The 144,179-nt window shown below is 30.0% G+C and overlaps 5 protein-coding genes across 9 annotated transcripts in view; 2 read left to right on the forward strand and 3 right to left on the reverse strand.

Moving 5' to 3' along the window:
• Window positions 1-29,393: 29,393 nt before the first annotated feature.
• LOC132946400 (cuticlin-4-like) lies at window positions 29,394-48,735 on the forward strand. The gene is made up of 4 exons (XM_061016391.1): window positions 29,394-29,637; window positions 41,102-41,184; window positions 42,685-42,949; window positions 45,271-48,735. Exons 1-4 carry the CDS (start codon window positions 29,622-29,624, stop codon window positions 46,857-46,859), a joined length of 1,953 nt encoding a protein of 650 aa, XP_060872374.1. The 5' UTR covers window positions 29,394-29,621; the 3' UTR covers window positions 46,860-48,735.
• A 3,743-nt stretch (window positions 48,736-52,478) lies between these two features.
• LOC132947144 (ATPase H(+)-transporting accessory protein 2) lies at window positions 52,479-57,450 on the reverse strand. Its single transcript, XM_061017351.1, has 8 exons — window positions 57,236-57,450; window positions 56,951-57,087; window positions 56,259-56,498; window positions 56,065-56,196; window positions 55,672-55,851; window positions 54,961-55,035; window positions 54,776-54,878; window positions 52,479-52,831 (listed from the first exon to the last, which is right to left on the reverse strand). The coding sequence occupies exons 1-8, from the start codon at window positions 57,285-57,287 to the stop codon at window positions 52,752-52,754; spliced, it is 999 nt and encodes a 332-aa protein (XP_060873334.1). The 5' UTR covers window positions 57,288-57,450; the 3' UTR covers window positions 52,479-52,751.
• Window positions 57,451-59,745: 2,295 nt separating this feature from the next.
• LOC132946362 (uncharacterized) lies at window positions 59,746-86,519 on the forward strand. Of its 2 annotated transcripts, none has more exons than XM_061016343.1 (3): window positions 59,746-60,075; window positions 83,223-83,679; window positions 85,845-86,519. In XM_061016343.1, exons 2-3 carry the CDS (start codon window positions 83,226-83,228, stop codon window positions 86,045-86,047), a joined length of 657 nt encoding a protein of 218 aa, XP_060872326.1. In that variant the 5' UTR covers window positions 59,746-60,075; window positions 83,223-83,225; the 3' UTR covers window positions 86,048-86,519. The 2 variants fall into 2 exon arrangements, with proteins under 2 accessions (XP_060872326.1, XP_060872324.1); XM_061016341.1 differs by having other exon boundaries at window positions 59,748-60,071.
• A 409-nt stretch (window positions 86,520-86,928) lies between these two features.
• LOC132946361 (ATP-binding cassette sub-family D member 3) lies at window positions 86,929-95,740 on the reverse strand. 3 transcript variants are annotated; one of them, XM_061016340.1, is made up of 14 exons: window positions 95,584-95,740; window positions 95,276-95,493; window positions 94,999-95,155; window positions 94,865-94,904; window positions 91,851-92,117; window positions 91,756-91,782; window positions 91,618-91,688; window positions 91,381-91,561; window positions 91,101-91,313; window positions 90,259-90,328; window positions 90,082-90,176; window positions 88,933-89,441; window positions 88,477-88,792; window positions 86,929-87,314 (listed from the first exon to the last, which is right to left on the reverse strand). In XM_061016340.1, exons 3-14 carry the CDS (start codon window positions 95,124-95,126, stop codon window positions 87,237-87,239), a joined length of 1,995 nt encoding a protein of 664 aa, XP_060872323.1. In that variant the 5' UTR covers window positions 95,127-95,155; window positions 95,276-95,493; window positions 95,584-95,740; the 3' UTR covers window positions 86,929-87,236. The 3 variants fall into 3 exon arrangements, with proteins under 3 accessions (XP_060872323.1, XP_060872321.1, XP_060872322.1); XM_061016338.1 differs by having other exon boundaries at window positions 95,259-95,493; window positions 95,584-95,739; XM_061016339.1 differs by lacking the exon at window positions 95,584-95,740 and having other exon boundaries at window positions 94,999-95,521.
• A 4,354-nt stretch (window positions 95,741-100,094) lies between these two features.
• Window positions 100,095-144,179, reverse strand: part of LOC132947410 (GTP-binding protein Di-Ras1-like) — a 58,088-nt gene continuing 14,003 nt past the window's right edge. Inside the window, exons 2-6 of one of the 2 annotated variants that reach the window (XM_061017685.1) lie at window positions 135,763-135,857; window positions 112,459-112,703; window positions 107,198-107,373; window positions 106,921-107,115; window positions 100,095-104,049 (exon numbers count right to left, since the gene is read on the reverse strand). In XM_061017685.1, coding sequence (XP_060873668.1) covers window positions 103,924-104,049; window positions 106,921-107,115; window positions 107,198-107,373; window positions 112,459-112,703; window positions 135,763-135,827 — 807 coding nt within the window. In that variant the 5' untranslated portion in view covers window positions 135,828-135,857 and the 3' untranslated portion in view covers window positions 100,095-103,923. The remainder of the gene's footprint in view (window positions 104,050-106,920; window positions 107,116-107,197; window positions 107,374-112,458; window positions 112,704-135,762; window positions 135,858-144,179) is intronic. The other variant, XM_061017687.1, reaches the window with a different exon arrangement.

Raw genomic sequence — 144,179 nt, forward strand, 5'->3', positions numbered from 1 at the left:
TTATACGGCGGCGAGCGAGCGTGTGTGCGGTCGGATGGAAATGGCATAACAATAATAATAATAATAATAATAATGGTATCATGGGCGGTATGCGTAGACAATCCGTGGCAATTTCTCCTCGTTAAAAAAAAAATGAAATATTATTATACACTGCGCCGCGTAGGTACCAGCTCTATGTATAATATAATATTATATACTTCGAGTACGGTTCGATGATGGATCCGGTTTTGTTGCTGTTTTTCGCCATTATCGTGTTATTACGATTTTTTTTCCGATATTATTTTCTTAAGATCGGCGAAATAATAATAATATACATACATATATAGTAGTTCATGTTTTGTTATTACAATATCGAGAGGTGGGTACGAATATTAAATACATACCGTCAGCGTTTTGCCCACTTTGACCACCGCGGTTGCATTATATAGGTATTGGTAGGTGGTATACTATAGCTGGTAGTAGCCAGTAGGTAGGTACCACAGGCATTATAATATTATAATATTGAGCAAAACAACATGAGCAAATCCACACCTGTGCGGCGCGGGACACATCGCCCCCAGAGAAAACGAAAGTCGACCGATGACTCATATCGCACAGTACAAACACTACGAATCATTTTATTATTATTATATATACACCGCGGTTAATGATACGTGACGGCGATAGATATATAATACTATGCGTGTATATAATACAGTACATGTACAATGCATAGATACGTTTGTATATAATAATAATAATGTTCTATATACGCGTATACATCGCCGCAGGTGTGAAATACCGCGGCAACGTTTCGCCAAAGCGATACGACTTGGGCGAGCATTTATGAAAAATGGGCAAAACTGAAATGGACGGGAAAAACTCCTGACACGCTTTTCAGCGACTTTTCAACGACTCGTTCGCGAGCATCGAACACTCGGACGATAGACCATCAAACTTTAGCGCCACGCCAAAACGAGGACCGTTATCCTGCAATTATCCCGTTTCGTATCGACCTTTTGTACATGTTCCGCAGCTTCAGTGTTTCGATTGCGTCCCTATAAGACGGGGATACCAAAAATATGAAGTGTGTCGGAATTTTGTATCGGCAGGGGCAGGTAATCATATTTGGCCCACGTGCGGTGCAGACTGCAGATCTATATTTAAACGCCATAAGACTTAAGATGTCAAGGATTTATTGATTAACAAATAAATGATTTAAAAAAATGCAACTTTATCCCCTTTATAATAGTTTAAAATTATTTTACTTAAGTCCTATTCTTTATAAAATAAATAAGCATCTTGGCCAAATGTAATCGTAATGTTTTTTATTATTATTATTTTTTTCGACACTAATACTGACATTTGACTGATTTATACGTACACACTTCACATTCTTCAATCATTAAATGTTTGACTGTTTATAATACTTACAATATATTCATTATTGTATCTAGGTGCAATAGGTATAATTTATAACGGTATTATATTATGTGCTTACAATGTTTGGCTTAATTGATAATTTCCCGATCTCATAATATAATTATTACTTCACAGGCCTTCATAGTATTTTAACTAATGCGATTTAATACTTTACAATAGGACGCGATCAAAACATAAAAAAGGATCTAACCTTGGGGCGCAGTTATCGACGGTCTCCGGCTTAAACGAGCATTTATGTCTCGACGCGCGAATTTCGTTATTTGCAAATTGCCAGTACATTTTTAACAATGCACCCAAACGTGTTGACGCAGAGAGAAATGGAAAGACTGCCACTATTTTATGGCTTTTTATTTTTATTGCCGAAACGTTACTGTGGACCTTATCATTGACATTTAATAAATCAGTTGACAATATTATTCGAATCGTCTTCTTAAAAGCGTTTCAGGTCTGTAGACGAGAAATGTTTGCACATAACTTGCGCACGGCATTTCCCGTATATCGCGTGATTCGTGATCGGTATACGAACAGCGGTAATACAATACTATTAAAATGTACTCGTTAAAACGCATTATTGTCAATTATTTTATTTATTTACTTGGACATAACACGACAGTGTTGTAGTAGTTGGTAGGTACATAAATTATGGATGGTATATAAGTACGGTACCAGCTATCTACCAGCATCTTGCGTTACCGTGCAGTCGCGTGAAAAAAAAATGTAGGTGAAGAACGAAATGGGTTGGCTCAGTGAAAGTATTCGTCAGAGCCCAGAGGTCAACGACGGGTTGCCGGTGTACAAGATTGTCTTACAAATATCATCAATTACCAAGGACAAACGCGGAATAAAATATGTGGTCTCTGCAGCACTATTATATAGGTATAATGTTTACCGACCACGTGCAATCGAAATTAACTTTCCGGGCATATCATATTATTATTATCCACAAGTATTTGACAATGCATTTTACAACAACAATAATTGCATTATAATGATGATAAGTACATTGTAGTATAACCTACCCATATAAGATAGCATTAAATATGGGTAGGTGTATTCGTCATTCGGGCGCCTGCAGGAGAATTAATGAGCGATCGAATAAAATACAAACTATGTGTACCTACATTAATATTAAAATATTATGTATGTATTATAATTATAATATTATATTATGTAACTTGAAAGCACAAATCCGAATGGAAAAACTAACCTTATACGAATGAAGAAAAAAAAACGAAAATTCAAATTATAGGGGTTCGGTATGAATAGTTCGATAGCTGGTATACGATTGGAAAGTATGCGTCTTGCCTACCATAGAAAAAAACAAAACCGTCGACCAAAATAATATATAATATAGGACTGCAACGCGTTTGTCGATGATCACGAAGATGATGATATAGAAAACAGATACGACGACCATGATATATATATATATATTATACGCGGTACATGTGCAGTACAATGTGTGGTGTACTATAACGTAAAACTAGATAATTGTTCGGATGAGAGAAACATAATCTGAAGGAATGTACGCCGTACATATTATTATATTATATAGAATTACGCGCGGTGGGAACGATCCGTTCGAAGAAGTTTCATGAATATAATATGATGCATTCACATCACCGCACTAGATCCTAGAGTATAATAGCAAATAATAACATAATGTAGGGTAGTCAGTGGGGTATTTCGAATTTTGCTGCCCTGGATACACATTTTGTTTTAATGTCCTCTCGTCCCACCGATTTTTTTATAGTGGTAATTTTTCTCGCCCGTAAAAAAACTTACAACACATGTGCAATCATGGCAATGATACTATTTAGTATTATATGCAGTATAAAAATCCATCAAATGCCACAGAATGTTGAATATTGTAACAGTGTTTTATTTTATGTATAATTTATTGTTTTCAACAAATTTAAATTATAATAACCTACTATAGGTATTTTTTATAGTAATATAAAAGGTATAGAGGGCTTTATACTATCATATAGCTCATGTTTAGGGCTTCGTATAATAATTTAGAGGTGGCATGCACAACACCGTATAACTTGACTAAGTAATTAAAAATATTTACTCGTACTCACTCATATAGTCGATGAATACGATTACTAGAAAGTGTCAATTTAATCGTTTTCAAAGCAATGGGCTAAAATGTTTACGCTTTAACTATTTTAAAAACTAAGATTTTAACACGCCATTCAATAAAAATAATGTCACTTTCAATTCTCATCATTTAAAAAGACTAAAAAAAAAAAATACGAAATAACATTCATTATTTCGTTATCACGCAATCACTACAACACTGTCACAACAGTTAACATTTAATGTTTAGTTAGAAAAATAGGTTTAGGGTCAAAGATTCGACAACAAACCCGCAATACCATGGAACATTTTGTGCTATGCCAATACTCTCGTGTATTATCAGATGTGGAGATTGATTGCACAAAATAGCTGTGTTGATATTATGATATCAATAGAACGTTTTGTTGACATTGATTTGCCGAACTGCCTAAATCATTGTAAATCTGTTTTCGAAATAAAAGTTCCCACAAAAATGTGCTTCCCCCAAAAAAGTGCTGCCCGTGAAAATTGTCCCCCATGCCCCCTAAATACGTCATTCGGAAAATAACGAAATCATCAATGTAGAAACGCGTAATCTCGTAAACGATATATACTGTACTGTCTATTTAATATCGATAATGATATTATAGTGGCAACGAAAAACAAACGATAATAATATAACGTAGAAATAAAGAAAAATGTAGTGTTAAATTTGCCGCCGTTTGATCGTGATTTACGATGGATTTACTACTGTTGTACGAGAATATTATCGCTAGTAGTTTTCGAGACGAATTTATCAGAAATAAAATTTTCTCTCTGTTTTCGACGCCCCGGAAACGATTGGCCGTTTGACAGCACCGTGTTTCATACTATATGAACCATTTTATATTGACATTGACACGCGACAGTATAGGTAGGTGCCTATAGAATATCAATCACGCGAGTTACAAACGGTTTTAATAAAATAAATAAATATGTTGTGCGTATTATTAAAAATATTATAATATCGATAATACCCATTGTTTTATATATTTGTTTTCTAGTTCCTGTTTGCATTTATATGTATGATTATATTATAACTGTTATATTGATACAATTATCATATCATCTATACCTAATTAAATTAGATCTATTTAAAAGAGTATACCTAAAACATTTGCCAAATCTTAACTTTGCTATAAAAAAATAGTACGTTATTAGTACCCATATAAGGTACTCGGGTATAACAAGTATAGCGATGTAATATTTTGTGGCCATTTACAATTTTATTATTAGTATCTCAGCATCAGCTGTGATCTGTGTATGGAGATAATAATTGGCTTACAGTTGCGACTGTTTGTGCCACTTATAAGTGAAAAATAATACAACAAATAATTTCTTTTAATGATTAATATACAATTTGCAAGTAAGCTCGGGTATGTATATTTACATATATTATATTATTCACTCGAACGTAGGGACTGACAAGACATATTTACGTCAAACATTCGATAATATAATCTTACACCAATAGTTGAAATAATTCACCGTTCAGTTCGTGTATAATAATATACATTGTGCACTTGTGCGTTGTATATAATATGTCCTATCGGAAAAAATATTATAATAATAAAAATGTTTATTACGTTTTGTATACGGATAAAATAAATAAACATCGAATTTGCTTGTGTTTTTACGATGCCATTAACTTGTTTCTGCTCGACTCTGAACAAGAATAAATTTATGTGTATGATATTCATAATCTAAACCAGTGCAAAACTTTCACACGTTAGGTGTAGCAGTAATGACACCTTACAATAGGTATTTATAATAAGAATTTAACTAAACTGGTTTTTCTACAAATCTTTTTGCAAACAACACTGCTGTTATACCGATAAAATATATATGCACACATTATATATATATTTTAATCAACATTTCCTAAATTTTAAAGAAGTATAATAAAATTTTTTTTTAATTGGTATTAAATTTCAAAAAATCGCAGGTACATTATTTTTAGTACAATTCTTTACAATATAAATAACTTCCGGCTTCAATTAAAAATGTGCAGAACAAAAAATATTTTTTTTTAATCTACTTATTATATCTTGTAAAAAAATATTATACATTTAGGTACAGTCGATTTTCAATATTAATTCAAACCTATGATAATTCGAAACTCTGGTAATTCTAGGTATACATCTCGGTCCATTGAAAATCTCGTGATAGGTAATTTAAAGAAAAATGGTACACTAAGACTCAGTTATTTGAGAAGTTTAATTTAGGACGAACCATATATAGCCGCCAACAGGTGAAAAATAAAAAGTTCCTTCCATTTAACTCTCTCAGTTTGAAAAATATATGGTTTCAAACGGAAAAAACTTAAATAAAAAACACGGAATAAAAATAAATTTTACGCATCGGAATAAAACTTTGTTTACGTGAGGAGGTATTACTTTTTTCGGAAACGTTTTTCTCATCACTATAAATATTATGCATACGTAGAACGCACACCATCAATCATTAATTTGATTTTATACAACATTTAAATGTTTAAAATTTTTTTCACAAAACCTCTTTTGTAAGCACCGTGTAGACTTGTTGGTACTTAACATCGCACCAGCTCGTAGGAAGACACGAAGCGTTGATAAAAATCTCGAGTAATCGATCATCGGTAAGTACTGAATCCATAGAGATACGTTATCCAGCAGCTATTGGTTTGATTTTGATCCACAGCTATGCTGTGTTACTAAACAGTTTTCCAGTGTCAAACAGCGGCTTTCATATATTTTAAACTGATGAATTGAATCATCTTGTAAGCCATCACGATGGAGAAAGAACCTTATAATGTCATACGAACTCCTAAGTAATTATATCAAACAAAATATTATATATTATATCTACTGAACATAAAATGTAACATATGTTACATGAATATATATTCCTAATATTATATACCTATATAATCATAGTAAATACAGAATGATTCTTGGTTCGCGAACCAGGCAATGTCTCAGGTATTAAAATCAACTCGCCATATAACAAATTTCAAGGGACCTAGTAAAAAATTCGGTATATTGAGAGTTTGTTACATCGAAATTCGTTGTATCAAGAATTAAGACTCAAGAGCACAAACCATCAGAATTCGTTATAACAAGATTTATCAACATATAAATCAATACTCACAAATAGATATTAATTTTCATTTAATAATATTTACATACATATAATATGTAATAGGTATAATTACATAAATATAATAATATATATAATATTATATAACCATAGTAAAGATCATATTACATAATATTATATATTTATGTAATTATAATTTATTTATAAAATTTGATATGAGTCATTATATTATATTATACTCTATTATACATTTATAACATATTAACATGTATGTTTATTATTTTTTTAAATTGGTCATATTTGTGTTGTGTAGCTATTACCCGGACAATAGAGTTGTCCAGATTTAAAATGCTAGAAAACACTCTGTAATCAATGCCACGTATTTCTACACATTTTTTCGTAGAGCCATTATACATTATATATGAATCTTATCTTAATAGCAATAATATTATGTACTCAAAACTCAAACACATATTATTGCATGATTATCGTCGGAAAAATGTCGTAATAGCAACCTATTAATTTTTGTACATGCGTCGTAGTCATTATCAGTGTCGTGACGAAGGATTTAATTTGAGGCACGTGCCTCAGTTTAAAGGGTGGTAGGTGTCCTGGAGATTAGGGGCATTTTACATATAATAAATATTTTATTAACTACGCACCAAGACTAAGCCAATCTTTCTCAGTTACCATTCACGTAAATACGTAATTACTAATATAAGTATTTATAATCTCTAATATAAATTATTGTGCCTCATAAGTTAATGAAGTTATCCACGCCACTGGTCATTATACACAAGCAGACGTGTATAATCTTATCTTAATACAAATTAAAAATTAGAGCAACCTACAAAAGTGAAAATTTGTTACATCGCGAAAGCTTCAGCCTAAAAACTTCGGTATATTTAGATGTCATTTTAGACGTTTCAGGGTACCAAAATACATTTAATTTTTTGTTATGTTGTGACATTTTCAAGGGAACGATAGCTCTATTTGTTATATCGAGCGTGGACTGTATTTATCATCGATATACAATCTTTTATCACTCATCAGCTATGGCATAAGTATTTGTGGTCAATGGCCATGAATATGATTCACATATTTATAGACTAAAAATAATCGTATTTTCTGCTACCCAAGTATGTAGGCAACTTAATATAAATATTTATAGTTTTAACAATATATATTTATTTGTCATTTCTAAAAAAACTAGATTTTCAAAAATATACTTGATAAAAAAATAAAATTACCATAGAAAGAAATTTACAATTATACCTAATTAGTTTTAACTTTTAATAACACTTCCGTTTGTTAAAATTTTATTTTATTTTTTTGTAAATACCACTTGGCTTAAAACTTTAGAGTTGTACTTACTCAAACTTATATATTCCCAACAAGCATTCCATTCGGTCGAGTCGGGAAGCCAGCAGGGTGAAAATCACGGAGAGTATCAGGATCGCGGTGTCCACCGATTCTCTCCACTTTTCACCTAGCGGCAATCTCACCGGGAAACCAGGGCGAAAATCACGGGGGGTCAAGTAAAGTTAGTCAAGTTAGTCTTCACCCGAGAGGACGTAAAGAGGTGACCAGTAGGTTTTGCTCTATACAAGCACCTAGCCGTCACGTACCGCTCCCCTGCTTATTGTGCAGTCTTGTCTGGTGTTTTTTTTAATTTAATTTTTTTGTTTTTTGTTATTATATATTATATTTCATTCTTCAAAATCCAACGTCACTTTGGGCCATTTATTTATTTCTAAATGTTTGATTTCAACTATTATATATATATTATGTTATTACATTACATTTGTTAAACATACACGGCAACAGTTTCTACAAAAACAACATGCTGTTTACTTTTTTACGTATTAGAGTTTATTAGTATTTTTATTTATTTCAACAAAATAACTGGCCAAAATAATAGTTATCTTTAAATGTTTTTATTACGCATCAAATCTCAATAAAATATTATGATATTGATACGTATTTTTGGTTAGGTGAAAGCATATAATAATTAATAGATAATCATAGATAACTTGGGCACTAAGACTATTAGGTATATTATAAATTTTACTATATGCAATGTCATTTTAAAAATAGTAATAATTTTAATTCTAGACACCCTAAAGTAACAAAAATAATCCCTAACAGAAAATATGCTGATGTAAGAAATCAAAGCATTTTTACTACCCCAAAAGGTGATGACAGACACAAAAAATAAAAATAAAATACACACATAATTGTGTACTCGCTCCGTTTAGAATCTGAAATGCTATGTTCAAACAAAAATTATATTATTGTCTTAAATGTTATTTGTATCGTTCATTAGCATCAGTCAACATTCTTATAGGTAATACGCGCGGTATACCTATATAAATATTAAAACAATACCTATACGTCTTGTTTTAATAAATTTTAACTATAGTTAATTTTTTACATTTTACAGTGTATGTACATATAGTTTGGTCATTAAAGTATAATTTCCTATTATTGTACATAAATTATGTTTTATCACAACGGTATTTACTGTTATGTTATTAATTTTGAATATACTACAGCCATACGAATATGGTACCTATTGTGAATTTGTGTACGACATATAGGCAAATGTATATACATCTAATATATTATATAAGCTGTTAAACGACAATGTTGTAGGTGAATTTTATTTTAGTCCTTCCTTTATCCTACCTGTACTTTGAAATTGGTGGAGTAATGTCTAAAACATGAAACAATAGTACCTGTTATAGTTGTTAAACCATTAAAGAGTTGTTGACTAGCTAAGGAAAACATTTAAATAGATCTTAACGTGTTAATATGAATATAATTCATAATACGCGTTGTTAAATATCATAACAAGTCAGTTGAAATCACTATAAAAAATCTTAAAAAAACGATTTTTGCCCATCGTTACAATTTGAAACGACGTATCAAAGACATTTAAAAAATTAAATAATCTTATTTAAAAATAAAATTGACATTTAATATTTTTATGTTAAACTAATATTATTATAAGATCGTGTTCTAATAATAATATAACACACCGATTTATTCGCATGGTTCGCCATTTTACAAATTATAACATTTTAACTATTATTTTCAACAGTTGATACAATTTATTGTATTTACCACAGAATAGATTACATTTAATCTATTCTAGGTATTTACCAATCAGATGAAAATAATTCTTGAATATATAGTTGAAATGAGCAATTTTGTCTTCAGTCGATATTCTTATATAAAACATTATTTGTTATATACGTTTGTTTTTCGGTCTCAATTAAGATTTCTTCATGTCCTTTTCCAAACACCTGCCTCCCCACTTTTAACGCTATAAAATAGTATTAAAAGTTAAATGATTTCTGTTTTACTGTGCTACAATTCGCTTAAAAACAAGTTTACTTTCCTCCACGGCCCCAAAAAAAACTTCTACGAGTTCTCACGGGAGATTACATGCATCACTTATAATTGAGACCTAATTTTTAATATAAGACACTATAATAATAATAATAATAATAATAATATTAAGACTTGTGTATACTATTAATATTGTAAATTGTAATGATGGTAAATTGCATTTTTAATTTCTTCATTTGTATACTGCAATAATTGCAATGAATAATATAATAACTTATTACATATCATTATTAATACTAATAAGAAATACGTAGGTGGGAAAAGTTTTTTTTTTGATAGACATTTTACACACATTTTTTTCATCAAACCATTAACCACCAATCGTAAATATCATTCCATTTCAGATTATTTTGATTAGGTATACATGCAATAAAAGTTTTTATACCTAGTTGGATAGTGATCTTAAACGGTACGTGTTAAATATTTCTACAAATCTATGGAAACCCTAAGGTCATAATAATAATAATAATAATAATAATATGATCTTACATTTCGGTTTCCAATTAGAAATTTGGAAATCCGTATAGTTTTTATTTTGGTTGTTTGATTAAGGTGCCTAATATTTTAATATGTCGTTAATGTACGATAAAACCGTTTCGCTCCGTTTCCAAGAATATTTTACACACATCATTAATTTAGATGATTAACTTAAGATAGTTGCATTTCATATCTAACGTTTTTAAATTATTTCTCTTTTCAAAAAGTAATGACAATTTACTATTTTTATTTTTAATTAGTAATTATAAAGAGAGTATCCACTTGGCTACACTATCATCAGTATATGGTGTTCAGTATTTTTTAATACCTTAGGTACTTAACTTCTTTAACAACAGTTCTACAGTAGATACCCAATAATATGTAGGCAGATAGTTTGTTTAAATATATGGGTTTCACGGTTTTGAAGTCGTCAGTGAATGTTTTTTGTTAATTTTAAAATGATAAAAAATGTATTATTTATTATCATAGTGATTTTTAAGTGATAATATTATCGATGATGTTATTGAAATTGCATTACTGTAATCTGAAATCATTATAGTTATGATAAATGAAATAACCGATCCAACAGATAAAAAATAAGCTATAATAAATATACACTGATAATTAATTATGTACTGCACTGATATACATACAAATGAAGTGTTACACTTTTTTCTAATTACACCGTGTGTGCTTGTGATTTTTACTTATTTTATCATATGTTTATGACCTACAATATTACGCGCTTAACTACTATAATCTACTCACGTCAATCACATGGTTCTTTGCTATTTATTAAAAAAAAATTGTTTTACTATAGAAAGTTTGATATTTTGTAATAGTTAATGAAATCCGGATTTGGGCCACGTATATCCATATCCGGGTGGACCTCTGACGTCATTAATACAATAAAATAATTATTCGGGTTCAGTCGCGTGGGAGTTCCAAAATAAGTATAATATATATTTAATATTATTTATAGTAAAAATATATTTATTCTTCTTCAACCTACAGTGTGCAATTTTTACTCGAAAAAGTGGTAAGTAAGCGTAAATGGTTGCGGTAATAATGATGATGGTAATGACTGCGATGATTAAAAAATCATTTTACCAAAATAAATTGTTATGTTTCACGTATGCATAATTTCGTAATGTATTCAACAAAACTAATTAAAAAAGGGAAACAATAGTTTCTATTAAAATTATATTTAATTGTATCTGGACTAGGCTGCTATGATAAATTATAAATTGTAATACTATTTAGAATTAGATACTTTAATATTTAAAAAAATTATTGAGTGCATCTTCTTATCTTTTTATTTTTCATTGTAAACTGTATAGAATGAATGTTAGATGTATATAAAGCTCATTAGTCAGCAAAAACGCAAAGTAAAAGTAAGGCAAGTAAAAGCTGTCCCGGTTCAAGATAAGATTTTAAATACCTACAGATAGACACTGAAAGATAAGGCAAAAACAAACGCGGAGTACAATGTAACTATACATATATAAGTCATACATCATTGTTCGAAGAAACAAAAAGTTTAACCGTATGCAAAATTTCACTTTTATTGTAATTTGTTATATATATATATACTGAAACATGGAATTTAGTTATGAATAATCATTATTATTTAAAACGCTTAGTTTAATGCCTACTTATTATATAATGCAGTAATATATAGAGATTATTATAAAGATTGTTGAACTTAATATGCATATTAATCTAATAGTCGATGTTCAAACATGAGAATTGGGTAAATTAGTTACAATTTAAATCATAAAACAATGACATTATAGTTGTAGTAAAAAAATATTCGTTGTTCATATTTTGTACTCAGTATAGGTAGCTGGTGGGTACTTTAATATTGTACTCGATATTTGAAAACATTAAGTACTTATACCTACCCGGCTACCCACCTGATACCGAGGTATTAATTATTACTTATAAATTTACATTTTACAATGTAACTCAAAACTTTGTATATTAATTAACGATAATATATATAATATATTAAAATTATTATTAATGCGCTTGTTACAGCTAATCAAGTGAATTAAAATTATTATGTTATTATTAATTAATGTTTTTAAACAAATCACTGATATGTATAATGCTTAAAATTTCACTTGTAACTCGTAATTCGTAATATTACAATAGTGAATAGGTACCTATTATTATTACATGTATTGTAAACATAATATTATGATTGTTTTACTTTCCTATTAATTTAGTAGTATCTATTAAGATAATGATGAAATTAATTGTCTTTTAATGCAATTCAAACTTGTACATTATTAGTATGTGAATCAGATAGAGATTTATGAAGAGAAATTTTAAAATTGACGTAATTTTCTATTAATACGCATTGTCATAAATGAGATTACATATTATATATTTTATATTGTGACTATGTGCCGTGCATATAAAATAATGTTTGTATTGGTTATATTATCATTGTGTTGATTTGAAATTAGAACACACTACATACACAATAGGCAATCATTAGTACATTATATTTATTAGGTAAAACGTTTATTGTCATTAATTATGAATGATTGTATTGTGTTTGATACGCTTTAGTATGCAAATCATGAAATCAAGACATGTAGTTTAATGTACTATGGGAATTAGGAATTAAAAAAAAAAACACTTCTCAGATGCGAAATTAGCGCCCGAGGTGTGTGCGGAAGCGACCGAGGTTCGTTCAAGTCGACACAATATATCGTTGGTGTAACACGTACTAGATATGCGCAGGTATATAAACGAAGATATACATATTATTATATGAACTTAAACAGTGTGATGTGATTAATCGTCGCAGGAAAAGTGGTTGGATTATATTATTACTTTTATAATTAGTAATGAAAAAATAAAAAATAAAAAAATAATCGATGATAAATAACTTTAATCTCTATAATACGCGTTCTGTATAATAATTATGTGTGACACGATTATTGTGTTGGTATAAGCACGAAAGCGTTAAAAAAAAACCAAACCCAACATTGCTCATCGATGTGTATATGGCGTGGGCATCGACAAGTCTCGATGTTAAGGTGTGAAACTAGGAGTCTGTCTCCGAGCAATCAATTGTTTGAAATAAAATAAAACCAATTATATATACGCGCAGTCTTCGAAAATTATTTTAATTTCTATTATTGTTCAATTATTATTCGCAATCATTAACCATTAAAAGTGTGTAGGTACTCCGGCGTGTTTCTAACAAAATATTATAGCTAAGCTAATAAATACCCATAATATACGTACATAATATATGGCTGAATCACTGTTGTAATTAGTTATGAGTTAAAACTATTTCGGGGCTACTGCAGAAACACAAGTAGTACAATTATCTCGTACACAGGAACTGGGAAGTATATAATTAGTAATTACATATTATAGTTTGGTATAGAACTAACCAGCGTTAACGAAATAATTCACCAAACATATACATAGATACATTACGAGCATAGTAAATTATAAATTCTGCTGTTAAGTAGATATAGGTAGTTAGGTGGTTAGCAGTTAGCGATAAATAATGGTACGCGTTTTGACAGTAGTTAATCATTTTTCCATAGAGGACTTAAAACTTGTTATATATTATCTGCTACTAGTAAAAAATATAATATAGGTAATATAAATTATGTTGACTCTTGCTAGCTATTTGAAAACGAAATTTTAGGTTACAGGTACAGGACGACACGCCTTAATCGCACTCGCCTTACCCATCGGCAATCGCAGTATATATCATACATTCATACTGCGTATATTATAATGTTAACTTTATAATGTTGTGGAAAAATGAAATAATAAACAGCAAATGAGTACCTATGAAATGTCAAACGGATTGATGTATAATGTTATATTCTATATTATGTACCTATTCCTTTATTTAAGTGTTGCGTCCCGTTTTCAATTACCTACACTTATATTTGAATACAGATTATCGTTAAATAAAAACGTTATTTCCCACGACGTTTATAGTAGTATTAGAAATATTTAAGAAAGTGAAGTTTTTTACTTTTTTAATGTTGAACCCATTCGCAGTCATAACTTGTATTTTAGATTCGTAGCGTTGACAAATGATTATAATTTAATTGATATTTGTTCAATTCAAAAACCGGAATCGCGATCTTATTTCCTTTGATTTATTCACTGTACTCATTTAATATACTTTCAAACATACTAGTTAGACACAATAAGAAAATATTATTTTATTATATCGTATTTGATAGATTTAACGACGACGCATAATAGGTTTAACTTTTGGAATAAAATTAAGATAAAATATATATAGAATATTATAGATCGTTGGAAGTATCGTAAACCACCTGTATAGGTCTTGGTTGAATAAAATTTTCCTCGTCCGATCAAACTTCTGTTTTCATCTGTTCCCAAATATTTCCTTAGAAAGTTGTGCGTACCTACTATACCTACATTATTATAGTATGGGGGGGTCGAGACTGTTATTACTCGGCGTACAGTATCGTTAAACCACGGATAAAAAAAGCAAAAGACCGTTTTTTTTTGTCCAATTTGGTTTTGTCGGTGAGATCGAAAACGCTAGTCTATGACGTTATGTATACCACCTGTTCATAATATATGTAGTTGCATTTGCACAGAGCATGGTTATGTTTACTATCGAGAGAGGAAAAAAATTATCATGCATATATCATTATATACAAGTACATACAAATACACATATAAAACTCGTCCACAGCACGCTATAATCCTGTCGGAACTGTGACAACCGGCCAACGACCGACTACTATTTACTTGCTATAACAACAACAAAACCACCATCACTGCGCCATCACCAACGAGGACATTATTATAATAATACACAATATAATATTATAACGATATGTAAATGTTATCATTATTTATTATTATACCTATCCTAGGGGACCGGTCGTTGGCACTGCAGCATAATATGTAACGTATAATAATAACAACCACTTGTATGTTATACGATGTAATTTCATAAATAACGCACTGTATACTGGTATGACACCTCATTTTCTCTGTCCATTTTCAGTTTTTTTTTCTACTCGTTCAAAATACTTGTGAGTGTAACTAGTGTAAGTTACACTAAAGATTTCTCCAAAAAAATATCGCTTTGTTTATTATTCTTTAGACCAGTCGTCAGTGATATTGTTGACCAAGTAGTTTAGCTCATATTAAAGTATTTAAAAATTTGACGGCTGGAGTGGTGAAGTTCAGATTTGAAGAGTTATCAATGCCAGACTTACTATATAAGAGTAATCTAACCTTATAAGCTCTATATATTTTCAAAATAAATATTTCTAATTAAAAATACTACTTCAAAAATAATACCTATATAATATAATAGGTATTTTAAAGGCCTTTAATAGGTCTTTACATCAATCATTTAATATTTATAGTGTGCGTTATCCTACATCAAATGTCTATTAGCCCAGAAAATAAATATAGATTAAACCGAAAATTCTGAAATCAAAATGTCTGTTGTCGTGTTGATGTGCGCATAATATGTATTATTATTATAATATTATGTTCTATTGTCGTATGCGCCTCCCGCAACCGGCGTTATCATCTTTGTACTGCAGTACAAAATAAGGGTTCGTTAATCAAATTCGTAGAACATCCTACATAATAATTATAACGATAGGCAATTGGAATAAAAAAATCGTTGTATGATATCGAAATGACCGGCGGCCCTGCAATGCGATCGCAATAATAGTGGTACTCGCGCGGTTGCAGTGAATAGTATTATATTGTAGCTGGTACGTACGCACAATAGTAGCACAATATAAAATTCGAATTACAAATATTTATTATTTATTCCTCGGCGGCAGGATGACTGTTGTACGACGTATTATTGCCGTATGCACGCGGCGGCGGCGGCGGCGGCGACGGCGTGACCCTCGCATAGTGAAAGTGACGGCGTTGACCCGTGCCGGATGTAGGGGCTGCGCTCGCGATGTTCGTCGTACACGTTATACTATAGTGATAATATATTATACATTATATTATGGCCGGCATTAAACGCGTTATACATATTATATAGGTATTTGTAAATATATTTTATTTTATTTTTTCATTTATTATATGTTGCGTCACGGCCATCGCGGACGTGCGGCGGTGGTGAAAGTGCGAGGTCGCTGGACGCATGCCGTTGACGTCATCCGAACGCGGTTGTTTCGAGACGAAGGGTTGCAGTTGGACGGCGACGACGATAATCATAAAATAACATTATGGTTTACCTACGGCGGTACAATACTGCACCAACAGAGTTATGGATAAACATCAATTTTCTAGAAAATTATTTGACGTTATTAGAAATATTTTTTTTAGATGATTTACAACGCAGTTGTTACAAAACAATGTTTTTCAAAAAACATTATACTTTTTACTACGTTCTTACGTTATAATTTTCACAAGTTATTTACTCTTTTGAGCGAAAGTTAACACGTTCGTTGTTTGTATCCCGTAGCAAAATATTTTGCCGAGAATTTCAATACATAAAATTGAATTTCGAACGATGGTAGTTATTATATTATTAGTTGTTATAATTAGGTAGGTCTAAGTACTTATAAGTTATTTCACTACTAGTTTGAATTCATTTTTTATAAAGTATTGAAATTCAAAAACCAGAAATTAAATTCTGCCAGCTACGGAATATATATTATTATGAAATATGAATATAAAAATATTAGTAGAGCGATTAAAAAAATTAAACAAAATACAATTTTAACGTTAAAAATAGTAAAAACTATGTTTCATTTTTCAAAAATGTTGTCCACAGTTATGACTTCAAAACAAACTTTGACTTCAAACCATTAGTTATTTTATTCCAAATCAGCCCACTGCATATCATATTTTAATATCGTTGAGTATATTATATACTCAATATTATAATACGCATAATATGTGGACACATACGCGCTGCTTACCGCTGCAGTCTTGTAATGCTATTGGAATAGATTATCATGTCCTACCTATTCGAGTATGAAATATTATATTTCAATGGGTACCATTAACCGAAGAACAAAAAAACAACAGTATTCTTCATACGTGAAATACTGTCACTATATCGTGTACGAAAGCATACAGTCGTGTAATCGCGCACGGCGTACCCATTGCGTAACACCACGCCGAGCCTGTCGGAAATCCCGGTGATGTGCGTAAAAAATATACCGCATATATTATACCCATCAACCGTTCTTACACGACCAGGATATCGTATACGTCATTTAGTGTACACACGACTGGATTTTTCGTAACAGTCTTGATCCGTGTTCGGTTTTTTGTGCGCAGCTGGAAAGCGAACCAGAAAAAAATAAGAAGGAATAATGAATAATATTATTTCTTATTATTCGTAATGTTTTCCTGCGTTTTGTCCGGACGCAGACATTTTTCAGACATTTCGGTTTTCAATGTTTCTGTTACTATTTTACGACCGCACGAAGGTCAATATTTGCTGGAATTGGGGTGAGAGGGGGGCTGTTTAGAGAGCGTGTAATACAGTTAAAATATCCTTTTTTAAATAACTCTGCTGAGACTGGTATAGGTAGCTTTGATATATTTTATGGTTCATTGTTAAGGAATTTGGCTAGAATGATTGGTTTGTGTGTAAGCGATACACTAGTATGATAAAATTATTCATTTTGGTTACAAGGATTAAAGAATTAAGAAACTATATCTTAAAGCCAAATGTATGTTTGTAGCTCATCTCTGACTTTTTTTTAGAGATATTATATGTAGAGACTATTATTAAAATTATATTAGTAACAAAGTCACAAAGTTGTGAACAATGACAACCTGCTACCTGCATATAAATAAACAAAAAAAATATACTTTTTTCGTGAGCCAAAGCGAAATTTATGAGTGAATGCCACCCTGTTTCAACCTTTAGGGGTTGAAAAATGAAACTATAAAATCACTACCCGAGTCTCGATAGGATAATAAGTGTGTAAAATTTGGTGTCAATCGGATCACTATAGTTTCTTAGTCTATATAAGCCCCGTAAAAAAATACATTCATTTATATATACATATATACCTATAATATGTTCATAGACTATACCTAGGTACATATTTCGACATCGGCCCGTGTCGACGACGGATATCGGTATACGGTATTATTATGTGAGTGTGTGTGTTGTGTGTGTGTGTGTGTGTGTGTGCCGAAATAAAAAATGATTATCAAAACCAATACTATAATACATAATGCAAGTAATCAACAGCATATAGATACCGGGTACCGGGTATATTATGATATGATAATAATTTGTGTTATACATGTGGCCGCGTGTGCACGTCAACGGGAAATAAACCGCGAAGGTGTTACAGCTGTTATAGGTAATGATATTATGTTAATTTTTTCCGAACCTTTTCCAAACCACAAAAACCATTGTTGTCGTATTAAAATAATAATAAATTCGCTCAGGACTACGATAATATAATGATTGGCGCGCTATCACTTTAACGTACATTTAATATATTATTATTATTGTTCGTGACGTTTACACGTTATGTGATTATTTGTTTAGATTTTTTTTTTTATAATTCACTACAACTATAGTTACGGCGACCGTGTGTGACCGTGTATTACGTTGGAAATTATAACGAACTGTTTTACGTCATGATATTGCGTTTTTCTTTACTTTTGCTGTCACTCGCAGTGTACGTGCGAGACGAACCACAAAATGCTTCTTATATTATAATAATATTATGAACAAGTGTATTACCAACGGTTTCAAATAAACTGCACACACGACGTTCATAAGTTATAACTATATACATCGCATATTAATGTATATTATAATAGCGTTGTACCGATACATAATAATAAATAATAATCATAAATTATTAATGCTAGTTGCTAGCTACCGCAGTTTACCGCCGAGTGTAACATTATTATTACTATTTTTACATCGTCCTTATATTATATTATATACTATTCATATACCTAGGTAAAATAAACACGTGCACGCCCGCACTCATTCTGTATACAATTGTATTATGGTACCTAACACATAGGTAAATGCTCGCGAAAAAGTGAAATTTAAATGAACGCGACCATAGGGTTTTCTCGCCAACACCGTACGGCATAATATAATATTATACACTGCACTGTAATAGTGCTACACTACAACACTCCACAGGAATAATAATATATATTATATAAATATAATATCATAAATCTTATACAATGTTTTGATTTACACGTCTGTATATAGTTATGTTTTAGTGCCTACGTCTTAATATTATACTTATAATAAGTATTTGGAGATATGGGTCGTCACGAAAGAGGCGTACGTGTATATCATACTTGGGTAGTTAAAGTTTCCTCTATAGAAGTAATTTCTTTTAATTGAAAGTGTGATGATCATATAAAGTGCTCAGTACGAAAATGCTATTTCACAAACATATTTTCTACAACACTGCAGTCGGTAACATATGTTACTGCTATAACTATAAATTATAAAAATAATAATTTCTGAGAAAATTGTATTCGAAAACTAGACGGGATGGTCGACGATGATGGACAAAAAACGTTCAATGCGTTGATTTCGTATTAAACTCGAAATGAAAATAAATCTCTATTGATATAATGATAATATAATCGACATTCAACGAGGTTATAATATAATAATTACAATTTACAAGTAAGAACTTCGAGGAAAATGAAGCCGGTAATCGGTTGTTTATTTGGGTTAGTACCTATATATGAATATTATTTATTATATAATTTGATATTATTAAATATACATTCGTGTTTACTGTGAACGTAAATATTATCCAAATTTAAATAATTGTTATTGGTGTACGTGTAATATCCTGTGTGTAGTGTTTAATGAAATATGTCACTTATAGTTATAGACATTGGAAATAAAATATATCGTTCTTCTTCAGTCTCAAAACATCAGTTAATATAATAAAAGCGATATTCTACGATATTGATTTGTATACGGATTAAATGAATGTAGTTTCCATAATACGCATTATCCAAAATATTTATTGTGTTCAAAGCTCCTTCTACGGTATTTCTTTTATGTTACAAGATTTTTGCCCGCGACCATTAACCTAAACGTGTAGAACACTATAACGACGTTTTAACACGTCCTGTTGCCAGAATACATTTATTGGTATTTTTTTATGAGCCCGAATAAAAAATACAAGTGATCGTCAACGCGTTCTGTTCTCAGATTTTGGTCGGTTTTGTGTGTATTACTATTATCCACGTATGCCTTTATAGAGATTGTATAGGTATACAACGGTTGACATGATTTCGTCGAGACCTACACGTGAAAGTCATCGCTGTATTTAAATTTTCGATTCCTAATTTATTCGTAGGTAGGTATACCTATTATACTGCGTATCAGTCACATTGATTGGTAACATATTATGTTCCGATGGAATTTAAGTATTGACAATAATGTTATATATATTAAACTGTATCGATATACGTGATGTCTTCAATATTTACATAAATATACTATATATAGGACATAGGTACTTATATATAGGCAAAGGGAATAGGCAGCGCAGACCAAAGTATCATTATCTATCCAATGCACTTTAGTAGCAAATAATTTACTACAGATAACCTAACCTGTACGGACTGCCTCCGCATCCATATATTTTTTCGATAAATATACTTGATTTATTTTTTATTGTAATAATTTATAAACAAGAATTTCTATTTAAGAATATAATATACATTATAGATTCTGACCGAATTGAGGAATATGTATTGACTTTAGAATGTTGTTTTTTTCTTTATTATATTGGAGTAACTCTTTTATGCGGTAAAAAGCGTCTAGTTGATACATTTTATAATTTTCTCAATAGTTTTATCGAGCGTAATGAAAATCCTTTACCAACAACACTAAAAAAAAAGTATTAAAGAAAATCTCTTCAAATGTGTGTTCAACCGTATACCCTTTGGTGGCCGAAGCTAGATGACTGATGACCAACGACCTTATCGTTATATTATCTGCTGTTCAACTTTTTTGTGAGTCGATAAAATACATATTATAGTATTATTTTTTTAGGGCTATTTTTGTTTTAAATACTTTTTGGAATATTTTTCGCATCCATATATCTTGTGCTAATAAACAAGATACGTATTACGTACTAATTTAGCACATGGTTTTTATTAAGAAAATTAAATATGAATTCCAATAAGGCAGACGAATTATATTAAGTTTCCATTTTTCAAAGTAATTGCTCCGAGACGTATTATGATTAAGACGTAACTCTGAGATCATATGAGGAATCAGCGCGTAAATAATAGATGAATACAAAATATAATAATCTTGTAAGATGAATTAAAAAATTAGAAACCGACATTTTCTTTTCTTTTGACACAGTTATTAAGAAATCGTGGCTCTTGCTAACGCGTATCAATATGTTCGTATGTTTTAAAACCTGATCAACGATTCCAAGTGACATATATGACACGATCATATGAAACTTTTAGATTTATGTATTTAATTTGTGTGTTCCGTAATTTCGTATCGTAAAGACGTGCCCGTTTCTCTCATTTCGAGAACAGCTGATTGTTGTGGTTATTTTGATGACATTTATTAAATAGCAAAATAACAAACGTTCATTTGAGCTTTAACAACACAGTTGCATTTGAATTTTACAGTATTTAATGTGTATTTCTGGTCTTATACATGTTAATTATATACGGTTGATTCGTTGATATGTTCATTTTATTCTATTATGTAATATAATTTTTATTTTATTTGTTATTAAAAAAAAAACCATTAATAAACAATAATTAATATAATTAGTTCTTATTCTATGAGTACCTAATTGAAATTATATAATGTATTTTAATTTTTACTATATATCATTATAATAAGTTAATATCAGTGATATAATTCAATATTATAAGTTAAGCTAACCGAAAATGGCACGTGTTTCCATTGCTTGTTAGTTACAAGGTAGTTATTAGTGTATTACCTGTGGCGCCATTTAAGTTCTTTAATAACGGTACCAACATTTAAGCAGGCAAATTTTTTACCTAGAACTGATAGGCTTTAAATTCTTAAACAAAAGAAATAATAACTGAATATTGAAAACGGTTTTTACCTATAACTCAGTGGCGTGGCGAACTTCATTAATTTATGAGGCACAATAATTTATATTAGTAATTTTAAGTACTTATATATGAATAATTACGCATTTACGTAATGGTAACTGAGAATGATTGGCTTAGTATTATGTGAAATTCCCCTAGTCTCCAAGACACCCACCACCCTTAAAGCTGAGGCACGTGCCTCAAATAAAGTCCTTCGTCACGCCACTGCTATAACTCATAACTTAGACAGGTATTAGATTCCATTTAATTTTCAATATTTCTAGAGTTCTAGTTTTATGTCATAATAATAAATCTAAATTACTAATTTAATCGATAATATTTAGAATTTATATGCTCTTACATGTTTTTATTATTTGGTCGAAAAAAAGATAGTTTATAATACCGAAACATGTGTCATAATCTATTTATTCTGTATAATATATATATGTATATACATTTATTTTACTTTTTCGGGATCTTATACATTTTATGATGCATATTTTTGATTTTTTAAATGTATTTACATAACTATGCAAACTTGATTACCTAGGCATAAAAATAATTTAATATAATAGAGTAAAAATAATCTTCCTCCGATTTGAAAAATGTATAGACAGTATAAATGTTCAGGGTGTGCAAATGGTAAAGCATACTCGACACATCCCTTAGCTCCATCTATATGCATAATTCAATATAATATGTTATATTTTGAATTGTGCATAGGTATGCTGAATTATATAAGTATACCTATATACCAGATATATAGTATTATATATATTTCATATTTTTATAATGTAAAATGTCTGCATTATATATTATCATTATTATATAGTTTAATACAAACTAAGTACAATCTGTTGAAGTAATTTAAAATAATAATAATAATAAAATATAGGTGCCTATTAATTTGCGGGTGATATTTATTTTTATCGTATGCGATGGCCCGTATTATACAGCGGACGTTCAGACTTTCAGCGTAAACGTATAAAAAAAGTTCTGAAGATAGCTTGCTTTTATTGGCCGTATCAATATTATCATTTACATTAACCATTGTTTCCATGCGGTACAAGTTTAAATTGAAAATATACTGATTAGGTCAGGTCGTACCGTCGTCGTTGTCGTCGGGTCGAAAGAATGTAAAGGGCACGTCTCTTCCCGAAAGCACTTGTCGAATTCAAACAATACGCGTAGGTACGGCACAAAAAACTAGGTGTTACTGCGGTACACCATTTACATTTAATGATTATAGCCGACTTCATTTGAATAAACCGTTATAATAATATCGGCATGATTGGATGCGAATATTCAGATGATGTGTATACTCAGTGTGAATTATGTACATAATATTATTATACATATCTCATACGCAAACTATTCGATGACTATACACGCAAAGCCAGGGACTTTGCCCGATTTTTGTGTAACTCTGCAATAGCAACTTATCTTACAGTAGTCGATTCCATACGAACAAAAGTAAATCGCAGTATAACTGTTCCGAGTCTTCGTGACATATTATAGTCTTTAGATAAACATAGAACCTTTAAAATTTTTTTTAAAAAAAAAATATCCTATATGACATTATAAGTCAGCGATCGAGCCCAAAAATAAAACAAAATAATAATATATAGTAATGCAATATGCATAGACGTGTTTGTATTAATTACTGTTTGTAATTTCTAGTGTTCTACTACTTGCATATTATTATATCAATCATCACACACAGATACACTAAAATCTCCACTAACGAACACCTGCAGCATATGTGTATTATAGAATTTATAAATAATAGTTTTTAAATGGTTTACATTTGCACCAATATGACATTAATAATTGTTTTAATTTGTTTTAACTATTATGATTTAATTATTTGTATTTACAATATATTATACATGATTTAGTAATACAAGAATAACATTTTAATGGAGAAAATATCTGTTGATATTGCTCTACAAATATAAATGCATAAGACGTAATAATAACATTATACTAAGTTATTTAGATATCTGAGTTCAAGTATTGTCTTGTTTTAATATATGAATAATAATTACTGATTAGGTTAAAAAGTCTTAGGTCCATTTTCTTTTCATTCGATGGGTTGCATCGGCTAGGTATATGCAGAGAATAAATTTGATATGAGAAGATTTGAATAATTGTACGCTGTTATTATAGTTGTTTATGTAACTTTTTGTAAAGTTTAGATGATTTATCGGGGGTGTCATTGGGTTGAGGTCGTCAAAGCGTAGGAGGGTTTGGTATTATACTAACATGCACTTGATCATTGGTTATTTTTGTGACTTTCTGAGGGATATTGACCGGAAAGATTGTAGAATAATATTTTAGTATTTGAGTTTTAGATGCTCCCCAACATTGAATTCCATAAGAAGCCAGTTTTTGTAATTTAAAACTGCAGATTTTTATAATATAGACATATTTCATGGGTTAATTATTATTTAATTCCTACATTTTTTGCGATTAATTTAATTATTTGTGAGCGATAATACTCGTCCGAATGATTGTAATCGTCATTACCAGAAATTAGAAAGAGTAATATCCTAATATTATACTATTATAATATTAAGTCATTCAACAGAAGACTATTGTAGTATTGTTCTATAAATGTCACAAATGCCATGAGAAGAAATTGCTAAATTAGTAAATGAGGTGACGAGAAGAGATAGCGGGTTTTTCAGATGAATTTACTTAATGAACTTCGTATTCACATTGTAAATAACGTTCGTTATACTAAATAATATACAGATTATAATATATATATATATATTGTATGTACCATATATCTATAACTTTATACTCAGTTTTCGCTATTGTTGTGTGCGTTAAAAAACGTCATTACACCACATTATAATAGTATATTGTTAACAGAATATAATATATGTGTATACCACGTTACGCGTGTGCATCGTAAATTTATTATTTCCTGAACATGAATGAAACTCTCCGGCCTTGGTGTACCCATATATATTATATATTTTTCGCGTCTCCAAGATTTTGACATGATTATACCGCGAAATTGTTATTAATTTCTAAATGTACATTATAAATTTAATAATACAAATCATGATCTATCTATATATATATATATATATATATATATCATATCTAATACATACATAATATATATAGGTAATATTATAATATTTACAATCTATATGCTATTTTATATATCATACTATTTCGTCTTACACATTTGCTGCTTGTGAAATTTTAAACTCAAAATATATTGAAAGTAACAGACAATATTATTTAGTCGGTTCTATATTTTAAATTATAATAATGATAGAGTATTGTTTATAATAACGTGGGAAAACGTTAATAATTCGTGACACAGTGCAATATTGCAGTGATATAGTGTCATGCACTATAAACATATTTTAACATACACACTACACAGGAATCAATATATACACGAGTATCGTAATGTCCATCGAAAATCGGTTATAATTTTTCAACGTGCATATTAAAATTGTAATTTGGACAAAAAATTATGTGTTTTTGTTTGAAAATATGTTTTTGTTAAAAACTTAAAAGTTATTGCATTATTATTATTAGGTACACGTTCACATTTTCATACTCATGCGTTAAAAAATTATCATGAAAACTATATAAATTGACCAACACATGCTTATGACTGCAGCCTTCGGGATCATTATGGACAAGTATGTAAAAATATAAAAATGTATAAATACAATTTTGATTTCGTGTCGCAACTATGTTAGAGAGAGAAAAAATATTTCACACACATAATATTATATATATAATTTATATATCCAATGTGGTCTTATAATGAATACAGTTTTAAATTGTTTTGGTCATTTTTGTATGCAGCGATTTTTGCTGTTTTAAATTTAATAAATTTAAATTCAATATTTTTGGTCCAGTATAATAAATAATAATTTGAGTTTGACATACTTGATCTTAGTGGTCAGTCATACAACTACGAGTACTCTAAATACATATTTCATTAAATTCATATATGATCATATTTACTTGCATTAGTGCATCTAATAACGGTTAAAAAAATATATATATTTTTTAATAAGCATTTAGACCTGCTAATTGAAAGTAGTATGGAATATCATTATAAAATATAAAGTAATATGCAGTAAATAGCTGTGATGTTTTTAATTGATTCATATATAATACGTGTAGGTATGTGCATTGTATTATTTTAATGCAATGAAATGATGCCATTAAAAAATATTCTAGGAAGATATTACTATTCCATTTTGAGCGTAGCGAGTAATATGTATTGATGTTACGATGATTTGGTTTTTCTTATTGTACAGGTACCCACTATTCTTTTTTTTCTATAAGTTCTTAAATCGATCAATTTGTTATGTATTTAGTTGATATTATAAAGAGGTCATTTATTGATTTTCTCGGTAATGTCTTTAGGTGTAAGTAAAAATTACCAAAACAGTGTAAAAATATAGTGAAATCTACAAAACCAGTTATTGATGAAAATAATTTGTTGTCTTAATTCAAAAAATTATCATTAATTCCTGGAAATGTTACCGACTATTTTATTAATGGTTATAACTATAATAAACGTTTAGTGCATTTCTTCTGCTGTAGTTATAGTTTATGTACGGCCGTGTTAACAGAAATATATTATATGTAATAACTTAGATAATAAAATAAATTTAAAAACATCATTGTAAAATCAATACATTCCTCATTACATTCTGAATTTAAAATTCTAAAATGTCCTATTAATACTGATCTAATCATTAATCAGTATGGTACATTCAGTTTCTGTACTAATAAATTCAAATGTTTATCGAATACAATATTATTTATCATTATTTATAGGTATGTAAGTACCTACTTTAGGTAAATATTATCAAAAAAATTCCTATCTTATATTCTTATTCACAAGTCCCTACACACTATCCAGGTACCTATATAGAAACATTTTTGTAATTTACATTTTAGACCTGCAACACAGAAAATGCAACTTTTAAGTTTCGAACTCAGCTTTGAAATTTCGATTAAATCAATAATTGACTTGAACCGAGACACGAGTTAAGGTGTTATAGATTTGAGTAAGGTCAAATTGCAATATTTTGGGCAGAAAAATGTAATGGTCGTATGCACTCGTTCCATAAACTCTATTTACCAACGAATATAAACAAATAAGGGTTCTCATCATATTTTACATTTATTTTTTAAGCCATAGGCACTAAATCGATCGAACATGCAATATTGTGAAACTAAAATTAAATTTTAAAGTTAAGATCGGATAAAATACAATTTGAACATTACACTGTTTTTGAACTCGAGTGCTATTCATATACATATTGTATTAGGTAAAGCAGAGTTTGACTATGCCCGCGGATTCGGGCGATGACGCACGGGTGATCACCTAATAATTAATAAAAAGTAATTACATAATATCGTATGATATAACTATTGGCGGCAAAACGCGTATGTATCATAATAATAATAATAATAATAATATAAGCGATACAACCGATATCACGTGACGAATCGATCGCTGGCATCGTATTATATTATAATAACAACTCCTGCAGCGATATGATGACAATATTATCATCGTATATTTTATGACATAATAATAATTATTATGACAATGTAATAGTGAGTCATATCCAAATCACGAACGCGGATGTCGCGGGTCGTCGGTCACACACCTGTAAGCCGTAAGTATATGACGGTAATAATAAAAAAAAAAAACATAAGTAAAACAAACGTAGGTATTCAAAAAAAAACATATTATTATAGAAAACGTATGGAACGTTATGATTTGTATGATTTATTATTATTTTTGTAATTTTTGATAATTTTAGTTTTATTGCCATATATTGTATACTATTGTGTACTATGTAGGTACACGATTTTGTACATAAGATTATACATTATAATATACTATATAGATATTTAATTATATTGATATTTTAGTTATGTGCGAGAAATGTGTACTGTAAATCGTAATTATTTAATTTATATCAACTATTTAATGAATTTATATTTCAAACTGTGAACTCATGGGCCCTCCCCCACCCCACACTGCATGTTCAGTGATAGGCCCCTTCATTATCTTCGGGGTATTACAGGGTATTACACGGGGTACGACCAATAAATGAAAATAAAAAAAAAATAAAAAATATGTGCGCAATAGATTTTTACATAATTCAATATAATAATAATAATATGACTATCGTGACCAGTGTCCGAGCTCCGTCATCAGGTCTCGCGTATACGAATTCCGGGATTTACCGGGCCGGGTTGCGCAACGACGTCTCCCGCGACGATATTATTAGCGTACAAAGAACCCGGACAGAGCGTCTCCTCCACCGCGGCCGTGTCCTTCGCGCCTCCACCCGATCCACACGATGACCAAGGGGAGGGGGAGGGGTATACCTCCGTGTGCGCGCGTGTGTTACGTGATGCGAGCGAGCGCGCGTACATCCGCCCGGCGCGCACTGCACCGGGCCTGCACCGCCCACGACACGACACCGCCGGTTCTCCCTTTCAAGGTGACGGTAGAAAGTTTCGTGACAGCAGCTGCTGTTGGCTGTTGCTGCTCCAGGTGCGTATTACTAATATTATTATTATTATTACTATTACTATTACTATACGCACATTGCACACCGGGTGCAGGTGGTGGTGGTGGTGGTGGTGCACCAAGGTGGTGGAGTTTCGGACACGTGGTGGGGAGTGGGGACTCTAGACTTCGCGTGGAGGACGATCGTCGGACCGGAAGATGGAGAGGGAGGGCGGGAGAACGGAAGCGGGACCGAAGAGAAAGTCGGTCGTCGCCGACTAGACTTGTATCGCGCCGGCCGATTGACACTGGGTCAGTATTATACTTGTGTCTTCAGCGCGAACATCGGACAGTACAATTTTACACTCGTTCGCGACAGTGTCCACGCGGTGCAAAGCATAAAATAAACTTAACGATTGAAATATATTTGAAAAACAATTGTACTTAACGTAATATAAACGTCCATAATATACAACGCGCATCCGGTTTTTTTTCGTAGTGACAGTCCACCTGGATACAGTTATACATATACATGGTCGTAAAATTGGGTGAGTAAATATTACAAATTATAATTATTATAATATTATTTAGATCGATTTTATTTAGAGACTTAAGACAAACTATATACTTCCTTAACCATGGTATATTATGATATACGTATTTCGGTTCTCGTACTTCTATCTTTACTCCATCGACTATATAGTATACCAATTAATATTATTACTATGATACAATCAAATAGAGAATATTATATTGTGATACAGTATAGGTAATATAGTTATTATATTCAAACGGCTCCATATTATGACATAACATCATAATATAATAACACCATTGATTATCGTACCTATATAACTTCTCGTCTCTACAGCAAATACGTCCTCTAACTATTTAGAGTATCGTTTTTGTCCTGTATACACGCACACGTTCGCCTTCGGCTTATTAAACGTCAACATTATTAAACATACAAACGACGGGCGATATTATTGTCTAACAGCGCGCGGTAAAAAACGATTTTTTTGTTTGTTAAGGTTGTTACACTATTCATTTCTTTTCGCCGTCCTTCAATTGAAAGTAAAACGACAAAACTGTGGGCAGACGCGCGCACAATGGGAATTAAAACGGAACAAAAGACCATTTGTGTGCGTGAGGTAAACGCCAAGAAAGTCCAAAATTTATTCACCCCTCCGGTTACTGTCACGGCCGAGTACCGGCCCGTGACGGAGATCGTCCGGCCGACGCGTGTTCGCGTAGTTTAATAATAATAATAATAATTATGGGTGTAGGCGCACATAAAATATGGGTAGGTACTTTCTTCGTCGGAGTAAACGGACATTCCACGGAGAAAGGACTGTCGCCCAAGGTCAGCCGTTTAGAAATGCATTCAAATCTACTGTTACGATAATATAAACGAAACAATCGTACTATATAATAATATCATTGCTATATAGGTATGTACAACATCTTCTCCGCTTTTATTTCGTTGATTTCGAAAAAAAGTCTCGCTCGTCACGACTCGCGACTGCACGTACCACGCTATTTCGGAATCGGTTTCAGAATCAATTCCAATCGTCCAAATTATGTTATTGAATAATCGTTTCCGATTAAATAGTAAATATACCGCAGTTTAATAAACCGTTGTACATAATACGTGCAGTGCATATATGTGTATATAGGTTCAGAAGAAATTTACTTTCAGAGTCACTGAACCGCGGTAAACAGTGGCCAAAATTCATTCAAACGACCTTGGCGGTTTTGTCCTCTCTGCGACATCTTGTAACTAGTAGAGTATAGCGCAATAATACGTATATAACATGTAAAACGGCAATTTTTTTTAGTGCGATAGGTATATTATTAGTGTGCCTATAATAGTCCATGCGTGATGTTGTCAATGGCCGCGGTCGATATAATATTATAATCAAACGAATTATGTAAAACATCGTAACACCCACCAAGTAACCGGTTTAAAGTAAAAAATAATTCTATATTTTTATAAAAAATTTAAGAACAAATATAATATCATTATATGACATTAATTACATCCCAAAACATATATGAAACGGGACTAGGTATTGAATGTAAATCAATTTGCCGTTTTCAGTGATTATTAATTAGTGTTTCTATAGAAACGATTAGATTGATAATTTGTTGTTTACATTATCAATTATCTACTAATTAGTTTTCGTACCACTCAAAATTGTGCACGGAGAATGAATTTATGTGTGTTGTCGTTGTCACAGTAGATATAGATTTAATGAATTTTTAAGTTTTTAAAATATTTGTAAATCGGTTTCTTTGGATCAAAAAAGATGTTCAAACTTTAAATCGATTAAAATATAAGAAGACTCGTTAAATTATAAAAATCTTAACTAATTTAAATAATAGTTTTCTTATAATATTGTCAGATTACTTCGAAAACATGACAATATACCTATTATTATCAATATTATGCAATTATTAAAAACCTCAATGACGACGAATAGTAAATTAGAATAATCACATTTTTTGACAAATAATTTGTCTAATCGATTGCGATCGGTACTTAAATCGTTTCAATTCCTTAGCCGTACTGAAATTTGAACTCGTGTATCTTATTGTATTGATCGCGTGAACTACAATAATGATATTAAATACTTGTGGACATTGCTGCGTCTGATCAAAGTCTCCGAATAATAACGCGACGTGCTCAACCACTATCGTCGGGTAGAGTCCCTGTCTCTCCATAAACGTATATACTTACATAATATCATGTGTAAACAGTTTTTGCTACCCCGTATCTACGTCTCACTTTAAGTCGTTTTGGAATAAGTTAACACGTCCTGTATTTAACTGATAACAAAAATATCACGATACATTAAAAATAAAAACAAATATTATTATGCCTTGTTGAATTGAGATTTTTCGACTGTCGTTTTTATTTAAACCATTATGCCGACTCTAAAGGAAATGTCCTATACACATAACAATACTGGACACGATAATGAAAACGCATATTTCCATTGGTCCTCTCCAAGGTCACACGTCATCCCGCTCACGGTGCCACCCCCCCTGCAGATCACGCACACGTACACTGCACGCGCGCCCACGTACACTGCCCGCGCACACGTATACACTGCACACGCACTTGCACTGCGGACGCGCACCTCCGCGCACCGTACCAAGGCGGGTGCAACTTTCGTCCGGCGAGTGGGTCACGGTCGGGCCCAACAGCGAATATAATACACACAACGGCGAGATTAGGGGCCCGCGCGCGCAAACCAGTTCCGCGGAGCACGCGGCGACCAGTTTCCCCTTATACGACGATCGGCTAAAAAAAAATAATAAAAAATTAGGTTAATACGAGTCCGCCGCTCCATCGTCTGCGGCCATTCCATCCAACTGCAGCCACCGAGGTGGTGGAAGTCGTAATAACCAAACAGCCAATAGGTATACGGAATAATATTATTATATCGTATGATAGGTATACGCGTCAGCTATACGCGCACGCGTACGGGACAAGAGTCGCAAAGGTGTGAAATTTGGCACACATTTACCACACCTATTCGGTATAATAATGATATGTACAGATGTTAAACGTGTGTACATAATCATATATTATTATTATTGTTATTATTATTATTATTATAATATGTATATCGGAATCTGCGGGCCATTATAATTGGCCGGCGGACAGCCCACGTCGAGCGTATATTATTATATATTTTATAGAAAGCGACAGCCGGACCATCCGCGAGCGAGTGATAACAGTTACCGACCGCTGCAGCATACTCCTGTATAGGTGTATAATAATATTATATACATATTATCATATTATTGTACCCGTGTATGAATAATTATGCCGTGTTCATCCCGAATTCGCATTAACCCAGTGGCATCGTTTCAGATTTGTTTTTTTTTTAAGGGAGATCCTTGTGATAATTGTAATTTTTGCTTCCGGTTTAAAGATGTACCTACCTATATATAGGCTTTTCTTATTGGTTATATATTTTTTAAAAAAAAACGTTCGATAAATCAGATTTGATCGTTTTGAACGGTACATACCTACTTTATAATTATTAATTTTTAATAATTCATCTAAAATCAATGTATAATATATATCTACAATATATTTATACTAACGTAATTGTGCTAACGAAATAACGCCACCGCATTAATATAACCACACTACCCGGTAATAAATCATAATACGCTGCTATTTACAATACCTGTATTATATAATATTTAATCTAATGCTATTCAATTTTGTCGATAGAAACGGGGGTACAGCGTGAATTTTCGTTGTTTGATTTGATTTTTAATTTATGATCACCCACACATTATTTTATGACTAAATGTATTTGTACATCAATCCAATCGGGAAATACACGATGGCAATGCAATACACAATAAATACACTTACTTGTGTATTGACGTGATGTTCTACGTATAAAATCATTAATCGCACACGCTGAATTACGATTCCATTACGCTACAAAGTATAGAGCAACTCGTCAATCAATAATTTCATCTAATGTTTTAGTTGTCTTACAATTATTATACACATAATATTAGAAGAATATATCATAAGCGTATTTTCATTTTGTTAAACTTGAGCACGTTTCGCGGAGACTTTAACGAACAGCCAGCAGGGGACCGATATAAAGATTATTTTCCGGATAATATACAATCGACGATATTAATATTTTGAGCAATGATAATGATATTATACTTTCTTTAACAATTATCGAGCAACAATAAAACGATTAGGTTTTTGGAAAATACTACTTTCGCTCTTAATTCCATTCAAGGTCGTCGAAGAAAATCGCTCTCCGATCCAATTTCTGTAGCACATCAATAATAATATTGTTATTGACGCGATCATAATATTGTCTCGTATCGAATTCGCGCGCATCCCATTATAGCGAACCGGTCTCCCAAAGCGATGTTTTCATATCGGAACATAATGGGGAAGAAGATTGACGATCCATTACAGAAGTTCTGCTTAACTCACACACACACACATACACACACACACACACACACACACACACACACACACACACACAGACATGCTCGCACGTACACATACGCGCACGCAGGTACATATACACAGCTATATATTCATTCAAACAACGTCGGCACTTTCTCTGCATCCATTGCTGACACACATACCGCGTGTGTGTTATATGCTTCTGTAATAAAAATACAACTGGCGAAATGGCACGGCTAATACTTTCTACGCCAATATTATACCGACTGCAGTTCTGTGCCCGAGCATACAATACAATGGCCCTAGACTAAAAATTTAAATGACGAAAAAAAATCTAAAATCTAAAAACGTATAGTTTAGCGTTTTTCCGTTGCAAAGTGCGACTTGATCGTGAATACGGTCGTGTATTGCTTTAGGCGAACGTGGTGTATCCGAATCCGGATTCTCGGTTGAGTAAATGTTGTTTTTTGACTTGTGCTGAATTTCACTTCTGCACCATATTACTCGTGTGGGTTGATACTCGACACGACTCGCCTATACTGTGCGTGTTAAAAAATTGTATTTTGTAAGTTGCACAACTTACATATTCCTAGCAATTTTAAGATATTTCTGTATTTATTTTTAAATATGTATAATAATAATATAAATCATAGACTTTTTTGGAGTGTTTTTTTTTTTGTTCTTGATATGCATTCTATCTAACAATAATAACTATATAGTACCCACGTTATATATGGATATATTATAATATTTGAATTGTATACATGAAACTCTTATAACAACTATAATATTGTAACGTCATCGAAATCAAACAAACACGGTGCCTGCGACTAAAATCGGAGAAATTTCAAAATGACCAACGATATTTTTACATGATATTGATATTTTTTTCTAAGAAATCGAGCAAAAACATACGCCAACCTATACTTGGTACAATATACATATATTATCAACTATTATTTATATAGTGGACATATATTATTTGACAGCGAGATTTACACGACGTTTACGGCGTATTACAACAGAGAAAGTGATTGCGATTTACATATTCCTTCACGTATTACGACGTTTTTTGATTGACTATAATGCATGTTATATACTGCAGTACGCCTAGGTATATGTTATATATATATAAATAAATAATGTATATTATATACCCGTTCAGAGATGAATTTGTCACTGGTCGCATATTTCACGTGAAATCTGCTCCTTTCGATACATAGGCATACACAGCAGTCGGTCTCGTTATCGTCGAGAGTCGCGATATAATTACGAGTGCGTTTTATTTCTCCTCTTGACAAGCGATTTCAGACATTTAATTACAAACGGTTGCTCTTGTACCGTACAGTTTTCTTTTTTCTTTCCGCCGGACGCATAAACGTACCTATATATTATATATATATACATAAGACACGCTCACGGGACGGAGGCATTTTTCGTTTCTTTTTCGTTCACAGGCCTATTGGACCTAACTCTTAGAACGGGTTTAGTTCGATCAGAAACCTGACCCCATCGTCGGTATACAATATGTCGATATTACATGTACCCATTCGCGGGCTTCAGCTCTCTTTGACCGCGTGCAACCCAACACCGCCGCGCATCGACCAATAGCGCATCTCAATCCGATACCCGAATAAAATATTATACACTGCAGTATAGATGGGTACAAAGCCATAGGAACTTCACGAAATCGCCCTCGTGCTTTTATATAACATATTATTATAGCGTACACTATATGTCACAATTTACACAGTTGCAAATTAAATATTTTATTACGCATGCGTTTTTGGACCACGCATACTTATGTGCGGTGCGGAAAAAAACGATTGTTATCGCGCTCGAGACCGATTTTCAGAGAATAATATTATGATAAAAGTAAAAGAATAAAAAAATAATTGAGCAATTTTAAAAATTAGCCATCATCAGTCGGCAATGCGTGGATAATAATAATAATAATATATAATAGGTAATCTACTCATCGCTGCGGAGAGTAATATGACCGCGACCGAGACGACGACGTTTCGAACGGATTCTGTTGCGACGGACGTCCTTCCATTGTCCGCCGGGCGCACTCATTGTGCATGCACATGGCGTCGTCATCGCGCCATCGTCGCCGCAATTATTATCGCCAAATTAATTTTTCAAACGACGATAGAATAATAATAATAATAATAAAAATAATAAAAAAACCCCGAAAGAGAAAGTGTGATATTTTTTGTTTTATCCAACGACGTCGCGTATTACGAAACTGTGGTCTGTCCACCCGCGGTTTCTGAACGGGACCAACGATCCGGATGTGTTGAACATTACCGCTATTATAATATTATACAGGTACGTTCTTATGTGCTCGTGTGTATATTGTATTGTACTATATATATTACTATTATTATTATGCACGCACGTCATCGCGTAGTCGCAGAAAAACAATGTAATAATATTACTGTCGCGGTGAGGCGAAAGCAGCGTTTTTCGTCGCCCCAAACGTATTATTACAATATTGTAATATATTTGTTTGAAAACAGTTTGTTATCATCGCATTTAAAATCGTCAATAACGTATGACATTAAAATCAACGCGGTGTATGTGCGAAAAACACTTCGACTCGTGTTTCGTTGTCAAAATATATTATAAGCAATTGTATGAAAAAAAATTAACTCAAAATGTGTAATTTTATTGCGGGCCCATGACACTTACACACTTTATCGTGTATATCAGACGTCACTTAGTGGAGGTATTCCATCAGCTAAGCCGAACACTGTATTTTAAATTTTTTTATTCCTCAAGAAGATAATGGGTTCTACTGAAAATGTTCGTGTGTGGGAATAAGTCGTATAAGTTCACAGTTTGAAATATAAACGCATTAAATAGTTAACAAAATATTAAATACTCACAATACGTTTTACTAAAATTACTAAAACATCAATACAAAAAATAAATATTTTTGTCCATATATTTGTGTATAATAAGTATTTGTTATTATGTATAAAACCGTGTAGTTAAATAATACATAGAGCTAAAATACTAAAATACTAAAATACTAAAATTATAAATCATTATTATTTAAACCATCATCTCATAATTATTAATGTAATAATAGTAATGCAATAATCCTATATATCCTGTTCTTGTAGAGTTGCCAAAGACGTGTAATATACGGTCATATATTATTATATACATATAATGGTGTTCAAAAAGTTTGGAAACGGTCGTCATTAGACTAATTAGAACTTACTGATAAACGATAATATGAAATCATTAATGAGCTGATTAAATGATTTAAGTATAAAAATATGCAAACAGTATAATATTAAAGGGTTTCCAATTTTTTTCGAACACCTTGTATAATACTATATTTGATCATATCCTTATCCGTTTCGACACTTTCGAGCCCGCGGACAACGGGGTGCTCATTGCAATAATTTACAAAAATATTGTATGATATGGACAGCATACCTACCGGAACCGGGCTCAACCCTCAGCGCCGTTGAGAATTCGTTTGCGGGATATCGCGTCGTCGCATTAAAGTCTCCGTCGCCGCCCCGAATTACTCGCGCCAAATTTAATGGCGTGCGTGTAATTGAAAATTAACGAGCCGAGTTTAATCTCCCGTCCGTCCAGTCACGTCCGTACGGTTAAGAATTAGAAAGTAAACACGGACGCACATCTCTTCGTACGCGCGCGCGCACACACACACACACACACACACACACACACACGTGCAAACACACATTCACATGCAAGCACACACACATACATTCAAACTTACTTAGACACGTCGGCAATAATGAGTGTGTGTGTTAATCTCATCCGTTTCCGTTTTGCCGAAACAATGTTCACACCGAATGCGCGCTATATCGAGTCCGTGAAAGCGCCGTCCGTTTGGGCTGAAGCCTCTATAATATTACATATAGGTACATTGGAAAGGAGTAGGTACTTATACGTTATATAGGTACGACTATATACGTTCGTTGGGCATGAAATATTCGCCGGTCGGTGGCCGTAAGGCGTAAGACTTGGCCGGGTGGTCACTGCAGGTCGGCATGCCGGGTGGCCGTCAGTTAAACCCGAGGTACTCACATAATATTATTATAATAAAATATTTCGGATAGGTACCAGCGACACATTATGACTAGGTTAGGTTGTATATTATACTATACACGTGGTATATGGTCGTTGAGCCACCGATGGATTTAATAATGATACTGCGTTATAAAACCGTGTAACCACCAACCGTCCAGCATCCGAACGAATGCGAAAAAATATTTGTTTTATTTGATTCTCACGCAGTCATAATAGTTTAATGCGTATCTGCTTGGTCTAGTCGCCAAAATCGTTTGAATTATGAACAAGGGGGGGGGGGGGGCTAAGTCCTCCAAAAATGTCCTAATTTTTTTTTAAGTTATATTCGATATTACTGTAGTATGGCTTTAGCCCTCCCAAATCTCGCTATTTGCGGCTATATGGTGTCTACACTTAACACCATTGCGTACTTACAATATCTTATACCTATAGGTATTAAACCTAATTATATACATTTCCTCCAACGTAAAACCGTTTTCCCAGCATAATAATAATGTATAGTCCTTGTGGGCCTATATATATCTATATAAATTATATATATTATTCATAGTTATATTATAACCTCTACATTTACTATATGATGAATAATAAATATAATTCATCATTAAACGTATGATTTTATAATAAACGATAGTTCACGAACAACTGCCTTAAAAACAAACATTTCGAGATTTGTTTGTTTACACAGTGTTATACTACTACCTAAATATTATAGGTACCTATGTACTACCTACAGTGCGAACACGGGTTGAATCGTATATATTATTGACTTGTATTTTCTCACGTACCTACCTGTTGAATCTCATTGGTCGAATTATTGTCTAAGTTATTATTTTTCCGTCATAAAGAAGAAAAACAAAACAATACATCGTAATACACTATAGCACCCTACTCTATCTATATATAATGCTAGAGCTACGAACATATTATTATTATGTTGTTGTATTGCGCGCTTTTGTAAATCACGTGTTATTTAATTTTGTTCGCAAGTAACTGTGTGCCATTATAATGTATTCGCGACAATTTAATAGCAATAATAAAACATAATTTAACATATTATTATAATATTATCTGTATGTAGTATGGACTGCACCGTCGTGTGAGGGATCGACGAAACGATTTTGACCTTGCAAGGGGTGCGGCGGAATAAATATTTACATCCTACTGACCCATATTCATAGGCGTGCACGCGGTTCATTGATCTTGATCTTGGAGAACAGGTCCTTTTTACACGAACATTGAAAGTAATTCGATACATATATTTACACACACTCATCATATAGGTATATATCTGATTTAAACCGGTTCTAATCGAAACCTTCGGATCGGTGTTTCTTTCTATTTTCAACATGTGTATATTTTCTCCCATGGGCCATTGTTTCTATTTTATTTTTTATTATTAAATATTAATTTATCCCAGCGCAAGACTATAATAATAATATTATAGCCGATATGATGGCAAGTGTGGCGACGAATATTCTGCGCTGTACACACGTTCGCGTCGACCAATTATTATTATTATTATTGTTAATGTGATTACTTATATATTATTATTAGTCATTATCATCGTTGACCCGCCCAATTGACAACAATTGTTTGAATATGCCTAATGACGGACGGAAGGGGGGGGGGGGGGAATAGTCGGGATGAGAACCTCGGGCGCCGCGCGTTTCGGTCACGATTTTGTGTACGCGTGCGTCCATTAACAAATTTAACGGATTGCAAAAAAAATGTATTTCCGTGCATATTTTAAAAATTCTCGGATCATGTTACTCGGAAGATATTCATACCTATTATGTTAAATACCCTGCAGTTTTTGTTTTATACGAAGTGCCTTATCCGCACAGCCACATCATACACTTATGTTTTGTTGTTTCGTGAGTCCAATTATTAAAGAAGAGAGGTGGTTGCTTAACACTACGTCCTGAAAATTTCGCCGTTCTAGTATTGGTATAACGGTCCGAAGCCTCCTCGAAATCCATATATCGTTGCCAACATTTATTTTTAGTACTGCCATTTCAGCCATGTGAAATCCTCGGCTATAGGGTCGCAGTGGCTAACAGTTTTTTTTTTGATCAGTGCTCAATATCGTTCGGGCGGTGAGTCTTAGCGGATCTGTCGTGCGTACGTCAGTGACATGATGATATCCAATTTATGTGCAGTGCGACGAACGCCGTCGCTGCTGCGAAAAAACATCGAAATAAGAAACGAAAACAATTTATTTGTAGAACGGCCTCCATAATATAATGACTCGGCTACAATATCATTATAAGGGAGGACGCGGCTCTAACGCACATTTGTAATAATACATTTTATTATACACGCGGTCTCTCTCTCTCTAATTGGCGTTCCGAAGACGTAAAATATTTGAAAGTGCAATTGCAACGGACGCACAACTATAATACGCTATATATATATATATATATATACACACACACAACAAGAGGTATATTATAGGCAGGCAGGACGTATATATATATCCACCCATCCGCCCGCCCACCCACATCCCGAAGACAGTGAAAGCGCCTTACTTTCCCGGGCCCGGTCGACTCGAGCGCCTCTAGCGGCCCGCGTGTTCCAGATACATATTATATATTATTTTACGTTTTCCAAACACGCCGTTTCGCCCCGCCTCCGGCGCGTCCGATTCCGATCGTTCCGGATGCCGCGCGCAGACGACCTTCACCCCGAAAACGTTTGAGATCCGGTCTCCGAATATTATTGTAAATCGTAATATTGCAGTACATTATAATCGTATAAGATATATTATTATTATATATAATATTGTATTTATATCACCTATATAATAATATTACACATTTATACGCACGCGGGGTCGAGACTGATTGAGACGCGGCCCCGTTTGGATGCAATAAGGATCGTAGTATAATATTAGGCACCTATACCTATTAAAATTTCATCGTTTTTTTTTTTTTAACATTCGATTTAATATTTGTTTACAGATCGTTCCGTCGGGTTCACTATGAAGAGATGCCTGAGGCACCAAGTGTACATCGTGTTCCTCGGAGCTCTGTTGTTCTTACACGTGAGTATAATAATATTGTTGTTATATTATGGAATATCAATTTGCTTTTGTATTTTATAGACCCCCTCGAGTTCACCTATAATACGACTATGGTGTTCGATATAATATTATATAATAATTTGACGATTCCGCATCGACGTCCGTGTTTCATTAATGACAATATTAGCAGCATATTATTATTATTATTATTATGGTTTCCAATATAAATGTTCACGACATGCAACATTAATAATTAATAATTTCTAATTACGATATTAGGTACCTACGTTACGAACAATTTAAAAACAAACACATACGTTCAAAAATTGCGTGCAATGAATATTATTTATTTTTTTTATGTTTGTTTTTACAACGTAGAGCTGCTTAACGTTGCATATAGGTAGTTACTCCATGTAAATTAACTGTATCGAGAAAATAAACGAAAAAGTTTTTTATGTTATATAATAATAAATTATATTATGGAGTAATTTTAAATTTACATACGAAAACATTTGTTTTTCTTACTCGGGTTAAACTGTTCGCTAAAAAAATCTCAAACTCACTTTTAAATTTTTATCTTGTAATAATATGAATATCGTAAGAAAAAATATATATTACAGTAATATGGTAATAATATGTACCTATTATAAGTGGATACTCTAATACTTTATAGTTTAATCGATTCACGAGATCACGCTATATATGCATTATTAATTATTATCGGTATAATGCATTGCTATACATTCAAATCGACGTCTATCGGTCGGCGCGCTAATCTTCCTTATAATATAATAATAATTAGCATTTATTACCGCGAAACACGAAACGCGCGTTTTCATCTCAATATTATGTTACCTATAAAATACACACAAATACGTACAAGGAATAGTTTATACTATTATTGTTATAAGCATTTATAACACACTGTCGTACAGGTCATATCGGATTTACAGTACCTTAGTATTGGGCGAGGCTGCACAGTACCAAATACCAATAATTGCCAACGATAGGCGCTCACTGCTGACCTGCAACAGTAATATTATATCGAGGTGCAGCACGCGCTATTATTTATGCGAAAAAAAAATCAAATTTTGTTCGTTAAGAAAACAATATGATATAATGTACGAAATTATATTAAAATATTCCAGGACCCGACGATCCCCTAAAAATAAAAAATTGTCTGATGTATTATAATACATTACGGCCGATAAAATATAATAGTGTTCACTATCCGAGTACCTTATAACGTGGTCTCTGTAGCGTATCTACGATTTCTTAAGGGTGTATCACCGAAATATATACATATCATAGCACTATGTATAAATTAAAATTTAGTTAAGTTCATACAGACAATCGTGGCACGCGGTGTTCGATATTTTTCCTCTACAAGGAAAATCTATATGCATGATCGATATGTTTTTATTAATATTATGTGTGACCGCGTGACGGCGGAAACCTCGCGAAAAACGTAATGACAATATTATTACAATAGATTAATAATTACAATCGTTTGGCCTACAGAGCACCAGCGGCGATGGTAGCCTGGGGCCGGAGAACAACAACGCGGCGGCGCTACCGCTCGAACACAGATCCGGTGGCGGTTACGATGTCGGACTGCCACTGCCGTCCGGCGGTCCGCTACAGGGGCCGCATGACGACACGTGGCCGCTGCAGGCCGTGCCGGACGCCGTCAAGATCAAACACCTGCAGGTGCAGTGCGAGAAGACGCACATGCGAGTGAACATCGAATTCGACAGGCCGTTCTACGGAGTGATTTTCTCTAAAGGTGCGTATTTAACGGCGATAACACTATTGTTGTGTTTTGCGCAAACCCGTTTGCTCGAATTTCAACAATTTACAGTCGACGGCCGCGGTTGCAAGGGTGTCGCAAGTGAAATTTGAGTTGGTTGTTGTTGTCGGGGGGGAGGGAGCTTACGAAAGATTATTTGGGACGTACAGTCCGGAAATTTTTTTCAAATCGACATTTCCCATTATGGTGCTATAATTATATTATCTATTACGGGCAGGTCTATTCAAATTATTTTAAACGAGGCCCAATAATATTATTATAAATTATTATATTAGCAATGCCGATGGAGTATGGGCTGGAGCAGAGGACGTATTATTCGTTTCACAAGCACGCGATTCGTATAATATATACCTACGTCTTATTATAATATAATTCCGTCAGTAAATTGCATAATACCAATAATGATCATTAAAAAAATTTAATACGTTTTCCGGGTGCACGACGAATTTAGAAAACAATTTTCACCGCAGTTGGAATTTTATTGACGGGACAAAATATCGCCGTTATAATTTTGGGTATAGGTTATACGTTTATAGGTCTATAGATCCACAACGAGACATATCCGTCTTCTCATACTACATTACTCCACCTGTCATGTCTGAATAATTTTATACCGTACATAACAATATTTTCAATAATTAATAGAAATATTATAGATATTCAATTTTTAAAATACGAACACCATAAACTCTATAATTGTATTAAAAATCACGAAAACGACAATTATTATTATTTTACTTAAAGTCCGGGTTAAAGTCTAAAAATATTATGATTTTCTAAAAAGAGAACCTAAGACTACCTAAAACCACAATTTTTATAAATGAAAAGTAAAAAGTCGTTGATGAGCGAAACACTAGGTATTGTAATAATAATAATGTATTATATTCCGTGACGGACGGATGCTATATTATGGTATATGCTATAATGGCATAGCATCGCAGAAAATATAATATTATCATTAACGGCGTAAGCCTAGGCGCGGCGGCCCTACTGCAACATTTAACACAATAACCGCAATCACTCGATAGTATAACATTGTTTAATATATTTTATATTAGACGAATGGCCGTTAAAAACTATGCGACGAAACGAAAAAAACAAATAAATAAAATGGTACACAAGTACGCAACTTACCTACTATGATAATATAATAATATAATAGTTTTTCATATTTTTGTTACGCGGCAACCGCCGCTGCCGCCGCCGCCGTACACGTCATATCTCGCTTGACCCGTATTTAGAGCCCCTATACACATCTAAGCACACCGCTGACCCACTAAATGCCCGCGTATGCGTATTTTTAATTAATATTTATGAAACTTCTCGCGGAGCCATTCTCTATCGCATACACACGCGTACTATTTTATTATTGTATATATACGCTGAAAGTCGCATACTGCCGTTGTAGTAGTAGTAGTAGTAGTAGTAATGATTGTCGGTATTTTATTTTTATATATAATTTTTTTTCGTCGTTGTTTTTACTCTAATTGACCGCTGCAGCTCGTAAATCGTAATTATCGGTCCGTGTATTATACTATGTGCACCGTATTATTATAATATATTACGCTTTTCCAAAGCGGTTTCGTACAATTTATTAATGGTAACTTATACGCGCACGGCGATGGGAGACTTCCCGCGGTGCCCAGCTATTTGACAAAAAAGAAATCGTTTACTCCACATCTCACACGTACGCCGCGTATATCATACGTAAAACGTACGTACATAATAATATTAATTGTGTACACCAAACATAATGCAATAAGTGTACATTCAAATATGCCGAGCCTTGACGTAAAAACCGCGAAAACTATGGAGTTTTATATCATACGAAAATGCGTTACTCGTTGTAATATTGTAATGGCACGAGACAGCGCGGCGGCCGATTTCCGTCACTACTCCGTGAAATCTATTTTCGAAATCGGACGAATTTTGGTACGACCGCAGTGTCATAATATCCAATGGCGTCTTTTTCCTAATAGATTTTTAGCATTACCACATTCTACTTCCTCAAGACTGAACCTAAATGTTCTATTAAATACCTAAATTCGGACACGATGATATAATATGAGGGGGGGGGGGGAGCGAAACAATATAAAAAAAACCTTGGACCACGTTAAACGTATAGAGCATAATAATAAAATGTATGTTTCGTAAACTTGCATAATATTATACATTTGACAATAATTAGTACACGCCTTATAACCTTTGCAGCAGACACCGACGATAATAATAACAATAATAATATCTACCAATAAAATAAATAAGACATCAACTAAATAAACGTAACATTTTCGCAGGTTACTACAGCGATCCTCACTGCGTGCACGTGAAACCCGGCACCGGTCACCTGAGCGCCACTTTCGAGATACTGTTGAACAGCTGCGGCATGACGTCGTCAGGCGGTGCCGGTGGCGGCGGTGGCGGCGGGGCCGTTTCCGGTTACGGGCAGACGCCCAGCGGCAGTTACGTGGAGAACACCATCATCATCCAGTACGACCCTTACGTGCAGGAGGTTTGGGATCAGGCGCGCAAGTTGCGGTGCACGTGGTACGACTTCTACGAGAAGGCGGTCACGTTCCAGCCGTTCCAGGTGGACATGCTGCACGCGGTCACCGCCAACTTCCTCGGCGACAACCTGCAGTGCTGGATGCAGATCCAGGTGGGCAAGGGACCGTGGGCGTCCGAGGTGTCGGGCATCGTGAAGATCGGGCAGACCATGACCATGGTTCTGGCCATCAAGGACGAGGAGAACAAGTTCGACATGCTGGTGCGCAACTGCGTGGCGCACGACGGCAAGCGAACGCCCATACAGCTGGTCGACCACAACGGTTGTGTCATCAGGCCGAAGATCATGTACAAGTTCCAGAAGATCAAGAACTTCGGGCCGTCCGCGTCCGTCGTGTCGTTCACGTACTTCCAGGCGTTCAAGTTCCCCGACTCGATGAACGTGCACTTCCAGTGCGTCATCCAAGTGTGCCGGTACCACTGCCCCGAGCCCAAGTGCCCCGGCGACTACGCACTGCCTCAGCACGCGGCTGATGCCACCGGCGGTGACTACGCGTCCGCCGGCCTCAACTCTGTGCACCCCAACGAGTACGGACCACCACCACCACCGCAATTGGCCGATTACCCCGCGTATCCGGACCCCAGACACCCGTCCGGGCCTGCCGGCGCGTACTCCGAACTCAAACCGGAAATAGTGTTGCCGAACGCGGCGCCGCCGTCAGCCAGCAGCCCGAAACCGTCGCAGTCGGACGCAGCGGCCGCGGCCGGTGACGACCACAATGACGGCAACGACGCCGACGATGACGGTCTGAACCTTCCACCACCACCATTGCCCGGCCACGGTGCGTCGTACGCCACCGTCAAGCGACAGGGCACCGTCGGCGGTGACGAGCAACAGCAACAACAGCACATGAACCTGGTGTCGTTGGGTGGCCGTCCGCGGTCCGTCGACATGGACGGCGCCGCCAAGCCGCACAGACACCACCGTCGGTCCACCGGCGACCCCGAGTTGGACGTCAACACCAGCCGCGTCATACAGGTGGTCGCGCCCGGCGACGTCAATTTCGCGTTGAACGTGCCCAACAGCGGCAACGGCACCAACGGCAACGGCGGTAACGGCGACACGGTCGTCATGTCCACCCGGTCCGGCCACTCGGCGGACAGCGTGTGCATCAGCGTCCCGTCGTTCGTCGCCGGTCTGGCCATGCTCCTGTCCGTGTTGGTGGTCGCCTGCCTGGTAGTCACGTTCCTGTTCTTGCGGGTCCGTTCCATGAACAGCGCGAAGGCCATGTCGTGCGGTGCACCGCCGTCCGCACAGGGACCGTACATGCACGGCGCGGCGTTCGAAGCCGCCGAGTTCGTCAAGATGGCCAGCTCGTAGGGCCCTCCGGCCACGCTGCGGGCCACCCGTGTCATCAGCTTAAACAATCATTTTCCGACAACCCCAACCCCAACCCCAACGACCCCAACCCACACAAACACCCCTCAACGTTAAAACCATAATAATATGTAATCATAAAATATAGGCAGGTCGCATACCATCTGACGAAACCAATTCTGATTTTTTATTCGATAAAAACGCGAGAGCACCGCGATTTTGTGGCGCAAAATAATAATTAATAATATCCATAATCAGTTATTATATCATGTCGTTATCACATTAAGCACGGACTGGTTCTCGTGGTTTTAAGTACAATTATGCCCAAAGACAATAACGACAAATCGGGTCGTTTCCTGCGCGTACAATAATTGCGGCACCTATGCATTTTTTAACCGATCGTAAAAATTTAATAAAAAAAAATTTATAAAAACATATATAATGTATATTATAGGCGTACCTATATATATATAATATGTTCATATGATACACACTACGATGCGCAGAATACGGCGCAGTACACTATAATATTCTGCGCAGGTCCCGCGGACGTTTACAGCATTTCATGTACGAAGTATTCCGACACGATAAACGTCCGTTTAAGTTATTTTATTTATTTGTAAGCACATCTACTGTAGTAAGCAGTATGACGAATGACGTACGAGCAATGCTCGAATTAGATGATAACCGTATTAATATTATATTATATACAGTCGAACTTGGTTAACTCGAACTTCTATTCAACTCGAAATCTTTGATCCCTCGAACTTATTTCCCCTAGAATTTTTTATAATTGTATTACTCTTGGTTAACCCGAACTTTCTGGCCGGTCCTTTCAACTTCGAGTTGACCACGTTCGACTGCAATTGTATATTATAAAAAGAAAATTGTTCACATATATTGTTTGTAAGAAAAGGCGAGGCGACGGCTCCTCCGCTGGCCACATCTAAACACTACAATAACTGCTTTAATAATATTTTATATATTTTTATTATATTTTATTTTATCGAACTTTATATATATATATCATAATAACATATTTTTTATAATATTATTGTGGATTGTCATTTTAAAATATTATATGACTTCACGATATTGTAATAATAATATAATGGTCGTATAGCGGAAGCCAGTCGCCGAAATATAATAGATTACAAATCTTATGTTTCTAACACGACAATGATATTATAATATTATAACGTATAATATTATTATTATCATCATAAAACATGTACATTATTTTTTTTTTTTTTTTTTATCTTTGTAAATATTATATTTATGTATAACATTAGTCTTAAAGATATTATTTTATAGCGTTTAAAGCAATATTATCATGTATACAAAGATCGACATATTATACTATAACAATACCAGCTTTTAATTATTATCATCATTATTATATACGTATATTATTACTATTATTATTCTTATTATTATTATTACCGTGATAATAATAATTAATAATACCTATACGCATTGTAATACTCTAGTATAATATAATACTTATGTATCAATATAATATAATATTGTGTTTAAGAGAACTATAAGTCTAAACCATTATAATAATAATAATAATAATATAATTTATATTTATAAATGTATAGTGTTTGTAAACACAAGTAATGCATATCATAATATTCAGTTGTGTATGGGACCTAAGACGTCATGCACAGATAATAATAATAATAAAAAAAAAACGTAATCAAATTGGTCGTGAATATTGTGTAAATATGTATATCATCATATTATATCTCTAACAATTATAACACATCTTACGTGAAATATATATATGTCGCGACCATAAAATAATATTATATAATTATCTATTATTATAACATATGCTATACTTTTATAAATAAATATATATATTTTTTTCAAATCGCTTTTTTTTATTTAATGTACAATCAACTCGATATTTTTCATATGCAAGGAAAATTTATGAACCATAATATAATATATGGTTTTGTTAGTAATAGTAACCATGAGTGTCCATGACAACGAATACCAATTTTTTTTCTATCAACGTAGAGATGGCCATTTAAATGAATAGAATGGCGCATTTCGAGCCCACAAAATTAGCTCCTTCCTTTTAAAAATCTATAATTAACATAAACGTCAATTTAAAAACTGTTTTCAATCCCTTTCCTAGTAAGAAAAAAGTTTTGAACATTTTTTTGTCAAAATTGTTTCTTGGTGGTGCCGTAGACTATCTAGCTTAGTTTTAAAGTTCGCTCGAAAATTCTTCCGCCACTAAATTAAAAATTTGTAATAAAAAAGCAATCAACAGGTATGTCGCAATCACCTTAAATTGGAAAAAAATAACATTTTCCAATTTTTTTTTCTATCAGCGTATAGATTGAAACTTAAATGAATAGTATACACTATGCAGTTTGAGGCATAAAAATAAGATCCTTCTTTTCAAAAATCGAAGTTACATAACTTACATAAACGTCGTTTTAAAAACTGTTTTTAATTCTTTCTCTAGTTAAAACAAATATTTTTGAAATTTTTTTTATCAAAATTGTTATTTAACGGTGCCGTAAACTATCTAACTTAATTTTGAAGTTTGCCCGGAAATCCTTCCACTGCAAAATTCAAAAAAAGTAATTTTTGCATTAAAAAAGCGATCAACAGGTATGTCCCACAACTGTTTTAAAAAAGTAACATTTTCCGAATTTTTTTTCTATCATTGTTTAGATCTCTATTTAAATAAATAGTATAGCGTAAAAAAAAGCTCCTTCCTTTTAAAAATCTATAAGACAGTAACATAAACGTCATTTTAAAAACTGTTTTAAATCCCTTTCCTAGTAAGAAAAAAGTTATTGAACATTATTTTTGTTACTTGATGTTGCCGTAAAAACTATTAAGTTTAGTTTTGAAGTTCACTCGAAAATCCTTCCACTGCAAAATTAAAAAAAAGTAAAATTTGTATTAATAAAGCCAACAGGTATTACACCTATTTTTAAAAAAAAAGTAAAATTTTCCAAATTTTTCTTCTATCAACGTAGATGATAATACCTCAATTTAAATAAATAGTATATAGCGCAGTTTGAGGCGTCAAAATAAGCTTCTTCCTTTCAAAAATCGAAGAAACATAAATATCGTTTTATAAAAACTGTTTCGAATTGTTACTTGACGGTGCCGTTAACCAACTAGCTATAATGACTAAGAGCCTTTAAGTATAATAAGATGTCAATGATGAGGTTTTGCGATGAGGACGTTTGTGATGTCGGTTCCACTGACCTAACCTAACCCGGTGCTTTGACGGTCTCTTTTTGGAATGTGGAAAAGTTTTTGAATGCCGGCGTTTTGCTGTTGTCGTTAATGTTCCACAAACAGAATATTATAAAATAATTAAAAATATTTATTGGGTGATGAGTGATAAAGTGTAAGTACACTGTCTCCGCGGCCACGTGGTATTAATAAATTGTTTATATATTAATATATTAAATTATACATTATAATTTTATCACATACACACACACACACATATAAAAAATATCTCAATTAAATTGGTTAGGTATTACTGATATTAGTATGTTACCATATTTTGAGACAATATAAAACTATAGTACACTATATAATATTATTTATACGCATTTTGCGTAGGTACGGAATTGCTTTTCATCATCGCATGATATTCTAATTTTATTGTTATTGGATAAAGTTATTTTAAAATATGGTAAAAATATATTGGCCATGCGTTACCTATATATATTATAATATTATTACAATATTCATATTAATCGGAGACCACGTCGTGTACACAAAAAACCGTACGCACACACAATATAATTGTAAAATCAATACATATTTTATTGTATATTTTCCTGGTGGCCAATAATAATATTTATAAGTGTAAGATAATATCAGTAATGTAAAACATTACAATATATTATTGACAACAGCTGATGATATCATGATACAAATTCAATGACATATAATATTATTCGAAAATTATTTTAATGACCACACGGCGTTATGTATAGGCTATTTAGGTGCACCACGCTCGTGGATATAAGATTTTTTCGGTATCTCGTTAAGTATACATTTTTCATGCATGTGGATTTCAGTTAGGTATTTCATTTTCTCTGCAGGTGCGCGTACGTTTACATGATGGTAATTTTTATAAGTTTTGTTTATGATGTTAAAGTACATTGCTAAATAAGTACCATTGATGAAATGTACTTGATATTAAATATATATATATATATATTTAATCAATATAAGTACATAATACTGTATAGCTAGGTAAAATTGGTACCAATATTGATTAAATATATTTAAAATTTATAATTGTTCTGACTTGTTTCTAATGTTATTAGATATAATATTACCCATGTAAACTTCATGCAATATAATATTGTTATTGTTTCTCACAAATAAATGAAATGTAGGTAACTGAGAATGATATATTATATTTCATAACTAATACAGCATACAAATCATACGATTGTGTTTTAGTGAAACTCTGAGGTTAGAAAACTTCACATGTACTTTGTCCATAGTATTTTTATAAAAAATATAATTTTGATTAGTTTAGGTTTGAAATGTTTTTCAACATATTACTGTATTGAATATATACCAGACTTGGTGACGTTTTTAAAAGACAACAAAGCTTACAAATAAATAATTAGGAAACACACAATTATAAAGGTAACACTAAAAAAATAAAATTATTATTATTAAAAAAATAACACTGCATTATTTTGGTTGTGTATTTTACTATGATGAACAAACAATAAATTGCACTAGGTTTTTTAAATTCATAATAATACAATTTATTGAGGAGCTAATGGATTATATTACACATAATTGAGTAGATTATACTTCTATAACCACAATTTAACAACTAAAGAAGTTGATTTTTTAATTTTGTTTTTAACTATGTTTTGTTTCTTTATAGATTTTGTTTTTGCTCACGCATGTAGATATTATTTTTCATGATATAGTAACGAAAAAAAAAATTTTTTAATTTTAATTTTGCTTTTATTTGTATTTTTCTAAAAATATAACCATTAGTCAACGCTGTAAAGAGGATTGCATTGATGTACTAGTGCAGAATAATGTATTTTATGATTGACAGTGGTTAGAGGAGTAAAGACAGGTAGTTTTCTGGTGTCCCTTGTGACTTTTTGATGTCAAATCTGTATATTTTCTTCTTATAGCAAATTTTTAAAGTAAAATATCTATTATGGGTAAATATGAAATACAAATTAAGAATGAAAATTTTTAGACCAAGAAAATTGTAATACACAATACTTGTGTTTAAATTGAGTACCAATAAATCAGTATTTTCAAGTAACTCAATTTATAAGAAAATTTTTTTAATTATTAAATATTTGAATATTGAATTTTTTTTTCATATTCCAATAAATATTAGAACATACATACTTTAGTTTTTATATGTGTTAAGTTTTTCCAATAGTCTTTCAATTCTTTTAAATAACAGTTTACTAGGTATTTACCCAAACCCAACATACAATAGATTTGAAAATTCACTTATAAGTTATTACAATTTATCATTATTAATAAATATTAATTGGAAAGGGCCTATAACAGAATATACGTATTACTTACCAAAAATTAAAAATATCAAAGGCAATTAAACAACATAAGAAATTGAAAACAATTTATAACTTTTTAATTTACATTAATAAAATAAAGAAATGCTAAAAGACTAAACACTTTTGTTTTAAAACAATATAATAAATAAAATAAAACATAAACTTAGTAAAATATTAGTAATATTTGTGTTGAACATGAACACTTATATACAAATTGGAATGGAGTCTAGGCCAAATTAAAGTTTTGATGTTGTTTTTTTTTTTAATCATTTCATAACTATTACTTGCACAGTCTGATTTTTTCAACTATAAGTGAATTTATGGACATTTAGTTTTCTTTCTTCATTCTGTTGCTGGTCATGCGGTAAATGATTGAATCGCGACCAGGATCCATCTGGGCAATGCTCACTAGAAAAAATAATATAATTAGTATGAGTAAAATTGTATACATTCATCAACTTTTAATATTACACATATTTAGTTAATTATTTTACAAAATTGCTTTTTCAGTTTTTCAACCAAATGAACAATAGCTGATAATTAATTAAGTTGTTACTGGTTATTATTATTGTACTACAGATTGTGAAAAGATTACCAACCCATCATTTTTTATAATAGGTGTAAAGTACCATACAGTTGATACAACCGATTATAAGGTGGTCATTAACCAGTATGGTATTACAAAATATAGAATATTTTGTTTCACTTTAATAATATAAAAATTCATTATTATAAATAAACGGCAAGAAGTAAATTCAAAGCAAAGTGTAAATTCAAAATATAACTAGTTACAAATTGTAAACACTTAATGTCTTTTCATATTACAACTTTTGTAAGTTATGATAATATAATTTTATAGTCATTTTTGATATACAACATTTAATATTTTTGGTAGAATTTATTGTCAGATATTTAACTCCGTATAAAACAATACAACAATGTATTTGAGTAATACTTAAATTTGTTTACATTTACAAGTATTAGACATACTTTTCAAAGTTTACATTAAATATAATTATTTAAAAGAATGCTTTTTATAAATAGTATTTAAGAAAATATTAGATAACAATTAGAATACACCAAGATCTATGAATATTTTTACTAAGATACTTGACAACACTGCTAAATAATGTATATCAAAAATTAAATTATTATGGGTTGTTATAAATTACATAGACATATGAATAAATATGAATATTTATTTATATGTCTATGATGAATTATAACAAAGTACTCTAATTTACATTTATTCTGATTATTATTTATGAGTGATTATGATTTTGTAATATGTAATAATGTATGACAAGATTATATATTAATATTATATTTTATTAACAGACTGGTTAACTATATAAATATAACTAAGTATGGTTACTTGATAACTACAATTTTGTAACTTGTAACTTGCATCAAATTACATTATTTATTTTAATATGAAAAAACCCTACGATTTAATATTATTAAAAGAAATTAGTTAAATATGATTTGATAAAATAAATTATTAAAACTACCTATTATTGTTAACGTTTGCTTTTAAAATTGATTTTTTTAGCCAATGATAATTTTTAAATGATAGGTAGTCAGGATTATCATAGCATTCATAGCACAATATATTAAAATGGTAAAACTAAATAACTATATTTATTATTTATCTTTATAGATTATACTGAAGTGGATAGATTAATCCCAATGATGTTAAACTGATGGACTTGTAATGTACATTAATTTAAACTAGGTAAGTATTGACTAAAATCTATTAGAAATAAACAGATTATTACGTAGAAAATAAATAAATCATAATTTCTTATGAAATTTAGAAATTGATAGAACAAATTTTATAAATCAAATAATTACGAATTTGTATTGGAAATGTAAATTGATACAATTACAGTTTATTTAGTGTTCACTAACCTAACTCAAACCTTGAAACCTCAATAAAAAATCCCTTTTAATATTTTTATACTCTATTCAGAATAAATTCACGGATGGATACTGATAACTGAGTTGCCGATAATTATCTTAGGTAAGGTTAGTAAATACTATAATATAATATAAAGTAGTTTGATTTCGTTCATAGTATTACTAAAGAATAAAGATAACTACCGTCGGTACAGTAATCTGTATTCATGCGCGCTTTTGGGCATTCGTATCCTGAATAGAGTATCAAATATATATGTATTTTTTTAAGTTACTGAAAGACTGTGTACATCAGTATTTATTGTGAATTTAGAAAAATTTTAAAAATACAAGTCTTATAAAATAATGTGTTTTTAAAAATAATTTTAATCCTAGTGCTAATATTAAAAATATTTTATTCACTTATATTAAAATGATACCAAAAATAATACTCACATGCTATGGCTAAAAGGGAAAAGACAAATATAACAACGAACCACAGTATAAGATTGAATATGACTGGAAAGTCATTTGATATTGGTTCAGCAACATTGAGATCCTAAAAAAAAAATACACATAATATATTATACTTTTTTATAATAATTAACACCAAGCATAGTTGTTTTTAAAACAATTTTTACTTTTTCCAAGCTAGTAAGTTCACGTTTGTTTCTATGTGATTCTTTTGCATTGTTGGTAATAGCAATTATTAACACCTATATAACATACCATTAAAATATTTAATAAGTAATAACGATATCTAAAAAGATTATGACAATATTTATAAGAAGTAAAATCTGGTAATATATACAGTATGTTAATTAATTGAAAGTCAATAGCTCCAATTCAAAATATAATGCAGATACTGCATAGCACAGTTTTTTTAATTTAATACTTATCACCCTTTTACCTTATCAAAATAAAATTTGAAATTGGTTGAATTTCTAAGTAACTTCATCATAATATTGTATGTTTTTCACACTTTGATAACTAATGCTAATCCAATATGTAATTAAGAACACAATATTCATTGTAATTGTATGTAACATTTTTATATTTGTTTTTACAATATTGTTTAATACCTATATCCACCATGAACAAGTTATGCACAAGTCAATTTTATAGGACCATGATTTTTGAAACAAATTTAGTCATTAAAGCGATGATTAAAAAATGTGCGAGATATTCTTAGCAACATGTTAATTTTATTACAAGTGCATAGCAGTTAAAGAATATTATAAAAACAAATGAAAATATTACATCAAATTTCAACGAGTAGTATGTTCTTACCTCAAATTAGAGCTACTGACTCCAATTAATTAACATACTGTATATTGAAGTTAGTTGAATACCTCATTATTGTAAATTTCATTGTATGATTGGACCAGTGTAGATATAGCTTCATTCAAAACTTTTTCACCTTCAATAGTTTCAGCTGAATTAGGTTCATTGACAGCAGTCAAAGCTTTTACACCTTGCAATTGAAACCAATGTAAATCTGGTACATTATTTTTCAACATACTCTCTTTGACCTGCAATGGTTATGTATTTAAATTTATGACACAAAGATTTTATTATAATTTAATGCTGAGTTGCATACACAATCACTGAACATTTTATGTACAATCAATAGTTAGACAATCGTCTTTATTTAACGCGATTTATTGGCCCAGTAAATTGCTATCATTCAATTAATTAATAGATTTGTTTTGCAACTCTGCATGAATATCTCAAATTGTACTTACACCTTGTCCTAATTGATGCAAGTTGTAAATTTCATTAAAAAATACTTTATACTTTTCATCATATGAATCAATGTGTTGAGGTTTAATACTAGGATTAAGTTTAAAATTTGGATGGAATACTTGATTTTTCAGCTAAAAATTAATAAGAGATTATGAACAATAGTAACAATTATAAATTAAGCATTTAATCTCACAAATTCATCATTGGTTAAGGAACCATGCATAATGCTATATTCTTTATTGTCGAGTCTTTCTTTCATTCTATGTTCCACAGTAGCATACACTTCGTCTAAGGGTTCATCCAAAATTAAATCATGATGGTCAACTTTATTTAGGTCAAAACCAGGATTGTTTGATCCGGGTATTTCGAGAACAACTACAGCTTCGGGTAATGAAAATGGATCTGCCACCATTAAGTTGCTCCAAGTTTTTACCTAAAAAAACACATTTTAAAACAATAATCATGATTTATATCAGACAACCATTGTATACACTTTCTTATATCTTATAAGAACTTTGAATTCTGATAGGTACTTGAAATATTTATAGGTTCTTGTCTTTATTTTAAAGTTATGATAAAAACATTTGTCTATTTCACCAATGATATACCTATACCCGTAGTTATGTAAGCTTTTTATGTTATAAAAGTTATTGTAGATCACTTTGTAAGTGACAAGACATTTGTACTTAAATGTAAATCATTATTTTAATAACAAAAATGCTAATGTTTTAACAAGCAACCAATTGTGTATTATAATTGTTATTCAGTCAACAGCTGACGACGTGGAATTAATAAAAAGCTAAATTAGAAAGTGTGACAAGTAGGAATCATTTCGGTGAACCAAGTGTTGTGACTTTGAGAATTATTGTAAATATGTGGACTTACTCCTTTCGAGACGGTGAAACCCAATGTCGACGATACAACATCGGCCAACTCGGTGGCACGCAAAGGCACAGACGACTGGCTGATCTTGACATTTTCAGGACAGTTAAGGACGTATAGTTGGTGGCTCTGGGCACTTGCTGGAACATAAAAAACACAGTAATAAACACAAAGGATCGCTAAAATAGATGACTGGGTCACTGGGAATGGGAAACCACCGACCAAGAGTCTTTTGGCGAGGGAGGACAGCGGCTGGGGCGTGTCCGCCGAAAAGAAAACCGTACTCACCGGACGCCAAGGCGGCGGTAGCCAGAGCAATGATCGTGATCAGACAGCTCATGTTTGGGTTAATGCCGGAACGCCGTCGGGATGAAAGAGGAACAACGGGGACCAATTTGAGCAGCGTTGGGCGTTAGTGTGAACGAAAATAAGAAATATTAAAAAAGATAATAATATCATTCGCGCTACACCTACTACTCAGCACTCGCGTACAGCAAAATTTGGTAAGTTATCAAGTGGGTATCAACCTGTGTTTACCATTGGCTACACATTTCGAGATAACAGTACGCTGATAATGTTACCGCCCGTCCGCGCAGTGTGACCGTTTGAGAGGACGACGTGTCGCCAACAACAGCCCGGTATTTTTTTTTAACGATTGCCGCCAAAACACTCAACTGACTCAACCAAATACGAATAATCTTAAAATATAATATAATATAATATATATTACCTAAACCTAATGATATCATAGTGCCAGACTTGAGACTAAGAAGTTATTCGTTATTATTGAGGAATGGAACGTTTTTTTCTTTTTTAATTATTATTTATTAAATAATTTGTTAATCTTTAAATCGTGTACAACGATTATTAAAACTAATTATTGAGAGACGAGAGTCTATACTACCCATTAAATGCGACATTATAACATAATATCAGGCATCAGCAATTTTTTTTCTCAATCCACATACCTAGGTAAGTATAGTAATAATAGTATAGACACAAAATAGGTTTTAACTATTCTGTAGTTAAGTTATTCCCAACATTTATTGCGAAACTTTCAAATTATATGAGCCTCAGACATAAGGCGTATTTAACTTAAAAACTTCAAAATTTGAAACTTCTAACAATCTAACGCTAGTAAAAAAAAATTGATCAACTATACATTAACAATAACTTATGTCATCTTCTGAGCCCTGATGAAATTATTATATTAAAATATCAAGTTTTTTGAATGAGCATAAAATTGTTTATTCACATTTATAGAAAAATAATGAATAACAATATTAACCAAAGCAACACTGAGTTAGTATTCATGACAAAGGCTAGTAATTTATTCACAAAGGACATATTTTATTCGTAGCATAATATTTAGCGGATTCTGCTGTTGGACATCACGTGCCGCTTAGTCAATATCATAGTAAGTTATTAGTTGCAATTTCAGTTTTTAACTTGGAGGGGCTAACAAAACTATTTATTAAAAATAACCTTTAGAAGGCTTATATCTAAATTAATAAGGGATATTTTTGGGGGGCTACATTTTAGTCAGGAGGCTAAGCCCCCCCCCCTAGTTGCGCCAATGCACACACCCTCTGTTTAAATACCTTTAAAATATATTACTTTATGTATCTAATATACTATATTAGGTACATAACATATTATATTTTTATTTTTTTTTCACCCACTTTCCTACATTTAATATAATATTATAATACATATACGATCTACCTATTCCTAAAATGAATATTTTTTATTAAAACAATAATTATAACGTTTAGAGTAGCACTTTTATAATACATTTTAACCATCGATTGAAATTGCAAATTTATAAAAAAAAAAAAACCATTACTATCGAGTTTTGACTAGGTATATTCTAAAAAATTTTAAGTGTTATCAGTAATATGTATTTTAACTAGTAATTACTAATTTTGAATACTATTATTAAACTTATACGCTGTATTATGTTCTGAGAGTGAATCCGATTTCTACTATGGAAAACACACGAATAATGAATCATTGTTTAAACTTTAGAAAATAATTTCTTCAAACAACATTTTCTGAATTAGGTAGGATGTAGATTAGATAACTATTAATTATAATGAAGTATTTTATTCTTCAATTGAAATACAAATTTTTGGAGGGGATAATTTTAATATTGAAGGGCTAAGTCCCTCCAAGTCCACACCCCACCCCAGCAGATCATTATTAAACATTTCAAAAGCACCTATTTTAAATCTAAATTTGTATCAAAAGATGTCTCGTTATATCAAATTAGGTACCTACATGCTACTCGTTCAAATTTTGATTTAAATACATGAACATTTAAAACAAAATTATCTGCTGAATAATTTAAAATTAAAAACTAGCTGCTGTTCTTATTTGAAAAACTTAAGTTTGTTTCGCCACAGGACACTGCTTAAATATAGTTGAATGATACAACAATTTCAAGGATCGAAAATAAGACCTTTAATTTAAATAAATCTAAAAATTCCAAAAATCAGTTTTTAAATAACTACATTATTAAAGGAAAATGGGGAAGGGGGTGAACATGCTTTGCAAATCACCCTGTATATACGATAACCACTTATTTAATAGTCCATGTTATTTTTTCGTTAAATAGATAACAAAGATGAAACGAGAGGAACTTTTTGACGCCTCGAGAGGCAAGATGACGCTATTGTGCATCTAGCCACACGAATAGACCCGCTACAGCGGCCAATTATTCCCACTCCGGCTTTCTCCTACCAGTTGCTGCAGTTCAGACCCATTCACTTGTAGTACCTACCACCTACCTACCCACAGTCCCATACATACTCGGTTTATTCAGTTTACAGTCTACTAACCAGCAGTATACCTTTCATTAGTCCTCACGGTGGACCGTGTCGCTGCCGTTTATTTATTTTAATGGTTACCAATATCATTTTATTTATGCATTCGGCTTCTTACACGTATAACCCGGTATTGGTGCATAATACTCGACTCGCAAAATGTACCGGAATATTTACAATCAACTAACGAATCCCACGTGAGAATACTCATCAAATCGCGCACCACCTGTATAGCAGTACTAATATATTATACACATAAAGTGGGAGAGAAAAAGACAAGAAATACTACAAAATTAGAGGTGAGTACGTACTACACGAAATAGATATTATAAATATTATGACATATTAAGATATTCACACAGTAACTCTTTAAAAATAGTATGCTTCTTTCCGTGGCTGGATAAAAATAATAGCACCACCCTATTATTTTTATCCATATGATCTCTGACGGTGTCCAGTACTTACGCATAGATTGGTAAACGGACACACGGTAACGCACAATACAATACGACGAGTATAATATTTTATTAAATAGTTCATCTATTGTACACACGTTAACTGTGTACGTTTGTGTCTAGTAATAATACTTAATAAATAATAATAATAATAATAAAAAAAATAATGGATGAAAAAAACCAGTCGCTTGTCTCTGGGAACCGGTTGTGTCGTGATTCAGCCGCGACCCCCTCGAGCTCTGCTCCTATATCCAACCACGGCCGTGTAAGCGCGCTCGTACACGTCTTAACTGCTCTAACAAAGACATGGATGAAAACTATACACGGGGGAGATCGTTTGGTTACAATATAATGGACCTAAATCCCGTTCGACGTCAATGATGGTGATTAGTGACATTGAACGCGTAAAATGTATTTATGTAAAATTATGTCTGTGACACACCAAACAGCTACACTGCGGGTAGACTTTAACGATCCGTCAGGTGGAGTACTAGAGTGCGAACATACTTTCTGTAATTCTGCTTAGAAAAAGCTTTTGGATAGGAATTGTACAGTATTCGAGTGAATTTTTGTACGCATTAGGTACCTATACCTACCCGAGAATAAAATATTAACCAACCTATACCTGCTATTATGTGTTAGGTATTTGATGAACAATGAGAAGTTTGATAAAACGATATTATTACACTGCAGCATAACGCTTTTGTTATCGGTCTGGAAATCATTTGAAAGTTATTGAATAATAACGAAATAAACATTATCGAAATATGAAGTTTCTTAACGTATTGATATTGATATTTCGACATAAGTAACCTTTTTATATATTGATATTATATTATTATTGTTTCATTGATAGCAATTATTGGTGCAATACCACTACAACCATTACCTATATTATATGGGTATAGGATCCAATAGGTCTATGAACGATAAAATAATGCACGAAAGAGTGTTGCATAAAATGCTTGACATTTGCGTGATTTGTGTGTGCATGTCTGTAATAGATACGGTGGTATTACATAAACAAATTATCGTTTACTTTACACATACCCACCCAGCGCACCCTTACTCGTAGGTCGTAACATTTCATTTATCGAATCAGCCAGTTTATAATATTCCTAGTTTAAATCTGAAATCATATTAAATTATTTGTTATTTATCAGCTACTGTTGCGGATTGATTCAATTAATAATGTGGTAGATAATAATATAATATTATCAAAATCCTGTGTTTAGATTTTTCAATGCTGTCATTCAATAGTTATTTCAAATAACCCGTTACGACTGTAACTAAGGGCAAACATAGCTCATTTGAAACACCCTTATTTTCCGTAGTTCCAAATTTGCCTTAATCGATTTGTACATAAGTCCATTGAATCTTGTTTATTTTTTGCCTATGATAAATGATAATTGATTAATATTCACGATAAACAATAATCAAATGGTTATAGTAAAAATATATACATAAATGTTATATATTGTTACCTATTTAATAAAACTAAATAATTATAGTAGGTAGTTGTTACTGTTGTTAGATCGTTATCCCAAACACTGAAAATATTATTTTATTAAATCATTTTTCATTAATCTTAACTGAATGGGTTATATGTGGAAATTATTCTTTATATGATGAAAACTCAACGTATAGTTTCGTTTCGTCGAATTTATTTCAACACTATAAATTATTAAATTATTATATAATTGGACAAAAACTGATTTATTGAATATTGAATCCCACAAATATATTTCTTATGCATGTATTATATTTAAATAGTATTAAATTTAGGTATGCCTCTTGCATGGGGAAGGTACAAACCGATTGGAACCCATAAACATAAAAACATTAAATGGGTACCCATTTTTAAAATATCCTACTTCGACGACGCCAGGCTACTCGGTTTTCGTAAGGTATTCGTTACGAGAATAACAAAAATATAATAAATTAGAATACTGTAGGATCAAGAATTAAAATACGAATGTGATTACGATTTTCTAGTAGATAGAGGTAGCTAAGCTACTCTAGCGATGGAAAATTTACAAATGATGTGTACACATGCAGTCATGCAGATATGTACCTATGCGCATGCAATAATCGTGATTCGCTTTCACCGCTCACCACTTACGAAGATTATTCATAATTTTCCCGATTGTTGGTAAACGCCGAAATCATAATAATATTGTTCGGTAACATATATTGTACTACATCTGTAATGTTGAGTAAATTATGCGTGAAACCAAATTCGTTCTATAATCTGCTGTAGAGTAGTTACCTCGCATAGCTCAATAAATTCGGCGATGCAGATTGCGTTTGGGGTGTAATAAAATAATGATAATGTCATAATAGTATAGGCAGTCTGTTGTAGGTGCTATGTATAGCTTTGAGGCACCTTGTGCGCGTAATAAATAATATATATTATATATATATTACATAATAATATATAATATATATAAAGGACCAACGTTGTATGTTCGGCGATTTTGTTCTCTATGAATAGTATATACAAGTAAATTATAGTAATAACGATGACGGTAATAATAACAATGTTTGGCAAACATACATGACGTTATTATATTATAATATGATGTAAGCAAAAAGTACAATAATGTTTAAGAATTTTCAAAACAAAAAATAAAAGATAAACAAACCTTCGATTACAGACAGTTATTCTTTTAACATAATTTTCTATGACAATGCGTCAACAATGGTCAACGAATAAAGAAATGACTATCTATATAACGTAGATACAAAGCCTGAGATAATACGAGCTAAGGAGTAAGGACATTACCCTCGATTTGTTGGTTTTATAGGAAAGTTTGGTGAAATTGTTTTTACTATTTATATTAAGGTTATTACTTATGGGGTATATGAATAGTAATTGAAAAATTCTATGAAAATGCATTTTTGTATTTCCAATAATATATGGTTTATTGAGCGGTTTGACTGTTTGAGAGTAAATAAACCTATTATCAATTTTGTAGAAGAGAAGTTAATCTAGGCTTGTCTGTATTAAAGTCAATTTTCGATATTTTAATTACTAAACTCAATAGTTCTAACCTACCCCTTATATTACCGATTACCATAAGATTGGATACGACCAAGATAATAATCTTAAACTTTTTAACTTAGAAAATGAATTAATTTAGTATTTTAATAATGCATCTTAAAGAAATTATTTATCTTAATAAATAACAAGTCGATTTAATCTTAGTTTGATTGGATAGTTTTACTATTCAGATCACCCCCTCCTCCCTAACTATGAGTTCACCCCAAAATACAATCCACTATACTATAGCAGTTTAACCTATAGGTTAAATTCGAAATTGTATGATTTTAATCAATATGCCTTAATACCTAGGTATCTACAATTTACATTCTTATTCTTGGATTTTTGATTTAATTTACAGTTATTTGTTGAAAGTTATGTAAAAAAAAATTATGCATGATTATGTTATTAAATTTTTTATTTTGACACATAATAAAACATTATTCCAAGATTTTCTGTATACCATTATTTATTATATAAATCTTTATGTATACGCATAACTCATAAGTTGTATGATATAATATATATTTATTAATATAATTGGAAGTAAGAGACTTTGCCCACATCTCGCTCTTCTTCAACTACTTGTTATAAACTACACTTTTAAGTTTTTTTTAACTATCTATTGTATCAGACTGAATTATTTTTTTTTGCCATAGAAATATATAGTATAATTCATAAAACATAACCAAAGATTTAAGTGGGGGTCAGTCCCCAAATTTCTGACCGTGCTTAAAAATCTACTTAAAAGGTACCTACTATTTAGTGCAATAAGCCTCGAAGTCAAATAAAAACATATCCTCCGTTCACAATAACTATTTATTTTTGAAACCTTATTCTTTATAATTATATCAGATTATTTTATTAAAAAGTGTTTGGTTTAATAAGAATATTATTACTATACAGAAACACAGAGTTATTAAATTTTTTATTTCGGGGCATATTATGTGTAGTCGTGTAGACTATAAGTTTTCTGAAAACTAATATATTATAATATAGACGTATAGATATGACGTTTAAATCCTAAAGAAAAATAATATATAATTAATAATTCCATATTATATTGATATTGTTTTATTTTAATCGATTGAAAGTAAATACATAATAATATGGTGTGCATACACAACATTACAAAAATGTATAATGCTAATAACTTGAGAATAATTTTAAGATATCACAGAACACACTAAACAGCGACAGTATTGAGAATTAACAACTTAACTCATTTCCGTCGATGAGAAGCAGCTTACACCATCATACGGTATACCTAACCTATACATGTATCTCGCTTGAACGTTAATTTAATATACTAGATAATAGGTATGGAGTTAACACCATTGTATATATTTGTATGGACAGAACGCATTTTTCAACGTGGCTAATGAGGATAACTGAGGCCTACGATGTATGCTCGTACTTATGTCACTGGCAACTGCACGTGTATATGGTTTTGAAGAAGGAGATAAAGGTAATAAATAATAACATTCGAGTTACAGCTGTCACGTTCATCATTGTAAAATGTAAATGCTTATAGCAAGCAACTCATTAAACGTACCTATATATACCTGAACAAAATGGGTGAAAAATTATTTTTGTCGATTCTTTTATTTTTTATATTGTGATAAAGGTTATACACACGATGACTCATGACGATGGCTCCTTTTATGCTCTTTAGTATACATACAGTATGGGAGACTGGTGTGCGCATATTATACGTCATATACGATATACCTGTATAAAAGTGTATACCATAGCTATATATATATATACTCGATTCTAGATTATATTATGTATATGTTCGTTGTATATAATGGAAGCCTTCGATCACCTTGGGCAGCTTCGTTCAAATAGTTTTTCATTTTATAAATAACGTTTGGGCGCTCTATAGAGTCATATGTATATAAGAGTCAAAACCCCTCAAGGGCAATACCCATCTATTCAAAAAATATACAACAGATAACGGATGTTTAATAATAATTATGAATTATAATATTATACCACTTATTGTTGTGTAAAGGGCATACCTACAGGGTAACCTATATCTACTACACAGCTACCCGAACTGAAGGTGAATCGATTCAACAGAATATTATTATTTATTACATAATAAGTAGGTAGGTATAGGTCAGTTGTTCGATTTTTTTTTTTTATAATTTATATTTTATATCCAACAACAATGTGGCAGATGAACTTTTAGTCTTAATTAATCTGGTCCTGAATAACGTGTATCAAACAGTATTTGCTCTTGGGGATGATACATTTCAGAAATGCTGAGAAGTTATAAATAATTTTGAGTTTAAGAAAAATAATATTCCCCGTAGATGAAGGATGAAAATGAAAACTAAACGAAGGTACAAAAATATAAAAGAAATAAAAAACTTTTAAAATTAATTTTCAGAAATATGTTAGTAACAATTGCACATATAATAATAATTTATATTTATATTAACTGGTGGTATTTGAAATGACCATAAATTACTAATAACAAAAAATGGCCTTTTAAATCTCAAAAATAAATGTATTTTATTAAAACTATCAAGGTGACTGTGGACATATATTATATGCATATAGAACGTCGCCAACAAAATATATTGTATTAGGTAGATATATAAACTTCAGTAAATTACGGAGAAGGTATGCACGTTGATTATTCACTTATTAAAAATTAATTATAATATAATTATATAATACCTAACTAATAAGTATTTAAATCTCTCGTATAGTTGTATGCGTATCTCTTTATATTTTACATTTTAAAAAAAAACGATTAATTTAATAATTTGATAAATAAATTTAGAATTGTTTAAGTGGATACTTAATACTATGGCTAAGAGTAACATTATATTAACTAACTGCAGTTGTGCCATTGAGTAATGAGTAATATATATGGTCATCACATTTTCCTGAAAAATCTAAATGATCACAAGAAATGTGTATAAGTAAGTTGCAATCAAGGGTGCCCGCAGGGGGTCCAAAGTGGCCATTGCCCCCCTGGGAATTTTTAACTTCGTGTACTTTAGTATCAATATCACTATAACTATTACTAGATTGTAAGTAATTACTAATGCTTATATCTTGTCCCAGTGGGATTTTATCCTGCGGGCGTGCTTAGTTTCAATAAAAAACATTAATTCCCAAAAGCTGGATTAACTTAAAAATTATAATATTTACATGCTATGACAATATTTCTTATATATTAATTGACTGTTAATATTATTATTATTATTATTATTGTAATATAGATTCACTAGTGTCTACTGTCTCGTATACTACACATTTGATATTTACAATTAACATTTTTAATTCAAAAGTTAATCATTTTTTTCGCAAAACTGTTTGAATACCTACGTTCAATCAAAGATCATAATATTGTATAAGTTAAAAAAAAATAGTATTTAGCAAATAACAACAAAATCTTTTTTAAATTAAATATAAATTCGTACAATGGTACTACCTGCAGATTCCTCACAAAAAATTTAATTGAGTATTGGAACAGCTGCAGGTATTGCTCGTGAAAAAAAGCTATTGCAAGGGTAGCTATAAGCCTATAAACCATCTATGAAAGTCCTTATATACAATAATAAAACACATAATAAGTGAATATATCTGGAACTAAATTGTAAACAACAATTTTAAAAATCTGCAAAATAGCCGTTTATTTAGAGTGTACCTACCTAATACCTACCATTTTTTTTTTGTGGTCGAAATGAATTTACTGTACATTTATATTATAATAAATTCGTTCAGTACCGACCTCCGTCGTACGACGACTTCATAGCCATACAGTAGTGGGGGACAAAAAACGATGCGAGATAAAATATGTATGGTCACTCGTCTCCGTCACCATTACGAACGATCATAGTCCTCCCCCTCCCCTGTGAACATTCGTGATGGTAGGTGGGGGCGGGCAACGTGGTATTCGCAACCGACGCTCGTGGCTCGTCAACCGTCGCTTTGTTACCGTATATTATTTATATTACAGCACATGAAAACTATTGAAGGGGTTCAAAAGACTATCCACTTGGTTAAATGTTTTTGTTAACTTTTTTTTTTTGGATCATCTGCATATTTTGGTCTGTAAAATAATTATGAAAATGAACCCGCTGGTAGTACTCTATAGATATAAACGGAAATAAAATGTATTCGTGTAATATAATATATTTACGTTTTACCATTGATTATAAATACTGATTATTAATAACTAATTTATAATCAACGGTTTTACTAATAAATATTATACCTAATATAATATAATATCTGTCTCAAAGTTCATACAAATTGAGAAATATTCACATCGATCGGAGACTCGACCTGATGAATGTTTTAAAAGACAATAAAGTAATTTATCATTTCAATTTATTTATTTGGTTTTTTTTTTATACAAATATATAATTGTATAGAATATGCTTAGTAAAATAGTATAATAGGTTAATAATAATTTAAATCAAAACATATGGTGGACTCCGGGACTCGCCTTTCTTAAATATTAAACTATAATTTATTAGAGTAGTGCCTCCTCTGGTAGTTGTTTTTGTGTCTATATTATAAATCAAATAGATTATAAAGTATATAGGTAGGTGCCTACCTGTATAACATCTAAGTCACATCTTAATAGCATAGTTTATTCATTGCCTTCTAGAGTTCATTGCCTTCCCTAGTTTATTCACTGACTTCTATGAGACACAATATAATAATATATTATAGCCAAATAATAAATATATATAATTTTATAAGTACAAGACAGACGAGCGTGGCTGCCCCTCACCCTCAAACATTAAGTCAACCGGGACATTAATTGTCCTAGCCTCTAAACTTCGCAGCCAACGACTGTGGTATAAATTATTAAATTTAAATGTAAAACATATTACAGTGCAAGACAAAAGTACTTATCTATTGCAGTATTATTTGTACAGGGGGACGGAGTGGCCGAGCGGACTAAGGCGTCGGTTGCGACGCGCACCGACGCCAGTTCAAAACCTCGGCTGCAAGTGGCATTTTTCTTCGGGCAAGTCACGGTGTCCGGAGAGAAATACTGCCATCCCCCCAACCAGGCATGGCAGATACCTACGGGTGGGTGCCCACTAAAAAATCTGCTAAGCTGTGTAAACGTGTTTAAAACCTACAATACCCTCCCACACAGTAAAAACCACCCAATGGCCTAAGTTGCCGCGGGTTAATTAATAAAAATAAAATTTTTTGGTACACACTATACGTTAACATTTATAAAAGTCATACAACTAAAGATAATATAATATAATGATAAATAATAATAATAATAATAATATCTAATTGATGATTTGGCTAAGTTGACACAAAGTAATAATAAGCATTAAAAATGAACTGCTAAACACAAAAACAAATTATTTTCGAGGTTTAGGACAATTTGATTTTAGTATAATTAATTATTTTATAATACCAATTAACTTGATTGAAACAAACAATTTTTACACTATGTCACTAGTCGATGTACCAATATAGTACTGTATAGAGTGTTTTCTTATAGAAATAAATATAATTATTATTATTATTAACGATAATATTAAAATAAGTGCCAGTCGCTTGTTCTAAATATTAAACAAGTATTATTATTACTATTATTTACTACAGTGTATTAATGTATTAATATAAAATTATGTTTTTTATCTGGTATTGCAGAAACGGGTAATTGGTCTCAATGCCCCATATTATGTCACGTTATAATTAATTTTTTGAAAAAAAAAACACTTTACATATTGACATTAACGTCTATACAACACTGCAGGCTGCATCGCCTTCGTATTATATAGGTGCAATCCATAGCTAATCCTGCACGGCATTGCACGTGACAAATTAAATGGATTTACCCATTCTTAGTCTCCGTTAAATGGAAACTCCATAGATGTTCAATACAGTTATTTAGGTTGTTTTTACCAAAAATAAAATAAAGGTGATAACAATAGGTATATAAATAAAATAAAATGATAGTTTTTTGTGAGTCAACTGAATTCAACATATTTTGTGGGATAAAAAGTAAAAAGTAGCCTATGACACTATGGATCTTACTGAACATAATATTGACGAACATTTTATGAAAATCGGTGAAAACTGTGGATTTGCTTAAAGGTCGTCCGTTATGGCCTAAAGGCCTTTGATTTTGCATACCTAGGTAATAGGTATTTATTTTTTTATTTATAATTTTAAAAAATGGGCAGAAGCTATAGTTCGATATATGCATTAATTATGATATAGATGATCCTACACGGCGTTGCCCGTAACAAATTAAATTATGTCAGTGCAGGACTTATCCTGCCTTAAACTCCGTTAAATGTAAACAACACATATTTTTAACACTGTCATTTGGGAGATTTTGATCAAATACAAAATACAGGTCTAAAATTACACACACGCACACACACATATTGCATATTATTAATATGTATAGACGTGATTGTGTCTGTATCTAAGTATGAGAACCATAAGATACGAGAAAAACACGCGAGATCGAAGAGTGTCAATTAGGTTAAACGGCGATGAACTTAATAGTTAATCGTCACTTCATCGACCCAGAAACAATACCGTTTTATATCCGCATTATACACATAATATATATAATATATATCATAATAGGTACTATATAGCTATCCATTTAACCCCCCCGTTCGTGATCAAAGCGGTACCTATGGGCAAATGCGTTTTTCGCAGAAATTTATAGTATAGTATTGTATATTATAAAGCAATAGTATATATAATATATAGGTAGGTAGGTATACTATATATACCTACCGAGTTCCATACCGGTATACCTATAGTAATAGTGTATAATATATAGTACGCACACACATATTAACCGTATTGGTGCGAGAGACACACACACACACACATTGTAGGTCGGACTGTCGAGAGCTAATACGGTACACTGTTCTTAGGTACCTACTGCAGTCTGTCGCAGTTGTAGCGGTGTGTGCCGCGTGAACCCATAATAATATGATCGTTATTATTATTATTATTGCTGTAGAGACTACTCGCGTGTCTCCGGGAGCCGGTAAAACGAGATCGGCGTGCGTTTTAATATTATCCTGGATCCTCGTCTATCGCCCGGCAAAACGATAGCGACCTCGACCGATTCATATGGATATATATTATGAGTGGGAGAAAATATTGATTGCACGTATTTTTCTTTTTGTTTTCGGGTTCGGAAAACTTTTTGAAAATAGTCAGGATGTACGGGTTTGTGTGTGTAGAGTATACGCACGATGACGACGGTGAAAAATATAATTACACCATGCACAGTAAATCTAAATAAATCATCCGATACTTAGCAACTACTGGCCTCCTAGATCAACTGCAGGTCTTACGTCACGTGACTTCTTCTAGTTCTTCTTTTGCGGATATGTTAAAGATACGTACGTAGGTTAGGTACCATGGTCCATGGATATGCGCGGAATACAATTTAGTTCCGACTAGATGTTGTTCGTGTGACCAACGGAAACCACACAATAATATAACATTTATTAGTATCTATACCATTAAATGCATTTGAAATAATATTCATTCATTTCATGTATCATATTAGATAATAATATTATATTGCTCTAAACGTAAAAACTAAAAATATATAAGCATTTGAAACCGGATTAATCCTTTTGAATAAGACTGTGTATTATAGACAATATTAAAAACCTATACGATACACTTAAGGTACTATATATGTATATTGTATATATGTATTCTAATAATATGTGCGTACAAAACACTGTGGTCTGTGGTATATACTCCTATTATGAACACTATAAACACTTTTTATGTGGAGTGAAAGCACGCGACGGGAGGGATGGGAGGTACGGAAAAAAATATGATTAAAAAGTATATTTTTATTGCTTACGTTCATTCATCGTCGTGTTCTAAAGGTATACAAAATATAATATATAAAGCGTGCGCTCGGTGGGCAACCTGTACCTACTTGTTGGACTATAAAATCTAGAAAACACTACGTCTGCGGGACCTGAATGCCCGACGCCTGTATAAGTTAAATGTATAATAATAATAATATATTACAGTATATAATATATTATAGGTACTTATTCTACGTGCCCACGTCCTCATTATTGTTATCCATAAATGATCCATTAATATATATAGAATATAATAATAGTATAGGCATCCCATCACGAGACGCAGACAACGATCACAGAATCCGATAACACAGTTTCGTGTCATTTTTAAAAATACGAATACGGAATACTCATATCTCAAAATGTACGTTATGCAATTTAATAAAAAATATCGTAAAATAAATTACGTTATGACATTTTTTTTAATCTTCCTCGTATGTCTTATGAGTTATAAGTACCTATACCTATACGCCTAGTTGAATTATGTTATACCTACATACTTTTGAAATCGAAATCTATTGAGTGTTAAAATGCATACTTAAAATCTGTTGAGTATAATATCTCAGTCGAATTTGAATAAACAATATTATTAATTGTTATATTTAAATAGGTATCTACATAAATCCATTCGTTATAACATAATATATTATCATTGATTACTATCTATTATTTCACACTCGAATAGGAACAAAAGCGATACAATAGTCTTAATATTGTTACATCTATACGATCGCATAAAAGTGAAATTTCGTTTATTTAATTTTTTAATAGCATTTATTCTACATTATAAAATTAATTTATTCACAAACACATTCAAAGCATACAGATTTTATGAAGTTCTAAAGCGGTTAGGTTAGATTCTTTAACGCATCTGAGATTTGAGACGTACCGCATAATAATATATTTTATCGGGGTCTATATTATATAGTGTCAAGTTCTATATTTTACATTTTTAAGTGTGGATAACTCTATAAAAACCTCAAAATACATTAAAAAGAAAATATTTTAATGTTTTTTTATAGATCGTAAAAGTAGAAGAAAATAAGTTAGCTGTTTAGATTTATAGAAATGTTATTTTTTCACTTACCAAATACGATCGTAAAATGGTGCTGTTAATGTCTGTGGTTTTCCAAAACAAAAGTATTTTGTGTCTTGTTAACTAGTTCAGACGCTCATCAATTTAGTGAAAATAATTTCTAATGGCCTAATTTGAATTCAAAATTAAATAATTCATAGAAATCGTGAAACAGTGAAACAAACAGTCCTAGAACAAATATTGTTCCCAGTATAATCGGTTACCTATTATATCAGTGGACATAAGATGAATAAGAATCAACACTTTCTCGAAAACAAAATGCCTAAGTTTCAATTGTTGTCTGAAGTGTTTAAAAAAGATTTCATTATTGATACTTACTTCATCTGCTTGAAATAAATACGTTAACAATGCTGATTTGATTTTAATAGTCGACAGCGTATAAAGTCGAGTGAGTGAGTCCGGACTAGGAGTTTCTGACTAACCGTTGTTTACGGTCTTGAACTATTGTGTATTCGTGTAAAAAATATAGTTCCTTTATGATATTATTTTTTAACGTCGTCAAAACTCATTTCAATTTATGCCCACCTCGGCGTGTGTAATAATATTATCTAAATCATCTTTGTGGTACAGATAGGTACACATTTAAATTACCATTTGATATGATTTTCAAAACAGTCAAATGTACAATAATAATTGTGTAGGTATCCACCTAATATTTTGTTGACAAAAGTACACACGTCGCGTCGTATTTATACAGGTTCGTAATATTATTATGGTACAGTCCCAACGCCAGTTTTAATGAGAATAATAATATGGAACACTTATAAATTATAATATATTATATAACAACCAGCCTCCAAGAATATATGAATACATTTTCAACTCGGTACTTTTCCCTTGCTGACCTAATCGATATGAATTATAACTATAGACACGTCGTATACTAATAAACAATAACCATTCACCTCTATTTTGTTTTGTTCGACGCAAACCTCAATAACAATTTTTTTTATTTACACAATTAATTAAACAACTTCAAATAAAAAAAAATGCAATTCTGGTTGTGTTAGGTCAGCACACGTCATAATATGTGTTGTGATTACTGTATATAAGTACTTATAATATAAGCATAAAGACTATATTATTATCATCTTCGCATTACTCGCAACATATTGTATTTAACATAATTTTTTTTTATAGAAATTTCCATTTTTGAAGGACAATATGTTTTAAGTGAATATTTATGTTTATTTTATTTTTTTCGTCCGAATGAACAAACTCGATATCAGGTATTCGGGTAGGGTGGGTACACCGTACACAATTTAAGAGGCATTATATTGATGTAGGTGGAATCTCAATAAGCATCACTAATTGGTGTTCGGTTGAATATACGATTTATCGATTTTTTACACGAAAATCGAATTATAAATATTGATTTAAATCGTGTGGAATTTTTTTACACGCAAAAATTATTCGAAATTTAATACATTTCGTCCTCGCGCGGGACCTTGAAGAAAACTATATTAAGTTAAGATCGTAATTAGTACTGAAGATATTATACTTATTTCTGGAATACATACCATAACCAGATATTTTTTGTCGAAGTTTTACACTTTGAACGTTAAGATTTGTATTTTATTCCAAGGTTTTCTTTTTATATTTTTTAACGATTTATGAACTCTTTTATTGTGTGACTCAAGGTTGTTTAAAATGAGGCCATAATGTCTTCGTGCACTTTATCATGACAACATATAGTTCAGATTTCTTTGAGAGCCATGCAATTACTATATGACTAAATAAATACTTTAGAAATTAAAATAATTATTTGTAGGAAAATTCAAAATCTCAACTTAAAGTTAACTTTTAAACGTACGATACCTATCACTTTGGATTTTCAGAACTATTGCATGATACTATATTATGTTTGCGTGTATCATTTTTTCATACCTAACAATAGAAACAATGGTTTCTTAATTGAATAAATAAATTAAAATAATTAAATACTGCGTATATTATAATATACTATATATACCTACCTATATTATAGTGTACATCACCAAGAGACTATAGTATAGACATAGGGTTATGCGTTTTAAGGTACTTATGTCTGTATGATAATAATATAAAATTATGATGTCGTTACAATATACCATTATTAAACTATTGTTTATTAGATCCTATATACGAATATAATAATATAATATTAAATACCTTTCACCGGCGAAACGTATTACAATTTATTGGATTTTTAATCTATGTTGGTGGGTAATGGAGGACGAGACATATTTCTAAATATACCAAGTAGCGAAGACTCCTATAATAAGTGAGATCTAAGTGACATTAATAACTGTCCTACTGAATTATTGTACAGCACTATACAAGAAATAGACAACTGCTCCACATTGTGCTGTTTTTTAAATGTATAATAATAACACTGCAATCTTAACAGCAAATAACATCACAACCTATATTATTATTATTATTATTATTATTATTATTATCGTTTATATTAATTTAATGTATATTAATTATAGTACTACGTTGTTCGTGTACTTAATTGATAGTTTTCTTTTACATTTATTTTTCAGAAAAATACAAATAAATTTAATATTACTTACCGTTACATTTTATTATAAATACCAATATATTATGATCCATATGGGTAGGTAATAGGGTAAAGCGGGTTAAAATGACGAATTGAGGAATATGACGAATTCAGTATTTCTTACAGTTTATCACAGATAGCGGCACGTCCCGGCGCGCATAAACCTCCCATGTGATTTGAATAATGTTACTCTATGGTATAAATAGTCGTATATTGACGTGGATGCGAACTACTGTAAAAATTTCATTTACAGCGTATTTTAGTGTAATTTTTTTTGTGTCAAAACGCAAAATATCAGCAGACCACGGTAAGTTTTTCAATTTCTTAACTATAATATATTCCGAAAGTAAATCCATTTACAGTGGCCAGGAAAAATCTTATAGAAGCTTAACCTCGTCATCTTACCCCCACCTTCTCTTCTATTATATTTATTCGTCTGGACATTACATTGCCATTGTCATTATCTGTTTTGTAAATTGATGTAGGTACTGCAAATAGTTAAAGATCTCGTACTACTTTTTTAGATGAACGATATAATATTAATGCACGATATATTACATGGTTTATTTTCTTATTATCTGTACAAAATCGATGTGTTTTTAAAATGAACTACCCGCGGACCACTGCATTGAAGGCCCCACATGACTTAACTTCTGAGCGATAATTATTCGAAATAAAAAATAAATGCCATTGTTTATGAGGTTTGCGTATTAAAGTTAGATACATACCTATTATAGGTTAGATTAAAAATGTATAATATGAATAGTTGTATTAAATTTAAACTTTCAATTTTTTAACTTTCATATTGTGTTATTAAATAGGTAGGTACAAATAAAAATGGATATAGATAATATATGGAATTAGGTATTTTTTTTAAGGTTATTCGTTAGTGATCAGTACGTTTTGAATGCTACTTAAAATATCCGTAACCAGAATTACGACATTTTTGCCAAGTAAACAATTCTAAATACTTATAGTATGAACATAATATAAACAAGAATATCTTGGTGAAATAAAATTGAATAGTTCCATTGCATTCGTCAAGTATATTTCCATAAGAAACTTTACTTTGAAAAAATATTATATTTATGAAAATAGAAGTACCTACCAAAAAGTACTAAACATAAAAATTCGTTTTTCTCAAAATGGCATAAAAGAAGCTTATGGCATTCTTTCTTAGGACGGCAGTATATACAACAATAAAAGTGTTTATTTCTTCAACTGTTTTATATTCTATATATACGAACTAAGTAGGTAGTGCATTACATTTCATTTTTCAGTCATTATTTTTTTTCGATTAATAAAACAATCTGATATAATCTGTAGTCTGTAGTCTGTACATTAGTTTAACACGTTAAGTAATTTGGCTGATATAATGAATAGGTAACATAACAACATGATAGAGGAAGTCACCCATTATATGTAACACCTCCATGTTTTTTTCTGGCAGTAAGGAAACAATATTTTTTGTATCTAATGATTGACATAATTTAACCGGCTTAACCAATGCATTATATCAGTAGTACCTAATAGTAAATGGTAAATGGTATTATCTAGAAAAAAATATAAATGATTTATATTTAATTGTTTTAAATTACTTATATAATGAATATACCTAGCAAACCAGTAATTAAAATAAAGAATTGTAACAAAGTACAAACTAAGAAAATATGTCTGTAATAATTAATGAATATAAAGTTAAATACAATTTATAAAATATTGTTATAAATATCGATGAACCTACTAAATGTAAGTACCTAATAGAAACCTTAAATTCAAACATTAATTGCGCTTTATGTAGTGTTAAATAATATTTTCTACTAATTCTTAAAATAGTTAAACATTATATTTTATACAAGTGCGTCGCTTATTCAAAATGTTACCTATAAGTTTAATCTACTTTTATTAATTTCGACTTTTTATTAGGTACCTTTTATTTGCAGTATATGTATTTTTCCATTTATATTATACAATATACCTAAATAATAAACACATAACTTATCTATATGGCTATAATATATACGATAACCTACACAATAAGTAAATTATTTATAACATAAGAAAATGTTTTGTATACATAAATAATTTAGTGGTTGTGCGCATTTATCGATTTTCATTCAAGTTTTCTATATGTTTGATAACATTTAAAAGTTAAAACGGTTCATACACGAATGTTGCTTTTGTACGTTTTGTTCTCATCGGAAATTCAACTTAACGTTAATAATTGGAAGTTTGGCATTCAAATTCATATTTTTTCTCTTCCCACTTAAGTACCTACATGTTGTCGTTATAAGACGCCTCTTCGTTTTGTTCGTTATTCATCGTATCAAAAATATAATACCCCGTGTGGGCAAACTCACAATTAACTAGATTTACCTAACCTACACATTTGCCAATTTGCGCATTTAACGAATTTGAATACATTATGCTGTAGTGTTGTACAACATTACTGCATTGTATCGAGTAACCTAACCTAGCCAATAGCATCTGATGTGCGGTGTTGTTAAGCACTCGAGTAAAAGTATTCAAATAATTTATTTATCAAATACATATTTTTACATTTTTAAATAGATTGGGTCACTCGATAATAAAAATAAATTGTATTGTATTATAATCGATGCCGATATTATGGGTACTATACTTTTTATTTTTTAATATTTTAATATTTTATAAATTTATTTTAATATAAAATTTAAAAAAATTTCATCTATGCATGATGCACGCGTCGTGTTCAATGAGAATATTTTATAAATTAATTTACAGGCGTGAATGACTTGATTATATAGAAGCCACCCATTGTAGTGGCACTTCAGATAGGCACGTAATTATTTTAAACGAGAAATAACAATAATTATCATTTCTTGTCAAAATACAAAAATAAATTTAGTACCTACAAGAAATCAAAATAATAGTAACAATCGTATAATAGGAATGTTGATTCCCCAATTTATTTTTGGTAGGTACGCCCCCCGACTTCCGTGAGATCCGTCATATAACTGTTTCACTGTATACATGCACACAAACACAACCCGCACATGTATATTATTACTATATTACGACATCGAGATTTTCCGCCACAGTCGCTCGTCCAACTAATGAAAATATGCATACAATATATACGTTATAACATAACGTACTTACTATAATACAGTATATGGTATATTATATTTTATGCTTACGACCTATACATATAATACTTATATTATGTGCACACCGGATGACGTGTAACGCGGTTACAGAACTATAATATTATGATATGCATTCTATTGTTTCATAATTTTTTCCTTTTGAAAATTTCTCACCCGCGAATTCCACTGCAATTCATCAACGAAATCATTACCTATATATATATATATAATATTATGTTATATTAAACCTGTAAAACACGAAATTAAAATATTCTCGATCCTGAAGTGATCTCATCTTTATATAGTAATATATTATCTTTGATCTGCGCCAAGGCTGGATTCCTAATTTAAATTCTCTTTGTTGTAATTGTTTTATTTTTTTCATCTGTTATTATTCTCTAGCCGCACTCGGCAATATTTGCCGTAATTGCCGTGTTGAAATGTTGTGTTTTTTATTTCATTTAATTGTTTAATATTAAAGCCCCTTTTCAAAAATCGTCAATTTTAAAACAACGCTATGTTACAAAAATAATATGCTATACTGCTGTGAATTGTCTGACTGCATATTTTGTTAAATTATGGTAGGTTCCTATATAATACAATACTATAACTATTGCAATGGGTTTTTGTAAAATATATTGTGATTATTATTACACTATAGTTTTAACCCTTACATTAGATAAAAAAAAATTAATTTCATATTCAAACAAATTTAAAAAAAAAACGTGGATGGAAAATGTCTTTGTTAAAAAATGCGCGGTCGGTAATTGAGCCACATTGTTTATCTACCCTGCGTCGTATAAAATATTTGTTTACATTTTACTACCAGGAGATTGGGCCACGAATTAAATCTATATTTTAAAGTGCACCCGGCCATAAACGTGTATAGCATAGAAATATACGAATATTTAAATATATAACGTTTATTAACTAATTGTTATTTTTTTTCTAATACATAAAAATACGTAGATGGGAAATAGCATCGTCACAAATAAGTGTCAAACATAATATATAATCGGAAAATATAGTTAATTTATTGTTCTGTGGCATCGCGCTTATAAAATCCATTGCAAAACAGTTACCTACTTCTTTTGGATTTAAAAATTCCAAATATTTTTCTTAGCCGTTTACCTATTTTAGATTTCTTATCTTTATATTCTTTACAGCCTGATATTTTCGCCATCACGATTGCGCAACGTGAAATCTACATCCTACAATTTCTATGTCAGCCAATGTATGGTTTATTCCTCCTTGAAGTCCTTGTTCGAAATCGACAGTAATTTTTGTTGGCTTAAACTGTAAACCATGATCAGAGCAATAAAGGATTTGGATATTTTTATACAAGTGTCTTTTTGCTTGTCTTGAAGTAGACAAAATACGAGCTATTATAATAAGTTATATAATATGAGCTATATCTTATAACCATGAATAGAAAATAATTGATAAAAATGCTTTGCACCGAATTCAAAAGTGCCGTCTGCATAAATAGAACATAGGATATTTAAATTAATTTTTTTATTTAATTTTTTGTATTGATCAATTCATATAATATAACATATTGATTTAGTGGCCCGCAATTAACGGATATAGAATATAAAAAATCGTTGAAAAAAATGGCCCAAACACCGGGTCTACCTGTTGTAAATGTAAAACTGTAGTGGCCCAATCACCGTATACTTTTTCGAAAAAAGATTAATCGGGGCCCAATTCCCGTGCGCCCTAAAAAAATGTACCGGGGAAAAATTGTCAATATACCGTACCGAAAACACTCGTGGTGAAATTGTCCATTTACCCTCGAAAATTTTCCATTTATCCCGCTTGTGTTATCGTTATACTGTGAAACGCGGCGGCATACCTATATTATAATACCTATATAATAGTGCCTTGTATCTATATATAATATATATAATGACTTTTTTGTCTCCGCGACTGACGAACAGTGCACAGGCCAACGAATGAAAAACATCAACAATTTACGCACGCAACCGTATCGCTTAGGTATATAGGTACTGTATTATATATATTTATCATCGCGTATGCAACATTTAGGCTGAACTGTGTAGAGCCATATTATAATATAGTAGTGGAATAATATTATATGGCGGATCGTTGTGCTTTGGTCCGTAAAAAAAAAACGTATGACACTTTTTATGTTTCCGACCGTGATCATTACCGTTGTTTTTATTATTATTATTTTTGTTTTTGTCTGAGTAACTCACGAAAAATCGAAGCGCAATATAATTCTTGGGATTTTTTTTTCATACCGATAACTGTACATCCGTATAATCGATGTATAGTGGATACTTCTATGCTATATATATATATAATATGCGCCATGTGACGTTTGTTCGATTTATCGAATCAATGTCAATGTATACGTTTCTAACGACTGTTGGATATGATTGTTGACATCATTATTATTTTTTTTTCTAAAACATTCATTTTTTTCGATAGTATAAGTATTAACTATTAAGTGTATATTTATGGCGATTCTTTCATGGCGAATCGGTCGCGTTATTTCCTCGGTAAATTTACGTGTTATGATAACATTTATTTTTACATCATTCCGGTAATTGAATTTAAACGCAGTGCTCATTAATTAGAAAATTGAGCACTCTAAAGCAACTGCAGCAGTTTGATTCTGATCCACGAAAATTTGCTATGTCTTAAGTTTATAAGACGGCGACAAAGAGTGTCGCATAAGTGATTAGATGTCGAGGACCTTAAAGCACAAGGTCTTGAAGAGATTTAATTTTTTCAAAAACACATATTTACAGAGAAATTTTGTAATCGAAACAATTTACTGTATTTAATAAAATAATACTATGTCCTAATGGTGGCGACCATTTGATTTATTTTGAATAGAGATATTCATTAGAATTAGATAGTATTGGTAGTAAGTAGGTACCTTACCTATAGTGTTAAAACTGGTGATTAAAATTAATTAGTCTAAATATTATTATATCCAATGGAATGATAAATATCAAAAAAACGATATGTCTTTTGTTTTTAAATAATTTCCATTAACTTTAAGTTATTTAAACATATAGAGGTTAGATCATAGTTGAATATAATATCATCATTCGCAATGCAAATGATGGAGGTATACGCACTGCTGCCGTTTGCAGCTTTAGCTATTAATTATTATGTAATATATATACTATATAGGTAGGTATAGGGTCTTTTACGGTCCACGTAATTTCAACGATCGAACTGGCAAACTCGCAACTGCAAATGATTTACAGTTACCAAACGGTTGATTCTTCTCGATTGCATCATACTTGACAAATGACAATACATATAGTAGAAGATATAATAGGTATATATTATAATATTATGTCCATAAAACAATACGTATACCAAGACAATCGATTTTAAGGGATAAAAAGTGTACAACAGGTATATAAATAAAGTTTAATAAACCATTCATCGTCTTGACCTCTCACCATAGTACCTAGTAGATATTTATTATGTTAACACTGTTGCTTGCAATTCAGAAAGTCATCGAAACTTATAAAAATGTCGATTTGTTCGTGTACACAATAATGGATATGTCATAAATTATCAATATTATATAATTATCAATATTAACTCTCACGGATTTACAATAGTTGATTAATCCATCATGGCATTGCATTAGTAGGTATAGGCACCTTTCCTTTAAGCGGGTGAGTAAAAAATGAACTTGACCCTGCTTGAGAAGTCAACGCTAAGGACGCAAAGCCATAAGTTAATAGATTATAGTCAACAAACAATAGGTATATTTAACTTTTGAGTCTATAAAGTCAATATTTAGAAAAATATTAATTTAACTCCGTTAAAAAGAAATAAATTCATTTTTTTCTAATTACCTACCGCCGCCTCTGTCATACATAATATTATTATAGTGATTGTGCAACTTTAAATTTTGTTTAAATACCAAGCAAATATTTTGTTTAAAATACATCATAATATATAGTCCATAATCTTTGTGAAGGTAATTTTACCTTATAGATTTTTTGTTTTACCACTGATTGCCCCCTCCCCCCCTTCTCTCAAGAATAGATTATGCCTATGTCCTATACTATTTCTCTTAATGTGCACACTGTTATAGATGCAGCAGTGGCTTAAGACGTTTTATACGGTTTTTAGTTTTTATCAACGTCTAAGTTATTGTCATCTATAAATCTAATCATTGTTTATATTATAATACAGATTACAGAGTGATTAGGCAAATACATGATTTTAACTTAACGTAATATTTTTAAAATTAACTGGAAAAAGCAAAGTTGTTACAATAGATTCTTTAACTATTCAAATTATTGAGTTGATTGAACATTTTATACCAACTATAATTAAGCTAAAAATCTTTTTTAAAAAAACGACTTTTTAACTTTTTATAATGCCCACTTTTTATTATTATGCAAATACTACGTACCTATATATAATTATTTATTTTTTTGATAATTAAGTATATCAACCATTTATTGAAGTAGGTATATATTAGGTACTATATTTATCTCGAACATTAAACAGTCAATATTTTTTATTACAATAATTTATTTCAATTTTTAATTATGATTACTTTTATAATGTAACACGCAACTTATACTCTGCAGTGCATATTATTATTATTATAAATATGTATATAATTAAACATAATAGGTATCGCATTTAACATTATGTTCAAAATTATATTAAGATTTCCGCGCCCATTTTTTGGTCATATTTAAATATTAAGTACCGTATTCAATTGAAGTTAATTAATCTTAAAAGTTAAAATTAAATTGAATTTCCTGTTGCATATAAAATTATAGACTTTATCTGTGTTAGTTATTATTTCTATCCGTTGGAATATAGGTAGGTAAACCGACTGTAGTACTGTATAGAAATGATTTAATAATTTTTTTTAATTTGTTTGATAACCTTTTGATTAAAACATAGATGGTAAAAATTATACCTACAATAGTTACAACAGCCACTTATAAGTTATTAAATATTTAATATAATTTATAATTTATATACATTTTTTTTCGCTGTCCCAATATAACGAATTATACCTACATTGTATAATTATTAAATTATATGTAATACTAAAGTACCTATAAATATTCCGGAATAAGCGAGATGGTAAACTCTTCGTCGACGATCCTTTCCTAGGTATACAATATATAGCCATCGTTATCGTTACTTATATATTATAAATGTTTAATGTTATATTCAAAAATATTACAAACATACTAAATACGGAATATATATACGATATAGGAGGTACCTACTTTTATTTTTGCCATTGAAGTGTATTATATTATTCTATCGATATTTGTTCGCAGAAAATGACGAGCGAGCGAAACATACCACACTTGAGGGACATATTCGGCGGGGTCGATGACGACGACGGTCTGCCGAACGAGCTGCGGCGATTGGACGTGAAGAGCGACGACCGGAACTCGTTGGGCGGCGTTAGCGCGGGCGGCACCGACAGCGCCATATCGGTGGGCTCGGCTAGCGAAGAGGACTTGTTGCCGGCCAAGGGGTCCAAGAAGAAGCGGCACAAGAGCGGCGGTAGCCGGCAGACCAAGTGCGCGGCCACGTTTGAGGACGACGTGAAGCACCTGGAACGGCATCTGTCCATGAAGAAAACCATCAGGAAGAAAATCATGCGGGACCTGCAACAGGCGTTCGTCGAGGACCCGGACGAGTTCAAGGTGGAAAACATACCGCCGGAGCAGCTCAAGGCAGAGCTAAACTCCAGGAGTCTGAGCTTCGGCATGCCCGGCAAAAAGAAAGGTACCTAACCTACCCATATATATGCGTGCCATACTTAGATACTTATCGAGGGTGCGCCGAGTTGACGTGTCTGGACGATGCAGCCTGTGGCCAGTGGCCACTCTGGCAATGGCCAGACGTGCGAGTTTAAATTGACTAAATACTAAGTTTTAGTTATGATTTTTTTTTCATGCAATGGGGTAACTGATTTCGTATGAGGAATAAATGACTTATTAGGTATCACTCCCACAAGAACTAATATACTCTTGGTCAGATCAACGAACTAAATATGTTTAATATTATAATATACATACAGTGGCACGACCGTAGGGAGGAAATAATCCCTAAAATCCCCCAAAATATCCCTTATTGCCCTAGAATATATAAGCCCCCAATGGATTATTTTAAATTAATAATTTTACTAGGTGGGCTGTAGCGGCCTCCCCCCCCCCCCCCCACAGCATTTCAATCCTAACTTTTAATATCAATCACGCCGGCTATTGATTCCGACGGATATTTGTTTAAGTATTGATTCCGCCGACTGTTTATTAAACAATAACCGATGCATCATAATATTATACAGAATTTTTTTTAATTAGGTAACAGTATAGGAACACCTAGTTTACCATAATAGTCAATGTTTTTTTTTTCTTTTCATAAAAACAATTCAAACATTTTCATCCACAACAGAAAATATAACCCAATTATACATTTATTATGGCGGAAAAAAAACAATAAAAACAATATACAATTTGTTAAAACTATAAAATAATATAACTAGATAACTACAAATAGTAAATACCTAGTGATTGTCATTTTTACAAAATTAAGTAAAACTATAATTTTTTTTTAAATAGATTTATAGTAAAAAATAATAAAATATACAATGTAAAAGTAAGGGTACCTATTATCTATTTATTGATATTTAAATTATTATCATATTATTACAATTATAGCGTGTACCTACTAATGAAATAAAACATATTTTAGATCAAAAAATAGCATTGACATAAATGCAAATGTAAGCCTCTTACATTTTGTGTATTAAAATAAATAATTTTAAAATATTCAGCGGATTGATAGCCGGAGGAATCAATAATGTAAAAAAGTTCGGCGGTGGGTAAAAAGTAAAAAAGGTAATTTCGACTCAATTGATATACGCCTCTACCCTCGCCTATGTATATATTAGTGGTGTGGTGAACTCATTTTTGGTGAGGAGCAAAATTGTATACAAGGTACCCACCCACCCACCACCTTGATGTTTATAACGTCACTTTCAACTCGGCAAAAAAGTTTAAATTAAAAATTTACAAAATATGCGTACATAGATGAATATTTATTATACAAAATATTATATAGGTAACACTTTATAATGTTGGACAATAGGAATTCATAAAAAATAATTTAAAAATGTATACTCAGCAAGTACCAAATTTAAAAAGGTACTTATTGCGTTTTAGCATATTACGTAGGTAGTACCTACCTATGTACTTATACAACTATAAAATAATATAACTTATAAGTACCTATGTCGTTTCGTATGTATAAAGAAGTAAGCAACGCTTGATAGGTTTTGACGTGTTCGTTTGCAGTTTTCTTGTAGTAATAGACAGGTACCCACCAGAAAGTGGGCCACTTTATATGATCCATGGGTGTCTTCGAGGGTGGTGAAAGGGCAGTCGAGGGGCTATTATATACCTACCTTGTAGCTTTTTGAACTTCTATTCTGAACTGACCAATGACTTATATATCTTTCAGGATCACTTAGTGGTTTCAGCTCGATTATTTTTATGTAAATATGACTTAAAATCAATATTTTTTTCTTACTTTTTTCATGGCTGAAATCATTTTTTTCAAGTTTTTACTATATCATTACAAGCCACGAGGACGAGGTAGGTTACGTTAACAATTAATCATTTCCGTTGGCGTACGACTTACCTACTTTATAGTTATAAAGTGGTTATTTTATTTTCGTGTTTCTACTATCCAAGTAATCATTTCTTAATTTACCAATAACGTATTTATATTTATTATGTCCATGTAACGGATTTTATAATACGTACCCATTAGCTTTATGTTATATGAACTCCATTAAATAGAAACCTACTTACAATTATTTACAAGTTAGGTGTTAAATACATTATTTTTTTTTTTTAGATATAATTTATAATATTTTCTACTTTCAGGTAAAATGAAGTCTGAATCGAATTTCCTAGACTTTTTACGTGGCGGAAACGACTCGACAATGACCGGCCGCCGTTACAACGCAGACGAAAGCGATTCTGGACATGGGTCACCGACCAGAGAACTGGACGATGACGAACCGTCGATACGGAAACCAAGCTTTTGGAGACGCTTTACCATAAAGGGCGCGAGGAACAAGCGGTAGACGCGAATACCGTTCGAGCGCATAAGTAACACTGTGATCCTTAAAAGTTAAAACCTATTATTATTAATATTATTATTTTATATATTTTTTTTTTATATATATCACGTAAGATTGTATGTGCGTACCTATGCGGTCTATTTTCGTCTTGTCGTCCTGATGCTATTATCTTCCATAATCCGATGGACAGTCGCTGATGTGAACTGTCCCGACCGATACAAGTGTCTATAATAACACTACCTACTGATAACAGATCCTCTTTGATTTTTCTTTTAATTTTACAAGTACACATTTCCCATTGCAATATTTTCAACTATAGTCTATGATGTATTTTGATAGAAAATATTTTATATAATGTATGTATGTACCTATGTAGGTATGTATATAATATGTATCTACGTAGGTACTTAATAAACATGTTATACTTAATACAATTATTGTACACTTTTTTTTTATAAACATTATTAATTACTAATTAGTATGTATAACATCATTCTGATAATCTGATCCATGCTGTTTTTAAGACATTAAGACAGTGTATTATTTACGAGTTTTTGTTGAAAAATTTTCTAAAACATTAGGTCAGTGAACATAAAACATTCAATTCTTTAAGACACTTTGCAATAAATGACCATTAAAAAAAAAAAACGCTCAAAACAAGCTTATGGTTAATTTAGTTCACCATTGTATTTAAGTATAATAACAAAATATTGTGCAATTTCTTGTAGAGCTAAGATAAACGATGCGGTCACAGATCAATTTTATGATAGATTTAGTTATGATAAACCATTTTTTAACTTTAAAAAGTAATGGGGAAAGTTTTTTCTTTCATAAATTGTAGTCATGTACTTAACAAAATGAATAGTGTATAATAAATTAAAATATTTAGTTATAACACAAATACAAAAATTATATATTTTGTACCATACAATAAATAAACCTAAAACCAATCTATTGGTCTAAGTGACTGGTAAAAAAAATCAGTATTACAAAAACTTTATAGAATACCTTGACATTACAATATTATAAATATTAAAAATATAAATAAAAATTTGATCTTTTAACACCAATAACAAATAGGCACAAGTTCAAGAATCAGGCAAGATTGAACCAAATTATTACATATTATACATAATATAGTGGAATATATGTAAACAATTATTTTAAAAACTATAATATAAGCTACGGAGACTCATGAACCAAATTCCTCTGTGTCGGAATCAATTTTGTTAAATTGGAATAATCCTCTTCCATCCATTTGTAAATAATACTGAAACATAATAAATATTTGATTATCATTAAATGGGAAAAAAACTATATTATATTATATTTTTCTAAGTTTTTAAAGATAAAATACATATTACATAATACATGTTATACAATATTGCATAGCATTATAAATTATAGAGCACAGAAGGATAAATAGTTAAATTAGTGAACAGCATATTAAATATGTATAATATTTTAAATTGTAATGTACATTTATTTTTATTAAATCAAGAAATTAAAAAAGTAAATTGGCAAAAAAATTTAATTTAAAATTAAAAAAAACATAGAAGCCATTTAATATTTACAGTAAAACGTCCCTATAATGGTCCTCCTCCTAGACAAAAATCTCATTACATAAATAACAACAGTCCCGTATAACCTAATAGGCTATATCCTGTATACTTTAATCTCTCTATAACATTTATAACAGAAAAATCAGTTGGTACCGAGCGATTCTGTTATAAGGATAGGTTTTACTATATATTATTAATTATTATATTCAGTACATAATTAATTTTATTGAATATGCACGCGTGTATAGAAGAAAAACATCTAAAAATCAAATTATTTAAATCATTCTTAAAAATGAAATTTTTTTGTTTAATAATAAATAACAACATTCATTTTGTTATTAGTTATTACATTAGTCTCAATAACTTTAATTTTTACAATATTTGTCACGATATATAACTTGAAAAATATATAAGTCCAGTCTATTTTTATTCCCGTTAAAATTCAAGTTATTGATACTTTACTGTAATAATTATTGTGCATGTCAACAATTATTATCCATAGGCAGACAGTAAAATTAAATTCCGATGTTTTAAATTCTTTTATTAATGTGTCGAGTTTAAATTAATTCTAATCAAAGTATTAAAACTAATACACATTATGTAAACAAATAAATAAAAGGGAAAAGACATATTGAAGATTATAAGTGAAAAACGTTGGTAAAAAAAAAAAAAAAATGTTACTGGTTAATTTACATCGGTATTTATACTATAAATATATATATATAAATTAAGTATCTTTTAGTTGTACACGCCACCACGGTACCAATTCAGAATTTGGGTAATGGCATAATGCACAAATCAGTATTATACTGACTGAATATTTTTAAGTACGTAATACAGTGTTACAACAATTCTGATATTAATACTTACATCGTGATGTTTCCATAAAGATTTTCGATGGCTAACCGTGAAAAGTGAAATACCAACATCACGACAATATTGATACATAGAACCTTCAACATCAACACTAACTGCACTTGTACATTCATCTAATATTGCGAATTGTGGTTGATGATAGAACAATCTAGCCATGGCAATACGTTGTTTTTCTCCACCAGACAAAACATCCATCCAGTCCGCGACAGTATCCCAACCTTGATCTCTTTGCAATAAATATGATAGTTGTACACGTTCTAAATGATTAGCAATGTCTACATCGGTTTTTCTACGACGCTGCATTTCCTCCCTTAAGAAAAAAATAAAATAAGATTTGTTATAAAAATCAAGATTACAAATTATGATTGATGCTGACACATCTATAACAATATAATAATTAATGATACTATAGTCTATAATATTCAATAAAAGCATTTAATTTAAACGTACTTAGTGTGTGGATATGTAACTTGATCCCTTAGTGTACCTAACGTCATATATGGTTTCTGTGGAATATAAAAAAGTTTGCCCTTTGGAGGTTTTGTTAAGGTTCCGCCAAAAAGAGGCCATAATTCACCAAGTATTCTGAATAATGACGATTTTCCACAACCATTTGGCCCACATACTAGTACATTCATGCCTGATGTAACTTCAAATGATAATTCCTCTACTAGTATATCACCGTTTGGTGTCACAAGAGGTACTTTATCAAACTTAATGATATTGTCTTTAGTAATGATACGACCAGAGTTTGGTACAAGTTTTTTTTCTTTCAGCGTATTATTATCAGTCAACATAGTCCGTACATAATGTCCTTTATTAAGATCACTGAGCACAGTCATGATTTCAGTAACTCTGGCAGTGAATCCAGCTAAACGTGTCATATCACGGCCAGCCAACACTAAGCGGCCAATAGCTTCAGCTAATTTTACCAACATACGACCCATTGTATAGTAATTCTGTAATTAAAATATTAGATATTAATAGTAAATAGAGAAGCGAGTCCCTAATTCCTTTTTAAAAGTAATTTAAAAATAGATATGATTTGAATAAAATAGAAAATAAACAATTTGATTTTTTAGAGTAGCATAGGTATTCATTTTTTAAATCAATTTTTGATACAGTAGAATTTCAAGTATCCAAACTAATTAGGACTGCACCTAGTTTGGAAACGTGAAAGTTCGGTACTGGAAAAACTCATATACATATACAATATACATAATATTATAGGATATATTTATATTTATTATCAATTATTATCAATATTGAATTATTACATACATTAATTTATTATACATAACTACATGTCTACATAATTACATGTACAAACATCGCTTATTGATTTTCAGATAACAAAGTGTTTGGATACGTAATAATGTAGACATGTAGTTATGTATAATAAATTAATGTATATAATAATTCAATATTAATAATAATATATTATAAATATCAATATATCATATAATATTATGTACATTTGATATTTGTTCAGATAATAGAGGGTTAGTATAATGGAGGTTCGGATAATTGAGGTTTTCTTGTATTTCTTTTATTGTTGTATATCAGTATTATATTTGAAAATTTTAAAACTGTACTTACTCGAAAACGTTCATTTTGTGAAAGATTGGATAAAGATGAATTACGATTCATAAAAGGTATACTAACAGCATAAAATCCTACAACTGTGGCAATATCTAGAAAATATCAAACATGTCAAAATGTAATTTTAAAATAATAATTTTAGAATTTATTATATCATAAATAATTTTGACTTACATTTTCCAATAATATTATCAAGAAAACCCATGGACACTTTGAATTCAAGGAATTTTCTTAAGTGATCTGTCTAAAAATATTATTAAAATATTATTATCAATATAATTTTTTTTTTCTTAAATTACAATTTAAAATTCACACATTTACATTTATATCCCACTATAATTAATAAAATAATATTGAAAATTAACGTTATAGGGTATACAGAGGACTATATTTTAATACTATCAAAATCAAATCTTTAATAGAATAATATACACGTAGGATTCAATCTTGTAACCTTGTATATATATTATAAAATATAGATACATAAAATAAAGCATTAAACAATGTTAAAGAAAAAAATCTCTCAGCAAAAATTATTTACAAAACAACTAATTTTACAATGGACGCCATAATTATGAACTTTAAACAATATGTACCGGGTGATTTATTTAATGTAAGATATTCGTTATTTCAAAAAAGTATTAATATTTTTGAAAATATTTTTTTTTACATGGTTTCAAGTTGTTACAACTTTTTTTTAAGTTTTTTTATTTTTTGGATCGACCTCATAGTTTTAGTTCATCTTCAAAAGCAGAATATTTTTCTGAGTATTTCGATACATAAAAATCAAATTTAGGACATGAAGTTTATGAGTTAGAAGTATTTAAAGTTTAGATGAACGGAGTAGAGTGCTACGTGATTTCCCCCCAAAATGTTGGTCCACTTCTCTGCTAAACTACTTTCCCTAAATTAAAAACTCAGAAAAATATTCTGCTTTGGAATATGAAATTAAAGCCGTATGTTGTCATTCAATAAAGTAAAAATTATTAAACATATTAAAATAAAGTAGTACTTACTAGTTTATTAAATGAGGCTAACATAGTAAGTTTTTCCCTGTTATTACCATTGTAAAAGGCTATTTCTTCAGAATTTGTAATTAACCTGGAGTTAATATATCGGTATTCACCTTCTAATTTTTGTTCTATTACAGTCATTTTACCAGTTGGTCTACGTAGGTAAGTTAGAATAAATCCAGATACCATCAAGTAACCCAGCATTACAGAAGGTGTCTGAAAAAAAAAAATTGTTGCTATATAAATTTTCAAATTAAATGTGGGACATATTTTTAGTCATTACTTGAAATCCTAATGTAGATGTTAATTTGTAAACATATATTACAATGTCTAAAAATGGTTTACAGACATTGGAATATAAATCAGTGAACATATCGCAGAACTTATCAACATCAGCTGTTAATAACTGATCAGGATTTGATATACGGTTGTCCAAATTATTTATCTTGTAGTAAGTATATCCTCTAAAAATGATAAACATAACTTTTTGTTTTTTTGTAAAATATTTGTATAAAACTACCTTAAATATTCATCATATAAGTGAAGTGACAACCTAGTTCGAAGTCTAAGCTTCAATTCTCCAATACTCCACTGTAAATTGTAAAATTATGAATATTATTTCTTAGACCGCTGTAGGTTGATATATATTTATATTTACCTTTAACACATTATTGACTAAAGAAATCTGCAAAATAATTAATTATTAAATATTATGTATTCCCTTTAACAATTTTAGAAAAAAAGTCTACTTACAACTGGCATTCCGGCAAAAAAGTATAACAGTTGTTTTTTAAATAATGTCGTATCCATACTTATAATTGCTGTTTCAACAACCGTTCCCGTCTGTATCATCCATATATCACTATAAGATCTGGCTATTAGTGATGCAGCAACAAGTATGAGGAACCCAAATTCTGGAGATGTAAAGCCAGGAATAATGATTTTCAAAATATGAAAAAGTTGTTTAAGAAAGCGGCCATTGACGTGTGCTCGATTTGTATTCTTTGTTTCTGCTGATTTCTGCGCAAGTAGGTAATATTATTAGTGTTTGTCTGTTATTTAAAATATTTTTAAAATTAAATACAGTATACACATTATTATTATATGAAATTATTATTTTTTTTAATGAAAATAATCTTTACATAAAGTGACACATTAAAACTATTGAAACAAAGTAAGGGTTCTAATTGTCGAATATAATAATTATTGTTGAAAACTAAACAAAAAAAGCTATAATTTGACAAGGCTGGGCAAGTTATCGATTTTTTTTAATTCGTTAAGTTAAGTTATTTTAAAATAATAAAGTTAAGTTAAGTTAAAAGTTACTTGTATTTTTTTTCGTTAACTTTGAAAAAAAAGTAACTTAACTTAGTGTAAAGTTAAAATTTGCTAATTTGTAAAAATAAAAAAATTCCAGAAACATAATATGGTTTATTAGATAGTTTTTCTTTACGCTGGAGAAAATTACCAGGGAAATTTGAAATGATACATCAAAGTAAAAACCCATTCAAACATTTGCATTATTCTTCGGACGAAAATTAACTTAATTAGATACTTTTGAAATAAAATTAACTTGAAGTTAACACGTTAATCTTGAAAAAAAAGTAAGAATTAATTAACTTAACGTTTTAACTTAATTTTAACTTTGAACTCATTAATGTCCAGTCTTGAAATTTGAATCCTATACAGATGACACTTTTAACGGGTAACAAAGTACACAGGATCAGTATAAAATAAATTATAGTTATTTATTAGAATATTAATAGCATGTTTTTTTTATGAATAATAAATAAGTACTTGGTGGAAAAAATATTTCTTAAAACCCATATGAATAACTTAAATAATCCAAGGTTAGTAGGTAGATACAAATTTCGAAATATGGGTAAGGATCTACATTTCATATATTTTCAAATAGTAATTTTAAAACAGGTTAAGCCTGTTACATAAATGTTGATAGTCATTTATTTAATAGATACAATTGTACTAAAATATATAACCTTTTAATATTATCTTGATGATTGTTCAATAAATAAATAGATATATTATTAAATTAACTAAATTATTTCATTAGGGTAAATAAAAACAGAACCTAAAAAGTGAAAAGTTAAACAAGTATTGACATCTGAGTGTCTGACAAATAATTGTTGATATAAAAAATATTCACTAAAAAAAAAACAAGTTTTTTGTTTCTTGATTCTACAGACTACAATGTTAAATTTAATACAAAATATTTTGTTATAAGTTATAATTTTATATGGTATGAAGTTTAAACATATTATTTACATAATATATAATGTTCTTTCTACACTAAAATATGGTCAGAGCTTAAACATTGTTATTGGGAGTTTCAACCCAAGGATAATTTTAGAAGATGAGAATAAAAGCATTATATCTAGCATAATACCTAGACAAAATAAGTTGATATTGCAACAATATTAAGGCTCACACACAGTGGCGTATCCAGGGATGGGTAAACCCCCAAAAATTGTTAAACGATAACTACGTTATCATTAATAAATTATTTTCAGATAAAATTTGTCAAAAATGAATTATAACCCCTCCCAAAAAAAATTCTGGATACGTAGTGCCTCACACACCTGTCTAGTGAGTAGTGTCTATCATCCTATTATCATCAAAACCCTACAACAGATAACATGAATGGAATTACTTGGAGTCTTAATTGGAAATGATACATTTAATAATAATTGAACTAATTGTCTAATGTTCCCTTTATTCTTAATTTTAATTTAACGACTAAGTGTATATCCATAATCCATAAGATGTTGGTTATTAAGTACCTACCTAATTGGTATTTCAATATTTATATTAATATGGAACAGTAGCAAATTGAGGTTATTTTACTTAAATAAAATAAAATGTATATAATATACTGGTGATTTACTAATCATGCTCACTGAGTCACCCCAATTTTTCTTATTTTCTTATTTTCTTCATCCTAATATTTGTTTATAAAACCACGTTAAATTTTGATTTATAAATGGTAATTTATTTTTTTAATTTTACAATCTGAACTAGAACGTATTCCTAAAATGTTGGTGTATGAATATTGAATTTGAATAATAGTTCTTTGACAATAATTATAATTTTACATTTATGATAAAAGGAGCATAGTAGCAAGGGTTACCCCACAAAATGTCTGATGCACCGCTCCATCTAAACTTAAAATGCTATACAATGACCTCAATGTATTCTTTGCTAATGAATTCAATATATTTGTAAATTCATTGAAACGTGAATAAATTAACATTTGAAACAACAACACTTTAAAAATATTTATAACTTGTTATTACTAAAGTGTTATTATTACCATTCTATTACTAGGAATGCAAATTGCTAAGAAAGGTTATGTTAATTCTATAGATTTTTTACTATTATTATGAATTAATTGAGTTAAAAAAACAGTTATAGGAAATGAATTAACTTATTTTTAATTAGGTATATTAGGTATATGGTTTAAAAATTGTTGAATATTTCATTATTTTATTCATTATTTTATTTATTTTATAAATTATATTATTATATTTATTATTCTAAATGTATGTATATTTAGCTAGTTCAAAAAAGTAATAATAAAAATAATACTAAGAAATAAATAAAACATTTTTTGTTAAGTAGGTATTATAAATTATTTAACGAAGTTTAAAAATAATCTAAATAGTTCTAGCAGTAGATATGTATGTCTGAATTGCAAACTATTGCAATTTATAGGTACTATAATTGTTGTTATAAATAATATTTGAACTTACATCAACTATGAGGTACTTTATGTCATTCTCTGGAGCTCTCCTATAAAAACATTTTAAAAATGTAGTTACCAAATACATAGGTATAATATGTACATTGATGTTAAACAAATTATATTAGAAACTAAGATATGTACCTTTTGACAGTCTTCTTGCTCTGGAGAGCATATTTCTTTAACAGAAAAATCAACAAAGGCACTCCGGCAACGGCACTGCCGATTATTGCATTTTTTTGAGACACATATTTGCTCAAAACTGGAGCCATGATTCACACAAACGAGCTATTAGTTAATTCTTGGATATAACGTCATGAAAAAAAAAAATTTTAAATAATAATATTGTTTGGTAACTAAATTAATTTAAAAGTCAACTAAAATTTAAACTACAAGAAAACTACCTGTGGTTGGTACTCACTGCATACTGAACGTCCATACGTAATACGTATAATAATAATAATAATAATAATAATAATTTATTACGGACGAGGGAGATTGGAGATTGTTGTGTGGCTAATATGAAATTACACTACGGTAACTACAGTGGTGGTGGTGACCCATAACTCTAACGAGTTCGGAGTCAAAGACTAACGGTCTGCATTATTTCAGCTGTTGCGTTTTGTCCAATCGTGAAAACTGAAAATGATTGCAATACAAGTTAGTCAGGTTCCACCACTACCAAAAATGTTAACGTAAAAAAACAACTACAACATTCACAAACCATACATTGATAAAAACTCGTACTACGCTGCTGCCTAATAGGTACGTGGTAGTAGGTACTCGGTACTACAGACAACAAAGGCACGAAGCAGAAAACAGAAAAAAAAATACAAAAATAATTGACCGCTTAAATGTCGCTTATCTCTTTTACTCGCGGTGATAAAAAAAAAATCTGTAAAATATTAAATTGTTGTTACTATGTATACTTTTTTATAGTATATAATATAATATTATGTTTTATAACCACGTTACATTAATATAGTACAACTATTATTGGTAGGTATGTTTATGTTTTTATTTGACTGACTGATAAGAGATAACGAACGACCGGCATGGAATAGTAAGGGGCAAAGCAATCCCACACACACGGTTGTCTACAGGTGGCCATGCCTTCTCACTATTTTAGTTCGATGCTACATTTTAATAAAATTTAGGTACCTATATTAAAATATTATGGGTTAAATTATATAAAATATTAAAATTAAAATTTATATTAATATTCTTTATTGGCCCTCCCTGAAATATTTTCAGTAGACGACCTTTGTCCTCGTATTGCATCTCGTATTGCTATGTTTTCTGCAGATTTTTTCCTTAAAAAATATAATAATTATAATATACTAAGAATAATAAGGATAGCATAATTCTCAAAAATACCTAGTCTTACAAAAATATAAAACACTAATATTGCCATATCGGATCTAGTATTTATTATAATTTATGGCCTGCAGGTACTCTTACAATTTTTACAAAACTTTAAATGTTCATGAGTCATGACTATTGTCTATTTGACTATAATTATTAAATAACCGTGGCCCCAAAAGACAAAAGTCCAAACCAAACCGAGGATATCAGTACACTATTTGTTTTCTCTCTTTTGCCCACGCGAAACATAGAAAATTGTACGTATATGTACTACGTATATATGTTCACAATAATGATTATAATTATAATAATTTCTAAAATTAGAGTGAAATTACCTGTTATCAAATTGAAAGGTAAGATTATTATCTAGGGAATCTTATAGGCTTTTTTTATATTTTAAATTTAAAGTGAGTTATGAGTATTTTAAAATTGTAAATTGTTTGTACATACCTACTAAAATATCAAAATCCTATGATATGCCCAAGATAATACCCAATCTTACCTTTACATTCTATAAGAGGTAATTTCACTCTAATATTAGAAATGTTTATGATTATAATTTATAATCATTATTGTACGAAAATGTGAACATCAAATATGCAGGTGAGTCAGAGAGAGAAAACAAATGGTGCGCTGACATCCTCTCAATGTACGAAAAAATAACTAGGTACTAAGAAACTACTCGTTCGAACTTTAATTTGGATACATCACAAAAACGTCATCTACCTAATAAATTATTTACAACAAAAAGGGCGATTATTATCATTTTTTTTAAAATATAAGTTGGTATAAATTATTTAAAAAAATAAGGGTAAACAAATCCTAAATTACTTGTATCCTACTGAGAAAATATACCAAATTTCATAAAAATTGGTTGAATTTTACCTTCTGCCCTATAAAGGGTTAATTGAGGTGGTATAGCTAGCTATTTTAATAAATAATAATTAAAGGGATTTTGAATGTCGACTTTCTTTATCCTATTTTTTATTATAAATTAAAGCATATTATTATTACGATTGATAGGGATTGCGCCGATTGCGGGTACAGATTTATCAACGAAGGTTATAATGATTTATGATGCACCTGAGTCTGCATGTCTTTATTAACTTGTCGTTGATGATGATTTTATTGTTGGTATTGTGTGAGTATATATTATTATAATTTTTTACCTGGTTGATGTTGCTCGACTTGAACGATAATGGAATTTGAAAAAAGAGTATTGAAGATGTTAGTTTTCTCGAAATAATGCAAGTACAATTTTTAGTTTGAATAGAAGTTATTTTAATAATTCACAACAAGATATTATATGATTTGAATGAGTACGTCGACTTAATAATCGTTTTATAATTTTGGTAGCGAAATAAGACCGGTGCGTGCGATACTGCATGAGACAGTTTTGGTTAGTATGAACAGACTGATCTGAATATCGAAATGGGGGTTCTACTTATAGTATTGACTTTTGATACCTTGTTGTTCCATATTAAATTGTTGTTGTTTATTTTTGCATAGGTACATGGATACATCAAAATATGTTTTTGTTAGATTAGTGCCATTTGTACACGTATATGGTTATTACTTATTAATAGTTTTTGACAGTTTTTGTACATTTTGAATAATATCAGGGTGCATGGGTATCAGTGGCGGAACTACGATCATTGAGGCCCGTGGATACAATATTTTTGGAGGCCCTATATCTGTAATTTAAATTTCTAAACATTTGGCTGTTTATTTGTATGCAAAAAAAAAAAAATATATTTATAGTAAATTAATAATTTATTTAATTATAATTTCGGAAACAGTAATAATAATATTTTATTTACATTGATAATGATTTTTTTCTGCTACGGTCTTGAGCAAACGTCTTCACCAATAACGATAAGTCCAATTTTTTAGCACGCTCATTTTCTATTGAAATCATCGTAAGACCACTAAGCCGTGTTTGGGACATTGTGCTTCTTAAATAATTTTTAATTAGTTTAAGTTTTGAGAATGTCCTTTCTGCACTCGCTACAGTAACCGGTAATGTAAGGAACAAGTAAAATGCCGTTAATAAGTCAAGGAAACTAGTAATCAAATTATTATTTTCAATTATTAGTAATTTAGTCATATCAACAACGCTGTTACAAGACTTAAGTTCAGAAGCAAACAGACACTTAAATAAAGCCTCCATGGCGCCATTAAAAATATGAACAAAATGTATGATATATTATAATAATAAGTGACAATCGCGTCCAGGACAATATTAATATATAATATAACGTGACGATATTAACGTGCGAACACGGTATAATAATAAGATTGTCGATACTCGATATGGGATTTCGCGTTCACGATATATTTAAGAAAAGTAATATGGCAACTCACGTGATTGTACTAACTACTTATCATCAAATTTTAAATCATAAGGTTATTTAATTTTCTTTAAAATTTAATATATTATGTAGATGAAATATATAAATATGTTCAAAACCATTAGTTTTAATAATTATTAATATTAAATTTCTAGTATTTACGTAACACCAATGACCACAATGATTCAATGATTGTATACGAATCACAATTTAATGTTGTTTTTCAATGCAAAATAATTGTAAAACTACTTACCTACCTATAATTAACTTTGATGTTGTTTCTGACACCAAACACCGTCAAACACCCAATAACACCACTCTCATATTAAAATCAGAATAAAATTAAAAAAATAATTTATTTCTTGTGCCGTAGACCGTAGTATATAATAATCTATTTCTATAATTTAGTATACCAGCTATTATAGGCCCCACTCTGAGTTACCGCGTATCGCCGCCGCATCACCGCATATCGCGATAAGACATGACAATATTATTATACTCGTTTAATATTATTATTCACATTAATTATTAATAGTACCTACCTACTAAATACTGAGTATGGTGTATGGTTATCCGCTATCAGTATACTTAGTATTATTTCAGTATTCAATGATTTTATTTACTTGAACCAAAATTTTTTTTAAAAAGTACATTTTGCTGCGAGGCGCCGAGGCCCCTTTCACGATGAGGCCCGCGGAAAATCCCGCCTTCAATCATATGTAGTTCCGCCACTGATGGGTATTATGGTAGTATGGTATTATGTATTATGTTTTGATAGTGTTTATTAGATATTGTATTGTTATTTGATTTCATAATGAGTATGACTGTTGTTGTGTATAATTTTGGGTAATATAATGGGTACAGGTATTTATTGGGTTTTTTTTTGGTAATGACATATTTAATAGTATTATGATGATATTATTGATATTGAATCATGAGGCTGTGTTGGCGCAATGATGTAGATATCATTACAGTGTTCACGACGGCCGATGGACAGCTCGCCGGCCGGTGAGAGCGGCGCGAGACTGCGGAGGGGGAAAGCGTCGCTCGGAGCTTCGACATAGAACGCAACTTGAAGCGTCCATGTTTTTGGCGGCAAACCCGTTCCGCGTTCGAACAACGACTATAGTGGGAAATTGTCATCCCATTGCCAACAGACGGGACTGTATACCACTTTTTCCACATTTTAATTTTTCCAATGATCAAATTTTCCTAATAACTAGATTTTCCAATGTTCAGTTTTTACCAATTGGAAAAAATAAGCATTGGTTGTAATGGTTTTTAGAAAAAATGTGCAATGGAAAAAGTGGAATAATGGTAATGCTACCAGTTTTACCACTTACTAAATTATCCATTATACATATTTTACACAAAAACCATGAAATTTAATGTATTTTAATTTTTCACAATAATATGTATGTTATATTATATTAAAATTTATAAAATGGTTACACTACTATTTAACTGACAAATAATCATTCACAATATTTTAGTAATAATATTATTTTATTATATTATGTTGGTAAGCTAAAACTAATAATTTTTTATACTATAATATAATATATTATATAGGTAGATACTAGGTAGTAAGTAATAAACCAATAGTATAAAAAACACTGAAAAAAAATACAGTGACCAAAATTTGTATCCAGCATCGTAGATTTATAAAACATTATTCATTTATAACTTTATAAGTCCATTAATATAAATAGTAGTAATATAATATAATATCGTTATTAGTACTTATAGATATTAGGTATACTATAATATAATACGATGATTTTGACTGGTAAAAGGCAAAAGGAGCAGTTTTACAACTTGTCTTTTCAAATTTCATTAGTAAGTAAAATATGCATGACAGTTAAAAATTAAATATTCTTTTAGGTATTAAAGGTTGTAAAAAAATAATCAGACGGACACTATGGCGCTTATAATTTTGAAGGCTTATCCAGTAACCTGTCGGTCAGGTTATAGTCAACCCTTAGTGTAGACCATGTAGTTAAGCCACTTTTGCCTCTTACCAGTAGAATTATATCCTTATAACATTTTAAATTACAACAACATTTATGATTATGGTTAATATACATATTATTATTATTTATTCCCAACATTGTTGAGATATTGAATAGTACAGGTTACATGTAAAAAGTTATTATGACTAGGTAGAGGTACTTATAGTCATTGCAACTATTCAGAGCTCATATTAAATTCCTTGAACATAAAAATAAAACAAATATTTATTTTTGTTAGTATAAAGTCTTAAATCTTAATTCAATCATACAAATTAACCATAATCGCAATGATGCATTGTGTGACACTGTTATTGTTAACATTTAGACGTTAAGACAATACACGCATGATACCAAAATACTCTTATTTCTAATTATAAATACTCTTAAAATAATAAAATATAATAATATAGTATTCTTATTTTAAACAGTGAACATATTGTATCTATTTAACAATGTATATAGTATAGCAATAGCCATATAGGTTTGTATATAAAATTCTTATGGGGATTTAATAAATTAGAACAATATTATTCTAAATTATTCGTATAAAATATTGTCTGTTGGTGACAGCGTGACACATATACAAGGGAAGTTGGAAAATGTATATTATATATTTGAAAATTGTAATTATAAAAAGTTTACATTTTATTAATATACATTGAATAATTATTATATGATAGGTATCAAACAAATTTTTATATAATGAGACTTATATATATTTTATATTTGCAATCTACACTCATTGTAATGTACGTATAGGGATATATAGATAAACCATTTACATAACAATTATATTCAATCTACATAAAGTGCCTATATAGTATATATATATAAATTAATTTTATTAAATAAAAAATGTATTCGGATTTTCAATAGGACTTGAAAAACAATTATTACTTTCGAATTCATGTTTAAATATTTAACTAATTAATCGTATAACGTCTAATGAGGAACGTGTTAAATGGCTATTAATAATTAATACAGATAAATATGGGTAAGGTCTATTATACGCAGCATAAAATAATGAAGTAGAGGTAACTATCTATTTATTTAATTTTAATAACATTTGCTAAAATAAGCAATAAAAATATAATATAAAATAAACAATGAAATGACATTTAATTACCAATAATTTCCAAAATATCTTTCATTAAGTAAAACTGAAGTTATTTTTCATCAAAGCTAAATAATTTTGTTAGAATTTTATCTTAAATAAACCAACAGTATTTTTAAAACATTTTTTTCATTTTTTCACCTAAGACAAAATCACTGATTTTATAACTTTTAAATTAGTAGCGTACCTACCTAATATTATTATTAGGTATCTATAGTTTTACTTTCGTTTAAATATACATATTTGGGTAAGTAGGATTATGAGAAAAATCGAGAATATATTTTTAAACTTTTTGGTACAGCAAAGTTTTAAGTTAGAAATGAGTTTGGACAAATAAAAACAAATAAAATAGAAAATATTCGGTATAAAAACAATAATTTCAGTATTGCGTGATCGGATCCAGGCTATACCAGGTCTAGATGATTATACCACCATATTAACACTTATAACCACGTATATTACACGTGAGTTCGCAAAGCGAAATTAACTCAAGTTGTCTGTCATAATTTGTCAAGAGATTTCGCTTATCGTGCAGCGAAGTATATTAATCAAGTGTATTACGATAAGTAGACGACGAAGGGAGAAAAGGGAAAACTAAGACGAAGGGAAAATTAATTTTTCAAGTTTTTATTTTAGTAACTTTATGAAAATACCTATAATATTTGTTTTAATGTTTATTTTATATATAAATATAATTTATCAAATTTTTAAATATTTCTATTTCAAATAATAACGTAAAACACATTTTGTGGAGCATAATATTTTAAGTACATAGATGTATATTTTAAGATTTTTAAGTAGGTGCTATAAAAGCCCAAGTCATTACTAACCATATTTATAAATGGTTTCATAAGGAATAAAAAATTACCAATGCCAATAAAATCTTAGTCCAAGAGATAAATAATAATGATTGACAATCGACAAAGTATGAAGGTAACTAGGTTAGTTTAAAAAATATTATCATTAATATTATTAACAATGAATAAACTAAAGTAGTATCGAATAAGTTAAATAGATTCTATTTCATAACCACTTAATTTAATTGTGTTGTATTAGAATCTAATAATATTAATCTAATAATTAGATAAATGTTTTATAGACTTATTTGTTTCAATAAGAAAATAAAAATGAATATCAAATTATTTATAATATACTCATATAGAACCTATAGATATAGTTAGATAAAAAAAGATTGAACCTTTAACAAACCCATAGAACACGGTTTATAACTATAATGCTAACCTAAAAATGAATTTGTAAGTAGGTACTCATATCACAATATTATTGGTCGAACATTGTAAATATAGCGATATCTGATAGCAATAATTATAGTGATCTGCAAATAGTCGTCTGACAACAACTAATCTTCACAGATTTCAATACGAAATATAATGTCAAAAAGTAATAATTAGATCTATGATTTCATTTTTGTATAATATTTTTATAATATAGTATGCCTTAACGAGAATATTATTAGTGTTAATATTATATTGTGTACTATCGGTAAATATATTACTTAAAAACAGTTTCCCTCACATATTTTAGCCGTTCATTTCGTCTCGCGTTATTTATTTGAAATTGTGCTGTATACATTTATTGTACAAGTTTCCAAAGTTTGCACGTAGTGGTCTCACATGTATATGTATATTTTTTTCGTATCGTTACTCAATGAAATGTATTGTTTGTATGCGTTTAATAATACTGTATCTTGGTAATGGACTGGGATCGTGCCAAACTTGGTTTCATAATATTATTATAAACTTCATTTTATTTCAATAGTTAGATATTAAATATAATAAATAGGTATTATACACTGTTAACACACTTAGCATTGTTTGTTTTAAGCAAAAATAAAATTAAAATATGATTTTTAAGTTGTTTAAATGTATGCAATTTATTATTTTATTGTATTTTAATATAGCACATTAAACTATTATAAATGTATAACCAATCACATTATATAGCCATTGTATAAAAATCATTAATACAATATTGTAAAGCTAGAACTTCTTAAAGCTGATTTTACGCAACATTTTAATAATATTATGTCATGTTATTATGTCTCAAAACATTTTTGGACCTTGTGTCCAATTTGATATTATGCAAATCATTTATAAGAACAAAATAAATTATTTTACTTTTTTCTTGTTCACGCCAGCGTCTAAAATAATCGAAATAAGATTATTATTATTATTTTTTAATTGTGTATTATCGCAGGTCTTCCGATTTAGGCCACCGTGCAGGAATTTCTCTTGAGCATGTAACGTCCTTTGGTCGATCCTGAACGGCTATCCACGTAATTTGGTAGAGACATACGTCTGCGCCTTACAGCCGGACTCAAATTATATTGAACCTAAAAAACATCAAAGGCTTAATTTCAAGCAACTGCAACGTGAATAGTTTATCCCGTACACCTAACCATAGATAATATGTTATATTATTTCAATTCGTGTTCTCTATAATTTGGTTCTATACGATTAGACTATTAGAGGAATAAACGCATAACATGTATTTCTATTGGGTCGTTATAATTATTATTTTATAATGTAGTATTTGAAAATTTTTTTATAGAGATTAAAATATTGAATTTTGTTCTTTCCAATAAACAGAATGGTAGGTACCTATCTACTTATTGATCAAACGATTTGTAACTGTTTGGCTATTAGTGAAAAAAAATAATAATCAAACGATATTAACGAACACTATTTCGTTGCTGTTTAGTAGTATTATAATGCCGTACAATAGTTTATGTGAGGTTTCTGGCTTATGTAGTTACTGTACGAAAAGTTCGTATTATCATAAGACAGATGATTATAATAAACAAGTATAATATGAAAATGATTAAACTTCAATAAATTAATAATTATTTAATTTTGTGTATGTTATCTGCAGTGTAAATTGTTCAGGAATTATTATGCATACTAAATGCATAATGTATTAATGTTGTGTGATTTTAGGAAATATCAACAGCCCATAGGTAATTACGCTAATTACAATTCATTATTCATCTATTTTTTAAATAAATGTTTTAGACGTTATATTTAAAATAAGAAGGTATTTAATTTGAATATGTATTAGCTGGTATAGTTACGAAATATTTAATTTAATCAAAATTTAATTTACAACAATCTATTATTTGCCCATTGAAATATGGTGGTGAGTAAACAGAGTAATGACTATTAGAATCATATAATATCCTAATTTAGCATATTTTTTGACAGATACATTTTAATAGTTTTGTCCTATAGCGGCCACAGGGGTGTCCAACCTTTTGTGAAGACTGGGCCACATCATATAGGTAGAAGTTGTTGTGGGCCACATATTTTTTTTTAATAATAATAGTAAAAATAGTAAAAATAAGTACGCAGAAAAATATATTTAATTATAACAAAAGTTTTAGTTTAAAAAAGTTACTTAATGTGAAATTTGAAATTTGTTTTTTTTGTGAAAGTAATGAATCAATATCTGGATCGATCGAAGTTGTGGCAATCCTTAAACAACTTTCAAGATGCTTGTCTGATATAGTGGACCGATTCTTAGTCTTTGTGTTTTTCATTCTTGAAAACAATTGTTCGCAAATGTAGGTACTGCCGAAAAGCGAGAACATGAATAAGGCATGGTCATGAATATGTTTCTTTGGGTAGATATAATTTATAAAAATCTAATAAAGATGACTGATTTAATTTTTCTTTGAGTTGAATATCTGATTGCAACCCAATGCATTCCATTTGAAATTTAGTTTCCACAGCTGGAATGTCAATCGAAAATGGTGTTGCGAAAATAGCAAAGAGTTGACTATTCTTACGAAAATCTTGAAAACTGGTTTCAAATTCATTAATTAAAATTAAAATCAAAGAAACATATTTCTCGCTATTCTTGAGGTTGTGCTTGGCCAACACAGGGAAATACATAAAATTTTATGTTTCATAATTTGTTCTCGTAATATTAATATATTATATACAATTAATTCATGGTTTTTAAATTGAAGTGAGGGCCGCATCAAAATCTACCACAGGCCGCGAATTGGACACCCCTGGTCTATAGGTACCTGTTGATTATTCAGCTCTCTTTAAAAAAATTGAAAAAACTTTTAGATTTTTTTCAATATACTTTCACTTTTAAAGTACATTACTATATTATAATGTAATTTATGTGTTCCGCTATTTTACCATATCTTACTATAATACTTAGGTGCTCTTCGTCGGTAAGCTCCAGAGATACTGTATGTTGAGGCAAATTGCGCCCACATTGAGCAGGTCGTAAAAAACTTTAGTAAATTTCACGCGGGATTTATCGGTTTCTAAAATGGGTATTGTAAGTTGTGCCCATATAGTAACTTACTAAGTGACCTAGAATTCATTGATAACTAATATATATCTATATTAAATACCGTTCATTTATTGGTGAAATATGTCTCATTGCTATGCTGATATATAACTTATAATTTTTTTTTTTATTTAAAATATAAAGACAGTCGGCAACTGGGGGCCATTGGGTTTACAAGTAACTTATAATAATTGTATTACTAATTACTATTATTTTTATATTATATAGCTAACCTGATTTTGTATTATTATTTACTGCATAAATTAACCTAACAAAAAATATTTAAAACAACTTATTTATAATCCCAAATTATTTTGTTTAAAAAAAATAAATAAATTTTTCCATTTTTATTGACTAATTTATTTATTTCAAGTAAACCAAAAAATCATTTTAGAGGACAGTGATAGTCACCTTCTTGTGGTGTCCTCTGGATAATGCTAAATGACTATCATAATAATAATATTTTTATTGGGTGCAATTTACTACATAGCAATTTGTACCTGAAAAATACCGGGCGCAATTTACAATTTTTTTCCTTCGTTGGGCGCAATTTACGTATGCCCGTATATTTTTGTACCTAATTGTCCGGCTAATTTTTACATATCTCTGATATTTGGGTCACTGACCTAAATATTAACGTGATAGACATCAATGAGAAGGGGGTGTAACTATAATTATGATTATTATTTTTCAGATATTATTGCGTGACACTAACATATTACTAAGCTTCATCACATTACTAAACCTATCTATGTATAATATCCAATAGGTACTAATGTACTATAGACTTTATAAAAAAATAATAATAAAAAGGTCATTAGAATTTGTATTCGAAACGAAATTAATTTTAAACAATGACAATAAAACCGTAAATCTAAACTTATTTTTATTTATTTACCTTTGCCTGAGTTAGGAGTTCCTTAAACACCTGTACTATGTTTCTATTTTCTTTGGCTGAGCATTCCATGTAGCCACATTCCCAATCGTATTTAGATATGGCTTCGGTGATTTCCACAGGTAAAAATCGTTCAGTGAGTTCACACTTGTTGCCTACAATGACTATTGGAATTTTTGGTCCTCTCCTTTCAATTATCTAATGAAAATGATTAATGCAATTAATTAAAAACCTACCAAATCGTGTTATGGTTTAAAAAAGCTGTTTTCAAACTATGTACTTGTTCTTTAAAGTGTTTAACTTGATCCCATGTGTCTTCCCTGTCTACACAGAAAACTAAAAGAAATGCATCAGCAGTTGATATAGATAACTCTCGCATAGCTGGAAACTGATAAGCTCCTGATGTGTCCAAAATGTCTAATGTCAACCGTGCTCCATCGGGTAATTCATAATCTCCTGTAAACGGTTATAATAACATTTATTATTATTATGTGAAGTGTAAAAGAAGTTAACAAAAGTTATTATTCACATTATTATGTACACCTTCCAAGTGTACCAATATAGCTACTAGCTGGTTATATATATAAAAAAAATGTAATATAATATAAAGTCTTTTTCTACGAACAATTACGAATGCTGTGATAAATTATAACGATTCCGAAAATCTATTCTAGAAATGGTGTTTATTTTTCTATAGTGTTTATGGACATTTAAAAATGTTAAATTGCTTATAAAAGAATAAATTATTAAATGTTTAAAATTAATTACATAGAATTTCACTTGGAATTTAAAATATAATATCCATGTATCTACTTATATTATACAAAAAAATATAATATTAACATACCATAGTTGAACAACGACATTTTCAGAATTTTTGCACGGTGCTAAATCCCCCCCCCCCCCCACTAACCACCTTTATAAATGTTAATTGCAAAGACCATATAAATAATATTATAATAAAGGTATAATTGCATAGAAAAAACACATTAGACAAGGAAAAATAAACAGTAATTCACTAAAGTAAAAAAGAACACTAGGTAGCAATCAAAAAATTTCTTACCGAGATAGTTTAAAAATAAATAATAATGAAAAATACATTAACTCAGTGGGCATGTAGTATAAATTAGATTCGAATGATTCGAATTATCGGATCATAATCAGGGTTAATTAATAACAACATTTAATTATATTCTATTAATATTTGTAAATACAATATTATACGAACGAAAAAACTACCATAAATTAAGTGTATACGGGGGCGTCGTCTCTAAGTACGCATCACTAAGAATACATTATTGCATGTTTACAGGCATTAGGCAACCTATGTGAAAATAAGGTCACTGATGAATATTACGGCTACATGCTATATTGTGGGATCAGAACCAAAAGGTGGTAACTTAAAATATAAAATTGTTCTGGAAATAGTGTTAAGCTTCAAATCGCAATGTATTCGTTTGCGATGAATAATATCTAATGAATCAAATCTAGAAATTTACAAAGTTATTCTGCGTTAAGTCTTGAAATATGTTTTTTGTTTTAAACGAATTAGCTAAACCCAACGTAAACCAAAAATACGATATTGTAAGCAATTTCAGCTGCAGAGAACCAAAATGTTCTACAGTTATAAGTTATAACCTTAATATGCTGATAGTATACTTGTTTCGCCTAGTTTCAACTTTTATGCTCTGAATTAAATATGTTTTGTTTTCTGGGAAATAAATTTAGGTTAAAACAAAATATAATGTGTCCGTGATGTTAAAACGAAAATAATATGACGGAAGGTTCTATAATGTTTAAATAGTTATTTATTTTGTTGATACATGTACAATAATTAATAATATTGTATTATCTTTTGTTTATTGTATGGTTCAATGGTTGACACAAATTCACAATGAACATGAAATAGGTTGTACTTTTGGATTTAATTTATTAATTTTTTAATATTAATTAAACCTATTTATTTTAACACAATAAATAAGAACTGAAAGATTCTATTTAAATCATTATTAAATAACGATTTGTAAATTACGTTGAACCTTTAGTTCTTAATAACTCTTTGAATAATGCTCCTGCAACAATGGTGGTTTGTTGTTAATTTATTATATCCATGACTAAAATAATTACCGTTGAAATAGTAGTTGCGTGGTTTACTGTTAATATTAAGAGCAGAGACGGAAAAAAAATTGGTGTTGGGATGCGAAGGATCAAGAACGGACAAATTAAATGTGATTTGTACCAGTTGTAGGTAACCAATCTACATTTTACAAGTTATAATTTGTAACCATTATCGGTAATGGGAACGGGCTTTGGGAAGAATAATTGAGTCATGAATTTATGATATAATAATTATTATATAGCATAATATTAAAGATAGTACGTGAACAGTGCAGCACCAGTTTCCTGTAATATAATGTTACATTGTGTATACACAATATCTTTAAGGACATTAAGTATAAGAATGTAATGCACGCGTTTCATTAATCATTTTAAATTATTAAAATGTACATTATATTAATTATTAAAGGCTAAGTTAGTTTGGTATGGTTTGAATCTATAACTTCCATATTATATGTGAGTTTGGTAAATTGAACCCAGTAAACTTACATAATTGTTGGTAAACCAACGCGCAGCACAAAATTAGGTGTTACTAAAATACTAAGTAGACGGTGTCATTCGTGGAAATTATTGTTTGGCCGGATGGTTATCTAAAATTAAATTATGAGCCCAGACAATATGTTGACATATTATAATAAGAGCTTATAATATGTGCTTAGATTAGGTGTAAGTTTAGTTTTATATTCTACACGTATTTCTATAATAACCAAGAGTTACCACACATTGCTCTATATTATAAATATAGGTAGGTATACTAGGTATAGTGGTATACATTCGCAGTGGCGTAGCGGACTAAACATTTTCTAGAGGCAAGTTAAATACCCCAAGTATTAATATAATATAAGTATAACTAATAATATTTCAGATCGTTATTGACTACTTATTGAGAATATCATATTACATTTACTAGGGGGACACACCGGCTACCACCCAAATTTACAACCCTTCTCATATTTAATTTAAGAAAAATCTCAGAGGCAATTGTCTCTGAAGTTACCGTTCGCCACGCCACTGTACATTCGAGTCCCTTTGAGCCTTGACATAGTACAGGTTGGCATCGCAATCGTTTTAAGATAGGTCGGTAGGTAGAAGGTACTGATAATTCAATAGACTTAATTTATCGCCAAAACTTTAAAACTAACCTAGCCTGTTAAATTTCGATCACATCGTTGTTTTTATTTTAAAAATTCACGAAACATATTTTGTATTGATGTTATTTATGATTGCTTAGTTTTTATTTTAAACTCATAAATTATACATTTATCATATTTTTTCTCGGGTACATTATGTATGTTTAGAAAAATCGGAAAAAATTATGATAAAATAATATAAAATATAAGCAGAAAAGAATGAGCCCACTACACAGTTGTGCGCATCAATACTTGTGAAAATTGAATCATATGTACAACAAAAACGGATTTTTAAGAGAATGTCATCGCGATATTTGTTTTCTCTCTCATGTGCAACTTGTGCAACATAGATGAAATGCACTCACATAAAATCATTTTTATATGACTTTTGAGTAATTGTAGATTAAAATCACTCATTAAAAATGTTATAGAGAATAATATTTTTGAAGGTTTAACATATCGGTTTTATGTTTTATTACTATTTAAATGTATATACTTCACTTTAAAAATAAAAATTTATTTTTGTAAATTAAATAAATATTAAATTGTTTTGAAAAAGTATTTAGGTAGACCGATTTTTCTATCCTTAAAAATATATTTCTTTTTCATTTTCATGATGTGTGATTTTACTCTGATAACAGAAAAAAACATGAAAAATGATTTTGCGTCAATGCATTTTGCCTATGTTGCACGTAGACCAGAGAGAAAAAACAAACGCGTGCGCTGACATTCACTTAATTTTCACCTACATTTTTTAATCAATACCTTACTACCTGTAATCAACATAGTTTTCTTTTAAAAGTGTACGCTACAATATTTACTATGATTTTCCTGGTATACCCAAGTAAAATTTTATCTCAAGTTTTAAAAAAAAATTCTGTTGACATTTATTTTTATTCTTTAGAAAGATAGTATTATTATTTATTATAGTGCTATTACAACACTATTTAGGACCTCTGAGAAAGAACACGTCTTGCATGAAGAAAAGGAGGAACTTCAAAATTTTGGTTACCTACCAATTTTCCATACAATTAATGAGAGACGGAGATTATATTTTAACCGATAGTAACTTGCTAGAACAGGAGAATTATCGTGCGGTAAGTGATCAATTTTTTTATACAATATCAAAAAACAATAATTTACGATGTACAGTGTAAACGCTTCACAAGATAATTCTATATTAATAGCATTGATTAAATATACAATAATATGTAATCAGGGCTCCACATCAAATTTTTGGGCCCCTGTACTAAATGTTTTTGTGGGCCAATACAAAACTTTCAAAAATTACAAATTAATTTCAATGGGCCCCTAAGATAGCCATGCCTCTGTACTCCAGGTCCAAATGCTCATCGCCCCTATGCGGGGGCCCTGTATGTAATAATATGTTTATTTTATCAAATAATATTTGCTAATGTTATAATGGTATATATGGATTATGAATGCATATATTCGGATATTCCAAAACAAACCTCACTAGGCACAGTAAAAATACTTAATAAGAGCAACTAATTTATACTGACTTTACTGAGAGCATTTACACGTCTGAAAAACCCAAGAACTTTTATTGCCTTGCAACACGATATACTTCTTCATGTTTCGATAAATGTATTATATAAGTAATTTAATTTTTACGACTAGATAGCTGAGCAGTTTATGCAACCGAGTTTCCGGTAATGATATCGTGGGTAGGTATGTTACATAATAAAGGTAACCTTATACATTTAATTTGCCCTTTCAATAACTTTGTTAGTGTTATAAAATCGAACTTCTTTTATTGTTTATAAAGATCAGCTTAGATATTATTATACGTTAAATGGAAAATTTTGTATGTGTTGCTTAATTATAAATAATAAATTGTCGTTTATGATAAAAAAAAAAATGCATACAATTAATGAGAGAGCTTCCGAGATTCTGAAAAAAAAATAACAAGCTTAAAAAAATGGACAAAACGGTGAACGGATATCAAGATTCTTCTCATATCTTATTTAGCTAAAACTATGACGCAATACGCGCTGCTACCTATTATTTTTAATAACTATATAAACTTGAGAGCACGACATTAATTTGGAAAAACTATTTTAAGTGGTGTTACACCTTACTAACATTTTCACGTTTTGCGTAATTAAAACGATTTATAGTTTTCGTGAAAATAAAAATAATAAATGTAATTTGATAATACTCTGATGTTTAACAAACAGTCGGAATATTATAATATCGTTACTATGAATAAATAGAGATTTTTAAGTAAAACACAAACGTCACGAACGATATAATTAATTTATTCACTCGCCTCTGTGCAATTCCTCGATGGTCTCCTTGTACCGGTCTGGGAACTGGTCGTACAGGAACTGTTTGATGATGGACGTCTTACCCACCCTAGCTGCACCCATCATCACCACCCGTCTCCGAATTTTCATCGTCGTACTGCCGCTGCCACTGCCCCCGCTGCTGCTGTTGCTGCAAGTCGACTCCCCGCCCATCGACGACAGCCTGATGCGTTCCTGTTGTTGGCCCGGCATTGCAGTTTTCCTCTCCCTGGAAAAAACACCCATACATGTAGACATATAGACTATAGCGTACTAGTCGATAGAGAATGACAAATGATAACAATACGGTTCAGCGGTATGTCGCGATGTACCTATTGTAGTTGTAGAGACGTTTTTTTATTTTATTCAAGTCTCACCTTTCACGTCTCAAATCATAATAATATAACCTAAGCTCATTATACGATAACAACTGCACAAGATCATAGTATTTTATTATTATAGTATTTTATTATTATACATGGCTCTGACTTCACTATAATAAAATTATCATACGTCATCCCTCAATATTCGCGCATACGTGTTTTTCGCACACGATCGATTTATTTGTTTGAGTTCGGTTAAATGAATAACATGGCTCGGGAAATTATTACTTTTGAATTTCTTTACTCGGAATATTATCTTTGAGTGTATATATTATATAGTCTATGATCTCGGGGATTTAATTCGAAACTGTTTATAAAGTTTTCTAGATTCGTAGAAAAAGTTTTTTGATTATTATTATGTCTTTACTCTCTATATCGGCTACGGTCATTGACAGCTGCTATAATAAAATAGTCTAAATTATAACGAATAAACGATAAACTTTTACACAACAATTATTTAGGGACCTCCTCTGCCCCTCCTTTAGACGTTTGCTATATGATTATCTGAAACAGTGAGACGCATAATTGATTCATCTCAGAAGTCAGAGAATAATACTTTTCAGTCAAAGGTATATTTTTTAAGAAACTATATATTTATGTCTATAGTATATTACTATAATATTCCTTTATGATTTTATTATAGACCGTAAAATAATCATATTACTTTAAGGGTTTTAAGTTAAGAACAATTTAAGAGCCAAGTACGTACTATGCTTTTTAGTTTTTTTTTATTCTATATGTAAATATTCTAGCAGTAGGTATATACATATACTTATGTATATTATATATATGTGAGATTTGGTGCAAGCAAGACCAATTTCAAAAAAGGACAATGTTGGGAAATTTAATTTTAAAATAAGGGCAATTTAAAAAAAAAATAAATATACAACCATTACGGATTTTACTTTAAAGTTTTGGAATTTCGATGACTACATTTCTTTTCCATTCTTCATTTAATGAAACATATTTTGTATTTTGCGAATCCAGACAATGAACTAATTTTATTCTCACATTGTCCTTATTGATGGATAATTAATATAATTAATATCTGTCATTGGCCAAAAATTAAATTATGAAATAAACACTTTTCAATTAAATTGTATTATTAAACCCTACTAATAATATTAAATTGCACAATATATCTAATGTCATCAACTTATATTATATTCGTAAACTTAATTGATTGATTTTGGAATGTCTAATGTCACAACTCACAGCTATAGATTTTACGCGGCCAATGTCGAGATAGGCCCGTTATATAAATAGATATTATATTATCTCTATTATACTTTTATCGATTAATGTTAAAATGGCCAATACATGTATTATTTTGGCCATACTGCGTCAGAGACATTGACCGTTTTAACACTATTAACATAATCAAATATTTATGAGTTAATGACATAGGTCAAATTATCTCAAATTCGTCCCAATATGACGCTGGGCATTGACCCTTCTCGCATTTATAATATGTATATAAGTATATTATATTTTTATAAAGTAGACATACTTAGACTATTTATTATTTATCGGTTTCAAAAATATATTTTTTTTTGCTCATACATGAAAAATATTGTATACGACTGATACATTTCAACATTAATTTAAACCAAATCTACACGGTGAATATATTTATTTTGGAACCGGGATAATTGATTTTTACTTTAGGTATTAACCATTTATTTAGATTATAAAAAGATACGTACATCGCACAATAAATAAAACTGAAAACTAATAAATTGTAATAAAATAATTTTTGGTTTATTTTTTTTTAAATTATACAATAATTAAATTTTATTCAGTCAACTGTCGATACATGTTATGCATAAAAACGATATGAGATGCAAACATGCAAATATTCAGATTTAAACATTTTTAAAAATGTAATCTTTTTCTACTACATTGAACTTAGTTTGTTTTTTCAATATACTATTTTTGATACTTATATAATAATATTTCGAACTTTACGTAATAATTCGATGGTGTTTGGGAAAAATTAACGATTTTATTAATGTACATGTTACGAAACAACCGAGCGATGAGTGGAAAAAATTTCGAATCGTCACGTGCTGGCGACTGGTTTGCCCAATATTCTACTTAAAATTACAATTTACTGAGTAAACATAAATGCATTGTTTTTATTCACTGGCACAAGGTTTTAAAGGGACTGATAATTTACTTCGAATTGTCGAGAGTTTTGAATTATCAGACTGTACCTGCTATACTTCATACATTTTATAATTGAATTCAATGTCAAACTGTAAAAATATTGTTTTATATTTATTTTGTGCACAGGTTTTGTTCTTTTGCATAAATATAATAATATAGAGATAAGTGATAACGGCCAACGGGATTTCGAAGTTGGTTGAACAAGGGATATGATGCTCAAAAACAGGACGATCCCTTTTCAAACGGAGCATAATATGGTCATTCTATCCTAAACCCTATACCTATTAACCTACCATCTTAAGTACATTAAGTTTAATTATATTCAGAAACTACTCAATACTGAACTTAATTAAAATTAAATTAATATATATAAAATAAAAAAATACCACCTGATTCAATGTAGATAATATTATCGTTTTTTGACCAACAGTAAAAAAGTTAGTTCTCATTTGAAAAGTTATTTATATTGTCACGGGACACTATATATAGGTCAACTCGCTTAAGTTAAAAAAAAGTGGACAAGTAAGTAACCACTCTGATGTACAGTAGGAGTCAAGTGTACCTTGTCATAGAGTACCTATATCAGTATAATGGATGTGTTATATTTGAACTCAATAATAAATCATTGAAACGAAAAGATTATCCAAAAGGACGTGGTTTGTCACTTTGTCAGCCAATATTACAAAGTATCTTTTATCGTATTTTAAATTGCTATTATAGTAATTTATTTTATTATATTATAAATACGGTATGAATAGGAAATAGCCTAAAATTAATCTAAATATTTTGAAAATGACATTGCGCATAGTAAAATGTAATGATACCTATATGTAAAACAATAATGTCCACACGAATATTTTTGAAGTCGTTTATATTATTTGTTTAAACATCACATTTTGTCAAAATGAGAACTACAATTAATGTCTATAAAAAGTAATTGTTAAATATTTTTTTGATTTTGAGTTTCATATAATTTTTAAGGCTAAGCTATAAAAATTGAAATAGTTTGTACTTTTTAACTACACAATTATTCGCAAATGTTTATGATTTTGATGAATTTGTCCGAATTTGAATTTAAAACGCTCATGAAAAAAAAAATAACATCGTATTTATTATTAAATAGCTAAGAGAAAAAATTCTATGTAGAAACTTGTATTGAATTTTCAAAGATTTTTGACCGAGCCTAAATTTTTTATCAGCATATTTCTCTGAATCACATAAAGAAACTGAAATCGCGTGTAATGAGAAATTGTCCACGTGAATATCCAAGTTTATCGAAATTTAAATTTCAAACGTTCATGAAAAATATTGATGGAATTATACTGAACTTAATTTTCTATTTTTTATAGAATTACTATATAGTAAGCAATGCTTGTATGGAACATTGTATTACGTTTTCAACCCGTAGTGTAGACACTGAAGCCTGAGTAAACTTAGGATTTATGTGTTTAATTTAGATAAATAACAGGACTTTATGATTATGTAAATATTGTAATATAACTGAAGTGTAAATTCAACATACAACTGGACTGCATCAGGTACTGTACACTACTCAGTATGACTGCCTGTGGGCTGTGAGTGTCTCTACGGATGTTGAAAGGCCCTATGTTTATCCCATCATTTACGTCATAAACTTTAACTAACCTTCATCTGCGTAACAATCGAAAGTTAGGTATGTCCTATTGTCCTAATTTAAGTAATAATATCATAAGTATAAGGTTAATATTTAGTGAAATACAATATTGATATGCTAACATTTTTATAAATATTTAACTACAAAATAATTTGCAAATTTTCGAAATTTTGGATCCTGTTTACAAATTTCAAGCTTTTTGACCTAGCATAAAAATTGTTATGAGCAATAACGTAAATTTCAAATGTCTATTAATGTTTTCAATTATTAATAAAAATACCTGATTTTTTTTACTTTTGACCTCAAAGTACCAATGAAATCCAATTTTCTAGCGAAAACCACCTTTCTTGGAAGATTAACATGCTTACTGCTCTACAAGTTGATAACATTTTAGGTATTTGAAAAACACGGAGAAGGTCTGTCAGCATACTATAATTCTAAGGATATTTAATTACCTCTATATTAAGTATATAATAAAATATAAAAATTTACATTAATACGACAAAATAAATTAATTTTAGTTTTAAAAAAAACAAATCGCTTATATTTTACAATAATAATTACGGTAATATTAACTATTAGTAATTTATAAGTCAATGCCAACGTATAGTTTTCCGTTGAAAATAGATCCATGTGAATACGTTCGTGGTATAAATAAGAAAAATAACTTAAAAATAATCTAAATATTTTGAAAAGTGTGTACAGTAATTAATAATATAATATGTATAGGTTGTAACGAAAAGTTTCAAGTCCCTAAAAATAATATTTACTAAAAAATAAAAACGTTTATAAAAAAAAATTTTGTCTATATTTTCGATATTTTTAATTGTGGTAAAAACAAATTTTAAGGAGCATTAAATTAAAACTGTTTAAATTTTGCATACAATTGTTAACTTTAAAATAATAACGTTTACCAAAAAATTGAATTGTCATTTTCTAGACTTAATTTAATTTTGAAAATAATATTTGAAGGGCTCCGTGCAACAACGAGACAAGTCCACTTTTTGAAATTGTTCAGGAGACATGTTTTATTTCACCAAAACTTTAAAAATTTATATTTTTATTTGTAACTACAACATAAGTATCTTGAATTACATGCAAATTGTTGAGTAAAGTGAATTTGCATTTTAAATAAATTTTAGATCTTATAAAATATCTTGCAAGTATGGAACATATGGACTTACCTGGTTTTTTGCTCATTAATTGTAAAAAAGTTTTCGAAAATTGTATTTGTTTTGTGTTTTACCATAAATTAATTAATTTATTTCTTAAAAACTAAAGTAAAATCCTTTAATGACAGTTTTATAAATAATTATAATACTAATCAATAAAATAAATTAATGAAATTTGATAAAATTTGTATTGCAATATAAAACATACGGACTTACCTGGTTTTTGCTCGTAAGTATGTTATGTAATAAGGTATGCTATAAGGTTTTTTAAAAATTAAATAATAATTTTTTATTCCAATTTTAACCATCAACAGGTACCTATAATCTATAAATATATTCATCAAGTATTATGTGAAATATTGTATTATATGTTTTATTAGAGTTATATTTTATTAAATACCTATAATTTAAACTTTTTAAGATACGTTGTGAAGGGTGTTAAATAACAACAAAGACTTTTTTTATAATATTTATATTTTAACCAAAAAAAAATAGAGAATAGAAATCACCTTGTAATATTAATTTTATACAGCAAAATAAATAACATAACTTTTAGTTTTCTGAAGTACAAAAAAAATGATAATAACATTTCAATAAATTTAACAATAACCAATAAAATGAAATGCATATTATAACATTTAAAATAGTATATTACTTTTCCTAGTAATAATATAAATGTTATTATTTAACAATAAAGACTTATTTTTTATAGTATTTATATAACCATTTTAACAAAAAAAAATAGAAAATAGAGATCTCCATGTAACATAAATCTTAAAAAGCAAAATAAATAACATGATAACTTTTTGTTTTCTTATGTACAAAAAAAAAAATGAATATAACATTTTAATAAATTGAACAATAAATAATAAAATGAAATACATAGGTATTATTATTATAACATATAAAATAGTATACTATTTTCCCTAGTAACAATCCTGAGGGTGATGTTGAAAGTGGTTCAAAATTATTTTCTGGATCAGAATCAAAAGCCAGTATGCCACTGAGATCGTTATTTTCAAAAATGTTATAATCTGGATCTTGAGTGTCATCATCGAAATCAAAATCAAATGATGGGTCAGAGTTAGATTCATCATATTCAAGTTGTTTTGCTATATTATCACAGTTCATTTTGAAAAATAATAAAAACTAAATAACACTATGCCCGTTATGGAGCAGTTATGGAGCAGTTACAAAACAATACATTAAAATGTATAATCAGCCTAATAATTTACAACTAGCAATAGAAACTAAATGCAAAAATTAACATGGTAACATATTTTCAACAATATGTATTATAATAATGATAATGTGTAAAACAATAAATATGACTATCATAATAGTACTATCAATACTACTGTTTACTATTTATAGCCAACTGTTCTGTGTAAAAACCAGACAAGTCCGGACTTATCTGGTTCTTGCTCATAATATCTATAACCAGACAAGTCCATTTACTCAATAACTCCGTAAATAATCACTGGACATGTCTCGTTGTTGCATACAATTGTAAAGAAAAAAAATCTGTATATGATAACATCAAAAAGTGACTTTTGAAAAAAAGTGGACTTGTCTCGTTGTTGCACGGAGCCCTTCATTTGTTTTTTTGACATAGGTATAGACGTACTTGTTTATAGATATTTTAAATTGTCTACTTCTTCGAACTTTTTTACTCAAAAACAAAAATGTTTATCGTACATTAATTGAAAAAAAAATAGTCGATCTATCTATAGTCATTCGTTGCTTAGTTACAAAAAAATAACAAACTCAAATCTGTTAAACAATGGTGTTGCGTAAGTACTTCCGTTTTTTCGTAATTAATTTTAGTTCTTCCCGATTATTAAGATACCACTAACACGTAATATTATTTTAAACCTATATACATTCATCGCGCTTCGCTCAGGATCTAACACCAATGATGTCGTAATGATGTATGTCTCGTTGGAACGAAATAAAATAAAATATATTTCTGTTTTATTGACGATAAATAAAATTGTAGCCATAAAAACAGAAATAAATTTAATGAAATAGGTACTAAAAAAAGATGTTATTATAAGAAAATAATACTTATTAGAAACACTGTCATGTCTCAGATTTCCCAATAATTTACTCTCTTGTCGTACATAAAAATACAATAAAAATTCGTACTAAATGTTATATTATTTTCCAAGTTTCAGTTTTATTTCCTTGAAATCTTAGATGTACAAATTTTGATCTGATTTGGCATAGGCCAAATATGGCATTCAATTATATAAAACACAGATAAAACAATGTATCCGTATTCTGTTGCTTACAAAGTAATATGAGTAAAAATAGGTTATAAATTAAATTGAATAACATTTCCTTGATAATTTCATATAGGTACATTTTATAGTGATCTTCTTTTGGGAAGTAATTATCTCATCCAAACAACAATTTTCCTTATCTTATCGATCAAAGAAAATGTATTCAAGAGAATGAGTACAATTTTCACAAACAAAGAATGAAACAGGGTGCTAAATCTTAAATTGGTCTATGGATAGCGTATCTATTATTTACATCTATATACCATTTATACGTACCTATGTAAATATTTCCAATATCTATTTTATCTTGCCCCCATTTCGCCAAGCGATATTGTTTGTGTTATTGGACCTTATTTCGTCAATTCTCATACGCAGCTATCTTTCGTTTTTCGATACTCCTATTACGGTTTTATGACTGAAATAAGAAGGGATTACAATATATTTTCATACAAAACCGATACACCTATAATGTCTAATTTCTAATACCCACATACAGGGGTGCCATTTCAGTTTTAAAATAGGGCTGCCATATTTTTTACCAGGCCACATTTTTCTACCACCAGGCCACTTATAACAATGAAAATTGAAATGTACCTAGCCAATAGCCATGTTGGAGTTATTTCTAACCTTACTATTAGGGATGAAAAATTATTAATATTTTAAGTGATAGCACTGATAAAAGTATAATATCATTATTCATTAATATACATTTTCTTTCTATATTTTTAATATCGAAGTACCTATATCTATGTATATCCTTTTATTTATAAAATATTTTTATCTTATATTAATTATTTAAATTAATTAAATTTAACTGATGCATCGGGAATTGGCGCCAGCATGAAATTAAGGTAGGCCAATATGATACGGCGAAAAATAGGGCCGCCAATGTATACCCTGTGATACCCCAAATGGCGCCCCTGCCCACACATACATATATATTATTATAACATCTAGACCCCCTTGTTTCACTCTCACAAAAAATTACCAAAATACTTAATGGTTTTATGAATTTAAAATTAAATTTTTCAAATTATTTGTGTTCTTACCTTCTTATACCTACATATGCTGGCAATATAAAAAACGGTTTATTTATATTTTAAAGAATAACGGACAAAAAAACAGAATTATTTAAAAATAAGAAATATTTAATCATCTATTAATTAGTTACACTGTACCAACCTAAAAGTAATATAAAATCAAAGCTTTATTCGTTGTACATTGTACGCTACCTAAGTACAAATCACTAATTGATATATATTACATAATACAATGTGGTGTTATATTATATATAAAAAGTCTTAACAAACCGTACATTGTGAAGAGCAACGTTTCGAACGTCCAATTATTGTAGACAAGTTCTTACACAAAACGTGGGATGAGTATTTTATATGAACGGTTGTTGGATTCAATACTATTATGCTTCAAAAAACATAAAAATACCTAATGTATCAAATGTATATACCTAATATAATAATTAATGTTTCATTAGGTTTATTAATCAGATAATGAAATTGGTTTTATCTAGAACCAGCTAATTATAGTGTTTCTTTTACACGTATGATGACAAATGTCAAAAAGTACCTATGTCGTTATGAAGTTAAATATAAAAATAATATCAAGTGCGTAGTGTGAGGACGCATTATTTTATAGTTTTATACCGATGTTTAAACTTCATATTATAAAATATATAGCCAATATTATGAAGGTTAAACGAATTACACGTGAGAGTGTATTTTTCAACTTTAACAAGAAATATACCATATTATATAATATGATGGGTACCTAAAGGCGCACCATTTGTGACATAATGATTAAATAGTATATCTGTATTGTGTGCCGAGGGCGCAGGAAAGTGAGCTATTTTCTGAAATTGCCTTCCCGAATGAGCCAACGAGCCACAAATATATATATATATATATTTTTTTTGTCACGCCTCTGCCACCTCCGAAAACGCCTCTATCTATATTAGGTATAATAATAGTAGGTAATCCATAATGGACAGCTGATCTTGTCGTTCCCGGCACCTATCTATGTAGATTCGCCTTACTGTTACATCAGCAGCACGCAGGCAACCCGCCTACAAGCTATAGTATTTGATATATATATGTTAGATAAACCGTATGCCATCGATACGCTCGTGCATATTAATCTGATCAGGAACTTTTCCGGCGGAGGATTTCCACTTTTCCGCCCACTGCGTAGAGGGATTTCCACTTACAGCACCAGCTATTTACAACTACTACAGCGTTCGGAAAAAAAAAAAAACATCTACTGTCCGCTGGACGGGAAAATATTATTTTTCTCGACGCTTCGAGCTCGACTGGCATCGAAAATCAAAAGTTCAGAGCGGGCATGACAAAAATATACTATGTATTTTTTATTTTAGTTATCTATTATTAAGTATAGTTATTTTACTGTAATTTTGTTGTTTTTTTCAATATTCTTATTTTTTTTTTTAGTTGTTTGGTTTAATCATTTCAAATCAATGTTATACGTCAATATTCATTACAATACTACGTCTGTTTTATAAATAATATTATAACAGTAAGAATAACACCTGCAGTAGTGCAGTCATCAAGAAACTCAGCGTGAATGCGCGTAACTGTTATATATCTACCTAAGTTATTTTGTTTGTGACGTCTCCTTATCCGTGGCTGTCCTGGGCGGTATTGATAATATTATTACCCATTGCTACTAAACCCATTCCCATATCAATAAAAAAAAAACATTAAATTTGATCTGAATATTCACTAAAATAAACCGTTCATATTTAACCAGAAATGCGAAACGTGATAGATGCGAAATGCGATAAATAAAAATGAAACAATCTCGTCTCTCCCAGTAATTCGTTTACTAATAGTAATTTCAAACGCGTTGCTCTTGAATAAAAGAAATCTGTCAAGTTCGTCATCAACGTCAACTTCTGGGCATCAACTTAGCTCAGAAAAAAAAAATAAAGGTAAAAAATAATTTAAATCTACAAATCGTTTTGAATTCCTAATTCAAAATAAAAATCCTGTTGAAAGCACAATGGACCAAGATTCTGCAAATAACAGTTCGAATGGCGCATTGAAATCCACCCTCCTATTTATGTTAGAGGTGTGGTAGACTTTACTGAAGTATGCTAAAAATTTATAATCCAGCTAATAGGTGGGTGTAGGTAGATAATTTTTTTTGTATACATCCACTACATACCTACATGTCTTTGAAATTAGACGTGTCACAAACGTTAAAATAGGTATAATAATAAAAAAAAAAATTGATTTGTACAAAAGCATCAGTGCATTGTTGTTATATAACACTGTAAGTTATTGGTATTTTATAAATGAAAAACACTGAATAGATCGATGTGGTATTATAGTTTATCTGACGATAACATGTAAGTATATAATACCTAACCATAACAATTAAGTTAGACAATGCACGTATCGCCATAAACAAATATAAATACATAAATAGGAGGAAATAAAATATATGTATCAATAAATGACCTATAATTTTTGGAGAATTTTTACTAAAAAATAAAAATGTGTCACTGCTTTCTGCTCTATATATAATTCTAACGTGCCAGAGTTCAGGTTTTTTAATAATTATATCATAGTACTCCCGCGGGATAAACAAGCTTTTATGTTTAGAGACTACCTATACATTTTATGATTTATGCGAGTAAAATGTTCATCATATTATTCACATTTATTATTTATTTCAAATTTTTTACGTCACATTCTCATGGTGATAAAGTATTCCGTTTGAGAAAATGCTTTGTCAATTTTTCTAGGAGTTTTTAATTTTAAATATTCAAATAAATCATAAAAGTTGTATAACTTGGCCAACAATATTATTTTCACTCAAATTTTATTATGATAGGTACATCCAGTTTTTAAATAAAATATATTATAGGTAATTGCTTGGTGTACGTCCGATTGTTTAATTAGGGGTTTATTATATATTTATATCTATCATTTTTTATTTTTTTCAAAAGCGTTTTAAATTTTTATTATAACAGCAGGTACTAACCCAAACCCAAGGTAATACCAATGTTCAAAAAATATCTATTTTAACGGAATTTTTTCATATTTTAATTCACGATCAATGTGACTATAACAATTGATTAGGCATACACTCATACCTACATTTTTGTATTGTTATAACTACTACCTAGGTGTAGCTATTATTCCGACCATATTATTAATTATTTACTAGCTGTAGTATCTTACTCCTTTCCGGTTAACAGACAGCTAAATTTATCTGTGCGTGTTTCATGCAATATTACATTTAATTGTGCAAGTTTAAAAATCATAGTGTATACAATTTGAATACTTTGCGTTTGTGATGCACAAGATAAATGAAAAAATAATTAAAATATGATCGTAAATAATTGCAAAAGAGTCAATTTTCCAAAGCTGTGCACTAAATTATGTCTTCGGTCATATTGTTCGGTCATATTTGCTCATAATATGTTCGTACAAATTTTTAGGCCTTTCCTAAAACAGGTGACATATTTTAATTTACCGTAAAAAAAGCAATGTTTTTCCAGATAAATCCCCACCGTCACATTTATATCAAGTTTGCTTGGGAAAAATATAACCAAATAAATCCCTGCTGACTATGTATACATAATATATTTAGATATATCAGCTGGTTTTAATGAGAAAAAAAATTATTTACAATTCTTTTTTATTTTTTGTAACCAATTGCAACTCTATATATTATAATATAAACAAAAAAAATACTCTATTTTCGTGTGCTAAAATGACATTTACATGTGAGCCATCCTATATAGCAACCTAGGTATATGCGAGTTGAAAAAAGAAACTAAGAACACCCTATGAATCTCAAGAAATCTATTGATATAACTTTTGTTGAAATCGGTACAGTATAGTTCCTAAGCTTATCCTCCACCAGAAATTCATTTACAGCTTTATATATTATAATAGAATTATTTACTAAGGATTAAAAAAAATATGTGGAACTTATAAAGTTATAAAACACTTTTTATTCCTCCAAAAAGTATTTATCAAAAAAAAATAAATAAATAAATACGTACACTATCATAAAACTATTAGCATCTGGCTTGATCGGCTAAATTTAAAATAATGTTTTACTTATAAATTATTCTAAAAGCTTTTTAATATTGTTTATTTATAAAACAGTTCAAATATGGTCACAATAACTACGAATTGTTATGATAAAAATAAATAACGTCGGTTTTAAATTGCTCAATGTTTTAAGAAAAAGTACTGTAAGTCTGCAACTTATCATATATTATACTTGTACTACTAGTCAAGTATGTCACTCGTATGCCAAAATATTTTACTTATTTTATAGCTGGTGTTATGCAAATACGGTGCGCATGCCGATTCTAAAACTTTCCAAGAAAATATTATAAAATACAATTACACATCATAGCTTGTATTATATTTGACGTAAATACAACTCTAGTATTTTGTAATGTTTCGTATCCCAAATTACAACTTGATAATACCACGAATTTGATATTATGGTGTTTAACTTCCTTCCGGTTGTGTGTTTTTCTTGTTATATTCAAGGATTGGTATTTATTTTTTTTAATAACTGCTTCATTTTTGTAAAATTACACTTACTTATGACATTTATTTTGGTTGTCCTACCTACTGATGATATACTACGTCTTATGCACGAATTATATTATTACAAATTTGTTCAAATACATAAAACGCGTAGATATTAAATAAAAAATATAAGTTATAACTTAATTAAAACTAAAGAACAAAAATATATGTAATTTATATTTTAATTTAATCTTTTTAATATAAGAAAAAATACAGTTTAGTATGACCACAGCGACCGGGCGGCCGTCGTTATGATTACATAATTTGTGTTGTATCACATCCCTTGTTTGTTTAACTTATTTCAGCACAAGATGGTGGAAAAGTGATCACATTAAAGTTCAAACATAGGTGATTTTTAAGCGATAGAGTGAAACATGAGACTCGTTTAAGGCTACTGGTAATGAAAAATATTTTTAATGAAATACACTTTAAAACTATTAGACTCCATATTATGGTTTGACATCTACCTGTTAGTTTATTATTTTCGATGAATTAATTTGGGAGGGAGGGGGAATTCACTTTTATTTTCACTGTATGAAACAATATTCAGAAAAACATACCGCTAGTTGCTTAATTTGTAATTAATACTGCTAAAATAACGATTTTAAATTAGTTAAATTATTTCCAGCTAAAAAACTGACTTATCCTTTCCCATTTTTTGCATTAAACAATTCAATAAAAAAGTTTAATAGGTACTTAGTCCTTTATAATCTCATGTGAGGTATATTATTATTGCTGGTACATTAATTGTGGATTATAATATACCTATTTTAATTTTAATTGATTTTGATTTTTTAAACGCATTACATATATTATAATGAAATGTGTATTACGTCATTACGGTTTTTTTAGAGGGAGGGGGGAAACAATTGTCCACTATAGGAACCTACATTATGTTATATAGGTGTAGGCACATTTTAAATACTATGATTCTCCAGATAGATGTATATTAATAAACTAAAGAAAACAACTAAGATTATTTTATATTCACTTGGTTCTTTTATTACTTAACTAGGTATAGGCTAACAAGCTGCCAAAGAACGCCATCAGCTTTCACCATATGCAATCTTGCATGATTTTACCAAAATTTCATACAAAAATAAATATTCATTAATTTAATACTGACTTGGTTTCAATAGTTATGTCATAAATCTTAATATTGTATACTATATTATGACCGTTTACCTAAGAACCCAACTCTGGAAAACTGTGAAGGAAAAAAGATAGTATAATAGTAAACTGTAAGCACAATATTGCTGTCTATGTTAATCGCCATATAATGTAAGTACAGTCTTTCTATCAAATTTTTACTAGGTATCCTAAACTTCCAAATGTTTAACCAAATTATGTTCCAATTATAAAAATAAAGTGTTACCATTATCCTTTAATACGCTGTTCCATTTCTTATTTTTCCTATAAAAATTAAATATACAAATATTTATTAGATGGAGTCCACGAAATCAAAATCAATTTAAAATAGACAAATTTATTCCCTCAGTCTATGCACATACATTTATGACAACAAACAAAGAACAAAATACCATAGGTTAATTTCTGAAGTTCTGTTAATGAACTCTTCTTCACACGATTCATGTTTGTATAATTGTATATACTTATCTATGTTATCCTTATTACTTATTGTTTCTTATTATTTTGTAAACAGATTGAATACATTTAAATAGATAAAAAAAAAAGGTTAAAGTTAAAGTAAAAAAAAGTGAACTATAATAAATTTATATTTTAATAATAATCAAAAATATATCTTGCTTCCTTAATCCTTTGGCGGAAAACATGGTTATATCATCGTACTGGGGATATCATCGTTTATACCTAATCATACAGTTCCCAGGACAACTCTATTTGCTGACCTATTTTATTTGAAATATTTGTATAGACTGTGAAGGTAGACATTGCATGACGTGTTACGATTGGTCCCGTGTTGCAATCGTATTATACAGTATTCCCTACTAATGGCGTTTTATATAATACGAATCATCTATGATTCAATGCATCATACCGCATCCGCACTGGACGAAGAAACAACATTATTCGTATATTGGGTAACTTATGTCTGATACATGAATTATGGAATTTTATAGTACCTACCTTTATATACTAAAATTACAAAAATCAAAATTTTAATAAATGCATAACTAAACAATAAAAGAGTGACCAATGCTCACTGAGCATGATTTCAATATCACTTTGAAAATGGCTGCTTTTCTGTGTAGTTACCGTAGTGGCATCGCTATACTGAACAATGAAAAATAAAATGTGAATTTGACGGAGGAATATATTGTGAAATAAGACACAAAAGATAAAATGAATATTGTGGAGACCAGACACATTTAACTATATAGTGAAAAGGCGATTGTTCTTTAGTGTTTTACCTTACCGTATAGTATATTTCGTCGTCGTATTCGATAAAAGCCACCATAAATTTGGTAATGAATTCGAACACTCGAAGTAATGAAATATCTCAATGTGAAAGGACTGTGACGACCGCGATGATATCACCCGTGATAATAATATATTTGTCTGGAAGTGAGAGTGGAGAAAACAAATGTTGGCTCCCACTGTACGCGTTATGTGCCTTCTGAGTTCTAACAGCGACCTTCTTTAAAAGGTCCAAATAAATATAAGCGTGAAGACTTGTTCAGTCACATGCAATGGAGTGTCGAAAATCAATTAAAGGTACCTATTGCATATGTCCTCGAGTCATTAAAATAAGGAAAATAATTATAATACACGACAAAGATAGAGAAGATTCGTACCAAGAAAACGTATTTCAAATATTATATCGCCAAATTAATTGACTTGTTGTTTTTGTTTTATAACTAGAATTCAATTTTCGAAAGCGAGCTGCAGCCCCATAAAAATAAATTGTAAATAGGGACGTAGGTGGCTTTGACTTTACAGCTGATTCCACAGTATCTTCTACAATGAACTATATCATAGTACAAAATTATTCTAGTAAAATCATTTCAATTTTATTAAAAACAATATAGGTACAATGTGACTATTACATGGAAACAATTTTTTTCTCAAAAATAATATTAAAGTTTTCGGAAATGTTGTTTGAAATTTTTGACAATTATTATATCATTGTAATACATCCCAGTTAATCCCTCACGCGCCACTCGGAATTAGTTTGCTCATCATTATTCCCCCAGGCAAAAAATTTGGTTGGTCGTTTGCGCATCGCACGTTCTAACAGTATAACTGGTAGGACCACCATACTATCGGATGATACACCTATAACATAATATCAGTATAAATATCAGATTAAAAAATAATTTTAATTTAATATTTGAATAATTTTGTAATTTTTTCATGAATGAAAATAATGACCAATATACGAATCTAGTCAATCTAAAACAACAACATTTTATTTCAATAATTTTTGAATGTATTTTTTTTGACAAAAGTGATGTGCAAACGGATTATTAAAAATGTTATTTGTCACAGTTAAATACCGTTGTGAAAACGTCCTACGCTCAGCTGTTCACAGGCATGAATAAAATAAAATTAATTATCCTTATCAATTTCAATTTAAAAAAGGTATATTATCAAAGTATTTTTAATAAAAATGAATGTGATAACATTTGCTGTTATATTGTTAAAGAAATTAATTACATGAATTGTTATGATGAAATGTTAGGTTTTGCCGCTCTAGTCATTCTCGTTAATTCAGTCTATTCATACGACATAGGTATATTACGTCATAACTATCTAATACGGTGCACCTACCAGAAGTCAGTGAAATTTGAACGCATATTATTAAATTAAAATGTCAAAACAATATATTATATTTCGCTCTATCGATGACCTGCAGCCGGAGTTGTACCAATACACGGAGCTATAATAGCGATACAAGCGTGGTTATACACAGATTTCAGTAGCGGGCGCTGAAACTATTATTATTTAAAATGTCGTACTTAATCAAAACTATTAGTTGTACTACCTACCTCGAGTCAAACGAGGTGGAATTATCTACGTGTGCAGATGATACAGAAAAAATGTAAGATGACACAATTCTTAGTGTCTATTATAATAAATTAGGTAAATATTATATTATATATCATATATCCCGATAAAGTATAATAATTATTGGTTGACATTCCATTATACAGGCGTTACACCATGTACGCGGTTTACGCGGTCGTCTAAATATATATATTCTCGGGCAAAGGGGGCGTAGTAAACTACATAGTGCGGGGACTATGCGCGACACAGCAAAGTGTTCATATTAATATAATCATATCATGTACACGTCTTAATGCATGCCCATCAGCTGATTTCGATCGTGGACCGAAAATTATAATATTGTGGTGCGTAAAGCACCGCCATAGCCATTTGCTATTACGGTAGAAAGTCCGATAATAAGCGAATAATTTAATTTTTGAGACACACCGCAAATTATTGTACAGTTTGACATGTAAAAATTGATCGTATAAAATTAAAATTTATTAATATCATCTACAGTCGGGAATTCTACGGCAGATGACTACACCGTCCTTCTTCGATTTTTTTCTCATACCGTCCCTGCCCAGCCCCGACCAGATGAATAATTCTGCCATGATTATTACACCTGTTTGTTATCAAGCAAAAGACCGCAAGTTTGAATATTATTCAACGCATTGAAATAAGCAAATATTAACGCGTAGGTAGGTACACAGTACGTCGTACGAATTAGTGGCTGTAGCCCAAAGGTACATGCGGTATATACCTACACATCAATATACACTTATAATACGGCCATTCAATCAATATTTAGATAGTTGGATGTTATTATATTGTACTCATACACCTATACGGTTTAATAGTTTTAACACATCAATAGTTTATGTAATCAGATGCACGCATAATCCATATAGGTACTGTATATTATATTATTGTCTTCTACATAGTGGTGTGTTTACAATAAATGACTACTAAAAATATAATATTTGAGTACTTCTATGCGTGTACATAAACGAATCAATATTATGTCATAAGTTCACACTAAGCATAATATTATATTTTATCACAATAATAATATGAACGAGCATACAATATACGAATATAATATTATCTTAATGCGTATAGGAAATAATGAATAGGTACTGAAATAAGTGAGTATATAGTGGCGGAACCGATATAATACCATACCGACTAGTACATAATATTATTAATTTTGATTCGAGTTTGTAATACTTACGTAAATATTTAATTCGTTACTTATAACTTAAATTCTGTAATTATTTGAAATGTTCGTTTATTTAAAAACTAATTTATATTTTATTAATTATTCTAAGTAATTAACTGCAGATAAAGCAGATTCATATAGGATTACCGGAACTGTAGTCATACCGAGCGTACTAATAATATGCTTCGTTTTATAATAGGAACAATGCTTTGATCTTAAAACTTAAAAATATTAATTTATAAATATAAAATGATTTTAAAATAATATTTAAGATTCATTTTCAGCAATTTATACCGTAAACCTACTCACAACGTTCCACGGTATTGAGTTACGAGTTAATAACATCTAGTAATATAATATATTATTATATTATAATACATATATGCGATCTGCTTTCAGGCACGGTATTTAGGAGCCCCCCCCCCCCGAAAACGAATCGAATCCGCCAATGTCTGCTTTAGGCAAAAATTAGTTAACATACCGTATTAGTGTAGAAAATTACATAGGTAACTAATAAGTAATAACGATATAAATGCATAAAATATCTTTAGAAATATTGGCTGACAGACAATTTCTGCTCAGAATCGTTTTTAGGATAAGAATTCAATGATAAATCATTGAATTTAAATTGATCACATCCAAACAGTGACCTACCCTGCAGTGAAAAGTTACACTCGGCTCTTATACAATACAGCAGAGCGAGCTCCTTGTTTTTTTTTTTTTTGTAGTTATTGAAATTCTATGAAAAATATTCTATTGTATTTCCATTGTTGGACATAGTTTGAAATTTAAGTATAATGGTCAAACATTTAATCCTACAGGAAATAGCCAATGTACGTTATGCGTCAGGGTTTTCAAATCGAAATAAAAGTAAAATTAGAAATACAGTCTGCCTCTGTGCTGTTATATGATATAATATTAATGAAACGAATTAATATAAAGTTTGTCATAATAAATAATTTAATTATAATATATATTAGATAATTATTGTAAAATAATTATATTGGTTTGTGGTGTACATACTTAGGTACATGAATTAAATGTACTACTGGTATTTATCACGTACTCTGCAGAGTAGTAAACTAATAATAGATACTTTTCAGTCAATTAAATATATTAATTTAAAAATATGTTTATTTTTTTTCTAGAAGAAACCATATTAGTGTCTATTGTAGCCATAATTGATATTCATATTGTATGAATTCAATTTAATTTTAAAATGTCTATCCTGCAAAACTGTTATTGAAGATAGATACAAACTTTGATTTTTTTCTTTTACCAAATTAATAAATAATACGTGACGATAATTGATAGGGTTCTATTATTTCCGATTTTTTTAAGTCATAAGATATTATCAATTGAATCAGTTCTGTATGATTAATTTTGTAATATTATGAAGATAATATTATCAATATAGTGGTAATAAAAAATGATAGTTTTCGATTTGAATGTTAATCTAATACAACGAAGACACAAAATCTACTGTCAATAAACATGTAAGACGAAGAAAATCAATAAATTCAAATATTTTTCTTGTAATATTATAATAATAACGTTTGTATTATACCATTCCATTTAAATCTATACAGTCGATTTTCGGTGCAGCACAATGGTGTACTTTATCCTTTTTTGGCCCGAAAAATCATGGCACGACTGCGCGCACCAAACCATTAACATAATAAATTGCGCACCGATCCATTTTTACCTGATAAGATCATAAGTCATAATGCGATTAGGTACGCATCAATTGATATATTATATACATACAACATTACATAATAATATACTATATACACATCATACAATAGGTACATTATATACAAGATAATACGGAATGTATAGCAATTTTGTCGTAATCTTAATAATATTTGTCATACAATATATTCACTTGAGAACAAACCATTACTTAACAATTTTCATTCCTGAAATTACAGACTTAGGATTGACAGTAAAATATTATCATAGCTGGCCACGATTAAAAATTTTTTGTAAACATAATCATTTTATTCGAAATTAACAAAATAATTTTTTTTTACAAGTTGTAGAGACAATGGAACATTTTATTAATATTAGGCTATTAGGCGTAGGTATATCGAAATACCTAAGTACTATATTTAATAGGTATACATACTAAAGATAAATTATGATGATATTTATAAAAGAATAAATATAAACATATAATATTTTTCCAAGCCAACAACGATCATATTATTTTGCTGTCGGCCCTAAGCCTGTAATTATTATACAAGAGATTAGAGAATAATAAAGTTGTGAACAATAATAATTAGTTCTTCAGTAGAATTTGGTATGAAAAAATATTACGAATACCTACGACCAATTTTTTAATATTTAAATTGTATAATATTTGGTACAGATAATTTTCCTACCCACCACAATATTCTAGTCATTTATGATTTTATCGGGTTAAAAACGATAAGTGCACAACCGTGCTGTACTCTGCATTTGTCTGGTTTAAAAATCAAAATGGGCTTAGCTCTACTATTGGTTTGTTATTTTTATTTATTTTTCACATTTCACTTCAAGGAAAATTTGAATAATAATATTACAACCATACACACACATGATAGCTAGGTACCTGTGATAAAACTCACGATTCTTACTTTATGTGATTTATGTCTGTTGTATATCTGTTGGTTATTTTATTTTATTATTTTGGTGTTTTATATATGATTCAATATTTCAATATATAAAGTCAATCACATTTTCAAGACACATTCCGAGCGTGTTCTGAACGGTTTAAGATAGTGAATATTGAATATCGGTTGTTGTAACCTATCCACGTAACTATATTCTATATTCAATTTCAAGAATACACAAAATGAACGAGTTGGACTGAAAAATACGCGTAGAAAAGTGTACTAAGCAGTACTACATATTTGTTTGACGATCAGTTACACATTTAGCATTTACATAGGTATATTCACATTTATTAGCTCACAGCTTGGGATTCCACCTTGACCGTATTTTTTACGTTATATATTTTTTTTTAATACCTACATTTAACTGACACTGTACAATTGTCGCTTCTACTTTATTTTAATCTAAAAATAAGTTAAATTTGTTTTCGACATTGGTCTGTCAAGAACAACGAGGTGACATAGGCATTAATTACGATTCTAGACAGTAATAGAAATTTATTATCAAGCGCTGTAAAATAAACTTTAATATGAATTAGTCAAATTGCATGATTTAAATCAAGAGTTATATAGTGTTAATAATTCCTGATGAGATTTTGTATTATTGATGTAAACTAAAAACTAAAAAAAAATGAGTAATTATTATCATAACGTATTTTTACAAAATTTTTTTTGTTCGTTCAAATGAAATATAATCATTGCTCTCTCACTCGTGTATTTTACATTTTTGCTGTAAAAATCTACATAATCGTAAATTAAGAACAAACATAATATAAACACTTCAGCGATTAATATGTAATTTTTTTATAAAACAATTATTGTAGGTTTAATTACCGTATATCACCTATTATAACATACATCAATTATAAAGTCTATGAAAAAAATATATTCGTAATATGGTAGATATCTTTTCAATATGTATCTGTTTATCGTTGTTATAATACATCAGACTTAACATAGTCGTGTTGTTCCTTGGCCTTAAATTCATGGATAACAAGTAGTATAAAAGAGTTAGCCGATCTAAATTTTTTCAAAACATATTGGTAATATTGATGCCCACTAAATATTGAGCTACGGAACACTTTCAATCGCACAATATTAGCCTAAGACCAAATAATTTTTAACCGGAAAAGTTATACATGACCATGATTATATGCTTAGAAGTTACATGTAAACATTTTCTGACTCTTTGATTTCAAATTGTTTACTTTTAATTTATTTAATTTATTTTTATTTGTGTTTTAAAAACGTTGGTCACATAATAATTATATCATTACACATTCAAATATATTTCATTCAAATGTTGATTTCAGAGATTTAATATACTTCCCGCCTTTATCTTATCGATAAATAATAGCAAATACTATATTATATGATACTCATAATATAGTAATTTCAGGATATTTAATGATTAATACATATGTACCTATTAAACGAATGAATAGTATGGAATAGTAAGTATACCAGTAATACCAGTTGTAAATCAATGGGTACACTGCTTTCTTACAGTCATATTACAATTTTATGGTATCACTCTAACCGTAATCTAAAACAATAATAACCATATGTTATTATATATTTATTAGAAGACTATTATAATAGAGTTTTTACGATACTATATGAAAATTATTATTATTCGACTTGTGAAACTTTTCGATGGTGATCGTTATAATGGTAATGATTTGTTTTCACCATAAGTTTGTTTTAGAAAATACTTTTAAGACAAAATTTCTTAAAAGTTTCATACAGTATAACTTCTTTCATCGATTGAAAAGTAGCACAGATGGTATTATTTAGAACGATATATTTTTTTTAAATTACGAGTAGTTTCCTAAAAAAAATTGTGAATAACTTTTTTTATATAGATATTTATTTATACAGTCTGTATACATTTATAATGCAATATCTAGAAACTGTAAGTTGTGATGACATAAATAACGAAAAGCAAAACATGCAAAATATTTTGATTTGTTAAAGAAAGTTTCAAAAGAAAAGTTCAGTGACAACACTTCAAAATTTCGAAGAAAAATTAAAAATATATATGTCTTATGTTTACTACCAGAAGAAGTTCCATACAACCGTTAGAAATCTAGGTTATAAACTATATTATATACCATGTACATTGTACATAAGTACAATGTACATAATCATACATTTTTTTTATAAGAATTATATAAGTACTTAGTAAAATTTGATGGGTAAATTACCTTATAGCCAATAATATAGACTGGTCACTGGAGTGTTGTTGATGGTTCCACTGTGTAACTGACATATTCGGTTATTTACTCGAATGAGTTGATGGCTGTTAATAATAATAAAAAAAAAAAAAATTTTAAAATCATCAATTCCGAATGTATATTTTCTATACGCGTAATGTGTATGTTTTAAAAAATTCAATTTTATCATAATATATGACATTTTATTTCATCTGTATTTTTAAACTATATTATATTGAACGTACTCATATTTATGAAATAAGTACCTATATCCTATATAACTTTGGTTAAAAGAAGTAGGTACCTAAATATTTCTTAAATATTTTTTTATGAAATTATAAGTAGGATTATTAAAGGTGTTTAATTAGGTATTTTGTTGTGATTCAAGAAATATTAATGGTTGAGACTCGAAACATTTCAAGATTACGTATATTATTTCTATGGTCAATGTAATTTTCAAAATATACAGAATAATTTTAAACTATTTATACCGTTAACCTATTTACACTAGTATAATACGGTACGTCGGTTTATTGACATATAAGTTACAAGTTAATTACAATATTTTATGACACCTATATTGGTATACTATAATAATAATAATTAATGTTGTCAAAAATAAGTTCAATCTATCGTATTACCTACTTATAGATAAATAAATAAATTACGTATAGTTTATTTATCTATACCTATTGTACAGTATTATAATTAATGTGAAAATGGAAATCACATGTTGTTATCTGGAATCACTCATCCGATAGGCAAGTGTTTTTTTTTAATGACACAGTATTTTTCGGAGCAAGTTTAAAGCATAGTTTTAAGGACCTAACTTCTGTCCGCGAAATATTTAAATGTAAAATAGGAATTAACTGCAGGTGATAATGGGGTGGCATTTATTACGGGCAACAGAGTGCACGGGGACAGCTAGTAAATTATAAATTTATGAAATATCATTACTAATAGAAGATGAACCGATGACACGAGGTCTCTGAGCAGAATCGTTTTTCGTATACTACGATAGTATTTTTATCATTGAATACGAATTTAAGACATCCATTTCAGTGATCTACCTATACTCAATGACGAGATACACTCGAAATCGACTATACAGCAAAGCGATTTCTCCGTTTTTTTTTTAACTGACAATATTTTGCAGAGGAGTTACATAATATACTGAAATACTGTATGTTTAATATTTTATTCACTTTAAGTAAATAACTTAATAACGTAAATAAAATATAAATTATTATTTCTTTTGATCGATTAGGGTATTTATAAATCAGATTACAATCCGCTGGTTTGTTCCACTTTAATCCACTTGAGCTAGGTACTTTTAATTTTAATTCCATTAGCGTGATGGAAAGTTTTTAGAATTAAAAAGTGAATTGCGATAAAATATTGGTAAATACTGAATATTTATCTGTAACCTTTTCCATAATGTGTTAAAAAAATACTCAGAAGAAGATATTTATTTTATATTTTATTAAGTCTTATCAAGAAGTCATCAAGACTTGGAAATCGATGTACAAAAGGTTAATATCTGTACACTGCATTTGTACGCTAAGTGTCAATTTGAATGTTTTAAGCAGCTTAAAAGCGTTTGTATTTTAGTCGAACCGTAACGGTAGGCAATGACCCGTTAAGTGTTACATTGTACCTACTAATGTACTGTCAACATAACAAATGGCACGCAGTGTAAAGCTTATTAAATGTACTATAGTAAAAATATAATAATATAAAAGAATAAAACACATTTAACCACATTGCTATGTATATTGGCATGTATTCATAATTCCCGAACTAATTATTCTGAAGTTCATGAATATTTCAGAAAGCGAAATTTTATTTGATGATCTATAAATCATATTGTTATATAAACTAATTATACTTTTTGTATTCTAATTACTAGTTGCGGTGATTCTAACTAAAACTGACTCTAAAACTGTCTACCTTTAAATCTTCATTAGTTTATTCACTTGAAGTTTACCCGGAGAAACTAATGTGGGCGAACGTGTAAAAAGAAGGTGATAAAAATCAAGTACCTTCCTAATCGAGCCTTTTATGATGGTTTTCAGTATCTATACTCAAGTAAGCTTCCAGGCCTATGAAATCAAAATGTCAAAATGCCCATTTTATTAGTTGTTTTCTAAGGCACGTCATTATTCTCGTAAAAACAGTTATTTGGTCGAGTTTCAAACTACAAACCCTTGGTTACGAGTAGGTTTATCTGATCTTCTCGAGTTTAGGAGTACCTACTTAAAAAACACCCTAAAATATAGAGATATTGTATCTATTAACGAATACAACTGTATAATATATCTAGAGGTTCCTATAATACATTATACCATTATAATTTATTCGACCTTCTTGACCTAATATATAATATCATAGTTTCTATGGAATTATACCTTAATAACTAAAAAAATGTAGTTTATTCTCTTTTATTTATTATTATTATATTTCCGATTTTGATAAAATAAATAATAATTTATTATTATTAGGTCAATATTATTTATTATTTTGAATTATAGATGTCAAGTCAAAACTGAACAACTATTGACCAATCACTTTATGGAAAATTTACATAGTGTGTATTATTATTTTAGTAAAATTAAACTTATAAATAGATTTAATACAAATTTGTTTAAATTTTTTTAGAGACCTCCAATTGTGGTAAAATATTTAAATATTTGTAATAGAAATGGACACATAAATAAATTGAATGAATTATCTTTATTTAAAACATCTGAATTCGGCTGTTAATTGAATGATGAGTTTTGGATACGATAAATAAAATTGTAGTTGAACACTTCATTTTATGGGACATTTTAATTAAACAAAATAAAAAATGAATTAAGCTCGAGTAATATAATATAATATAGTGAGAACTTAACAATTATTCATAACTGAATGAATAAATACACTGAAATATTTCATAATTTATTAGCTACCTATATCAGTATTGAATTGATTTCACAATTAATTAACAAGTGTAGCCGAAACCATGATCAAAATTAATAAATAACTTTTGGGCATATGATAAAATATTAAATGTTTAATTCATAAGTATTAAATATCTAGTTACATACCTCCATGCTAAAATGTATCAGTATTTAAAATATATATGTAGTTTTATTATACATTTTAATAACATATTTGTATATATTTTATAATATACATCAAATCATTTTTTATTATATGAAATTAACAGAGTCGATATAAAACCCAATAATATTTACTTTTTGGTACCTAAACGTTTTCTTTAAACATTGACTTTATATTAGTACATAACACTATATTAAATGACATTACATATTTAATATTCTGGAATTTAATAGTTTAGTTAAATTTTACTTCATAATAGAATATATTATAATATTCATCTTTCAATTAATAAAATTGCACGTAATAATACTATAATACATAATATTAACATGATACAATGTAGGCAGGTATAGCATGTCAGGGTAATTCCTTAAACATACTCACAATGTAATTAATAATAAACTGTTGTAAAATAATATATCGCTCCTTCATAAATAACGAACAAATTTAGTGGATCACCCACCTTGTATAATTAAAATATACTGCAGTACGTTAATTATTATAACATAGAATTTTTAATTCCACATTTTTTTATGCCCACATTTATGTCAAATAAAATAAGTATTAATGATTTTTTAAAGATTATTAATGCCAGTACAAATCTGAATGAACATATCTAATATAATGTTAAAGCTCTAATGCATATATTTATTTAAAACTTTTTAACTTTAATTATTTATAAAATTATTTAAATTGCAAGAGATTGATTAAAGTTTTAATAAAGACGAACTTTTTTGTTTAATTTTGTCTACGTTCTAATAATACTGGAAATTATCCATACCTAGGTATAATATAATATAGATTATCATTAATTATATTATTAATATTACTATCAATGAAATTATCGGTTCTATATTATCGGTAGTTAGGCATTTTCAACTAGACAACGGTGAAAATTGCTGTCTGTCTTTAATAGGTTGGAATTAATTTATATTGTTTAATGTACATTTAGGTACAAACTTTGTTTTTTATTGATTTTTGTTTTGCTTTGACAGCTTGCCCATTTGCTCACAAATTTACATACACACTTTTTATAGCATACGACGAAATCAAAATTAACCACGTTTTAATAATTTTTGTATAGATATCTGTTAAATAATATATTTAAGAATTTAATTTTAAAATAAATACTGAATTCATGCATTAAAAATATTATATGAAACTAATTTGTGTCTTGTAAGCTGTGATGATATTCAATAGGTAATTTTAATAATTAATATTAATTATAACAATATTCTCATCAATATGCTTCAAAATAATTTAACCAACATCTGAGTTCGTTATTTTAAAGTGACTAATGTCAGTGGACACCTTCTTGTTTATTATATCATCAGTCATCATTATTTATACATTATTCAAAGGTCTTGCATTACTATTATAGGTATTGTATTTCATACACTATACAGATTGTAAGATTTACGCTATAAAAAAAAATCAACCAACCATCGCGTCTAAAACTATGTCATAATATTATTACTCTTCGTATAAAATAAAATTTGTGTATCCGAAGTCGTAAAGTAATTTAAAAGAGTGAACGTTAAAATGCTAAAAGCATAGGCAGCTGTAAATGAAATAATTTTGCGTTTAAATTATTTATGATTGGTAGGCCATCTATTTGGATATTAAAAACATAGTAAACTGCAGATTAGACCTTTTTCAGAAAGTACATTGTTTTACATTTATAATTTAAAATATTTAGAACACAGAATAATGTTTTACTTTAAGAATACTTAACGGAAAACTTACATTAAAAAAAAACTACGAATGTAAAGTAAAATGACTCCTTTTTAATTTTGGTCACGTGAATATTTTTGATTTAGTAAAAAGTAAAAGTTCTGTGTACAGTATAGTTATTTTGTTGTATAAAATATTTTAACTTTAAACCTTTTGAACTTTTTACGTTCTTTTTCTTTGAATAATATGATGAAAAAAAATGGTATATAATACATATAAAAACATCACTATAAATAATTATTTAGTCTATAGAAATGTAATATAGCTTGAATAATCTTAAGTTCTATGCGAATATCTTGATGGTATGTAATATCTAAACGGCGAATTCGTTTGTGGACGATACTTTTTTTATTTTTACAACAATACGATACAGCCCTGACTTAAGAGATATGATAACTGCACCACCCTAATAGATAATTTAGATGCCTATATCATATAATATATTATGGTATTCTTTGTGTTAAAGCTAAAACAGAATAAAAAAAAAAATGCGCTTTAAAATAATATAAAGGCATTTTCTATCTTATAAGATAAAACTATACAGTCATAACGAATTTTAAGTTGTAAGCAATAAGCATACATTATTATTTTTTTTTATATTTCTCTTTGTTCCTTAAATGTATTGCTTGAATACAGAGTACCGATCTTATAATCTATGAAATAAAAATTAAAGTTTGTTTGTTTGTTCGTCCTCCATCCTCCTCAATGACTACTCGACCGTTTTCGATAAAATTTATACCAATATTTAATAGATTTCTTATTGATACTCCAGCTTAGGGGAGGATTTATAGTTTCGTTTTTCCACACATACCTAAAGGTCACTATGGCTCACATATGAATTTTGTTTCGGCTTCCAAAAATCGAATATTTTTTATTTATACCTCTATGTACCTTACCATTGGTTACAAATAATTGAACGGTTATTAGTTATACATTATGATTGGATAAGATATTTTCTGTACCTACTATTGTATTACATTTTGTCATTTAGGCTAATGAAGCTATTTCATAAAATAGTTTTAATCGAGTAACAGCAATTATTATTAAAAAGAGGCAAAATGTATGGTTGAGGTACATTATATACCATAAAAAATACTCGACCGATTTTGACAAAAAACGATTAAGAATATTTCAACTGAAGCAAAACGGTAACGGTACATAGATTTATTAAAATAGATAGTCGGGTAATACAGATATTATTAGTCGGGTTATATCTAAATTTCACATATGTGATTCCACTTTTGAGTAGTTTTGACCAACTGGCACCAAATTTTGCACAAATATTACTTGGGATCCCGGACGGGTCGTAAGAGTATTAGAATAAAAGCCACGCGGGTAATAGCTATTATACATAAAAAGCAAAGTATATTGCTGAGGGTTATCATTTCTATGTCAAAAATATAGGAAATATGATGCTTATATTATGCTATAAAAAAACTACAAATATGATACTTATATTCTCTTAAAAATTAGAAAAATATGCAAAAATATTCAATGAACATCAAAATATCAAATATGCAACTTGAAAAAAATTGTTTTTAATAAAATGGTACATGAAAAAAATGGTACGGCAAATTGATAGTAGGTACTATCGTTGCGTGTTTTTTAAAATTATTAAATGCACAGTTAATGTGATTAATGTAAAACAATTTTTTGAACGAAAATACAATTATAATGTTATCACAATTGATGAATGATTAAAACAAAATATTGTGTCTGTACCTTAATACAAATAAATTTAAAAGAATAATAATATTTGAAAATCTAAATAAGTTAGTATTTTTTTCCTCACAGTTCAAGAAATTTCCCAAGATATACTGAAACTAAATAGGTATTGATCCCTATCCTTGAAATATTTTCAAATACCTGTGCCAATAAATACTTTTTTTTGTAAACTCAGCAGTGTTAAATGAATCGTCTTCGTTTTTCAATCACATCAAACTCAATAAAGATATCAGATTGGTAGATAATACGTCCTATTATATGCAAAAAAATAAAATTCTGGACTTCAAATATTATCACTATCCGCCGCAGGTATGAATTGCCCATTTCGGATTGTGACCCTTATCCAACATTTATTTATCCCAAGGCAAAGCAGGCAAAGCAGGTTAATACGGATAGTATATTATTATAATATAAGAAAATATAAATAATCTATGGTGATTGGCAAATGGTAATACTGCAGTACCTATGAAATATTGAAATAATATTGAGCGTTAAAAAATAGAGTAAGTACCAATACCCAAAGATCATAATATGGTAGTCATTGCCCGTTAAACTCGTGTTATATCTTACAAACAACGAGACAATACAAGGAAATCTTTAATGTACCTAAGACGTAATATCTTATTAAATACACTTTATATGGTATAGGTATACTGATATAGTGCCATTATTAGTGTTTATAAATTATAATATTACTGAATATTTATTGAATGTATCAGACACCCCCATCATGACCATTGATTGTGGATCGATGATACAATTTTTTTTTGGAAATTACCTACAGTTGAAACGTGTGTATGTGTGAAGTGTAATAAAGTATGGCAAAATGTTAAAAAAAATCGCGGCATAACTGCTATGCTTGCTCGGGAAATAATTAAATCGGACACAATCGACAAACAGGGTATAAAGGGGTTTTAAAAAAATATTGATTTTTATTTTCCACCGTGATATACGCCGCGCTAACAATAATTATTATATACATTTTTAAGTTGTGTTCGCACTCTGCATTTCTATAATAGGTACATAATATAATATATTGTACACCATTATGACGCGCATAATATTATAACCTACATAATATAAACGGCAAACTACGGCGTTGAAGCGTCAACATTTTAATTGGAATTGCTTATGTGTACCCATCCAACGTATTCGAGCTGCAGATCGCGGGCGGGCCGTGGCCTATAAATAAAGTTTATACAAATATTTTGCGTACGATATGTCGGCGGTTGTACGACGCAGTAAAAGTCGAACTGAAAACCTCTCCACCCAACCCCCCCCCCCCCCCCCCCCGGATCCTTTTATGGTGTACACCGACGTCCATTCGATCGGCTTTTACGGCTTTGAATTTTCTGCAGTTCTCCTCGCACGCCTTCGGGCCGGATAAAACTCAAACTACGACGTTTAACGGCGAAGCTCACGGTTTGTTTGTTTGGATTTGGCAAGTATAACATTGGAGTGTAATATTATTATTATTAAATGACAGCCAATGCTGCTGATTTGTTATGGTTCTGCGCGCGTATATAATAACAATAATAATAATAATATATTGTAGTGTGCAGCACGGCTGAGAAAACCAAAGTCTTATAATTATTGCTGACACGCTTATTAAAACATATTATTGTGTTATTGTTTATTTTGTATAATGTAAAAGCGGGAAGGAAAGTGAAGAAGACGCGATATTAGATATTATATTTCCTGGAAAATTCGGAAAATCGAATATATTATTCGCATAGTTAAAATTATCACCACTGTGCACAGTATGAAATTATATATGTATATACACTAACACTATACGACCATACAGATATACATAGTACTGTTGCAAGGTGATTCGTTTAATG

Source organism: Metopolophium dirhodum, chromosome 6 (assembly GCF_019925205.1).
Source record: "Metopolophium dirhodum isolate CAU chromosome 6, ASM1992520v1, whole genome shotgun sequence".
NCBI lineage: Eukaryota > Metazoa > Arthropoda > Insecta > Hemiptera > Aphididae > Metopolophium > Metopolophium dirhodum.

What these genes read in the sequence shown, in the direction of transcription:
- LOC132946361 (XM_061016340.1), bottom strand. Translation starts at nt 95,126, where the DNA reads ATGGCTCCAGTTTTGAGCAAATATGTGTCTCAAAAAAATGCAATAATC. An exon ending in CACAAAATGAACGTTTTCGA is followed by an intron (nt 89,442 to 90,081) that starts GTAAGTACAGTT and finishes TTTTAATTACAG; the next exon opens with AATTACTATACAATGGGTCG. An exon ending in CTTTATGGAAACATCACGAT is followed by an intron (nt 87,315 to 88,476) that starts GTAAGTATTAAT and finishes ATTATGTTTCAG; the next exon opens with TATTATTTACAAATGGATGG.
- LOC132946362 (XM_061016343.1), top strand. Translation starts at nt 83,226, where the DNA reads ATGACGAGCGAGCGAAACATACCACACTTGAGGGACATATTCGGCGGG. An exon ending in CATGCCCGGCAAAAAGAAAG is followed by an intron (nt 83,680 to 85,844) that starts GTACCTAACCTA and finishes TTCTACTTTCAG; the next exon opens with GTAAAATGAAGTCTGAATCG.
- LOC132946400 (XM_061016391.1), top strand. An exon ending in GAGCTCTGTTGTTCTTACAC is followed by an intron (nt 41,185 to 42,684) that starts GTGAGTATAATA and finishes TTTGGCCTACAG; the next exon opens with AGCACCAGCGGCGATGGTAG. An exon ending in CGGAGTGATTTTCTCTAAAG is followed by an intron (nt 42,950 to 45,270) that starts GTGCGTATTTAA and finishes ACATTTTCGCAG; the next exon opens with GTTACTACAGCGATCCTCAC.
- LOC132947144 (XM_061017351.1), bottom strand. Translation starts at nt 57,287, where the DNA reads ATGAGCTGTCTGATCACGATCATTGCTCTGGCTACCGCCGCCTTGGCG. An exon ending in TACCGCCGCCTTGGCGTCCG is followed by an intron (nt 57,088 to 57,235) that starts GTGAGTACGGTT and finishes TTTATGTTCCAG; the next exon opens with CAAGTGCCCAGAGCCACCAA. An exon ending in GTTTCACCGTCTCGAAAGGA is followed by an intron (nt 56,499 to 56,950) that starts GTAAGTCCACAT and finishes GTGTTTTTTTAG; the next exon opens with GTAAAAACTTGGAGCAACTT.